At 40.7% G+C, this 144,179-nt stretch overlaps 2 protein-coding genes across 2 annotated transcripts; both read right to left on the minus strand.

The window, feature by feature from the left end:
• Positions 1-22,684: 22,684 nt before the first annotated feature.
• Positions 22,685-39,633, minus strand: Hus1-like (Hus1-like checkpoint clamp component). The gene is made up of 6 exons (XM_067155165.2): positions 39,471-39,633; positions 36,410-36,616; positions 25,619-25,728; positions 25,435-25,539; positions 23,354-23,531; positions 22,685-23,156 (listed from the first exon to the last, which is right to left on the minus strand). Exons 1-6 carry the CDS (start codon positions 39,520-39,522, stop codon positions 22,954-22,956), a joined length of 855 nt encoding a protein of 284 aa, XP_067011266.2. The 5' UTR covers positions 39,523-39,633; the 3' UTR covers positions 22,685-22,953.
• Positions 39,634-51,788: 12,155 nt separating this feature from the next.
• On the minus strand, positions 51,789-78,214 carry Thor (eukaryotic translation initiation factor 4E binding protein thor). The gene is made up of 3 exons (XM_067138581.2): positions 77,938-78,214; positions 58,363-58,515; positions 51,789-52,385 (listed from the first exon to the last, which is right to left on the minus strand). Exons 1-3 carry the CDS (start codon positions 78,077-78,079, stop codon positions 52,333-52,335), a joined length of 348 nt encoding a protein of 115 aa, XP_066994682.1. The 5' UTR covers positions 78,080-78,214; the 3' UTR covers positions 51,789-52,332.
• Between the last annotated feature and the right edge of the window lie 65,965 nt (positions 78,215-144,179).

The raw sequence follows: 144,179 nt of genomic DNA on the forward strand, positions 1-144,179 counted from the left end.
TGTAAATGGATTTTAAGATAGGATTTTATTTGTGTGTCCATTACACGAGTCAGTTAAGGAAGAGAGTGTGTCTTTGAACATAATTTCTTCTTATGCACCACATGTTGATCGATAATTTGAGATAATAAAGAGATTAAAAATAACGTAGTCGTGACTCATAGACCGTATGCGCGAATGTTTATTTATCTGTGACTGTAGGCAGTTCTATGGAATTTTTAGTGATGATTTCTACTGTAAAATTATCCTGGAACATCGTTGTGGAATCTATTTCATTGGAAAAGTGATAATCCTGTCACAATCACACGTCAGACGATCGTAATGGTAGCCCTTGTCTGATATTGTCATCGGGAGAAACTCTCATATTTCGAATAAAATTTTAAATTAAAAATCAAGAGATAGGGTTCGATAAATCTATTTGATAATATTACCGTGGACCAAAGCTTGAATGTGAGATGGATGAATGACTGATTTTGTTTGTAATTGTGATTTTCATGGTTATATTTCGTCATGATATGTGTACGCTGAGCACGTAAAGTTTCGATTTTTTTTGTTGTTGTTTTGTGGCGAGCATATTTGGCTCAATTATGAATCTTTAAGTAATTTTATGACGGAATAAGATAGATTAGGATCTTTGCTTCGAGGGAAAATACTTAAGCAAGGATCGCGTCAATGAACTAAGCTCACAAAATGTAAAATGTTTAACTCTACAATGCGAGAATTTTAAGTCTTTATTGTGAGTCGTGCACAACACTAGGTCAATTGACATAAAAATAAGAATCTAATGAGTTGGATATTGGATTTCAAAATAATTTTATTATATAATTTGAAGCTTAAATAATTAATTAGAATAATATTTAATTAATAGAAATGATTTATTTGATTTTTCGTGTGAGGTAAAAATTTGACTCACGGTAAAATGAATCGCAGAGTATTGTTAATTTAAATAATAATTTAAAAAGAAAATAATTCAGATTTTTGAGATAGGATTATCTCAAATAATAATTTATTTAATTTCCTAATACGATTTATTAAGACTTAGTTTCGTATCTTTGCAGAATGCAATTTAATGAAGAACAGTGGGTGAATTCCAGCAGGGAAGAGCTAAATATTTTTATTTCAAGATTTTGAAAATATTTATAGAATCTGGAAAGTGCTGATATTTTATTTAATAAATGTTAAAACCCATTTCTTTTTAGTGTTTTCATTTGTCGTCAGTCCTTAGATTGTCCCTGTCCCCTATAATTTAGCGTTGCCTGTAAGCGAACGTTCCGCCTCTGGGACTTTTGCTTACCGGCTGAGCTGCCCGGCAAAACGGGGGCAATACATACATACAGACAGACAGACAGACGGAAATTACGGAAAAGTAAAAAGTGTATTTCCTGGTTACTGTGGACATGACCGATGCAGAAATAGCATTATTTTCAAATTCTGAGCAATGTACAGACAAAACTCTTATTTTATATATATATAGATGACATTGCATGTATGTCGGTATGTATTACGTCTCCTACTAAACCACTGCAGCAATTTCAACCAAACTTGGTACACTTACGACTTAGTGTCAGGAGACAAACCGCATGAGGGTAAGACACCCCAAGTACCCTTAGGGGCGGGGGGAGGCGAGGGGGGATTGATACATAAAAATAATCAAAAATAGTGGCGAATCCATACTTTTCGGGGTTGCTGAGAAGAATAGTGTCACTCTGGACATTTTTAAAGTACAAGTTCGGCCCCCTTTGGGGTGGGGGAGCGTACAAATTTTACCTACTATCTGGAAAAAATACTATGCGGGCAAGACAACCCTAGAACCCCTCGCGAAGGGGTGAAATAGAATCTATATTAATAAATGGAATTCGGTTTGGAACGATCTATATATACTGTACTGTATATATAAATTAAGGTATAAAAATGAAAATAGGCGTGAATTAATGTGGCACTTCCAGACATCTTAGAAACTTAAAACTTGGTACCAGAGAAGCCGATGAATTCAGGATCCCTACAAAAATAGAAAATTCTGAAAGTACCCTGAGGGGGCCATGCTGGGAGTCTCAAATTTGGGGCTCAGCATAAGAACGCAGCCGGATATATTTATCCAAAACGATATCCTATAGGTTTCATGGGCTTGAAAGTTTCCCGAAAGTCCTAATTATTAACCCCTCCCCAAATCAAGATGGTGGCTTAATCTGCCAGACTAGCTATAAAATTGAAATTTGGCAAAATTATAGCTTTTAGCCTGAAACCGACGGAAAAATTACGCGATGTTTTAATTTTTCATTTTCACTCCTGAAAAATACCGAAATATGGAGGCAGTTTTAATTACAGTTCAGACCTTTCTTTTGAGGTATTTGATGGCTAAACGGTAAGTCGTATCACAAAACGGATGGCACAATCTCGGTTCAAATTGGAGTGATCTACAAATTTGATCCTATGACATTGTGTCGTATCTCTATCTCTTATGCCTTAAATTTGGCTCTATTTCTCGATTGTGCGTAAATTTTGCATACTTTACTCGTATATTGGATGATCTGAATCGCTTATAGGAAAAATAGGATCATCAAATTCTGCACGAACACTGGCCCGTCCAATAGCTTTATGTGAGCGAAATTCTATGTTTGTAACTGTCACATAAGTATCCGAAAAGTAATGCACTGTGAAAAATCCTTACCCATATTTCACCCTATTCAACGTTTCTAACTCAATATTACCCATAAATAGATAAGATACGAGAAAATATCATAGAACCAGCCATTTAGACCGCTCAATGTGGCATCTTATCCTACAATCCTATTGTCAACATGATGTACCGTTTACAAGCAGTTAAATTTTAAATGGAGTTAAACTTTCTTATGTCTATCTATATTTATTCATTGAAGTATATTTGTAGCGATCTACAAAGGGTGTGTGTGCCATTGTAATTAATCCCTTACAAATTGTTAATGACTGTTAGCAGGATCGCCTCTGCTATTGTAATCAGTACTCCCCACATCGACTTTGACTGGCAGTAGGAATGGGGTCCTTCTCCAACTCCTGTGTACCAATGTAATGAATTATTTCCTTCTCGATTTGACTGGCAAGGTTAGGAAACATGGATTTTTTCAAAACTCCTTTAACTGATTGTGTTTGGCAGTAGGCAAGGGTGCCTGCCATTATAAACAAATTTACCCATCTAAAATGTGACTGACGTTAGGCATAGTGGCCTGCTATTATAACGGAAACTCACCAACTTCCAACTTAGTGTGACTTGCAGTAAGCTGACTGGCATTAGGAAAAGGAGCCTGTGATTATAATGATAACAGTACAACTCAATTTTGACTGACAGTAGAAGGTGCCTCCCATTATAATAAAAATTTCTCAACTAATATCTGTCTGGAAGTAGGAAATGGGAAATTGATTGTAAGTTATTTCAAGAGAAGCCGTATTCTTACTGAAAAGCTACTTTCAGCTTTAAGTTATTAAGAAAGATACAAGATTGTAAAAATCAAGATTTGGTAGTTCAAACAAATTATTTTCAGAAATAAAAATTTTTAACTTGCATATTCTGGCAACAGCAAACATGCTCAGTGGTCAAAGCGGATCTGAATAGCATGTTGCATGAAGGTTTCGTACCTTGCAGGTCCTTGCATTTTTTATAATATTATGATGTTTAACTGAAAAATAGACCTCATAAAAAACTTTCTGACTTCTACCTTTTTACCTTTTGTAATTAGAAATAACTTTATGTAACAAGATTGAAACATATTAATACAGTATCTTGCAGCAAACCAGTGAATCAGCAGTTCCAGTTGGATTTTTTTTTATTTATTTTAATTTTCAACATGTCTGGAACTGAGATGCATGCATCTTTTGGTTATCACAGACCCTACTTTTGAAAGCAGCCTTTTACAAGGCACGGAGGTTGCTGTGTCACATGGCTAACTTGGCAAGATTTGGACAGACAGGCCACAACAGCGAGGAGACATCCTTGTACCTCCATTATAGCAGCAGATGCTGGTGTACTTGTGAAACGATTTATGGCAGTTAAATAGATTTTGTTTGTAAATGAACAAGCTTACCTTGTGGTTTAACTGTCCGAACTAGATTGTCAAACTCCCCCCGCAAACCGAAAATTCACTGCTGCCTTCTTCTGTGGAGTTTCTTTCTTCCAGCTTTTCGTGGCTTTTGTTTTCATTCATCTTTCTTGTTAAACTCCCCATCAGCAATGTTTTTGCATTTTCAGCAGCACTTTCATCACTGAAGGCCAGATTTTTGAACCCTGGGTCCAGGAAAGTGTTGTTCTGCTGTGCTCAATGTTTTCAAACCTGGTATTAAGACCAGTCTTCATTTCCTTCAGTCTGCACTAACACTCTACAAAAGTTTCCCTCTCAAGCTTGTTGCACCTCTAGCTGGCTGTGGTATACTTTATCCCCACTTAATTTTGTTCTTACCTCTTCAAAAGCTCTAAGAAGTTAGCACATCTTCCATTCGTCTTCACTTAGAATTGGAACATCCTTGTTGATTCCCAGTAGAGTAGTCTTCACTGCAGGCACTAACTCTATCAATCGTTGCAGCATGTGGAATGTAGAACTTCTTGTTTCAGTTTCTTTGGTGTGAATGAGCCACAGTTTGTTTGATATGAGAGAAGCTTTTCAGCAGCAATATTGCTTCTCTCGAAATAGCTTCACTTTTTCTTGCAGGACTTCACATGTTGCACGGCCTTTTGGACAATTCAGTTAAGTGTTTCTGCAAAGCATTTCCACCCCAACTCACTGGAGCCTTATCAGAAACAACAATAAGAACTTCATTAGTTACGTTGAACATATCCTTTACTGTGGCAGCCATATTGTCACTACTGTGTGACCCATGAAAGCAACAACATTTTAACAATATAGAGTTCATTTCACAATGCTCTGAGATGAAATGTGTTGTAACAGCCAGGTAGCTTTCTGTATTTCTTGATGACCAACGGTCAGTTGTCAAACAAACACCAGTAACAGAACATAATTTTTCAAGCACACTGTTACAGCAAGTCTCATATGCAGCTGGTAACAACTTTTGGACAATTGTTTTCCTACTCGGTAAATTGTAACATGAATTCAAGCCTGCCACAAATTCAACAAATCCCTTTTCCTCAACCATTGAAAAAGGTTGCAGATCTTCAACAAATAAATTTAATAACAGACCATCAAGTTTCTTTTTCTGACTTTCTCTCAATTTTCAGGGCAGATATTCCGTTACCTTAACTTGTTTCTGAGACTGATTTCGTGGTGTTTGTGGTGGACTGGTTTGGACAGAAGAAGTGCTAGCAGCAGCTACTGCTTCAGAAACTGATGTAGAAGGAAGTGGTATACCGGTACTGAAACAAAATCATTACTTATCGGAACATCAGTATCCTCCTGACTCGATTCCTCAATTCTTAAATTCACGGTGCAATGCTTACGTTCAATGTGTCTCTTCAAATTTGTGATTGAAGATCAGTAACACAATTTATGACTACATACGTCACACTTAGGTAACTTATTAATTAAGTTGACTACTGAAAAATGGGTCCACAGTGGGCTTGTCCGACTTCTTGAAGGTCATGTTAAAATAACAACAATAAATGCAATAATAAATAATCATGTGGCCATTTCACGAAAATCTCAAAATGAAATACAAAATGTGAAAGTACTAAGAAGCACCAATCTGGACTCAGATCACTCCCTCTCAAAGGTCAAAATGAGACTCCAGCCTAGAAACACTAGATTACACTGGACCTCCAAGATGGTAAGATTTGATGTAGAGCAACATAAGAACAGTCAAGAAGTAAGTCAGAGACTGAACAATACAGACCTCAACAACTGAGATCAACTGAAGGACACACTTGTCAAGGCAGCCAATGAACTTGCCCCCCTCACTAGAAGAAGGAAGCATCTGTGGTGGACTGAAGATTGTGACAATGCAATAGCCCAAAGACAGTCAGCCTGGGTGAAGTGGAATTCTAAAAGAACCAACTAACCCAAATCGAATTACTGCGTTGATGGGGTGAAAGTTCCCTTTGGGGATCATTGTAAATACCTAGGTATAAATATAAGGAAAGATCTTCATTGGGGTAATCACATAAATATGATTGTAAATAAAGGGTACAGATCTCTGCACATGGTTATGAGAGTATTTAGGGGTTGTAGTAAGGATGTAAAGGAGAGAGCATATTTGTCTCTGGTGAGACCTCAACTTGAGTATGGTTCCAGTGTATGGGACCCTTACCAGGATTACTTGATTCAGGAACTGGAAAAAATCCAAAGAATAGCAGCTCAATTTGTTCTGGGCGATTTCTGACAGAACAGTAGCATTACAAAAATGTTGCAAAGTTTGGGCTGGGAAGACTTGGGAGAAAGGAGACGAGCTGCTCGACTAAGTGGTATGTAATACCAATATAATGGTCCATTATTGGACATTATAAATTTTCCAGCAAACTCATTCTTGGTTGCCTGCATTGGTATTATAAATTTATAAATTGGTATTATAAATTTACTCATTCAGGACAAATATTTCATGTTCCCTATGGGAATCAACATCTATATCCTAAGTGGTATGTTCCGAGCTGTCAGAGGAGAGATGGCGTGGGAGGACATCAGTAGATGAATAAGTTTGGATGGGGTCTTTAAAAGTAGGAAAAAATGAAGATAAAGTTGGAATTCAAGAGGTCAAATTGGGGTAAATATTTGTTTATAGGAAGGGGAGTTAGGGATTGGAATAACTTACCAAGGGAGATGTTCAATAAATTTCCAATTTCTTTGCAATCATTTAGGAAAAGGCTAGGAAAGCAACAGATAGGGAATCTGCCACCTGGGCGACTGCCCTAAATGCAGATCAGTAGTGATTGAATTTGAATTGAAGCTTTGCTAAGAATAACTCCACAGATTTCTACAGAACCTTCAAGCAGACACTCAGAAAATACACTCCGCCAAGCCTCCACTTCAGAGACTCACAAGGCAAACAGGCTTTTAACAAGGACAACTGCCACCTGTTAGCTCAGTACTTTAAAAACCTACTCAACTGTGATTCACCCAGTGAAGACTTCGACTACAAACAATCCAGACCAAACCCCGATTCGCTGCCTCTTTCATTGGCAGAAGTTGGTCAAATCATTCAACTTCGTAAGAATAATAAGGCAGCTGGAAAGGACTCTATCATTTCTGAACTGTAGAAATGTGCTGGAAGCAATGCCGCGCGCAAGCTCACCGAGAACATCCAGGACATTTGGGAAACAGAGAAATTACCAGCTGAATGGAAATCGGTTCTGATCTATCCGCTTCACAAAAAGGGAGATTTTACTGATCTAAACAACTTCCGTGGAATTTCCCTTGCCCCGGTAAGATATAAGATTCTCTCCAGGGCATTACTAACAAGCGCATAAAATCAGCTGGGTAGGCAACTGGGAGAATATCAAGGAGGCTTCAGGAAAACCCGATCCTGTGCTGAACAGATCCTCAACCTTAAAACTGTACTTTCATACTCCAAGATAAGAAACCATAAGGTGGTCGTCACCTTTGTTGATTTTAGGAAGGCCTGCAATTCTGTTGATAGAGAAACGCTTAACCAAGTACTCCAGGAACTAGGGCTAGATACCAAACCTGCAGACTCATCCTAAAAACCTTGACCAACACCCACTCCAAGGTTAAATTTAGAGGCGACATCTTGGAAAGCTTTGAGATAAAAACTGGAGTGAGACAAGGGGATGGACTTTCCCCACTTCTTTCCAACTGTGTCCTTGAAAAGGTTGTAAGAGAATAGCGCAAGGAACTGATCAACTTGGGTGTTCAGAGTGGTGTCTACTTGGGCTGTAAGAACGATGGACTGGGTGTAGATTGCCTGGCCTTTGGAGATGACATGGCTTTGATTGCTGATCCTTTTGAAACGGCAACAATGCAGGTAAATTGCCTCAGTAAACAGGCTGCCAAAATGGGCCTTCAAGTGTCGGTGGAGGAAACAGAATTCTGTACTACCATCAAAGAAGCTAACAGAGAGATGTTACTAGAGCAGGGAAACATCAAGAGGACTGAGAAATTTAAATATCTTGACGAATGGATTGAACCTAACTTATCAGAAAGAGCATAATTATACATGAGAGTCAAGTTGGAACTAGCCTAAGAACACCTACAACAGGAAATGCCTGTCACGCAACCTGAAACTTAAACACTACACATCTGTATATATAAAATAAGAGTTTTGTCTGTACATTGCCCAGAATTTAAAAAGGATAGTATTTTTGTATCGGTCATGTCCACAGTAACAAGGAAATGCACTTTTTTCTTTTCCGTAATTTCTGTCCGTCTGTCTGTATGTACACGCATCACTAGAAAACAGCTAAAGAGAATTTAATGAAAATCAGTAAGCAAATTCTGGGAATAAGTCGCTACAATCTAGGCCATAAATAATTTTATTCACGCTGATAGAAATGGTAGCTTAGGGGAAAGCCTAAAATTTAATTTTCAAATATTTATGTTATTAGTGGCCCTAACTTAATGAAAATTGGTATGCAAAGTCGGGGAATAAGTCGCTATAATCTAGGCCATAAATAATTTTATTCACGCTGAGTGAAATGGCAGTTTAGGGGAAGGCCTAAAATTTAATTCCCAAATATTTATGTTATTAGTGGTCCTATCTTAGTCAAAATTGGTATGCAAAATCGGAGAATGGGCCACTAAAATCTAGGCTGTAAATAATTTTATTCACGCTGAGTGAAATGGTAGTTCAGGTAAAGGCCTAAAATTTTATTCTTACATATTTATGTTATTAGCCGTCCTGTCGATAAATACTACAGAACTAAACTTATATAGTAATGGATTTCCGATCATTTATGTCTTATACATTTTTACCTTACCGGCTATGATAACAGAGATATTCATGAATTTGGATTTTTGTAGCTTAAGTCCATATCAGCACCGAGTCACGAGAAAATGGTTGAACAGAATTGAATGAAAATCGGTATGTAAAGTTGGGGAATAAGGATGATGATGATGATGATGATGATGATGATTATTATTATTGTTTAAAGGGGCCTAACATCGAGGTCATCAGCCACTAATGGTACGAAATGAGACGAAATGGAATGACAAATTAAAAGTCTAAAATTCTCCACTGACCAGAATTCAAAGCGTGAGAACGAACAATGAATGGATGGACATGAATTTAAAACAATCAGTGGATGTGACCTGCAATGCTTTACATTCACACAAACTGATGTAAAGGAATAGGATTACTGACCAAGGGACTGCTGCTATAGCATAACACTGAATCGATGATGCTTGCAGTCTAAAGGGGATCCAAAATCCAAGTTATCGGCCCCTCATAATGGTACTTATCGCTAGGAAAGTAGAACCATGGTATTTGTCATGTTGCGGTACTAATCAAAAGTAGCAGAGACTCGCGGTATTCCACACATTATGGTACAACTCACAAGTTATGAAATTCGACATTAATACAGACCTATGTTTTTCTTACTTTGCGGCACCATTTACAGGCAACGCAAACCTATGGTGTTCATCACATAAGAGTACTAACCACAGGGACCTTCCCCTATCCCGTGGTGTTCCTCATATAGTGGGCACTAATCACAGCCAAGGCAGAACCATGGTAGCTAACATCCCATGGTCCTGCTCATATGGTGGTACTAATCAAAGGTACTGCAAAAGCCAACCGCACAGTGCTCCTGTGTGCTACTAATCACAAAACTACTTGGTACCTAATATAGTGGTACTACGCGCAAGTAAAAGTGACCTATGATGCTCTCCGCGTGGTGGTACAAATCACAAGTAGTTTCATGGTTCCAAGACAATCATCCCTTGGTCACCCCTTTTAGTCGCCTCTTACGACAGGCAGGGGTACCGTGGGTGTATTCTTCGTCTGCGTCCCCCCACCCACAGGGGGTAGTGTGTTTGGTCCGTGAGAGGTATTTTGTTTCCCTCATGTCCGCCGGCAAGCCAGTTAGGACTCCCTATCCGCCACCTGGAACGCGCCACGTGGGAGTATCACCTCTCCCCCGGCTACGCCAGCGTAGTAGGTTCGTGGGGGGAATAAGGAACTACAGTCAAAAGAAAACTAAATGTGAAGGCCTACAATATAGAAACCTCATAAAATTGATCAACAATAACGTGACATTGACCATTGTTTGTGTATTCTGTTGCCACGCATTTCCGATAGATGGGATTACTGTTGCGTACAGTTTTTTTTAAATTTGCTTGACGTCGCACCGACACAGATAGGTCTTATGGTGACGATGGGTTAGGAATGGGCTGGGAGTGCGAAGGAAGCGGCTGTGGCCTTGATTAAGGTTTAGCCCCTGCATTTGCCTGGTGTGAAAATGGGAAACTACAGAAACCCATCTTCAGGACTGTCAACAGTGGGGTTCACATCCACTACTTCCCGGATGCAAGCTCACAGCTGCGCGTCCCTAACCGCACGGTCTACTCGCCTGGTCGTACCGAGTATAACAGCCTGCTTGAATATTGGCGGGAAGTAGCTGGGGAGTTAGAGAACTTTCTTCTTTAGCATGCCATTCGTCTGGTTCATACACTTTCTTATACTGCTGGTACATAACACACCGGTTCATCATAGCATTCGAGCTATTCAATCCCTACTCTGTGGCACTGATTGGAATGAGCAGTATGCTCACTTACATAAACAATAGCAGAGGAGTGTTCACGGCCATCTGTGGACTGGTCATTCCAGCATTGGGAATTTGGAATGTTGTATCGGCACCGTAGTAATGATCGTTAAAGATGAGAAAGTGCGGTTTTTCATCTGATCGAGTATTTTATATGATAACATTGCTTTTAATCGCTACATTCCTACTGAAGTTTATTGTAATGACCTATGTTGACTTCAGTTAGAAAACCACAAAGACAGTCTTCCTGAGAATCCCGTTGCGAAGCACGGGTACATCAGCTAGTCAGTCATACGACCAGAAGCCCTGTATGCCAATGAGTGTCTTTCCTTGAACTGAAGAGGTCTGGTAGAGAAACTGGAAGTCATAGAGGAGAATCCTCAGGAAGATCCTAGGCCCGGTAAAGGAAGATTGGGAATTCCGAAGGAAACATAACTCCGAGCTCTACGAAGATACTGAGAGGCTCTCTGACTGTGCAAGGAAAAAAAGGGTAGCTTTCTATGGCCATGTTGCAAGATTGCCTCCAAACCGACTGACCAACCGTCTGTTCAGCTTCTGCCAAAACAAGAAGGTTCATACCACTTGGTTGACAGAAACCGAGAAGGATATTAACGACCTGGGAAAAACAGATCTCCAAAAACAGACAGTCTGTGAGACACACCCTGAAGGAAGTCCATGGATTTCAGGAAAAACCCCAAAGGAAGGTACCCCTTGGACAGAAGAGAGAAAGGAGTTACACAGGCAGAAAATGCGACAATAGTGGGCAAGGACAAGCGTGGTCCAAAGTAGGCCCATTTGAAAGGAGAAGACGTGATACTTTAAACACTACCGTATATTAAAACTAACTATATTTAAAATAAATACTAGGATATATTTCTAACACTCCTAATGAACAAATTGCACAAAACACAAACACCCGTAAATTGTGCGTGGTTTAGCGCAGCGAGAATTCATGCGAACAATAAAAATTAGTCAGTGTCATGCACACTTACCGCGGATTCACTGTCTGTTAAAATGCTGACTAAGATGCGCGCCTCCTACAATTTTATATTTCGTGGGTTCCCTTCCCCTACCCTTGATGTTCTTCTGCTGTGTATTGCAGCCAATGACTAGTTTGAAGAGAGTGTAGAGAAATAGCACTCACATTCGACCGAACTCAGAACAATCAGCCTACTGAACAGTATTGTGCAACACATTGTAATATCCAGAATAACACTAGGTAAGACGAGAACTATGTAGAATCTTCCTTCCAATTGTAACTATGTATTAAGCACTCTAGAATTCACTAGAAGATATGTTGTGACATATCCTTGGCCAGGCGACATACATGAGGAAGCGGTCTTGATGGTGGAGTAGAGGTATTGTTTAGACTTGTTTTCGTGAGCACGTGTTGTGTTTAGGCCGACGTGCTAATAGCAGTCAGCAATCAACTGTTCAAGATGGCAGTCTAAGTCTCCATGTGCTTAGTGATAGGCAGTTGTTGAGAAGGGTATAACAAATGTTCAACAATTTGTGAATAAAATGAAGTGTACGCAATTTGACAGCATTTTGTGAGGGTCTTTGTGAATATAACATCGCGCCGAGTGCAGGCGATACAAAACACTGTTCTTTCGGAACAAGGTGTTGCTGGACCAATCCCACCGAGTGCAGGCGATACGGAACACTGTTCTCTTGAAACAAGGTGTTGCTCGACCAATCCCTCCGAGTGCAGGCGATACGGAACACTGTTCTTTCGGAACAAGGTGTTGCTGGACCAATCCCACCGAGTGCAGGCGATACGGAACACTGTTCTCTTGGAACAAGGTGTTGCTCGACCAATCCCTCCGAGTGCAGGCGATACGGAACACTGTTCTTTCGGAACAAGGTGTTGCTGGACCAATCCCACCGAGTGCAGGCGATACGGAACACTGTTCTCTTGGAACAGGATGTTGTGGCGTACTGTTTATTTGATTATCAGATCCGAAATAACTCTTGTGTTATTTTTTGCCAAACTCTACAGAGGTTCACCTTGTTTTCTTGACATGCCATATCATGTCTGCAAGTACGGGCTATGAAAGCATCAATGTTTTTTTTTGCTAGTTGCTTTACGTTGCACCGAAACAGATAGGTCTTATGGCGACGATGGGACAGGAAAGGCCTAGGAGTGGGAAGGAAGCGGCCGTGGCCTTAATTAAGGTACAGCCCCAGCATTTGCCTGGTTTTAAAATGGGAAACCATGGAAAACCATTTTTAGGGCTGCCGACAGTGGGGTTCGAACCTGCTATCTCCCGAATACTGGATACTGGCCGCACTTAAGCGACTACAGCTATCGAGCTCGGTAGCATCAATGTTAACAGTTCAGTCGTGATGAGAATAACACACAACTGTTAATCTATACATTGTATATTATAACTGCAATTCAGCAAAATGTTTTACTGATTAGTGTTAGGTATATAGGAAAATTTTTCCTCCAAGCCAGAGGAGAACCCCCCTCTTCACTGATAATTTGGAAAAAAATGAATCATCTACTACTACTACTACTACTACTACTACTACTACTACTACTACTACTACTACATCAGCCTCTGTCTTAAGTATGCACACTGCTCATTCAAAACAGCGCGTCAGAATAGGAATCTAATAACTGGAATACTATGAAGAACCAGTGTGTTACGTACCAGCTGTATCAGAAAATGTATGAACCAGAGGAATGGCATGCTAAAGAAGAAAGTTTTCTAACTTCCCGGCTGTTTCCCGCCAATATTCAGTCAGGCTATTGTAGTCGGTACGCAGCAGTAGTCCCATCTATCGGAGTTGAGAGGCAGTATAAGAGACAAATGACATCACAACAAACAATGGTCAACGTAATGTTATTGTTGACCAATGTTAAGCGCTTTCGATATTGTAGGCCTTCACACTTAGTTTTCTTCCAACTCTGAAATACTACTCTTATCACAGTCGGTACGGTAAAACTGAATAAAAGATTCCCCGACTCTATATACTGATTTTCATTAAATTCTTAACCCATTTTCTCGTGGCTCTGCGTCGATATGGACTTAGCAACAAAAATACAAATTCATGAATATCTGTGTTATCATAGCCGTTATGGTAAAAATTTAAGACATAAATGGTGGGAAATTTAATTCTATATAACTTTGGTTATGTAGTATTTATCAATACGACCACTAATAATATAAATATTTGAGAATTAAATTTTAGGCCTTCCCCTAAACTACCATTTCTGTCAGCATGAGTAAAATTATTTATGGCTCAGATTGTAGTGACTTATTTCCAGACTTTGCATACCAGTTTTTGATAAAATTCTCTTTGGCCGTTTTCTAGTGATGCGTGAACATACATACAGACAGAAATTACGGAAAAGTAAAAAAAGCGCATTTCCTTGTTACTGTAGACATCACCGATACAAAAATACCATTCTTCTCAAATCCCAAACAATGTCCAGACAAAACTCTTATTTTATATATATAGATTTACATTATAAATTTACTCATTTGGGACAAATATTTCAGGTTCCCTATGGGAATCAACATCTGTGTCATCAGTTGTGAACACAGGCTGTTGAATCCAACAGAAAGTTTAAAACATTTGTAAATCTCAAAACAAAAAGGCAGAGAAACAATTTTGGGCAATGGAACTCCGGTAGACAGGATTATTTCATTAAAGAAACAGATGATGGAGATGTTTGTAGGAAAGAGTGGGAGAGGGACAAGGAGAATTGATTCAATAAAGAGGACAGCAAGAAGAAGAAACCTCGACTGGGACAAAGTGGTGGAGAACTGCCATAAAGCTGGATAAGGCAAGAGGAGGATTGATTTCATTTCAGAATTTGTGGGTTAGTAACCACTGCTCCCATGTGTCTCATAAAGCACGTCATACAGTAGAAATCTACTATAGCAAGTTCAGTATATAAGGAGAACCCCATTATAACGTCAGCTTTTGTCCAACACTTCAAAATTCCTATATTAAACTGTGTATTACCCTTTGTTTACAGCGACAGCCCAATCACTGACGCATCCGTTATTACAAGCGATTAAGTGTGCGCGATTCTTTCCATTACCAACATTTATGCACCCAGCCAATATATTACACACGATCAATCTTCGCTATCGTTTCCTCGCGACCTCTCTCATCGACATTCAAAAGCGATGTCAGAGTCGATCAGTAATATCCATCAACTGCTGTTCCGTAAAGAAAATTAGAAATGAAAGAGAACATGTTGTCGTAACAAATAAATAAATAACATGGTAGATAGCAGTTGTTCATTCATTAAAAATAAAGGCCAAGTAAACGATTGCTTAATTTCAATACTCTACATTGAAATTAAGTGAGAATGCGATACACCTCAAGATATGGCACAGTACATCACTGATTTCTGAGGATAGTTTATATTTTCTCGCATCTAGTTAAATTTTGGAAAGGCTATTCCCATGTAAATCTGTAGCGAGGAGGTTATCATTTCTCTACGTGCACTTGAAATAATTTTTCATGATACATATACAGTTAGCTTACAGGACACTAACTGAAGAAGAAAACTGAAACGTTTGCCTCAGGAGCCACTGGAGTGTTACCATAATTTTTTCAGATTGAAATTAAACATACACTTGCAGTACAGGATTTCGAAAAATAACTAACGAGTACGCCATAGTGTGGATATTATCCGCAAAAACACAAGTTTTGAACAAACTGATTGCTGTTTATTACCGATTTTAATGTGTATGGGGTTTTCCCCTATTTTTACGAAAAGTAGGATATAACAACAATCCGCTATAGCGAGTAAATTTTTCGCCATTATGAATTCTTCCTATTACTGATTTCTAATATCATAATTATTAAATTAATGTCATAATGGTCCACCTTTTTCAATACTATAATATGCAATATTATTGAATTACATTACTAAAGTAGGGACTAGTTTCGGCCTTGGCTGGCCATCTTCAGCCTTAATGTAATACATCTAATAAATAAACAAATGTACAAATACACAATTAACATTAACATCTGGGTTGAACTATGTGTAAAATCTGAAAACTAAATTAGGCTCTAAATTCTTAGCATCTGGAGTATGTTCATTATCCAGACTCTTTCTTGTATTGACATTCATAGAATTGTTAGTTCCATCACTGCTAATCATTACAATTTCAACTGCAAAACGGGAACTGGTAAATGTCGATTCTGTACTCAGATCATCGATCACCATGCTTTGCTACGGAATTGGTTATATGAGACTTACCTCTCATTGTGGCATCTGGTACGTGGCGTATTTTTGTGTGCCTCATACTAACGGTTGTGAGATTCAAAGGAACAGGAAGGGGCGGGGCAAGGAGAGAGAGAGGCGGGAAAAGGGGTGAGAGGGTAGGGCAAGGGGAAGGGGGGACTTAAGGCGGGGCCAAAGGATGTGGGAAAACAGATGGCTGCTGAGGAAAGGTGCTGTGAATATTATGAAAAACTGAATTATGACTTGTTGGTTTGACGTTTCTAAAAATGGGAATTAAAAGGTGAAATAGGATTGGCTTCAGTGATGTTAAGGAGGGGTCCTTTGTTGAGGATCTTGTTTTATGTCTGTGAATTTGTGATTATTGTCCTACAGGTGAAAATTTATTGTACTTCAGGGCACTGACTTGTTCCGAGTACCTTATATTAAAATTCCTCCTCGTCTGTCCGACATAAGAACTGTTGCAAATAATCCTGTATACTCCTGATTTTGAAAAACTATTTAACTTGTTTATGAATGTGGCATTGTGTAAGACTTGTGCACTCCTATTTTTGGTTTTGAAAACTACTTTTACATCGTGCTTTTTAAAGATGTTGGTGACTTTGTAAATTTGCTCGTCGTTTTGTTTATCTTTTTTTTCCAAAAAAGGTAGCGGGGCAATATTTATATTTATTGATAATATTTTTTCAATAAAGAAACTGTTGTGTCCATTAGATTTAGCTATATTACGAATGGAGTTCAAGTCATTTTTGAGGTCTCTTTTAGACATTGGAAGGCTCAATACACCATGCTGTTGTACACTGCTCGTTTGTGAATATGTAGGTGTGAAGTATCTTGACGGATTGTAAGAAACGTTTGAGTGGGTTTTCCGAAAATCTTATATTTAAGTAGCTTAGTGCCTGATAATACTTAAGTCTAAAAAAATTAATTTTCTGTTCAATTTTGGATTCAAGTGTGAATTTTATATGCGGGTCAATGTTAGTAAGATTAATGAGGGTGGTAGCTGCGTCTGTGATGCTCTCATCCATAATTACTATGGTGTCATCTACATATCTTGCCCAGAAAAGGATGTCAAAGTCATTATCATTTTTGGTGCGTTCCAAAAAATCCAAGTAAATCTCGGCTAAGATACCCGAGGCCGGCGATCTCATAGCCAATCCTTCTTGTTGATAAATAACATTATCGAAAGTGAAATAATTGTTCCTTGTAACTAATTTAAGCATAGACACGAAATCCTGTATTTCTAATATACTTAGGTCGCTCTATTTGCTTACATTATTTTGAATGATGGGGTATACAAAATGCCACGCACCACATGCCGCAACAACAGGTAAGTCTCATATAACCTATGCCATCTGACTAACGTGCGCGCGCGCGCGCGCTCTCTCTCTCCCCCCCTGCCTTCTATTCATTAATTTTATCTAATTTTATCTATCCTTTATTCAGGTTAACTTCATGGACACTGCAATGAATTGCGAATTTATACCAGCCACAAATTAAGAATGTGTCAGTTTTAACCACATGCCTGCCAACTTTAAAAAAACAAAAATCAGGAAATTTTGATATGAAAATCAGGAAAAATCAGGAGAAATCAGCAGATTCAATTGGTCAAAACAGCTTATTCTACATGTCTTGCACAATACAGTGCTATGATATATGTATATAACACATTGTATCAAATCCCGACTCTTGCTATACGAGGCTACAACGCTAAAAATTACACATCTCTATTGCCTGTCAGGAAGTATCCGAGTGAGATGATCGGTCTCTGATAAGCCTTCCGAAAATAGCATAAAATGCATCAAGCGCCCGTATGATTATGAAAAGCGCAATGCTATTTGTATCAAATAACTAGCTGTTTTACCCGTGCTTTGCTACGGAATTCTCAGGAAGACTGTTCTTATAGTTTTCCAACTGAAGTCCACATAGATCATTACAACGGCGTCAGTACGAATGTCACGATTAAAAGTAATGCTGTCATATGAAATAATCGATAGAATGAAAAACAGCACATATCCTCACTGCGGTGTCGATCTTACAGTTCAAAGTTCCCAGCTAGAATGATCAGGCCGCAGACAGCCGTGAACACGCCTGTGTCCTTATTCCATTTAAGATGATGCTTGTTGTTTAAAGGTGCCTAACATCTAGGTCATTGACCCCTAATGGTACAAAATCAGAGGAAATGTAATGACAAATGACAATTTAAAAGTCCAAAATTATCCACTGACCAGAATTCAAAACATGATGAAGAAGATATGAATTTAAAACAATCAATGGATCCAACCTGCAATGCCCCACGTTCCCACAAACTAGCATCAAACAATAGTATTACTGACCAAGGGACTGCTTCCAGAGCACAATCCTGAATCGATGATGGTTGTACTCTACAGGGGTCCAAACTTCATGCCACCAGCCCCTCATAATGGTACTTATTGCTAGCAAAGTGGAACCATGGTATTTGTCATGTTGTGGTACTAATCAAAAGTAGTGTAGACTCGTGGTATTCCACAGATTATGGTACTGCTCACAGGTAATGTAATGCGCACACGTAACACAGACCTATCGTGTTTCTCACATTGCGGCACCATTTACAGGCAACGCAAACCTATGCTGTTCCTCACATCGTGTGTACTAATCATAGGCAAGCCAGACCCATGATGTCGCTCGCACAGTGGTAGTAATCACAGGTACTGTAAAACTCACCCTGATTCACACATTGTCGCTACTAATCGCAAACCTATTGTGTACCTAACATAGTGGTACTATGCGCAAGTAAAAGTGAACCCATGGTGTTCCCCGCGTATGGTACAAATTAGAAGTAATCTCATGGATATAATTCGATCATCCCTTAGTCACCTCTTACAACAGGCAGGGGATACCATGGGTGTATTCTTCACCTGCGTCCCCTACCCACAGTGGGATGTGTGTTTGGTCCGCGAGAGCTATTTTATTTCGCTCAAGTCCGCCGGCAAACCGGTTAGGACCCGCATATCCGCTACGTGGGAGTATCACCTCTCCCCCTGCTACGTCAGCATAGTAGGTTCATGGTTATTTCATTTAAGTGTGCGTACTGCTCATTCCAATCACTGCCTCAGAGTAGGGATCAAATACGGTAGCTGGAATACTATGATGATCCATTGTGTTACGTACTGGTAGTATCAGAAAATTTATGAATTAGAGGAGCGGCATGCTAAAGAAGAGAGAGATCTAACTCCCCAGCTACTTCCCCCCAATATTCAGGCAGGCTGTTACACTCGATACACAGCACACACAAAGCACATCACAACAAACAATGGTCAATGCAATGTTATTGTTGATCATGAGCTTTCTGTATTGCAGAAATTGTATTGTATTCACATTTAGTTTTCTTCCAATTTGGTGATATTAGAGCATCTAATGTAAAGCGAGTCATCCTTTCCTTCATGACTCCCTCTTGGTGTTATTATTCAAGCTATTGTTCCTTCATGGCTTTTTTCTCATTTTTACAATTATCTTCACAATTTAATCACCATCACCACCGATATTATTATACTCAGTGTGGTAAAACTGAATAAGACATAAATAATCAGAAATTGTACACTCTATAACTTTTGTTACGTAGTACTTTTCGATATGACCAATAAGATAGGTATCGCTAATTAAAAATTAAATTTTTGGCACCTTCCCCGAAACTACCATTCCGAACAGGGTGAATAAAATTATTTATAGCGTAGACGGTAGTTCTTTATTCTCCGACTGTACATACCGCTTTTCATTCAATTCTGTTCACCCATTTTCTCGTAGCTCGGCGCTGATATGGACTTAGCAACAAAAATCCGAATTCATGAATATCTCTGTTATAATAGCCAGTATGGTAAAAATGTATAAGACATAAATGATAGGAAATTTAATAATATATAACTTTAATTATGTAGTATTTATTGATAGTGCCAATAACAACAAATATTTGAGAATTAAATTTTAGACCTTCCCCTTCTCAGTTTTAATTACTGCATTGATGGGGTGAAAGTTCCTTTTGGGGATCATTGTAAGTATGTAGGTGTTAATATAAGGAAAGATCTTCATTGGAGTAAGCACATAAATATGATTGTAAATAAAGGGTACAGATCTCTGCACATGGTTATGAGGGTGTTTAGGGATTGTAGTAAGGATGTAAAGGAGAGGGCATATAAGTCTCTGGTAAGACCCCAACTAGAGTATGGTTCCAGTGTATGGGACCCTCACCAGGATTACCTGATTCAAGAACTGGAAAAAATCCAAAGAAAAGCAGCTCGATTTGTTCTGGGTGATTTCCGACAAAAGAGTAGCGTTACAAAAATGTTGCAATGTTTGGGTTGGGAAAAACTGAGAGAAAGAAGAAGAGCTGCTCGACTAAGTTGTATGTTCCGAGTTGTCAGCGGAGAGATGGCATGGAATGACATTAGTAGACGAATATGTTTGAATGGTGTTTATAAAAGTAGGAAAGATCACAATATGAAGATAAAGTTGGAATTCAAGAGGACAACATGGGGCAAATATTCATTTATAGGAAGGGGAGTTAGGGATTGGAATAACTTACCAAGGGAGACGTTCAATAAATTTCCAATTTCTTTGAAATCATTTAGGAAAAGGCTAAGAAAGCAACAGATAGGATATCTGCCACATGGGCGACTGCCCTAAATGCAGATCAGTATTCATTGATTGATTGATTGATAAACTACCATTTCATTCAGCATGAATACAATTATTTATGGTCTAGATTGTAGCGACTTATTCCCCAACCTAATATACCGATTTTCATTAAATTCTCTTCAACCGTTTTGTCGTGATGCGTGTACATACATACATACATACATACATACATACATACATACATACATACATACATACATACATACATACATACATACATTACAGAAAATTAAAACGCCCAATTCTTTTTACTGTGGTCAAGACCGATACAGAAATATCATTCTTTTTAAACTCCGAGCAATGTACAGACACCCTATTAGACTGTGTGTGAACAAGGACGAACTAGCACGCAAGAACGAGAGAATGAGAATCACTGTACGCATCGTGATGTACAGGTTTCAATAAACATTGCACATTTGCACATATTTCTCGCATTAATAAACGCCGATATTTCCTTTGAAAGTGGCCAATGAGCGAAAGCCTTCTAGACACTGCCGTAAAAAAGCTGAAAAGGCAGGATTTGAAAATAAATATTTGAAGTTCACCAAAAAATTAGGTAAAACGGGAGAAATAATAGAGTAATTGGGAGGCGGGAAAAACTGTCGAAAATCGGGAGTCTCCCGCCTAAATCAGGAAAGTTGGCAGGTATGTACCCATATCTTCATGTGCCGTCCTGACAATGTCCAACAGCATTTCAGCACGATTTTAACAAGCACTACGAGAGCATTTCATGTTATTTACATTGGTCAATGTGGAAAAACCATCTATCAGTTCTGCGTTAGCTGGTGGTTATTTACAGTGGCGTCCAGTGGGTTGTGTACTGCTAACACCACTCAAGTAAATTTGGTGATTGATGATCTAACTACAGAATCGACATTTACCAGTTCCCATTTTGCAGTTGAAATTGTAATGATTAGCAGTGCTGAAACTAACAATTCTATGAATGTTAATACAAGAAAGAGTCTGGATGATGAGCATACTCCAGATGCTAAGAATTTAGAGCCTAATTTATTTTCAGATTTTACACACAGTTCATCCCAGATTTTAATGTTAGTTGTGTATTTGTACATTCATTTTTATGTCAACTGTGTTTTTGTACATTTGTTTATTTATTAGATGTATTACATTAAGGCTGAAGATGGCCAACCAAGGCCGAAATTAGTCCCTAGTTTAATAAAGTAATTCAATATTATTATAGTATTGAAAAAGGTGGACCATTATGGCATTAATTTAATAATTATTATTGTGATCACAATTCATTACGGATCAAAGTTTATATCCTATGATAAGGATTTCTACTATATTCCAAGTTATGTTAGATTAATAATTATTCTATAACAGTCCTTTTTCTCCTTCACTGCTATTTCTTTCGTGCCAGGGATAAAGAATATAAGTAAAAAGTAGATGCATTTCAGGACATAAGTCTGAAGTTTTTCAAACTATTTCAGAACATTGTATTTACATTTTTTAATAACTGTTTACTTCTGCTAATTATATTCTTAGTCCCTGACATGGAAGAGTTTATTTCATTTTATTTCAGTACCTTCCTGCAGCATTTACAGGATGACAAATACAAGAAATCCTTCTCTTGGAGAGAAAGAAATGTTAACACAGTTATCCAGCCTCACGACCAATGTTTAGCAATAGCATCTTCTGGACTTAGCTGAACTTCGGTCACTAATATCACAGTCACACAGTTCAAAACAGATTCACTGATCACCAACTACAGCGAGTTTCTCTCATCGCTTGGCCGGCAGGCGCACCCAGCTTATCTGCTTCCCGTTGACTCATCACTGCCCGCTCCACAGGAAAGCAGCACTCCGCTCACTTTATCCGTGCATTACGAGGTAACAATTAAAATGATGAAAATAAGAAAATTGGCGTGTATCCTATGACAGGAGATGATGGAAATGTTCTCCTGCATCCACACATTTCTGGCATTGTCTTAGCAAACTTTAACATTTTCGTGGCCGCTCTTTGAAACCCCAGCTTCTTGCCCAAGTCGTCTTCGGAATTTTGTAGGCGTGCGTTCCAATCTTTCTGCAATTACATTTACTTTTTTATCATTGGGAAGTAAACGTTTTTTAACACTTTGCTTCTTATCAAGTAAAGAACCAGTTCCTGTCAATTTGTTTCCGCACAGTCTCTCTACGTGAAGGGTGTACACCTGGAAATTGGGATACGACTTCCCTGCAAGAATCTATCTTCACTTAATTATTGTACATAAACACCCTTTCCTCCACCGTGTACACATGGAGGCATTATGAGAATTATACCCCGAAGTAACACTTGACAACTCAAGAAGAGTTAGAGCGTGCTGTGTAACAGGAAAGGATGAGTGAACGGGAGGTAGAGAAGCTGGGTGCGCCTCCTGGCCAACCGATGAGAGAAACGCACTGTAGAACATTTGTACAAAATTTACGTGCACCAATAAGTGCAAAGTGAATCACGTACTAATGGAAGGGGCGAAATAGTGTAACGTAACGTCCTCGTGCATTAACACTAAATGTAATAAACGTTCCTGCTTGATGTCGCACATAACTTGAGTAGGATTCACCTGTTCGCTAGCAAGAAACAGAGACAATTTCTTGATGTCGACACGAGCTGAAATCAACATGCTGGGGTCCAATGGTTCTCTCTGGTCACCGCCTAAAACAGACACCATGTATTGTGTTCCTCAATTCACATTATATGCTGAGGTTGGAAAATAGCCCTGGAACTGACACTGCCTCAAATAACAAAAATTTTGGATTACACAGAAATAAGAATAAATCAAAGTTGAGGTTTTGAAATCTGCAGGCTGGGCCTCAAACCTTGTTAAATGTATTGGAAAAGCAGAACTATACCTTGTGCTGTTTCCACAGCTAAGTTCTTGAAATGTGTTGTCACAGTGGTCACATCAGTCTCTATCCTTAGGAGAAAAACTCCCTCATTACTGGCCGATACAATGAGATGGGGGCTCATTGTCCTCATTCGTTCAACTACATTGCGAACAAGCTTCAAGTTAGGCATCTCAATTCTCACCTAGATAAGAAGGGGAAGAAAAAGAAGTTCACGCAACTCATAATTCACTGCTCCGCTGTAAAGAATTTACTGCAGTATAAGCAATAGTTTTAAATGAGAAGGAGAAAGCAGTTAATACAAAAATAACAAGATTATTACACATGAAGAGTGCCAACACAGATATGTCTTATGGCGATGATGGGATAGGAAAGGCCTAGGACTTGGAGGGAAGCGGCCGTGGCCTTAATGAAGGTACAGCCCCGGCATTGAAGAGTATTTTAAAGTAAGAATCTTTTGCAATAAAATGTTAACTACAGTTGAACCTCGATATCTCAAATCACCACGGGAGCTGAATTTTATTCCCAATTATCAAAATTTCGGGATATAGAGAATTTTTGCCTTTGAGGATTGCACGTAATCCAATCACGGGTTGATACTGTCATAAGTGTTATTTGACCACATAAAGACAAACTCTAAGTGTTCTGTCATTTTCATTTCAACACTTATTATAGCAAACTGTTAAATACAGACGAATATTTCTGTCAACAACTTTAGAAAAATCCATTGGTTTCTTCTGTTTTTCCCATCAAGCTTCTTTTCTTGCAAATAGGTTTCAACTACAGTTCTTGCTGTAAAAACATTTCCATTTGACTAACTCTGTATTGTATGTACGCCCAGTCTAGGAGAGCGTTCAGACAGCTCCAACTGCACCACAGGTGGAACGTGAAGGAACTTTAAAAGTTGTATTGCACAGTTAATGTTGTACAAACTTTGAGTTACAGAATATTTTTAGCTCCGATGGAGGAAATGTTTGCTTCGTGAAATTCGTGCAATCAAATTTTGAGTAATAGAGAAAAAAAATACCTGTGAAGAATAGAACAGAGGTACTGAAAATTTTAGTAATGGAGGTTCGAGATATGAAGGTTCAACTGTAGTAAAAATGTGAGCATAATTTTTTTTTAACAGTTTCTAAATATATTAAGCTACTTTTCCACATAGTTAGTGCTGTTATTAAAACATTTATCATAGTGTGTGATAAGCATAGCAATCTGGTACAAGCTAGTGCTGAACTTTGTTGCCAATATGGAACCTCTTCAGATGTAAGACGACATGGTAGTCCCCTGGCACAAAATCAGGGCTGTAGGAATGTGATCCAACTGCTAATAGCCGACGAGAGCTAGTGTTTGATCAGTGGTGCGGTATTATCAGGATCACTATCAACAAGGATGGGAAGGTCCACATCTCTGATAGCATTATTTTTCTTACAAGGACAAGTGACCCCAATAAAATTTTAGATGCACGTGCAAGCAACATCAATTTGATTAGACTCATAAAAGTAATAAAGTAAATTTAAATCTTATAGCAGTTGTATAGTCATTATTTTAAGTGATTCTAGTTGGGCGTCAGAGTACATTAAAAAAAATAATAATAATAATAATAATAATAATAATAATAATAATAATAATAATAATAATAATAATAATAATAATAATAATAATAATAATGTGATGCCTAGGCCATCTATGACAGCTGATGGCGGAGCTGTTGAGGATCCAACCAGCCTTCGGGCTGAGGACTAAACATACACATACAATAATAATAATAATAATAATAATAATAATAATAATAATAATAATAATAATAATAATAATAATAATAATAATAATCGAGGTTAACCCATGGGTTATACAATTGCATCAACATCATCTTCCTTTTCTACTGAGACTAACAAGTCATTTCCAAACATCATCACTTTCACTTTTCCTTCCCAAATTAACCTTGCCACTTTTGTCATTAGTTTGTCCATTACTACAATGAATGAATGATTGTTCCTCTCTTATATATAACTTCTATTGATTATTTCTTCCTTTCCATTACATTTTTCAGATCACAGTTCAACAAATATGAAACGGTAGGGACTTACATCAAAGTTGGGAAGCTGAGGCTCCTTGATGGTTGACCACTGCCTCCTTCCAATGACAATAACAGGTATATCATGCACACACAGTCGTGAATGGACCAGGGACATCTACAACAGAGGATAATGAATTAATGATTTACAAAAGCATCAATTAACTGCTATATACAGATGAAACTACTTTACTAACCAGTTCGAGTTCAAAAGTTAAACATGGAGACTTCTTATTTGTGAGCTTGATTTTCACTGATCTAACACCTTGTGAAACTTTTAAAAAATTTAATGACTTGGCCAGCGAGTCTGAAAACAGAAAAAAGAAAATTAATACAAAGCACAACAATGAGAATTTTATCCTTATCTACCTAAGTGATGTGTTAAAGGTAGGAGTTGAAAAAAAGAACTACCAGAACTACAGCAATGGTACAAATACTATTATTCGCCTGTAATGGGTGCTTGACTTATGCGGTGATATGAATAAACCGGAGACGTATCTCTTGCCTCATAAATATTAAGACATGTCTCAAATGTATATGAATAAAAAAGCGATGTCTCAGCAGTGACCTTTGCTCCTTGAGACACAGCTCGTTAGCGGATTCTCTCGGAGACACATCTCCAAGTGTATATGAATAAACTGGAGTTAGTCTCTCTGAATGGAGACTGGTCTCAGAATTTCTTGAGACTGCCCAGAAAGTGCCTCAAGGCGATAGAATCGTGATGGCGGAGTTTATGATGGTTTTATTACAACGGAGAAGGAAAATTTAGAAAACATGAAGAAATTCTCTCGAACATGATTATAAAGATCTCTACCGTTACCGGAAAGAAAATGTGGAATGGTTAGCACATTTTCTGGAGCCAATACACGAGATATTCATATAACAATAATGATAAAGATGATGACGATGATAGCCATTTGCGATAAGATTTACATGCATCATAAAGTCTAAGATGTTCAAAATCAAACCAGAAATATGCAAAACCGTGCAACATACAATTCTGATCATTTTCTTAGTATTTTTTCTTAATCTATTCTACATTTGTGATTTTTTCTGTACGTTAACATTTTTTCTATTCACAAAATACGACTAACATTTTATAAATGAAATTAATTCACAATCACGGAAAAGGCCGAAACAAAACATAGCTATGTTTAAGATATGACCGACAATTATTCAAGGATTTCATTATTCACTTTGTCCTGCTCCTTAGCTGAATGGTCAGCGTGGTACTTTTCGGTTCAGGGGGCCCTCGGGTTCAATTCGCTGTCTGGTCAGAGATTTTAACCTTAAATCCTCAACATTCCTGCAACTCACACACAACACTATCCTCCACTACAATAACACGGCAGATGACACCCATCCTCGTCGGAGGGTCTGCCTTACAAGGGCTGTACCAGGCTAGAAATAGCCACACGAAATTATTATTATTATTATTATTATTATTATTATTATTATTATTATTATTATTATCCACATTTTGATATCTAGAAGGATATTTTTTCAAGTCTGAAAATTATCGCTCTCTATCACATGTTGGCCAAATGGTATTGAACGAATGTGTGAGTATTTTTGGTCCTAGTGTAAGCTATTCCATTTATGTTAGAGTGCCGTAAAATTCCCTGCCCATGCCTTTTTCGATTGCACTGTTCCTAAGTTTATTTAAAAGTTTCAACCGGTGGCTCGTGCCCATGAAAAAAATATGCTGTAACTGGTTTCACCACATTTAACAGATTCGCATAATGACGTTATTCGGCCAATGATTTGCTACCTCTATGAGTGCTGCTCTTTCTCAACCATCGCACCAAAATCTCACTTGCACCGAATACTACGAGGGAAGCATTTGGTTTGGATCAGACAGATTTCGATGAAACTTCCATGAATTGTCAATCTACTCATCTTAAATTTATTGCTGATATTCACTTTGTCATAAAATCAACGACATTGTTATAATTAATTGCTAAAGAACAGCTGGGTGGTTTGCAGCTGTATTGACCTCGCGTATGCACTGTAGAAATGCACTGATAGTTCTATTTTAAAGTTACATTAAACAGTGCGCTATAGAGTGAAAATCAGATTTTGACAACATGAACAGAATGTCTTGCTCGTCAAACCCATTTTACTAACATGCACAAGATATGAATATTTTAATACTTCTTTGTCGTTTACAATTGAAGCTAAAATATGTAATATGAAATCCTCGTCATTTGTATATAAACTTGCATGCTATAAATAGCCTTAAACTTTCGGATTCTTGTTGAGAGTGATTCATTTTGTCACACTGCGGGTAACCTATATAACAACGTCAATCATGCAGCGATGTTCTGATGTTTTAATTGATCACCCTACTGTGTTTCATTGAAATCGCTGCCATCTACACACCACGTTCCATGTACAACTGGAGCAAAAATTTACTGTCAATAAATACTGGTACAAAAATGTTATTTCACGGCAGAACAGTTATCACCACTGAGTTCCGGATGTCTTAGCTAATCATGTTACTAAGTTTCACTGCAATCTGTCCGGTCCAAATCAAACAACTCCCTTGTTAGTTATATTCGTTAATGAATATGGATAGCATTTTGTATTATTTCTATGTTTTGAAAGTTTGAAATTTAGACAGTTTATGCAACAGTATATTGGTATTGGTTGTATATTATATACCGGGTGAGTTGGCCGCGTGATTAGGGGCGCGCGGCTGTGAGCTTACATCTGGGAGGTAGTGGGTTCAAGCCCCACTGTCGGGAACCCTGAATATCGTTTTCCGTGGTTTCCCATTTTCACACCAGGCAAATGCTGGGACTGTACCTTAAGGCCACAGTCACTTCCATCCCACTCCTAAACCTATCCCATCGTCGCCATAAGACCTATCTATGTCGGTGCGACGTAAAACAACATCATTTTTAACTTGTTCTTCATCCACTCATACATTCCTTTTTTCTCATTACAGATGTTACACGTTTTATTCGTAGTATTGACGGTCTCACTACACTCCTCAGCATAGTGTTTTATTTAACAGTCAGCAAGATCTATTAGACGAGAGGACTTTGCACCTCAATGTGTTTTTAACTCACTTATCATGATCACTGTCACTTCACATCATTACGTTTTTTAATTTGTTTGTATATTATGTAACAATCGTTTTACTACTGAAGATGGCCTTGAGATTAGGCTGAAACATGTATAGACTTTGTTTCATCTAACAGATGACTTGAATTGTATTGATAGGAGGATTTTATAAATATTTTCTTTTGTAAAGTGATAACCGTCAATACGGAATGAGATTCATAACTTGCAAACAAATTGTAGAAAAAGTACATTATATGCAGAAACACCCCTAGCTATGCACAGGTATGATCAATAAACTCCTCATATTCGTGAAGAATGAAGTACGAAGCGTGTTTAAAAAGTGTTTGAATGACTTTCAATGACCGCAGAAAATTATGCATTTGTATGTGGATCCTAAATGTGGTGATAAATACAATGTAACTTCTTACACAATATCTTGAAGGAAACTTACAAGAAAAGAAACCTTAAATCAGTCGTTCCCAAGCTGGGGTTCAAGTATACTAAGTGTACGAGCCACTACATTTATGTAAGCCTAGAAAGAATTGAAATAAGAACTAGTGATTACTGAATATTGATAGGTAGAACAGGCTCCCAAGTGAAACATAACTGAAGAAAAGTCTGTCAAGAACTATTCTAAATGAAAAAAAAATATCGGTGGGTGTTCCATTTCGGTTGTACTTGTTTGTTCTGCTCTTTTCTCCCTTTCATGTAAAATATTTTCCATTTGCAGTTGCAAAATCTGTTTTTGCACTGAAATGAGTTCTGTTTTTTCGAGAACACACTGTCGCTTTTCAATCTTTTTCGCTTTTAAATCTAACACTTTCATCTGTTCCATCAAAACCACTTTTTGTTGTAATTCACTCGTCAGCTGACAGATACCAGAGCCGGTGTGCGAGACTCATCTCAAGTGGAAGGAGACAAGTCTCGTTAGCGAGAAACAAACTTTATTCATATACATGACGAGTTCTGTCTCGCAAGTGACTTCCGTCTCAATCCTCCTTCGAGACTTGTCTCCGAGTTACATCTCATTTTTATTCATATCACCCATGGTCTGTCCACAAAAATCAGACCATTACGGACAACACCATCTGATCTTAAAACAATGTGTGACAGAGAAATTTATATCACTCGGAACCATATTACAAATTCAAGCACTGCATGAATAGTTTTCCCATGCTTACAAAACATACTTTCATATCATCTGCAGCTGTACAATGAAAGACAGCCAGTTTCATGAGGAGCTGCACGATAAGTTGGTGGACATCATCATGTGCGAGTTCTCATCACCACAACATCAATCATTAAATCAATCAATCAATTGATCAATCAATCAATCAATCAATCAATCAATCAATCAATCAATCAATCAATCAATCAATCAATCAATCAATCAATCAATCACTACCGATCTGTATTTAGGATAGTCACCCAGGTGACAGATTCCCTATCTGTTATTTTCCTAGCCTTTTCTTAAACAATTGCAAAGAAATTAGAAATTTATAGAACACCTCTCTTGGTAAATTATTCCTATCCGTAACTCCTCGTCCTATGAACGAATATTTGCCCAAATTTGTTGCCTTGAATTCCAACTTTATCTTCATATTGTGATCTATTTTATTTAAAGTGTCCACCTAATCAATACACATCACTTCACAAGTGAAAACACATGCAATTTGAATGTCCAAGCATAATATGGTACATGTTTTGTCTTATTGGAAAACTTCTTCTTAAAAATAATAATTAAAAGTAAAATCACTCTTGAACACATTGAATACTATTGAGTACATCAACTTGTCCTCTGAGGAATCTTTAGAAAATGTCTGTGTGACAATTTGTTTTGGTTACATTCTACAAAATTGCTTAAAAATATTTTAAAATACACACTTAAAAAGAACAACTAGAGTACAATCATTCTCTGTAAAAAGTTTGTTAACAATAGTTAACAGTTGATTAGCTCAGGAGGTGGAAGAGGAAAGGGGCCTCGCTGAGAGCTGGTTTTGTAAAACTGTCTCAGCACTGGAAGCTTTCGAACAGAAATCTGGTCAATAACAAAGTCTGGAAAGAGAACGATCTAATATGATTCTGTATCCGTTGTTCAAGAGTCGTTACACATCTGTTTGTCCTGAATGGTTTACCTTGCACAATTTGCTCCTCATCACACCGACACAAATCGGTCTTATGGCTACAATGGGACAGCAAAGGGCTAGGAGTGCGACCGTGGCCTTAATTAAGGTACAGCCGCTTTTTTATTGTTTTTGTAAGGAAGTCTTCATTTGCAGCTCATCGTGTAACATGAAAGAGTACTATGATCATTCTTTAAACTGTGACGATTACCATTTTGCATAATGCAGCTCATATCACTCATAGAATGTCTTTCTACATGGAAATATTGTAGTTTGCTTACCACACTACCTGTGTACCACCTTCCTATCGTTCTCCTGTGGGCAAGGTAATGCACTTATGTTTTGATGAATACAATCTTATTAATAATGCTTGCGGATGGTACTCAGCATAAACTGCTTCTTGCAAACACAAGTCAGATAGGTTCCTTGTCAGGTGAGGGACCCATGGTTACCAGCAGAGCCTGCCAAGTTAAAAATCCCTAGCGGTTACCGCTTCAAGTTCCCTCTTACCGTAGAGCAGAGGATACAGTGGATGTATCATACCGTCCTGAGCCACAGGGCAGTATCTTATAAAGTTACAAATATTTCATAGTCAATGGGAATGAATATCTTGAAATATTCATCAATCATCAATGATCTGCATTTAGGACTGTCGCCCAGGCAGCAGATTCCCTATGAATTTTTATCTCATATTTACATTTATTTATAATTGTTTACCTCGCTTTTTCTTAAATATTTTCAGCGAACTTGGAAATGTATCGAACATTTCCCTTGATAATTTACTCCAATCCCTATCTCCTCTTCCTATAAATGAATATTTGTCCCAATCTGTTTTCTTGAATTAAATATTATCTTCATATTATGATCTTTCCTGCTTTTAAAGACACCACTCAAACTTATTCTTCTACGTATGTCATTCCACTCTAACTCACCACTGAGCTCAGAATATACCACTTAGTCAAGCAGCTCGTCTCCTTACTCCCAAGTCTTCCCAGCCCAAACTTTGCAAGGTTTAGTAACACTACTCCCTTGTCGGAAATCACCCAGAAGAAATTGAGCTGCTTTTCTTTGAATTTTTTCCAGTTCTCGTATCAAGTGTCCTGCTGAGGGTTCCATACACTGGAGCCATACTCTAACTGCAGTCTTACCAGAGACTTATACGCCCTCTACTTTACTTCCTTACTGAAAACCTCTAAATACCCTCGTAACTATGTGGAAGCCTTATCCCAGATTCCAGATCTTTACTTATATCATTTATATATACAGTATAAGAAAATAGAAAGGTCTAATAATACTGCCTTGTGGGATGCCCTCTTAATCATTACAAGATCAGATAAAGCTTTGCCTACTCTAATTCTCTGAATTCTATTTTCTAGAAATATAGCCACCCATTCAACCATTCTTTTGTCTAGTCCAATTGCACTCATTTTTCCCAGTAGTCTCCCATGACCTACCCTATCAAATGCCTTAGACAGGTCAATTGCGATACAGTCTAACTGATCTCCTAAATCCAGGATATCTGCTATATCTTGCTGGAATCCTACAAACTGAGGTTCACTGGAATAACCTTTCGTAAACTCAAACCATGACGAATATAAGAACCAAGTGTGATGACTCATCGAGTTCAGGCGCGCCCCACCAGGCAGCGCTAGAGTTTGGTAGCTCCACAATACCTATCAGCTGGTCTTAGGAATGGTGACACAGGAAACGTATTACTCCGTAACTGATAAGTATATACACTGTCTTTTATTAAAAAAATGAGAGATTACAATTAAAATACCACGGCAGAGAACAATGGAAAAATATCATACACGGAAATAAGAGCTACGACTTTCATCACATGTTGCGAAAAGCACAGGTTACTCGAGTGCACACATATACATAAATAACACAACTCCCAGCATATTAAAAAAAAAACACCCGTGAACTATTTAAAGGTAATACTCTACTTACCATCTCAGTTTGTCGGTTACTGGACTTTCGAAAGTTTGCGTGAAGATTTGGCGGATGTTCGAGATTGTAAATCTCGCTGGATTTCTTTCACTCTGAAGAAAAATCGGCACTTCAGATAATGATAAACAAGGGTGGGGATTATATCCATAACATGTTGAAGACAACAGCCAGCACCTGAAGGATCAACTGAAATTTTGTCTATAGAATTGATACAATCAAACAATATTTCGCTCCACATCGATTTTGAGTTCAGTTTTTCACTAAATACTTTCTCGGCCTGGAAAAGAATGTCACGTATACTTTTCGAAGGGCGTGTTAAAAACACTTCATTATTGCTTGAACCGTAGTCTTTTATTTCGGAGAGAACTGAAAATGTACTATGATTATTATCACATAGAGAATGGGCACAGGGCGAACTTTTAATAAATTTAGAAGAGTGCTTAACAACGTACCCAGCCAAATGGGTCACTAAACACTTCTCAATCGAAGAGTTTCGAACTGTGTATTTCTAACCTGCTTCTCCAATAAATTAATTCTCGATTTTGCTGAGTTTAGACTGGATGTAGCTCGATTTAAATTTCGATTCGCGTTTTTTTAGGCGCCTTTTGAGCGATAATATTTTCTTTTCGGCATCAGAAAGCACACTAGAATAACCCAAATTTTGATCAACATTACACTGACCTTTTAATTCTCCACTTGCTGCTACACTCCCGTCTTCAATCTTCTTTCTTCTTCTCCTAGTGGTGTCTAGATTCTTTTTTCCTGTTGGGAGTTTCACAGGACTTAATCTCACTTGAAAGGTATTTCGGCAAATTAGGGGAAATGTGAGGCACTGCTCCTGGACATAATTTCCATCTCTCACAAGGCATAACCACTTTTTCACCATTCACTATAAAGTTATCTGATTTTACTATCACATCATCAGAGAAATGAACTTGACAGATTCTACGATTCCTTTCGTGGAATAGCTCTGGCCCATTTTTCAAATTTATTTCTATCCTTCGGTGGTGAAAATAATTTTATAGCATTAACTACTCTACCATAGCCTGACTTACAGCCAGGCACAAAACAGTACGGCATGTTGAACTATTAATTTAATCAGGCCACATAACACATGTGCTTTAAGTGCTCAACACACAATGAACTGAGTTTAGGAACTGAAAGAAAAGGAAATTCAACTTGTTGACTTGAAATATCTCGCACAACAACATCTCCCGCCCTTTCCAACACATGGTTTGCCGGTCTATTGAAGCACGTGTTGGACACCGACATTTACAGTGCTCCCAGTGACGGGTCCACAAACTACCACGCTATAACAGTTGAGTCATCACACTTGGTTCTTATATTCGTCATGCTCAAACTGCCTTCTATCAAACCAGTTAGTAATTTTGCAAACCTGTCTAATATAATTTGAAATAATGCTTTCCCAGATCTTACAAACTACACATGTCATGCTCATTGGCCTGTAATTTTCCGCTTCATGTTTGTCACCCTTTACCTTGTACACTGGGGCTACTATTGCAACTTTCCATTCGTTTGATATGCCATCCATTCATCACTTATGCTATTGGCCTCTAGTGCTGCTACAAATCAAATCTTGATGTTATTTTTCAAATACAGAAACGAGCTATCAGAATTATATCGAGACATAACAGTTATTTAATTTAATTTGTGGGTTGAACCGTGTTGTACTTGTCTGCACATCACGTACAGTTTGCCGACGTTTCGAATACAGGTAGGATAATTGTTTCCATATCTTGACATCGTGTTTTTAGGGCATGAATTTCTTCTTTAGTCAAATTGGATGGTGACGGCTTTGCGGTTCTCAGTAGACATGATATATCCTGTCTGATCTCCTCTGCAGATTCCACCGGTATACTATCCTCAGTGGAAGAAATAATTAGCAAAGTAGAAATTGCAATCCGACACCTTCCTACTGAATCTGCAACAAACTCCACGGGCCACAACCCCATTACATAACAGCGCGGGCAAGCCCCCACTACCTGGCTGTGACACATACTTTCCAGAATACTCACGAGACAGCCAGGGCTTACGTCAGCCAGAAAGGCTAGGATATAAAAGGCCAAGATCAGGGCCACTCTAGTAGTGTAATTTCTGCCTGGGAGACTGATTACCTCGGATCGAGTAGGGGTATTTCAGTCGCCTTGACAAAGAATACTGCAATGTATTCGAAACGTCAGCAAACTGTACGTGACGTGCAGACAAGTACAACACGGTTCAACCTGCAAATTAAATTAAATAATTCTTCACACCGTGGAAGATTTCCTTCTAAGAGACGTAACAGGTTAGATCATTGCAGACCATTATTTATGAGACTAAGGATACTCCCAGTACCAAGCATATACATCATGCAATGCATTCTACACATGAAAAAAAAACCTGATCGCTTCAGAAAGAATTTTGACAATCACAATTACCAGCCGCGAACAAAAAATAATATTTTTATTGAGCACAAGAGTAAAGCCATTGCCTTGAGACATGTAGACTCTGTTGGAATCAGATTGTATAATAAGCTTCCAAATAAGATTAAAGATATTAGTCCCATCAGTTCATTTACCACAGCTTTAAATTATCTCCTGCTGAGTAGCTGCTTCTATAGTACAGAAGAATACATGATGAAGTGCTGGTAATGATGCTACTACTTATTAACTTGTAAACGTTCTTAATATCTAGTATACAAAACCAAACCCCATGGCACTACAGCCCTTGAAGGGCCTTTGCCTTCCAAGCGACCGCTGCTCAGCCCGAAGTCCTGCAGATTACGAGGTGTCATGTGGTTAGCACGACGAATCTTCTCGGCCGTTATTCTTGGCTTTCTAGATCGGGGCCGCTATCTCATCGTCAGATAGCTCCTCAATTCTAATCACGTAGGCTGAGTGGACCTCGAACCAGCCCTCAGGTCTAGGTAAAAATCCCTGACCTGGCCAGGAATCGAACCCAGGGCCTCCGGGTAAGAGGCAGGCACGCTACCCCTACACCACAGTGCCGGCACAACATCTAGTATATAGCCTTAAAAATATGTTAATATCACATTGCTTATGTATGTATTATTAACACCATACTCATAGATTTTTATTTTGTCTTGAAAATATTGTATAAGTAATAATAATAATAACGTAAATGTTTCCACCTTTTCAATACAATATATTCACAAAATTACAAAATTATACGGTACTAGTTTCGACCCATCTAGGGGTCATCATCAGCCGTATTGGAGCAAAGATCATTTGTGGCGAAATCCTAAGACAATATTATTTTAAAGAATAACAAGTGAAATGAGATGTTATGGTAATAGTTAATAATACAAGGAATATACATACTAAGAGGTTTTTAACAAAGAATAAAGTATAAATGGGGTATAAATTTTGTAATTTTGTGAATATATTGTATTGAAAAGGTGGAAACATTTACGTTATTATTATTATTACTTATATATTATTCTCAGTTCAATACGGACCAAAAACATGAAATTCATAACCATCATTGAAAATATTGGTTATGAATATTATTTATTATTTAAAAAAATTAAGATGTGCTGTCCTAACATTCAGGTATTTAGTGTTTCTGTTTTTTTTCTTCATTTTCAAAATGTTAATTATTGTGCATATATTATTGTTAGTATTAAGAAATCACTCGCCAACTCCTATAGTGTGGTAATTGTACAGTCTACGGAAGCTAAATAAATGAATGAAATAATGAATGAATGAATGAATGAGTATGGCTCCTTCATGCATGCATACATAATATATCTAGCAGAATTTCCTCAGTAACATTCAAGATTCAATTTGACAATGAGAAAAACCACTTGGAAGGAAACTTTACCTGATGGAAACTCCAGGTATATTTCATTGTGTGTGTCAGAAAAACCACCCATTGTGTATTCATTAAAAAAATGAGCTTGCTCTAGTTCACACCATACCATAGGCTTTCCACCAATACCGCCTTCTTCCGATATAATGAAAAAGATCTTCTGAGGACATATTCGAAGTATACATGTTTTGGATAATTTTGCAAGCATTGCTACAATATCTGAAACAGAGAAGGCTGTTATTAATTTCAGACAAAGTGGTACAAAGGATAATCCTACCCTAAATACGGGATGTTTCAAGAAGAAGGCTATTCTGATGTGTCCAATCTGCAATGTGTGTAGGATTATAGCTGTTCATATGGTGCATATAAGGTTGTTCTTATGTGAACAATACAAAGAGCTGTAATTCCACACACACACACACACACACGCACGCATGCACGCACACACACACGTACGTACGTTTATATATGGCCTCCTTATCACTTTAAATAGTCCATACTACTGCCTCCCAACATATTTACTATTCATCTTTAAACAACCTGTATGAGCATAGATATTTATATCATACAATCAGGCATAGTCTAGGTGAAATATTTATATCTACAACATAAATCACATAAAGAAATGATTATTAGCAACATCAATCAATCAATCAATCAATCAATCAATCAATCAATCAATCAATCAATCAATCAATCAATCAATCAATCACTACTGATCTGCATTTAGGGCAGTCCCCCAGGTGGCAGATTCCCTATCTATTATTTTCCTAGCTTTTTCTTAAATGATTACAAGGAAATTGGAAATTTCTTGAACATCTCCCTTGGTAAGTTATTCCAATCCCTTCCTATAAACGAATATTTGTCCCAGTTTGTCCTCTTGAATTCCAGCTTTATCTTCATATTGGGATTTTTCCTACTTTTAAAAACAGCACTCAAACTTATTCATCTACTAATGTCATTCCACGCCATCTCTCCACTGATAGCTCGGAACATACCACTTATAATACCAATATAAACGGTCTATTATTGGACATTATAAATTTTCTAGCTAACTCATTGCAGGTTGCCAGCGTTTCGCCCCCATGTGCTAGGTTGGGCTCATCAGTTGGTAAATAGCACACCCACCAAGACGTATGGCTAGTGCATACCCAGGGAGGCCACTGTGTAGGCTACTTGGAGCCACTGGCAGTGCCAATGCACTGTGAGAGACTTGGTCTCATTACCAAAAATTGATGCCTCCCTGGCCATCAGATGATAGCCTATGCAGTGGCCTCCACGGTATGCACTAGCCATGCGTCTTGGTTGGTGTGCTATTTACCAACTGATGAGCCCAACTTAGCACACTGGGGCGAAACGCTGGCAACCAGGAATGAGTTAGCTGGAAAATTTATAATGTCCAATAACGGACCATTTATATTGGTATCATAAATTTACTCATTCGGGACAAACATTTCAGGTTCCCTATGGGAATCACATCTAGATCTGGATCTGGAAACACTACTAATATATACAGCATACAATCTATATAAAAACAACTTAGCAATTATTATGAACTTGAGTTAGCAGTCCACAGTGGGCTGAACTGGAGTTGGACAGTACTTTTTCGTCTGTTATACAGATGATTTTATGCAAATAAGGAATAGTATTATAAAATCAATAAATATTTTTAGTTAAACCCTTTACCACAACAATCATCATCATCATCATCATCATCATTATATAATCCTGCAATGCGCATTCAATGGTATGTCCTATCACATCTCCATAAATCTTGTATAGTACCGTATTACCAGTAGTAAAGATAAATGTTCAGAATGCGCAAATGTTGGACCTCCCCCAAGATACACTGCTACGTAAGTGTCTCGCTGAGATGGTGGTTTATTTCAATCGCCCTCAGGAAACGCATACACATACAGTACACACTTCATCCCACACAAGAACAGATACACTTAGGACTGGCATGAAAATACCATTTCCAATTACTAACTAATTTAAGGTATCTCTTCAAAGCAGGTAAGATTTTCACCATGAGAAAAATCTATTTTCCTCTCTGTTAAACGCTACTACAAATCCATGACCTTTAAAATGACTATTGCAAATCAATATTGGACAAATCTGGGAGTTCTGAAATAACGACTTTCACTGCAATTACTTCTCGACTGCCAACCTACTTCATGGACAGCTAGGATACCATCTTCAACTCACAGTTTCAAATTCTTGGGTGTGAATAAAGACGCCAATTGTAGCCAATTTAATTACCTATAGGCACTCTTAAATGATATTAGGTATATTTTTAAGGTACGAGGAAAGGTTATAAGGTATGAAAATATAGCATATCCATTCATTTTGGCCTAATTTTCCATACATAATTTACGAAGGCATCTTATTACAGAGCATGCATAGAAGAATCTTGATACATATATGGGGCACCAAAAAGCAAGGTGAAATCTGGGTACACAGATCAAGGCAGGAACTATACGAGAGTATAGAACCAATCTCGAGTGAGATAAGAAAGAGAAGGTTAGGATTTGTTGGACATCTCATGAGGATGGATGACAGTAGGCTGACGAAGAAGATATGGAATGCAATCTGCTTAACTAGAAATAAGTGGATGAAGGAAGTCAGAGAACATTGAGAGACTGTTGGTATAAAGGAAAAATATCCACCGATGACAGTACAGGATAGGTCCAAATACAGAAAGCTTGTGGAAGGTCACAGATGGACGGACACCAGGATCCAGATTCAGATCATGGAAGCAGAGAGAAAGAGGAGTGAGAGAATGAAGAGGTATTGGGAAGAAAGAAGACGTCCCGAACAAGTCACTCGTGATCCTCAGGGGTCGTAACGAACCGAATATCTAGGAAAAGTGAGGGGAAAATTTTTAGGCAAAAGCAACTTGGAAAATATGCATTCGTACATACATGATGCATTTTTGGAATACATAAACAAACATTATAATCACTTGCTACAAGATTTAGATACAAGAGAAAATAAAGAAAGAACAGCTGATCACTCAGGCACTCATTCAAAAAGTTTGCCTTTGAACATTACTGTTAACGGGAATACTTACTATAAAACTGTTTCATACAACCTAGTTCTGTCATTTTCGCGCGAAACTTCATCTTGATAGTTATCGTTACACCTTATTAACAGTCAAAATTAATAAACATCCCCTGTAATGTACCCACGTTCAGCTAATCATATCATCAAAATATTTACAAAACATATCGAAAGGCGTGCGAGCCCAAGTCGAAAGACTCTCGATTGCCAAACAAGCTCACCAATATTTGATAAGGAACATCAGCAGTTCCGCAGCAGACAACTCATGGCATGAAGGATTAAAATAAGCATTATAAATGTTACCGTCAGAAGCCCTACGTGAACAAGCCATAACTCAAAGTCAAATTTCCAAAATGTGTAGAGAAACCACTTTAAAATATGATAACGAGTGTATTACGTTGGATATTCTGATTCCAGCACGACCGATTACAAGCTTCTAGTTATGGCGGTGGAATTTAAATATTTGGCTCGTGAGAACGGTGTCGAGATGTGGAGGTTTACGTTTCACTGTAATGATTGCCCGTTTCTGTTACATTCATTCCCTCAGTGGGCCAAAAACAAACACCTTCATTGAAATAAGAGAGAAATTGTCTGCTTATGAAAGTATTTTTTAATGCTCTAATTGAGCGTATCAAAGCGACTATCAAACAGCTTCAGTGGCACACGAGATTTTAAGGAGAAACACTCAGTTAACACCTTGATAAGATCATAAGATGCTTTCATTTTAATACGCTACCCCCAATTACCTGCACGACGATGCTCTCTGCCACAATGACTGCTCCTGTCAGGGAATTGGGATCGTTTTGAGCCTGTTTTCTTTCCCTCTCAACGGGCGAGTTGGCCGTGCGGTTAGGGTCGCGCAGCTGTTAGCTTGCATTCGGGAGATAGTGGGTTCGAACCCCACTGTCAGCAGCCCTGAAGATGGTTTTCCGTGGTTTCCCATTCTCACACCAGGCTGTGCCTTAATTAAGGCTACGGCTGCTTCCTTCCCATTCCTAGGCCTTTCATATCTCATTGTCGCCATAAGACCTCTCTGTGTCGGTGCGACGTAGAGCAAATAGCTTTCCCTCTCGACCTTGGAATCCTTCCATTTTTAACTCTTTCTAAAAATCTCTCTCTCTCTCTCTCTCTCTCTCTGTTGCTGCTTCTTATCTTGCATTGTGTCTTTCCAAATATTTCTTGACTTCATGAACCCAGGTTGTTGTTGACTTCTTGTTCCAAAGATATTTGAAGATCTGTTCGGTTACCTGTTGTCATCCATTCTGTATAAATGTCCAAAAAATATCAGTCGCCTCTCCCGCATTGTATCTGTTATGTTCCAGAGTTCTCTAGTTCTCAGCGGACCGAGTATTTTCCGTATAATTTTTCTTTCCAGTACTTGTAATTCAGTATTCACTCGCGTATAGGCATTTCGGTTTGACTACAGTGTTGTAGTGTTGTTTTTTGAGGTTTGCAAATAAACTTTTGTCGTTGTAGATATTCCTAGTTATACCGTATGCTCTTTCCATCTTGTGTATCCTTTCTTCTACAGGCGACTTCCCCAAACCATGTTTTTGAATTGTCTCTCCCAAATATCTGAATACTTATTTTCTCTATTCGACCAATTTGTGTTATTAGAAATTCTGGAGCATTTTTTTATGTTTGTCATATTTTTTTTTTCCTACAGAAATGCTGTTGGCTATTTCTTCCAAGAGATTGACATGTATTGCTGCATTTTTCAGGATTTCAGAAAGTATGGCAAAATCATCTGCAAATGCTACAGAAATAGACAGTTTATTTCAACGCCTCTGTTCTTTGTCCCCACTGTTATTAATGATGGCTTGTGTTCTTTCAGTTTCTCATTCCAAATTATTATTATTATTATTATTTGCTTTACGTCACACCGACATAGATAGGTCTTATGGCGACGATGGGATAGGAAAGGCCTAGGAATGGGATGGAAGCGGCCGTGGCCTTAATTAAGGTACAGCCCCGGCATTAGCGACTGCAGCTATCGAGCTCAGTAGATTTATTATTATTAGAGAATATGACATCCAAGAGAAATTTGGTAGCAATTAATATACAAGGAAAAATTTGTATTTGTAAAGGTATCGTTGTGACAACCCGTGTTATATATCGCACGTTCGAATTTCGATACGTATGTCTTGTCACTTCTTTATCAACCACTTGAGTGGGGAGTCCTTCATGCTCACGCCATTCGTGACCGTTGTCTTTCTTTGGCCGATACTTTCATTTTTCGAAGTGTTGGACTCCTTCCATGTTTTCCCTCTGATTAGTACTAATAGAGAATGGTTGCCAAGTTGTACTTCCTCTTAAAACAATAATCTCCACCACCACCACCAACCACCATCACTCTTATTATTACGGGCGAGTTGGCCGTGCGGTTTGGGGCGCGCAGCTGTAAGCTTGCATCCAGAAGATAGTGGGTTCGAACCCCATTTTCGGCAGCCCTGAAGATGGTTTTCCGTGGTTTCCCATTTTACACCAGGCAAATGCTGGGCTATACCTTATATAAGGCCACAGCCGCTTCCTTCCCACTCCTAGTCCTTTCCTGTCCCTTCGTCGCCATAATACCTATCTGTGTCGGCGCGATGTAAAATAAATTGTAAAAAACTCTTATATTTCCTATTCGACCTCCCTTGGTCAACTCTTGTTCTCTTCCGACCCCGAAGATATTGCGGTCTAGTCATTTAAAAGCAGGGATGAGTGGCTCAGGCGGTTGAGGCACTGGCTTTCTCACCCCAACTTGGCAGGTTCAATATTGGCTCAGTCCGGTGGTATTTGAAGGTGCTCAAATACGTCAGCCTCATGTCGGTAGATTTATTGGCACGTAAAATAACTCCTGAGGGACTAAATTCCGGTACCTCGGCGTCTCCGAAAATCGTAAAAGTAGTTAGCGGGACGTAAAGCCAATAGCATTAAAAATTTGTTTATTTAACCTTGCTGGATCCGCATTGTTGTTTCCAGGTCTTCTGTTCTTTTGTATATCTCATTATTTGATCGTAATCTGTAGATTCTCTCTACCACCCTTGGGCCGTAAATCCTCCTTAATATTCTTTCAATCTTTAGTAATTTTTCCAGGTTCGTTAGTGTTACTGTTTCCACCCCATACAGAATCACTGGTTTTACCACAGCGTCATAATGTCTTAGTTTGGCATTAATGGAAAGATTCTTTTTGTTGTACATCGCTTTGGTGGCCTTTCCAACTTAAGTCTCCTATTTTCCATGGCCTCTTTATCCGTCCCGTTGCTGCTGATAATCTCTCCCAGGTATTTAAACTGCTTTGTGACCTTAACTTCGCCATATTTTGTCTTCATTGTTGTCTTCACATAACTCCTGTCCATGCTCATCATCTCTGTTTTTGTGAAGGAGAATTTTAAACCTGTTTTCTCGGCTATCTCCTGTTGTTCATTTATGTGTGTTATTGCCTCCTGTTCTGTCTCAGCGAAGAGTGCCAAAACTATGGATATTAGCAAGTGGAGGTCAAGGAAAGTTCTAGACCACTGACCGCCTTCATGACACGAAGAGGATTGTACCAGTTTGCAGTAATGCCTTTTGCATTGAAGAATTCTCCTGCCACCTTTATGCAACTGATGGATGAGGTATTATTGGGATATATTGGAGATTTTGCCAAGTGTATCTCGACGACATTTTAACTCACAGCAAGAATTTTCAAGAACACCTCGTACATCTGAGGAAAGTGCTGGAACGACTGAAGATTCATGGACTGACTTGTCAACTGGAGATGTACCACTTCGCCCAGTCCCGCGTAGAATATCTTGGCCATGTCCTAACATCTGCAGGCTTAGAAAGGCAACCGGAGAAGAATCGAGCTATCGGAGAAGCTGAAAGCCTGCCGACCAAGCGACATTACGTCAGTTCCTTGGTTTGTGTGGATGGTGTAGCAGCTTAGTGCCACACTTTGAAGAGAAGGCGATGGACCAGCAAGGAAGAGGCCGCATTCCAAGGCATTAAGGCTGCGATATGCAACGCTCCCGGTCTAACCCACTCCGACCCTCAACAGAAGATGTACCTGCAGATGGACGCCAGCGACTCCGGCTTAGGAGCAGTTATTCCAGGAGAGGAGTGACGACGGAACATCATCTAGTATGCCAGCAGGAAGCGATCTCCCATCAAACAAAAGGTACTGCAGTGCGGAGAAGGAAGCCTTAGCCGTGGTGTGGGCCATCGGCAAATTCAGGGGCTACTCGGAGGGAAGGAAGTTCCAGCTCTAAACCGATAACACCACTCTCAAATGGTTAAACTCAGTCTCCAGCTCAAAATCTAAATCGATGCAACGGGCTCTGTTTATCGGTGGAATTTGATTTCGATGTGTATCACGTCCCAGGACCGACGAACATAGGAGTAGACCGTTTATCTATGCACCTGGCAATGGAACCTGAAACTAGGAGCACCATTGTCGAGAGGGAGTTCCCAAGAAAACACCAGTGAGCCCAAGGAACCTGTCCTTATGACCATCAAGAAAGAACTTGCTCTGAGAGTGATCAAACAGTGGCAGGAACAAGAAAAGCCCCACACGACCATGACGCAGTGGATTAGGAGACGGAACACCGATAGTCGACTCGTCCCGAGGGAATTCAAGATGTGCTACAAGAACTTCTGGGTTGACGGAGGACTCTTGATGTACAGGTCGCACCTCTCCGACATGCCTGCAGTAGTGGTGATCCCCGAGAAGTTCCATGACAGCACTGAAGCCGGACATCCAGGAGGCAAAGATACCTATCAGTCCATCCGACAAAGATTCTTCTGGGTCAACATGCGGAAAGACATCCTGGACTACGTGAAGGGGTGCTACATCTGTGCCTACACCAAGACGAGCAAAGGGAAGGCAGATTCCAGCCAACGAGGAAGACGGCCACAGCACCCATGGGAGGTCATAGCCCTGGACTTGATGGGTTCTTACCCTACAACACCACGGGGTAAAACAGGACTTCTACTAATCACCGACCTCTTCACAAGATGGACTGAGGCCTATCCGATACCTGAAGCCACGACGGGACGCATCACCAGCCTGCTATAAGGCGAGGTATTCAGCCGCTACGGTTATCCACAGTGCATTCTGTCAGACAACGGGAGTCAGTTCACATCGAGGAAGCAGCAAATGATGAGAATGGAGCACCGGACCACCCCTAAGGGACAATCCAATGGAACCAAGAGCTGAACAGGATGCTAAGAGACAAAAAACATTGACAGTGTGACTGTCAGATACTGCAGTCACTGTTTGCCCTGCGACGACGCATGAACCGTGTCACCAGCTATTCCTCAGCGGATCTGTTCCTTGGTCGACAGCTATACGGCACCGGGGATTGGGAGATTCGTGCACCACCCACTTCTGGTCAAGATGACGCAGCTGGCAGATTGGCAGCATAAGCAGCAGCAGAACATCCAGGATAAGCACGCTTTGACCGAGAAAGGATCCCTTACCCAGGCCAAGGCCCAAGATGTCGAAGAGACCCAGATCTTCCTACCAGGCCAATTACTGTGACGTAACCACCCAGTCAGTAATAAGATTGGAGGGTTTCACGCAGGTCTCGCGCCTAAATGGGTTGGTCCCATTGAGGTGGATAAACAGCGGGGCCATGGGGTCTACTTATTAAAGACCAACCCTCCTCTCAAGGTCCCCGCATTGGAGTTGCGGCGAGTCACCCAACCGCTGCGCATACAGAGCAAGCCTGGAGGAGAGGCTACTAATGACACAGCACAGCCTGGTCATGAGGAGAGTGCATCGAATATTATTGAGGAAGAGGCTGGTGGCGAGGCAACGCCGATCCCTGACACGGCACAAGCTGGCCAAGAGGAGGAGAGCACATCCAGCGACATTGAGGAAGAAAGACAATACAATCTACGTCCAAGACAAAGTCGGTAAGTGTGATAGACTGTTGAAACTGTTTCAAGTTATAGGGGGGATATTGATGCAAGTGTGATAAACTGATATAACTTGAAAACAATATTCACTCACCCATGGGTAAATAAATGCTGGTATCGAGCTAGAATTATTATTATTATACCTTTTCAGGTACATCCACTTATTAGTATCATTAGACTATTAGTTCACGATTGCATTATTTGTGAGGTTATATAATGAAACATTTGTTGTATGGTATATAGATACTTATATGAGTTTAGTTAATGTAAGAAGCAAAGTCATCTCTATAATTTATTATTACCTGCATTAATGATTTGAAATCCACTACAGAATTGTGAAACACACTGCAACATCCAGAATGGTACTGGGTAGACCCAAACTCAGTAGAATATTCTATACATTATATCTGGGCCTTAAAACACTCTAGAATTTAGGAGAAAATATATCCTTCTAGAAGTCTGGCCAGGCACATGTAGTATTTTAACAATGATGGCTCAATTTTGTCTTTATTAACTTACATTCAATCTATGAGGAGAAATCTGGTTTATATGAAAGATCTTAGAAATTTAGTGTGCAAATAAGGATTTAAGGAAAGGGAAGTTTTCAAAAGCAGACCAGACAGCAATTATTATATAGTGACTAACTTAATTGGTTTTATTCATTTTGTGATTTGAAAATTACTTTTTAAAGTTTTTACTAAATGATGTAGTAAGGATAAGAGAACATTTTAGACACAAAAGGGATGTTTTAACGATTTCAAGATTTTATGTATAATTTGTTTATTTGTGATTTTATTGTACAAATGGGTAAAGTCCAAGGATTTTTATTTGATGTTTTGCACCGCTAGGTTTTATACTCGTCCTATTACAAAGCTATACTGACTTATTCTTCAGCAGCCTGGACGTTGACTAAGCGGAACCAAAGATACAAGCAGCTGAAATGAGGTTCTTGAGGAGCATACAAGCTAAAACAAGATGAGATAAAGTACGAAATGAGGAAATAAGGAGAAGTGTGGGAGTGTGTAAACTTCAAGAAGGGATTGATATAGCAAAGCTAAAATGGTTTGGACACATGATGAGAATGCCAGGAGAGAGAATACCACAGAGAACATTCATGGATACAGAGACTGCAAAGAGGCCTAGAATGAGATGGAGCACTTCTGTCGTGGACTGTATTGCAAATAGAGGAGTCGATAGTAATAAAGTACTAGAAGAGGAATGATGGAGACCTTTGGTACAATACCCTACCCAGAGAGAATCTGGAAAAGGTAAGACGAAGAAGAAGTTTTACACCGCTGAGGAAGGAAGTAGTTAATTTTTCCAAACATGTACAGGAGGTTCATAGATTGTAGTAGTACTAATCGCAAGTGAAGCTGACCCATGGTGTTCATCATGTAATGGTACCGTAACTTCGGCCACACTTTTGTATATTTTAAAAATTTAAGTGTGAAATATTCCCTCTAATTTTCTGAAAAATATAATATATGTTCTACCATGTTTGTTCTTCATTTTTAAATATGAACATAATTCAAATTGTTATTCAGTAAGGGGCCTAGATGTTAAGCCTCTTTAAACAACAAGCATCATCAGCATCAATTATTCGGTAAAGAATTAGGATTATTGAAAGAGTTTATAAATAACTCAAGAAACAAAGTTTTCTTTGACTTAGTGTTTCTTCGGCCACAGTGAAAATTTTTTTTAAACCTACAGAAGAACCGAGTATCAACTATCATCACAAACAAATTAAAACGATTTGTGATGAAACAGATGTATAGTGACCAAATTTACAGGATATTTCCAAACAATTCACATTTTCCCAAAGGAAGAAACTATTTTATTTAGCCCAAGCATTGTATGATATTACAAAATGCATTGCATAAATATTTGAAATGGCACAAATGATAATAAATAAAAGGTACGAAAATCATCATAAAATCCAGTTGTATGGAGCGAAAACAAGGTCGAAAAAGAAGCAATCATGAAGACCGTCCCCTAAATTAGAAAACATCTGGGCCGTCAATCAAGTTCTTAAATGTGTATCGTCCATGTCACCTGATATCCGTCTAAGCAGCAACATGTCTGTCTACAGGCACATTTATCATTGAAAATGGGAACCGTCTTTCCCCACTCTGTCTAGATAAACTTCCCTTACTTCTCAGAGGCTTGCCGAACCATTATTGTGCCTTTATTAATCTCTTCTAAAGCGTTCTTCAGGTAAAAAGTATTGTAATTACAATAGCCGCAGTTGCGCAATGTTTTCCGGTATGTTCTTGGCATAGCCAGTTACCCCAGAAGAGGACATTTATCACAAAACTATTCCCTGAAAAACCTACTTGAATAAAATGCATCAAATTGTGTTGATCAGTTACGAGACGCACTTGCATTTTGAACCCATAAGCCACTGGAATGGAGAATCGAATGCTGGTGCTAGGGAACAGTTTGTTTTCTGCTGTTACCAGACAATAGTCAGAGCTGCAAAAAAATTGATTGCTTCAACAATTAGCCCACCAATGTCCTTTGGACTACCGTGTTAATGGAGCATTCTACTATGTATGCATTTTAGTTGTTGCGAGTGGTTCATCTTTTTCAGTATAGGAGGCAGGAGAAAATCAGTGTTGCTATTCGTCAGTGGCCAAAGTTACCCCATTTTACGGTACTAATCACAGATTGTCCCATGGCTCCAAAAGTTTCATCCTTTATTCGCCTCTTAAGACAGTCAGAGGATTCTGTGGGTGTATTCTTCATCAGCACCGCACAGCCACAGCTTGCACGTGAATGGGAAACTACAGAAAACATTCTCAGGACAGCCGACAGTGCGGTTTGAAGATACTCGTCTTCTGAACGCAGAGCCTGGCTCCACAGGAGTAGTGCATTAACACGCATGGACACTCTGCTTGGTATATCCCTGGCACGTACGTGTACGACCTTACTGTCTCTCCCCTGTTAACACTGAATGTAGTGATTTATAGTTATTTTCTAACTGTTGGGATTGAGTCAGCGTCGCTAACCATACAGTTTAGGGACCCGACTGGTCGATACGACGTCTTACAGTCACTGTTCATCTGGTGCATTGGCACTGTACAGTCATGGTTAATTTTGCGATTTGTGAGAATTACATATTGCCACTTCTGTATTCATACCTGCCAACTTTTGAAAACAAAAATAGGAACATTTTTTAACTCTTGGATTTCATCGCGGATATTGCACCATGGTCTCGATGAAATAAAGGACAACATAAAAGGCATCCATATCTACAGTTACACGGCAAATTGGGCTTTAAAAATCTTATACTAAGAAAAAATATGGTTACAAGAAAATGTAACAAACTGCATCATACTGTAGTTTCCTCTATTTGTAAGATGAAAATTCAATATTCAATTTTATAGGAATCTCTGAACACATGAAGATAACATGTGTTAAGTTTTGTGGCCATGATGTAAAGAGAAAATACCACAAACTGTCACCGACACAACTCTCTGAAATACATTCAACTCATTAAAATTATGAACTAAGAATGAAAACAAATGCACTGAAATACGCAAAACAACACACAGAAACGATGTTAACAGCGCGCGAACTACACAATAAAAAAACTCAATCTTTCCTCCCGATTAACGGAGTCGCTAGCACGCGCTAGCCTCTCTCGCTTGTAGGACGATTGTCGCACCGAATTCCCAACGGTAAAACACACGATGCTGTAGGGAGTGGGAAATACGATACACGAAGGTGACGGACGGTACATTCGCCAAATAAATCATCGAATAAGTACACTTGAAAATGAGGTTGCGTAAATTACACAAGCACACAATAATTTATCATAGGGGAACAAATATTGACCATACTGGAGATTATATTGCTCAAAAATACGAAGAAGTGAAAATAAAGCAGAAAATCGTAAGACGAGTTAAAAAACTGAAACTTTCCGGGTAAATCGGAAGGGTTGACAGGTATGCGTATGGTTAAAATCACTAGTGTTACATTTGCGGGTATAAGTGAAGCATATATATTTTTTCTGTGGAATTGTAAATCTGTTTTGGTAATGACAGGTAAGCAGAATTGTGGCATGTTTGAATAATACATTTAATAACGTAACTGGTGTGAAATGACACACGCAGCATTTTATCAATTACGGCCTTATTTTGTCCAATACTTACGGATAGAATTCGATTAGAATGTCTAAGAAGCAAGAAAAATCTGCAAGAACTCCTCCGAAAAGCAAAGCAACATTACGTCCTCTAGAAAGATCAGTTCACTTCAAATGGAAGGAAATATTATCAACCTCGGCTCGTCACGACTTTGGTACGGTTTGCAGACAGCCTTTGAGTATTCTTATTGACTTACGGCATGTTGCTTGTGTGTATTATTACAGCGTGGTTTCTCTTCAGTCCGACCAGTAATAACAAATTTCAATAAGGGAGCTGAATTATTTACAACACACAAACACTGAAGAATACGGTTATAGTAACGCGTATATCAGAATAAAGGCAGAAATATATAACATTAAACTGAGCGAGGATGAGAGAGAGTGTGCATTTCCTTGATTGTCATTAAGTTCGAAAACCGACTTAGTTATGAACATCTTGGTTGATCATTTTCTTGGGTAAGGGAACCTCCATTATTGATACTTACATTGAGGTTAGTTTTTGATGGCTATGTTTATTTATTTAATAGTGTCAGAAACATACATTATATCAGGACAATAACAAATCTGGTGCTATAATCATTAATTATTTCTGACGATGGCAGGTAACGATGTGATTAAGCTCTACATAAATACAAATTGAATTAAATGTGGTGTGACCAATATGCGGCTAATTCACGTGCTTCCTTGGTAGCAAGTGTGAAGAATGAGATTTCCACCTAATCAATACTTTACTACAAAGTGTTTAAAGTTATCTACATTAAAACAGTACCGGTTTCGACCTGTAAAAAGGTCATCATCAGCTGTTGGTGAACCTGCTTAATAGTGATTGTACATTAAACATTACTAAAAACTAATTTAACAAGAATGCCTTATTCTAATATAATATTACTATTAAGATATATACATATGATACAATATGGGGCTTGGACTCGTTGGAGTTCCATTCAAAAATCTGTACTGTTGCCAACATTACGTCAAACAACGTCAAACCTACTTTCTTTAATTTCAAAATTTCATCCATAGCATGACATGCCTCAACAAAGAACCTGGAAGCTAGTATTTATCAGCAACATCATACACTAAGAATGAACAAGCTACAGAACCTCAGTCCATTACGCTCCCCGCAAAACTGCGGCCCAACAAAGCACCTTGATTGTGTATTCACAACGGTTGGTCTCAGTGCCAACATGCTGCAAAGACGTTTCAACTCAACACCGAAACCTCAGTGATCCTCTATTCTATAGGAACTGTGTTTTCAACCTCTGTTATACAATTTTTGGAGTGTGTGGCATTCAAGGAACTCCAGTAAGCCAAAGCCCTTTATTGCACCACATGTATATATCTTAATAGTAATATTATATTAGAATAAGGCATTCTTGTTAAATTAGTTTTTAGTAATGCTTTATGTACAATCGCTATTAAGCAGGTTCACCAACAGCTGATGATGACCTTTTTACAGGTCGAAACCGGTAGTTTTAATGTAGATAACTTTAAACATTTTGTAATAAAGTATTGATTAGGTGGAAATCTCATTCTTCATACTTGCATTCTTAATTCATCAATACGGACAATGAAGCTGATAGATTATAGTAGTTCCTTGGTAGTGTTGATCACATTCTGGAAAGAGCAAGTAGTTGGACACAAGTTCAAACAAGAAGATGGCTCATTGTCTGTTCTTCACCACATTCACATAGAGTGGAGTCACAGACAAAACCCCACTTTCTCATGTTCGTCTTTGTTCTTCCAACTCCTGAACGTAACCTGTTGAGCGTCTTCCAGCTCTGCTCGTGGCCTGAAGGAAGTCTTTCGGAAGGCGTCATCCATGAATTCACTCTGAAGTTCAATGGTGTTTCAGTGAGGCTTTCAGTTGTATGAAGAAAGCTTTTCCTAGACTTGAGCCGTTGGGTTGCTGGTTGGTAACCATATAGAGTATGTGTGGTCACTCACGGCAAATATCTGGAGGTGGGATATCTGCTAGACTATAAACTTTATCAAGTGGTGTACATCTCAAACATCCTGTAATGAGTCTGCAGGTCTCATTTAAGGCAACATCCACTCGATTAGCATGGCTAGATACGGCAGGCGTATTCTGCTGCTGAATAACAGAGACCTATTGCTCAAGTTCTTAAAAGGAGAGGATGCGCCCCCAGGTTGAACCCGATAATTTCCAGATAATATTGTCCTAGTCAAGTTGCCAGCAGTGATAAACTATTTAAAAAAAAGAGAACAGGGCAGCGACATATCTTTGAGTGTAGCCTTATGTGACAAGAAGTGATAGAATTAAAATAAAACACAGGATTAAATAGATTTAAACTATATTTAATTGTACAAAGTCATATATTAAAAATGAACATGCTTAATACATCCTATAGGATTCATCTCACATACGAAAGACACATTAAGCAGAGGTAAATATTCTTTTGTACTTATTAACAATAATAATACACTCTCACACTGGTGTCAAAGTTGAGATAAACAATACAAGTAAAACTGTACTGCAGCATTGAAACATGAGCTAAAACTTACACGATGAAATGTGAACGGTAGTCTCTTCACAGCTTCAAAAAATGCATTCACAGAAAAATTACATTAGTTGGAAAAATGGCACAAAATCTTACACAAACCATACCAGTTTGAGATTTCAGTAACAAACTGTCTTGCTCTAGCTGCTTACATGACCTTGTAGCCAAAGGAAAACTTGGCATTAAAGTTAAAAATATGACAGTCCCCTAAGTTGTTGCATGTCACATGTATATTACTGGGATGAAGAGAGTAGTTCTGCATGACAGCAGAAGCAGACTTCCAAAATCAGTCATAAAACAAACTTCTTGGCTCATGCCTCTTAGATCTCCAACTGGAACTGGTCCAAACCTTCGTCACTGCCATCGTCCAGCACTGAAACAATAAAGAATAAACTCAGACATGATTCTTATGACCACCTAACTGTAAAATTACAAAAAAGACTTCATGATAAATTTTCCCCCACAGTTCAGTTTTCAGAGCATAGTAATTATCAGAAAATGGCTGAGCATAATTTCTTAAGTTTTGACCACTGCAGAAATTCAAACGTTCCTAATTTAGTCATCCTACCCAGGGATTCCTTCCAGCGAACTGGATGGGATGTTTTTGAACGATGTGCCTCCATTTATTACAGTCCTGGTATGCTTCTTTTCTCTCTAGGACATCCCATGTTTCTCCTCTCTTCTCTCGGTCTTCTCGTATCTGGTCTAACCACCTTTTTCTAGGGCATCCAATAGCTCTTCGTCACATAACGATCTTCTCAAAATACTTCCTGGTGTTCCAGTCTCCTGCATCTGCTTAACGTGTCCTAGCCACTTGGACCTTACAACAATCAGCCTTTCTTCCATGGTCAGGTTGACCTGCAGGTCTCTTCGTATCTGATCGTTCCTGATTCTGTCCTTCCTAAGGATGTAAAGGAGAGTGCATGTAAGTCTCTGGTAAGACCCCAACTAGAGTATGGTTCCAGTGTATGGGACCCTCACCAGGATTACCTGATTCAAGAACTGGAAAAAATCCAAAGAAAAGCAGCTCGATTTGTTCTGGGTGATTTCCGACAAAAATGTTGCAATGTTTGGGTTGGGAAGAATTGAGAGAAAGAAGAAGAGCTGCTCGACTAAGTGGTATGTTCCGAGCTGTCAGCGGAGAGATGGCGTGGAATGACATTAGTAGATGAATAGGTTTGAATGGCGTTTATAAAAGTAGGAAAGATCACGATATGAAGATAAAGTTGGAATTCAAGAGGACAAACTGGGGCAAATATTCATTTATAGGAAGGGGAGTTAGGGATTGGAATAACTTACCAAGGGAGATGTTCAATAAATTTCCAATTTCTTTGAAATCATTTCGGAAAAGGCTAGGAAAGCAACAGATAGGGAATCTGCCACCTGGGCGACTGCCCTAAATGCAGATCAGTATTGATTGATTGATAGAATACAGTCCTTGTTTTCTAGTACAGCTGATCTAAGGAACATTTCAACAGCTTGCAGTTGACTTGCTTCTCTTCTCCAGACTATACGTCACGATGGGCAGGAGATAAGTGTTAAACACAGTCTGTGTACCCCTCTGACGAACACCCTTGCACCATACTATGTTCCGTACTTGATGGAAGAAGTTGGATCCTTTTCTCACCCTGCTCAACGCTTCGTTCTTGGCACTTCCATCATTTGATATTGTACTCCCCAGATATTTAAGGATATTCACACATTCAATCTTCTCTCCTGCGAGGGTGAGATTTCAAGGTGTATTTGCCCTGCTAGTTTTCATTACCACAGTTTTTTTCTTGCTCACAGTCTCTTTAAACTTGGTGTTCCAAAGATCCAGTCTCCTCTGAACATCTCTCTGTGTGGAAGTAGCATGCCTGGCTCTTACCCGGAGGCCCTGTGTTCAATTTCCGATCTGAGGGCTGGTTTGAGGTCCACTCAGCCTACGTGATTACAACTGAAGAGCTATCTGACGGTGAGATGGCAGCCCCGGTCTAGAAAGCCAGGAAGAGCGGCCGAGAGGATTCGTCGCACTGATCAGGTGTCAACTCGTTGAGCAGCAGTTGCTGATAGGCCAAAGCCCATAAGGGCTGTAACGCCATGGGTTTAATTATTTTTTATTTTGTCCCAGTTCTGACATATGGAACAGAAACATGGACTACAACATGTAATGTGCATAGTATGTACTTTGAAAGTCTGAGAGTTGAGAATATTTCACGAGAGGTACTGTATTTCATCACAAAAATCACACCGTTATTTCTAGATGACCTGACAAGGAATTTAAATAATATCAGTGTTTCCTGGGCTTATAGGCCATGGTCCCAATGTTTCACCAAAGACTGCATTCGTCACTGTCAAAGGTTTTGATCGACTTCGATAGTGACAAAGCTCTCAGTGGAATGAAGTGGTGTTGTAATTCCACCTCATTATATAGTGCAGGCTACGGTACACTACTCGCCTATTGGTCCGCCATGCTGGGGGGGGGGGGGGAAGGGGGTCGCTGATTGACTGTTCTTCGGCCAGTGGTTGAAGCATTAAGGAGCCCGATGTACATCAACCTGCCTTGGTGGAGACAGGCAACTGATCACCTGTCGCCTTTTCTGTTCTGCCTCGGTCATCGTGTTCTTCAGGATTCAGGGCTTTCATGACTGGAAACCAGGCTTTGTTTATCTGTTCAGATTCCTCCTTAAGGTTGAAGATGATGGTACGCTTCAGAATTTCAATCGCTTCCCTCTGTAGCTGCGCGTGATAAGACACAGTAGTTGACAGTACTGTATGTCATGGTCTGCTAGCAGAGAGTGTTCAGCGACTGATGATCTATCTGCTTGCCCAGCCGGCTATGTCTGTTATGCTCCTTCAATCGTGTTGCGATGCTGCGTTTTGCAGTGCCCATGTACACTTGGCCGCAGCTGCACAGGATCTTGTAGACACCTGCTGTAGAGAGGGGATGGCAGACCTCAGTAGTTCCTGGATTTTCTTTGTTGGCCTATATATGGTTTTTACCCCCATGGAATTCCAGTAGCCTCCCTATTCTCTCGGTCGTTTCCCCAACATACGGCAGAAAGGCTTTAGCTGCCAGCCACTCTTCTTATTTCTCCCTGACTGCTGGACGTCTGGGATGGAGTGCTCGCTGGATTTCTTTATGGCTGTACCCGTTAGCGAGTAGGGCCACATTGAGCTGGCTGAGCTCCTTGTTTAAGTGCTGAGGTTGACAAATTCTCCTAGCACGGTCTGTTAGCATCTTAATCACTCTGTATGTTTGTCGTGGGTGGTAGTTGAATGTCTTCTGAAGTTAGTGGTCTGTGTGGGTCGACTTGCGGTACTGTGTCCCAAGTTTGAATCAGCAGTCTTCATTACCAGACCATCGATGGACCACGACCTAGAAGCCTGGAAAAGACTGATATGATTTGTAGCGATGGCCATGAAAGCCTGAATTGCTAAAGGAGTATAAAATTTCCCCACAATTGTTGCATGGACATTTCTGTTTGTAATGATTAAGAATTATTTAAAAATCTGAGGTAGATCAATATATTTCTAGATTTGTCTATAATACCTGCAGGCAACCAAGGACCTAAAACTTTCCTCATCTCGTCCATTGTCATTGCATCAAACCCCCTCACATTTTCATCTGAAACGAGATCTGTTACTATTTTGTCCAAAGCATTATTAAGCATTTTATGCTGCCAATGGTATGCAGAGGAAGCAATGTTCATGCTTTCATAGCTTGCAAACAGATCTACAAGTTTGATTTTAGGATATATTTTAAATTGTTGAAACTAAGCAGAGAAATCCATCAATCAAAGCTTCATTGACCAATATTATAAGTGTGCCTGTATCTGGATGTCCTCAATGGGAACATGTATAACTATTGGAACGAATATTGTCTATAGATGTGCTTGGCGGTTGCCTGCACACTCAAAGGTGACATGACCAAGCATCTAACAATCAAAAAAATATTTTATCCACCTAATCGATAATTTATTATTCTTTGGGAATTTTATGAAATCATTAACAGTACATGTTTCGACAGCTTTGCAGTCATCATCAGCTGTATTTAAAAAAATCTTCCGAACAGAAGCTATAAAAGACATTTAGAGACGTTTTTATCTTATTGGAAGAAGAAAATTTAACAATATTTTAGTTAAAGAAAAGTTATTAATCACATTTTAAGCATTCTTCCCCATCCCTCCACCACCACAATCCAGCCCCAACAGAAAAAAAAAAAAAAAAAAAAACTATTTCCCATGTAAATATTTTTTTTTGCTAGGGGCTTTACGTCACACCGACACAGATAGGTCTTATGGTGACGATGTAAATTATTAAAACTAATACGAGAACATACAATGTGCTTACTTTTATCTTATATAAACCTAAGTGCAGTAAGTGTGTGTTTCGAAGCTATATAAAGCCTCTTCCTGCCATCTGTTGGCAGTCTATTTAAGTATGTGCAGTCTACCTTTCATTCGTTTTGGCACAACAACATATGAGTGCGCCACGAGTGCTTTGCAGGGCGACACGGATCGTTTATGTAAGTGTACAGTGCTGTGAGTTAGTCTGTTCATGAGTAAATCGAGTAGTAAAAGACTTGGTGCAGATAGTCTGGACGATTTATTGAACAAGTCGGACAAAAACGATGTACACGAAAAATAGAGTTAGTGATTTTGAACCCAGCACAGAGCAAATAGCGATCCCACACGTCTATCCACAGTGACGAATTACAATCTTACTTCCCGATAGTACTCCGGGTTTCTAAGCCACCTGTTGCAACAATTTCAACCGTCTTCGGCACTCAATGACTGTTTTCCATGTTGCACAGTCATGCCTGATAGGCCATGCGTACAGAATCTTACCCACATTAAAAATTATACAAACATAATGATGACTGATTCATCATCGCCGAGCCAAATCTACTGGACATAACAAAATTAAATTTTGAGGATAAATATATATTACAATGTAGGTGCTCGCTAAGGGACTATTTTTGGATATTCTGTCACTAAGGGAGTGAAAAGGGGGGTGAATTTAAAAATGAGTGTATCTATATCTCAAAATTTTAAAAGTTTACAGATGTAAAAATTGGTAGGCTATTTTGAATCTCCTTTAAAAATAAAGCAACACGTATTTTTTTTGTTTTTCAAAAATCCCACTAGGAGGGGTGGAAAAGGGGTTGAATTCCTTTAATGAGGATACTTATATCTCAGAAACTGAAGATATTACAGACCTGAAAATTGATATTTGGAATCTCTTTTAAAAATAAAGAACTATGTATTTTTTTGTTTTCAGAAATCCACTTAAAGGGAGGGTGGGGGTAGAACTGAAAAAATTATTTGAATTATTTGTATGAAGATACTATTATCTCAAAAACGAAAGATGTTGCAGGCGTGAAAATTGGTATTTGGAATCTGCTTTAAAAGTAAAGAAACATGTATTCCTTTGATTTTGGGAAATCCAATGAAGGAGGGGGGAGGATGAAGGATTTGAAAAATTAATTTAACTAATTTAAGGATACTTACATCTAATAAAAACTAAAGTTGTTACAGACGTGAAAATTGATATTTGGGCGTGCCGCCATGGCACCCAAGACGCCATGCCGGATCTCCTCAAGGATCTGTTCATATTAAAAATGCTTATAGGAAAAGACGGCAAAGATTTAGGGACGCAACTGACCAGGCGGAATATCTGGAGCTAGCCCGGGAAGTACGAAATCTATTGCTGGAAAGAAAGACTGAATAATGGGAGGAACTTTGCCGTCAGATTGCGAATTTCGGCGGATTATATATAAAATGTTAAACATTCAATTATAAATTTCAGTATAATGCCGTTGCGAAGCACGGGTATCTTGCTAGTATTCAATGTTTCCTAACTATAAATTCTTCTTATAATATTATGCTTTTACGTCTTAATTCACCAAATTCACATGATTTTCACTACTTTATATAACAAAATTGTGTACGAAAATTTCCTAACGGAAAATCGGGAGATCGTTTCAGGTTTAAAAACATTTCCTAACATGAAATTGGGGATCGTACTTTTGTACGGAGTATGAACAAGCTAACTGTCCCCGAAAAAGGAAAGGTAAGTATGACCGAGCATCAGCACATTAACTCTGTATATGTGCAACCCCATATGGGATCGTAACATTTGACCCAATATGCAAAACAAGTTGACTTAATACATCATAATTATATCCTTATTTTACCGATCATCTGCTTGGGTAAGCTGGTGAACATCTTAGCATGTTATTAGCTCATGGCAGTAGATGGCAATCGCATGAATTTCAGTCTGGCACTCAACATGTTATTTTCTTCTTCACAAAATGGTTGCCAAAAAAAAAAAAAAAGTGATGAAATATGGTAAACTGAAATACGTACCTTTCTTTGTGGGAGGAATGATGTCAACTCCATTTTCACTGGGTATGTCAACGCCCTTGATTAAAATACTAGGGATATTCTTCGGAGGTGTCCTTGCAATAGGTGAATTCCGAAGCTGCATCAGGAACGCCCTTTCATATACAATGCGGGTACCTGTAAGAGACAAAAAGTTCATGTTAATAGGGCAAACAAACATTTAAGAGAAGTGTTTATCAGATCTAATGAGTCATAAAATTTGAATCAATAATAGGACACATGTGAAATTTTGAGAGATGATAATACACAATTGAGAGATTTCATAAATAAATAAATACATACATACATAAGATAAAGTCTGGTTATCTGGGAGCGACAAATTATTTATTGATTACTTGGTTACCAAAGAAACTGGTTACAAGTTGCATGGAAATATTAAGACATAGGACACGTTGTTGCATCTTGTTGGAAATAACCTTCTGTCAGTTCGACATCATGCAGCTGTACTGAAGATGTCCATATAAACTGCAGTGCCTGCATATGGGGTGAACAATCCTGCGCGCATCACTCTCCAATCTTTTCATCATGCAGTGATGTTTCATGGGGGTTTATAGAAGCCCAATATCTGCTGTTTTGTGTATTGATATAACCTGACAGATGCAGAGGTGCCAACTTTTGAAGTGGCTTATCAGTAATCACTCTCCGACCCCCCGACCCCACAAACATTTCCCAGTCAAGTCCAAAACATACCCCTCCCTTCTCGACAATGACACCCTTTTTTTTCCCCTCTTGTTTCGCACCCAGCATCTGCTTTTCAGTGTACGTTTTCTTGAAGCATCCTTCCCACTGGGATGACATTTTCGTATTCTGAACCATAACAGACTTCAGTATAGATGAGTATAGATGAGCTTAATGCAGGCCTCAATTCTGTCTCATTCTATCATCACGATGATTTTCACAATGCTTATGGGTAGCAAAAGGAAGTGACAATCGTATAATTATCATTACCAACTCAAAAACAATGAAATGAGGAGGGTTTAGCATAAATGCTAGAAATGATTGAACATTTTTCCTTCTTTTCATTTTCTCTATAGAAAATGTTTTCCTTCATAATGTCAGCTTTTCCGTAATAATTTCCCCTTTGACCGTAATGCCGTAATCATGAGGTAAAATCCGTAATAATTACGGACAATTCGTAGTTGTTGGTACCTCTGCAGATGAAACCATGCTTCATCTGGAAAAAAATCGACACGATGATTTCTTGGGAGAGTTCTTGAAGAGTCTTCGAACATTATCAATAGTGTTTGTGCTCAATGTTTAGCACTGTCGCTGTTCAGTGCTCCAGTTGTCTCCAGCTTCCTTACAATCAATAAAATTGTTGCCTTTGATGGAACATCGCGCACACTGAATTCTCTTTGGAACGCCCGTTGTGTTGTAACCAATGATTCTGTTTCCCAGTATGTTTTCACAATAAAAACACGCTCTCAAAGTGTGCACTGCACGTTTCCGTTACGACTACCAGCTAAAGACTGCGAACGAATTGTTAATTTGCCAACAGTGCTCGTTATTGACAAAACAATCAACAAAATTTTCAGCAATGGGTAGTAGTACCGATTCTCCCAGAGCCACTGAGATCATTAAAATAAATTTCCTGTTTCTACGGGCTTTTAGAGGGAAATTATGGTCTATTATAGCTCAATCCACGTTAAGAAGACAGTACTGCTCCTATCGCCCTACAAGGAGTGAACACAGCCCCTCTTAGACATGATTAAGGAATATTATAATGTACTTTATGAAAGAATAAAATGTATTAGGCAAGTTTTGGGCTTTGAGTTATTAAAATAATTACTTAATATTCTCTATTTAATAAACAGATTTGCAGGGAGGAAGCACGATGGTGGGAACAGCCATCGCATTGTTGCCTTCCTCCATTTCCCTTCTGAGCTGCTATGGTACATGTAATGCGTAATCCGTTACGCTGTAAATCGCCGGCAGCTTATCACTGTTCAAGAGAAGTCATCCGTGTGTGTTCTAATATTCTCGTACTGTACAGCAGTTGTTACTGAAGATTTTGATCCTGTGGTGTGCAGCAATACATCACGGCATGAATTGTACCGGTACATAAATTCCCCATGTTTTTTATCTGTGCTTGGTTTTGTTATTTAGATTTTGTTTTTTAAGCACGTTCTATTATCGCCACATTTTTACCACTTTTTCATAAGCACATGTAATTGTTACCGTTCTTTTCGTGGGGCGATATGACAGCACATTTGTACCTGGCAATGCCTGGGCAAATTTATTAAATGCAATTAACTGCTTCCCTCAGCCTGAGCCTATAAAAATTATTTGTTGTCTATTTTCTCGCAGTCTGCCTTGAACTTCAATACTGAGGTTTTGTATGTGGGGTAGTTTACCCATGGTGCCGTAAAATCCTAAATAAGCCATCTCCCTGCTCTACAACCCATGTACCCTAGATTTCAAAAAAATAATTTGTAGCTTACTGTCTTCCTTCTTGTATGTTGAACTTGAGCACTGAGTTTCACCACGATGCTGTTGAGCAGAACCGTTCGATATGGAAACCTTGTTGTCATAAGAGCAATACTGTTTTCTTAACATGCAATGAGCTATAAAGTAATTCAGGTTTATAAGGATTGCTCTGGATAACATTTGAAAACTTAAAGGAGGTTGTTGGCTGGAATATTTGTAGTCACCTGCTACAAGAATTTAAGTAGCAAGCCGGGGACAAGAATAGGAGCAGAAGAAGAAGAAAATGACAGGACAGTGTGGTAAAAGCACACATCATAAAGAAGAGACAAGGACAAACATGAAAACACAAAGGGCAAGAACAATCTCCTCATCTTCCATTCTCTCTCTGTTTTGTGTTTGCCCTTTCTGTTGCTATCTTCCCACCTTGACCTGTCATTGTGTTTAACTTATTACTTGTTCTTTTTCATATTCGTGTCTTCCAATATACGAGGGCTGTAAATAAAGTAGTCCAGACACTCGCAGGAGATCGGGCAGGTGTCGATGTGCAGTGTGCATCTGACAGGCATCCAGTTGGAAGTGGTGTAGCTGTGTGGCGTTGAAGTGAAGAGTGTCAATGAAACCAGTCTAAAACAAGTTTTCAAAAGGCGATCAGCGAGGTTGATTACATAAAGCCTGTGGCGAGAATGCATTACTGTACAAGACGGTTGCACGACGAGTCAAGGTGTTTCCTGCAGTTCGCAATGAGACAGCAGATTTTGCACCGCACAGGTCGGCCGCCCATTCCTCAAGATCAGATTGACATCGTGAGTGGTCTCATTTCCGTAGACCATCGATGGACTGTCCACGAATTATCCGTAGAGGTTGGTCTCAGTCAAAAATGGCTTGGCACATACTGACAAAATGTCTGAATATGAGGAAAATTGTATCCCGTTGGGTTCCACATAAACTCATTGGCACGCTCCTGGACAGATACCACAGCGAAGAATGACCACCACCATCCCATCCTTCTAGATCCTCTCTCATTTCTCCACATTATTTTATCACTGTCTTTTACTGTTGTAATTTGGCTAGGCTGATGATGGTCCACAGTGGACCGAAACTAGTACCTATTAATATCATTGTAATGTTTTTTTAAAACATCAAATGACTTTTAGTGTTGAGAAGGTGGAATATTAAAATTCTGTATTTACTTTAAGCATAGTCTTAACTCAATACGGAACCTAAAAATGAAGTTTATTACTTTGAGTGAGGTAGCAGCCCGTAAGGATAAGACCACATCATTAAAATCCCATGCTCATCCACTGTTTGGGCGCCAACCAGCACCACCACGATTAAGATCACGCAAAAGTTTCTTGAAGACCACACTCGAAGGAAGACAACAGCATGCAAGACTCACTTTGTGGCGAAGTAGGGTTGAGCATCTTCGAGAATGGAAAACACCTCGCAAAGAATTACCAGCTGGACAATTTGGAGATCTCTAAATAGGCTGCTCTCGGGTATTACTACGTGCAAGACCAACCTGTACAAGTGGAGATATTCTGTGGATTCTGTCACTCATCTGTTATTCAGGATCATATCACGCACTTGTTCAATATTGGCATCAGTTAGGGCTGTAGATGGACGCCCAGATTATTCCTCATCTTTCACGCTCGTGGCCCCTTTTGATCTGTTCAGTCCACTGGTAAACACTTCGCTATGGCCAAACATTGTCCCCGTATTGTGCTGAAAGTCTTCTATGAATTTCTGCTCCTGGTACACCCTGGATTACAGAACGCTGTTCTTCCTACAGAGACTGGCGCAGCCATCTTTATGTCGCAATGGCGCAAGCGGTACTGATATGATAATGCTGAAACCTACCGCAGACAACGGTGCCATCTAGCGACTGGTGAACACATAACGTCATAGAACCAACCTAAAGACAATTAGAGCAAAATTGTAGATACTTAATGACTTGCCTATGTAAAACTACATAATACAGCAATGAAAATGCTCAATTCATCAGCACCCACAGCTGATGACTTTAGGAAGTAACAACCCTAGTGCATATCTATAGTACTTTCTTCATTGTTATTCCATTTAAAGAGAATTAACATTCAGATCATTAACAACAGGCTTGAAAAAAAAAAAAAAAAAAAAATATATATATATATATATATGACTCTCCTCTTGAACTCAACAATTCTGCTGTGGCAGGAAAACAATAATTACCAAAGTAGGCTAGATACAAAAGAGAGAAGTGGAGACAATGACTGACTCAGAATGATTCCATACGCTTACATCCTACAAACTGTAACACCAAAGGGTATTCTTGATTTATTTTCTAAGTAACTTTGAAGTAAACTATCCTGTCTAACCATCTAGGCCAGCCATTCCCAAACTGTGGTCCGCAGACCCCTGGGGGGGGGGGGGGGTGTGTGGCGCTACGATAATCCAAAGAAATACTGCGTTTAATGACTTTCATAACAACATAGCTGTGTGAGTGTACCTTTTGTGCTCTCACACAAATGAAGATGAAGTACAGAAATGGCACTAATGTTGAGGCTGATCTTCGGTTCGAGTGAAACAGCACCATCCGTCCCATTCATCCAACAACCGCAACAAGCGAATTTCTTTTTCAAGTAAGTTTCAGATCCAGACTGTTGTAATCATTAGCCAAGTATCACACTGTTTAGTCATTTTTGTGCATTTATAAGTTATATGCAAATGAAGTTAATTTAACTTCAAAGAAGGTAAATATTAGTCCTAAATTACATGAATAAAATCAAACATGGTATCATTACAAATTTCTGTTTTTTGTTTACTGAACGCTACCGCATGCATGTGATCATACATGTGAAACCGTACTCGAGGCTACTGACATTCGTAATGTGTGTTTTCCATAGAATAACCCTGATAATAATAGAGCCATCATCCTATGTAGCTGGCCCCCTCTGTGAGTTGGTGTTTAAGTGTCAGCCAAGATCGCTGAGGTAGTTTGGTTTTGAAGGGCTAAGCATGTAAAAAGACCTCGACTGCCACATTTAATGTTACCAAGCAAAGTTAATTAACACTCTGCAATAGGTCCTGTGACACAGTTCAGTTTTTCTTCCAGCTGGGGAGTAAAATGGAACGTTGTAAATGACAAGTGTAACTGGCCTAAACCAAAATGCTTGCACACAGCAGCTGACAGCAATCCGGTTGTCAAAGCTAAATATCATCATCATCAAATAAGCCGACTAGGATTATGCAAAGTACCTTTGAAAATGTGGGAGGAGCAGGGGAGGGGGGGATTTCTCTCTTGTTCACAGGTCGTGTTACAAACCAGCTAACCATTCAACGCACAAACATGTATTGCACAAACTTATGAATCTTGGAGTAACAAGACAAAACTATGAATTTCCAGTTCAAACACAGTTCACATTTCTACGTTCCATGTTATGGGAACACAAAAAAACAAAGACATTTTTAGTCATCAATTATAACATGTTTTTAGAAATGTTTATTAGCTATAAGTTTTAACCAAAATAGACCTAACTAAGTTTATAACCTCCTCTCCCCTCCCCCATTTTAAAAGGTTTAACGTAAAAAAAAATATTAATATGTTAGAGACCGTTTCAAGATTCACGTGGCATTTCTACCTAAACCAAAAACTGTAGCTGATGATGTTCGGTCAATCTAAACAAAACACGTACTATTTGTAAATCAAATTTGCCAAAGCAAAATAAAAAGTTTCGATTAGCTGGAACAATTTCTTTGCTTGATTTATTGATTAATTTATTGATACTAGGCGAGATGGCCCTACAGTTAGGGGCACGCAGCTGTGAGCTTGCATCCGGAAGATAGTGGGTTCGAATCCCACTGCCGGCAGGCCTGAAGATGGTTTTCTGTAGTTTCCCATTTTCACACCAGGCAAATGCTGAGGCTGTACACTAATTAAGGCTATGGCCGCTTCCTTCCAACTGCTAGCCCTTTCCTATCCCATCATCACCATAAGACCTATCTGTGTCAGTGCGACGTAAAAACACTAGCAATAAAAAATAACGAATACAGAGCATGAAGTGGATGGTTTGCCGAAGTTCAGTACATTCCTTAATGTGGATGACTATATCCCAATAAGAACACTCCAATTGTTGCAAAATACTTGGATTAACAATTTAATTCCGTTTGTTACTTGTAGAGTCTCTGGCCTGTCAGCTTTACCCAGAAGAGACTTTAGGAAATGTTAATGCTAACAGTTAAACTGCTGAACTGGAAGCAGCCATGTTGCACCTACCAGCTGTGATCTGATTTTAATATAAACTCACTGACATTGTGCACTCTAAAATGATGTTAACAGCAAAAGTGGGTAAATAGCCATCCACATCCAGGGTGCGAATGGATTTTTTAAACAACCTGAAATGTCCTTTCTTTTTAATGAATCTGCTTATTTTGGAGTAATCACAGCAGCGGCGATTGGAAATTAGACCTGGGGGGAGGGGGAGGGGGAGGATATATGTAGACAACAAAATGTACCTGGGTTTGTGGGATACAGCGCGGGGAGGGAGGGAGGGTATATAGGCCTACTGTACATCAAGAAGAAAAAAGAGCTACAAAATGGCAAGTTTTTATGCTCTTTGAGCAAATTTTGACGGAAAGGTACAGGTTGACAGTTTACCAACTTAAGTGTGGTAATAATAGCATTTGAGATTTTGATTCAATACAAAACTTTCACTAGAGGAACAATATTACACATGTAGTGCACTTAAATATAAATTGTACACCGTGATAATACAATTAAAAATAATTTTGTAGCTCTTTTTTCTTCTTGATGTACAGTAGGCCTATATACCCTCCCTCCCTGCGCTGTATCCCACAAACCCAGGTACATTTTGTTGTCTACATATATCCTCCCCCTCCCCCTCCCCCCAGGTCTAATGTCCACTACTTGCTGTGGCACTATACAAATCCGTTAGCCGTGACAAACAACATTTTGTGAGTATTTCTGCTAATAGTTTTGTTGATAATTAAAGAAAATAAGGAAAGAATTAGCTGATAAGACAATAGGGCTTGTACAAATGGCTTTTAATAATTCCTAAATTCCTAGTTTCAACTGGCTAAAATAGAATAAAAATGTAACTGTATCTCTACAAAGTGCTCTTTGAGCAAATTTTGACGGAAAGGTACAGGTTGACAGTTTACCAACTTAAGTGTGGTAATAATAGCATTTGAGATTTTGATTCAATACAAAACTTTCACTAGAGGAACAATATTACAGTGTATCTTCTTCTTTTCTTCATGGGCACCTCTAAATATTAGTTTCTAATTAGCGTCGAACTCTAAAATCTTTTGCTGCCATGTTTTGCCTTCATTCCCACCTAGATATACCTGCTCCCTTCACAAAGCTGCAGGTTTAGTATAAGTATACTTCCGCTAGATAGTACAACTGCCCTGTCTCGCCCCCACCCCTCTCAATTGCCGCTACTGGGTAATCTGTTTTACTACGTCATTTCTACAAGCATTCTTCATTACTTAACGCCTTCATCGATATCGTATTGATATACAGAAATGTGATTATGGATATACAATGCATGTGATTATTCTATGCTTGTCTTGTGTTGTGATAATAGACGCTATTTACCACTCCGTATACTGCATGCTTCTCTCTCAGCAATACCATATCAGACCACTGTTATATCAATGTGTGACCGCTAACAACGTGACAAGCGGCAGGAGATAACCAGGATTTGAAGGAAGTCTGTTTTAAATGGATGGTGCTGAAAGTAACATTGCTTATTGTGATGTTGAAAAATATATTCTCTATTTGGTTTTCAAATTGATCATGTGAAATATTCTGATCAGTTCTGCAATTTCAAACAATTCCTGAATGAGAGTCGTAATGACCCTGCATTTAACAACTTGCCCTGTAGTCAGAAATGGGGAAAGTTGATTGTAGTTCAGAGTTATTAAAACATGCAGAATTCTTTTTTCTCTACCAGGCCACAATGCAAATGTAGAAAGAGTACTTTCATTGATTTCAGCACAATGGACTGATAATAGGAACTGTTTCAAAGTAGAATCTGTGTAAATCCTTGAAATGATTTAATAAAATAATATGAACGAATTTACATGTGAATCTTTTTATATAAGTACTAGCAGAAGTACCCGTTCTTCATACGGGTTGTCAGAAACTAGCTTTAGTTACTCATACTATCGGTGTGACTGACTTCATTAGATATTTATATCACTGGTGTATTTACTTAAGTACGTAGAAATCATTTGTCATGTTTGGAATTATAGTGTATCTTCTTCTTTTCTTCATGGGCACCTCTAAATATTAGTTTCTAATTAGCGTCGAACTCTAAAATCTTTTGCTGCCATGTTTTGCCTTCATTCCCACCTAGATATACCTGCTCCCTTCACAAAGCTGCAGGTTTAGTATAAGTATACTTCCGCTAGATAGTACCACAAATATAAATATTATTGAATGTATTTGTTTGATCCACCATTTCGCAACAATTAAAAATGATCAAGGAAATACGCGATGCATAAAAGAAACTACTAAAATTATTGATGAGAATTATAATTCCCAGGGCTTGCCACTCATGTCGTACATCATGCGAGGGTCTGAGTATAAAAGTTGAGAAATATTTTCAAGTCATGAGCGCACCATCTTGACAATTGTGTACAGTATATAGGTTGTTTTCATGGTTACAATGATCGTAATAGTGGACCAAAATATCGGCACTAATAACGTCAGTGATCCTACTACTCCATGCTTTTATAGAAAATAGTTTAAACTATAGGTAACAGACTCCGCAAAATGCTGAAGCTTAAGCCAGTACGTAAAAACGGAGGCCCGTCCGCAACCGCTGGTCGCTGTACCACGGAGATCTCCGGGGCTATTATTTTTATAATTCATGCCCTTTCCATCCCCGCCCAGAGGAGTGCTATGAGCGTCTTACACAACAGTTTATTTTTTCCACACAGTAAGTCATATGTGTACCAATTTTGGTTGGCAGCTATGCCCAAACGTTCATGCATAATCTAGCTCCTGTAGAATCCTGGAGCTGAAGTTGCCATGGTTACGGCTGTTCGTTTCTTTATCCGATTCCTACAGCAGGGGTAGTGAGGTTCCAATATCTCCATAACGGTTGGTTTTAGGGCCTTAAAACATGGTTTTCGGGCCCGAAGGGTTTACTGAGTTTGTTCTTTGCGTCAAGGGGCTTAAAATGAGCTTTGTCTCGTCCATGTATGACAAATTCGATTTCGCCTATATTAGATTCACAATTAAGTATTTATTTATTTTCCACCTAGTCGATACAGTGATTGCTTAAGGCAATTTTAAAGGTCAAAAGTGGTACATGTTTCGTATATTATCAACATCTTCAGCCACATAACACTGTTTAGATGAAAAATATATAAAATTGACAAAGTAATGCTTTAGAGGAAGTGTCCTTAAAATTAACATAAGATTGACAAGATTAAAACAAACAAATAACTCAAGAGAAAATATATAAATTATTTCTACAATAGAAAGCAGTCGTCAAGGAAACACTTGTACAATATTCCATAGAGAAATTGTCCTAATAAATATTCTTTTCTTAATAATTCATGAAAAAAGATCAATTTATAAATTAAAAATTATACAATTTATAAGTAATTATCGAAATGAAGAAATCCTGATATCACAGTGCGGCTCTTATTATTAATGTAGATGAAAATATAACTAATTCCTAGTTGTCAAATCTTAATAAGCCTGCTTTCCTTTGGAACAGTAACTCCTGTCATTCTTTCACAGTTTTGCGCCGGGTGTAATACTGATGATGCGTTCTTCCTTGCTCTTGCACCTGAGGAGGTGGAGGAGCGGGGGATATAGGTGTGTCAAGAACTTCCTTGCTGTCACCTATAGCTTCAACTGAGGAGGAATAAGTTGTAGGGCTATCTGTAGGTGGAGAAATTCCAATTCTTTTTTCTTGATCCTTCTCAAGCATTTTCAAATATACTAGAATTTGATAATATAATGGATTCTTATATTCTACAGCCTCATTAAGGTTATCATTTTTCTTTACAAGTTGGTCTAGATGAATGTACAGGTCTTCATATGTGTTCATTAAGCTGCCCTTTTTTAACTTTTTTATGATGGTCAGGTCTTGTTCTATGTTGGTAAATTTATGACCTGTGGCAGTCATGTGTGATCCCATTGCTGAGAATCTTCTATGTTTTTCAGCATTCACATGTTCCAAATATCTAACTTTGAAATTGCGGCCAGATTGTCCTGACCATCATAAAAAAGTTAAAAAAGGGCAGCTTAATGAACACATATGAAGACCAGTACATTCATCTAGACCAACTTGTAAAGAAAAATGATAACCTTAATGAGGCTGTAGAATATAAGAATCCATTATATTATCAAATTCTAGTATATTTGAAAATGCTTGAGAAGGATCAAGAAAAAAGAATTGGAATTTCTCCACCTACAGATAGCCCTACAACTTATTCCTCCTCAGTTGAAGCTATAGGTGACAGCAAGGAAGTTCTTGACACACCTATATCCCCCGCTCCTCCACCTCCTCAGGTGCAAGAGCAAGGAAGAACGCATCATCAGTATTACACCCGGCGCAAAACTGTGAAAGAATGACAGAAGTTACTGTTCCAAAGGAAAGCAGGCTTATTAAGATTTGACAACTAGGAATTAGTTATATTTTCATCTACATTAATAATAAGAGCCGCACTGTGATATCAGGATTTCTTCATTTCGATAATTACTTATAAATTGTATAATTTTTAATTTATAAATTGATCTTTTTTCATGAATTATTAAGAAAAGAATATTTATTAGGACAATTTCTCTATGGAATATTGTACAAGTGTTTCCTTGACGACTGCTTTCTATTGTAGAAATAATTTATATATTTTCTCTTGAGTTATTTGTTTGTTTTAATCTTGTCAATCTTATGTTAATTTTAAGGACACTTCCTCTAAAGCATTACTTTGTCAATTTTATATATTTTTCATCTAAACAGTGTTATGTGGCTGAAGATGTTGATAATATACGAAACATGTACCACTTTTGACCTTTAAAATTGCCTTAAGCAATCACTGTATCGACTAGGTGGAAAATAAATAAATACTTAATTGTGAATCTATTGAAGTGCGATACGGACCATGAAACTGATTTTATGTAATTCGCCTATATTAGCCTATTATTTTTATATCTCCCCCCCCCCTCCGTGCCCCCCACTTTGAATTGTTTTGAAAATAAAATACAGCCCATGTTACTCACTCACAATGTAGCTTTCTATAGGTGAAGAAATTTTTAAAATCGGTTCAGTAGCTTTTGAATCTATTCGTTACAAACAAACAAATTTTCCCTCTTTATAATATTATTCTCCGGACCACCTTTTGAGCAGACTAAAGCGGAAGTGAGTGTATGGACCAGGGGATGGAGCGGGTGACAGGGGCAGCGCCTACGGTGTTGTCAGACGGCAGGTGAGGGGGCAAGCGGGGTGCGCCACTCAGAGCGAGTTTTGGCAATGGTGCAGTCATTGCGGAGCTGCCATACTTACTCACTCAATGGATGTCCTGAACACGTGAGTGCAGTTCCAATCATAGTCTGTTTAAAACAGCAGTGAGAGAATTTTATCAGTGTGCTTCGCTTTTACAAAAACAGTGTATGTGCGTATTGTGTGCTAATTCATAATATTCTTGTAGTCTCTTGTACGTTTGTGGGTTACTTCTTACTCGTTACTGGATATTATTGTGCAATGGATCCGAACAAAAATTCACCAGACTGTTATCAGTTGAAGAAGAAACGCAAGATTTTTACTTCCGGCGAGAGAAATATGATTCTGTCTGTTAATAAGCATTTCCGAGCGAATAGTATTGACGGCGGGATTAGTTTACCTCGTGTGCTGACCCCGGCTCTGATTCCGACTTGGGTGTGCAGCCACTCGATAGTGACACAGATTAATTACTGCGGCACAAGGTAAGTTGACGTTGAAACCTCCTGAATAATAATAATAATAATAATAATAATAATAATAATAATATGTAATAATATTTTTTATAAAAATATATTTGTAATAATTAATTTATTGAAATTGTTCGTTCGTAATCTGTTTACCCTCCAGGGTCGGTTTTTCCCTCGGACTCAGCGAGGGATCCCACCTCTACCGCCTCAAGGGCAGTATCCAGGAGATCCGACTTTTGGTTCGGGGTTACAACTGGGGAGAATGACCAGTACCTCGCCCAGGCGGCCTCTTTGCTATGCTGAACAGGGGCCTTGTCGAGGGATGGGAAGATTGGATGGGACAGGCAAGGAAGAGGGAAAGAAGCGGCCATGGCCTTGAGTTAGGTACCTTCCCGGCATTTTGCCTGGAGGAGAAGTGGGAAACCACGGAAAACCACTTCCAGGATGGCTGAGGTAGGAATCGAACCCACCTCTACTCAGTTGACCTCCCGAGGCTGAGTGGACCCCGTTTCAGCCCTCGTACCACTTTTCCCATTTCGTGGCAGAGCCGGGAATCGAACCCGGACCTCCGGGGTTGGCAGCTAATCACGCTAACCACTACACCACAGAGGCGGACTGTTGAAATTGTACTGGACAAAGCGGAGGTGGGACAGGTTTTCGCCTGGATCCCCAACTTGTTAATTCCAGTACGAGTAGGCCCCTACATAATCCTCACTTCTCTCGCTTTTTCATAAATCGCCCGTGAGTAGCAGCTCATTTCAATCAGGAATCAGGCCATATATTTAGATAATAATAGTGAATAATAAATAATAAAATATTATATATACTATATATTGATACTGATAATAATAATAATAATAATAATAATAATAATAATAATTTAATGAATGTAATGCTTACTGTTTATGTCAAAAGAATTTGTTCGCAATGCTTTAAGCGTGAAATTGTAGTCAATACATTAAAATTGTGAAAGCCTCCGTGGCTCAGGAGGCAGCGCGCCGGCCTCTCAACGCTGGGTCCCGTGGTTCAAATCCCGGTCCCTCCAAGTGAGATTTTTGCTGGACAAAACGGAGGCGGGACAGGTTTTTCTCCGGGTACTCCGGTTTTCCCTGTCATCTTTCATTCCAGCATCATTTTAATTTCATCTGTCAGTCATTAATCATTGCCCCAGAGGAGTGAAACAGGCTTCGGCAGCCGGCTCAATTCCTGTCCTCGCCGCAAGATGGGGCTTCATTTATTCTATTCCTGACCCGATCATTGACTGGAAAACAGATTGTAGGTTTTTACATTTAAAATGTAATTCAGTAAATTAATTGTTTAAAGATGTAAGCCGTTAAAAAACTGTATGGGATTCAAACACGCATACGTGAATGTATTAATTATTTTAAATCCATTCGAGGTTCAATCCGTGAGCTGTGCAGTATTATAGTGGTGGAGTACAACTTTGAATAGCGCGCCGGCTCATTTGGCAACCACGGCGAGTGTGACGAGACAATGACGTCACTTCCGCTTTAGTCTGCTCAAAAGGTGGTCCGGAGAATAGTATAGATATGTTAGACATGCCAAAACTCCTAAAGGGAACTGAATCCTCAGAGAATTACCAGCAAGGCAGGTAAATTAGTTTCATTGTTTAAATTATGTGAGAATTTACAGTATAATATGCAAATGGATACATATTAGTTATTATATGATAGTAGTTATATGATGTTAGTGTATGCAAGTCTAAATTCAGACTCTGAATTTAGAATCTTTGCGTCTTTTTCTTGGCATTGCCCTCGCTTTGAAATAGTTTTGTCGTCTGAATGCCAGGAGTTAGTTTCTAACAATATAACACCTGTCTGCTTACAGAGGAGTGTGTTCATGTCAAGTTTCAACAATCCCTCTGTCTCAGCCTCTGGATCTGTAGATTGTGGACTCAAATCCTGCTGAGGTAGTTGGATTTTTCAAGGCAGAAGAAAGTCCATTTGGTGCTCCATGTTGTAGAATGTCAAAGCGTAAAAGATCTCTCGTGACACATTCGGTGTTTACTCAGGGAAGAAAAAATTTAAAAAACCACCTCAAAACAGCCTAGCAAAGAGAGTTCTGGAACCATATCCCCAACTCTCCTTTTCCCACCCCAGCAGGCAATAAACAGACAGCCCTCTAAGAACTGTCAGAATGCATATTTCAATATTATAACCTTAGCTGTTTACGTGATTGCCTCCAGTGTCCAAAGTCTGTTGATTTTCAAGAGTGACACACGACACAAGGTCCCACTATAATACATGAACTAGCACATTTCAGAACTTAACAATATCGCTTATGGATCTTTATTCTGACTGCAAATGAATGACAGACTACCTAACATACAGGCCACAGCCACTCGCCCCGGTCACACAGGCTACGAGATAAACTTTCACATATACAAGGCTGTTGAATCTGCCAATATGATTTATTTGTGCAAGGCTCCCAGTTCCTATCCGACCTCCTCGGACAAGTCTTTGTTCTCCCTCGACTTCATTCTCTTTGTGGCCCTTCTCTTTCTTTTGTCGAAACTTTCATTCTTCCATGGGCCACGGATTCCATTTCTTTCACACAAGAAATTCCAACTTGCATGTTTGAGAAGTTCCATCTTTCCACCACTTACAATTTTTCTTAGATTAAAATAACATTAATGTATTTTAAAATTAGCCAGTGCATGTTTTGTTTATCATAGAAAACATCTTCAGCCGTGATCTTGATTTACAGTTAAAATATGCACAAAAATACAGGTTACATAAGTAAAACACAATTAACCACTCGTATTAAAAACAACTTGTTCTTGACAAGATAAAAGATCTAAACATCTGAAGTCTTTGGTTTTTCTTCATTGTCACTATTTGACATCTCTTTATGTGATAGATGTGTTATTCATAAAATAGCACGGCCACAATGTTACCTTTCAATTCCTAGCCCTTTTCCATCCTTTCGTCGTCAAACACCTTTGATGTGTTAGTGCGACGTCAAGTTCTGGACGAGGGGATTCTGTGTTTGATTCTCGTCCGGGTCAGAGATTTTAGCTGCATCTTGTCAATTTTTCTGACTCGTGGATCCGGTTTTAATATTCATTTTAAAGGTAGGCTACACATTCATTAATCATGTCAAAGAAAAATTCATTTAAAAATAAGTTACATATCGTAGTAAATACGACGAATCATTATCATGTGTCAAAATAGACACTGAGGCTGGATGTATGGTTGTAAAAGACCGAAATTAGAAATAAAACCTCTTCCTTCATGATTTGAGCGAGTAGTAGCCGCAGTAAGTACAGAGCCGACCATTACAATACCAATTCACCTTCTTCTACATTCGAGCGTTGGGCCCATCACCTCAGAGTTAGGCACCTTAAAACAACACAGTCTATATTCTAAATCCAATTTAGAGATCTGAAAATACAAAAACTTGAATTAATTTCACGCACGATACAAAAGGTTAAGGTCTCATTAATAACACAACCCAGTGGTGGATAATACCTAACAAATTTGTGTACAAAGAGCTAGAACCCATTACAGATACTATGAGTAATAGGGGAATGGGATTCGTTGGACATATCATGATGATCCAGGATTCGAGTCTTCTGAAACAACTAGTACAACACAATCTCCTCCCAAAAAATACCACAACAGGATGTGAATGGATCAGGGAAGTAAGAGAGGATCTGAAGACTCCAGACAACAGAAGACACCACAAATAAGATAAAATTGAATACCAGACTCAAGAATACAAACCTCCGCTTTACCCTTACACGAAACAAACCAACACTACCCATATTTTCAACCGAGGAAAGGCCACGAAGATCGGAGCGTCTGAAGAAGTACTGGGAGGACAGCAAAGCCCGAACAATCCCTTCAAAGAGACCTGAACGATGGACTGACTAAAGTCATGCGGTCATTAAAGAAGAAGAAGCCAGCAGCATGATTTTTACGGCAAACCATCTGATAAGTGATTACAACAAAATAAGATCTCCTGATACCAGAAATATAATTGCTCCTTTTGTAACACTTCCAGTTTTCATGTTAATTGCCACTTATTGTCTGTGACGCCGAGGCTTTAGGATAAGAGCGAACCGCCTGTTGTTAGTGTGGCAGCGGTTTACTTTGTTATTGTTGCATATGTGTTTGTCAATCCAAACATCCTTCACCGACTTTGTCCCCTCCATTGAATTTGTCTGATAATAGAATATATTTTTAGCTCATGGTAACAGCAATCTGGTGAAGTCCTGTGACAATTAGTTGCGTCGTGAGTGTGGCACAAGTCTGACCTTTTTACATTGTGTTGTGAACATGGCAAGTGTGTTAGGAATTACAAGATGTGTGAATAAGCCAGACTCATTCTGTTGTGTGTGTGGGTGTTATGCTATGAAGGGACAGAGTAGGCCAATAACTGCATTGGTGAAACATTTGTATTGTGCACATTTTTAGGTAAAATTAGAAGACTTGGACAAGTCGAGGGCTCCCCATGTAATTTGTAAAAATGTGCCTTATAAACCTATGACAGTAGAGCATTGGGAAATGTACGGCCTTATAATTTGGGATAAGGATCGTTTGGCGTGAGCTGCAGGAACATAGCAGTGACTGTTACTTTTGCCTGTGTAAAGTAGTGCAGGAATCAATACGAGAAACAAGGGTGGTATTGTCAACCAGAATTTAAAGTCGGCAATGAGAATTGTTTCTCATGGACTGGAAATTCCAATAGCTTCACCTCCTACCAGTTTATCTCACTCAGAGGGTTCCTCAAATTCCGATGATGAGCAAGTCAATATGGACTTTACACCAGCTGCAGATGCAGTAAGTCCACAATTGTTTAAACAGTCTGAGTTGAGTGATCTGATATGAGACCTTGGTCTCACAAAGGGAAAAAGTGAACTGCTAGAGTCGTGACTGAACAAACTACTTTTTCTTGGTATCTACACAGAGATAAGGAGTTTAGGAAGTATTTGAAGAAGGAAGATGATGCGACCTACTGCTGTGACATTCCAGGATTGATAGAATAGCTAGGGAGGGATTAAAACCCGGAAGAATGGAGACTGTTTGTGGATTCCTCTAAGGAACTTAAAAGCTGTACTACTTCATAATGGAAACATTCTAGCTTCGATTACTGTGGTACATTCTGTTTCACTAAACGAAAATTATATCAGAACGCAAACTGTTTTAGACAAAATCATATACAGGTGACGTATGTAGTGACTTGAAGGTGTGTGGTATTCTATCAGTACAACAAGCAGGCTTCACTACATTCCCTTGTTATTCATGCGAATGGGACAAACACTGGTCTACACATTCCTGGCCCAAGAGACAAGTTTTGACACCTGGTGTGAAAAATGCTACGAATGCTGTCCTAATTTACTCACAAAAAGTTATTCTGTCACCACTATCCATCAAACTGGGAATCGTGAAGAGGTTTGTTAAGGCTTGGACTAATGCAGCCCCTGCTTCAAGTACATTGCAAGCAATTCTCCACATTTATCAGATGCAAAGGTTAAGGAAGGCTTTTTTTTTTTTTTAATGGACCACAAATTAGAAAGCTTCTGAAAGACGGACACTTTGAACAGAAAACGAAAGCCGTGGAACTTGCTGCACGGACTTTAATGAGGGATGCCATGACGAAGTTTACAGGAAATGTAAACGATGAACAGTACGAAACAATACTGAAAAATGTTGGAGCACATGAAAGAGTTGGGGTGAGAATGAGTCTGAAACTGCACTTTCTTCATTTTCATCTCAATAACTTTGCAGAAAATCCTGGGGCTGTTAGTGAGGAGATAGGAGAGAGGTTCTACCAGGACATCAAGATACCAGGGGAGGTGGGATGTACCATTGGCGGCCGGCTACTGTTAGTATTTGAAAAAAAGACCAGGCGAGTTGGCCGTGCGGTTAGAGGCACGCGGCTGTGAGCTTGCATCCGGGAGATAGTGGGTTCGAATCCCACTGTCGGTAGCCCTGAAAATGGTTTTCCGTGGTTTCCCATTTTCACACCAGGCAAATGCTGGGGCTGTACCTTAATTAAGGCCACGGCCGCTTCCTTCCAACTCCTAGACCTTTCCTACCCCATCGTCACCATAACACCTATCTGTGTCGGTGCGACGTAAAGCCACTATAAAAAATAAAAAAAAAAAGTGTATTTGAAAAGAAAAGACAAACATGATACAGTCAGATTCTGGGCAGCCAAGCATTCATTCCAAGGGGACATCTAGGAATTATTATATATATATATATATATATATATATTTTTTTTTGCTCACATTTATAAATTCATAGATACGGAATAAAAAGTTATATTTTTCATTGTAAATCACACTGAACTGACAAAATAAATTTCTGTAGTGTCATTGCCTGGGAGTTGTTAATGTGTTTTTGTGAAAATTAAAGGCTAAATATTTCATTGTAATTTTATACTGAATAATTATTCATTGTATATAATAATTCAAGGCAATAATCAACTATTTAAAAATGTAAATAATATAAAAAATATTTCCGAAATAGTCAACTTTTGTCAGCAATTTTACTTCTTATACGCAAAATTCAGGTCTAGCTCTTATTTTGATATACCTAGTATGAGAAAACATAACGTGATACGTAGGAACGGACAACGGATTCGTGTTCAGCGACCCAAAATTAGTTAAGATGACCTATCGCACCTCTGGCCGCAAGGAAAAAAAATAAAATGCTGAGTTGTGTAACTGATTACAACATTGTCTTATTTAAATATCCCGCAGTTCAGTCAACCGTGCCCCCACAGTTTGAGAAAGCATATACAACATTCTGAACAGTCTACAGGCATGAAAGCAATATTATGTCACAGGAAGATGCTAAGCGGCCGCGCTCCACACCCTGGGAAATACATCCCGAAGAAAAAAGATGGAAAACTGGAGCGAAGATTTGGAAGCTTGGACATCGCAAAGCATTAAAAAAAAAAAAAGATAGTTTATGGTCCATTGGCAACTTTCCGATAAATTTCCTGTCATGCCATTCCACAGGTAATATTAATGTGACGTCACCACGCAGCCATCCCACGCCTATCAGTAATTTTAGCTGATCAGCTGATTTCCTGATGCCCAATACAAAGTAATTTTAAACTTAAGCGAGACTTTAAAATTTGACAAACTTCATTAGTAATCACAAAAATGCGTATTATTAATCACAACAATAACCACCTACATCACCCACCTCCGGGAGTTGTAGAATATAGGGTTCCGCCGGGCGTGGAAGAATAGTCTATTGGAAGCTGAGAAGGGTCGTTGATCATCACTCTCCTCGATGGAATAGTTTGGCATTGTGTAGCCTGACGAGCAACTGGTGACGCTGACATCGTTAATTGTAACAATAATAGGAACTTGAAGTGAAATATTCGGCCTTCCTCGAACCTGCTGCGACTTGCACCTCACTCTACCTGCACACATGTACGTCCGTCCAGAGCAACACACGAATACAAAGCAGCTCCCGAAATAAACAAGCACTTTTCACAGGTGTTACTACGTAGTCAAATCATAAGTTAAAGAATCATAAACAATATGAAATAAAATTCTCTGCTTCTCAAAGTTACAAGATAAATTAAAAGTATTATTTTTAATTTATTTATCTTTGCTCAACTTTCCTAACGGTGGCTAATAATCAGCAAAAGAGTTGAATATTCCGTTTTGTATTGATCGCGCAGTCTCTCGATCAACCATGTGGGAACAGACCACGACAGAAACTACGCAGTACATTTGTGGTGAGCTCGCTATTGGCGTATCGGTATTCAGCCAAGGCTGAGCAGGCCGTTATTCAACGTCTATGCGATTGCGTGTTTGTTTGTTTGTTTGTTGTATTCTTTGCCACGTTCACAGGGAAGGAGAACATGTTCTTGTCTACCTTCATTTGAATTGAAAGGGAATTTTGCTGATACATTGTCATGTCGACAATTTATTTTGCACTGAGGATGTTTATATAATGAGGCGCGGCGTGCATGATCGGATAGAAACAGACGTGCTGTTTGGGCAGCAGTTTTTCGAAATAGGTTTACTTGGCATCGAAAAATGAATTCGTAACTGAACTGATTCCTTGCGTGTCGTCAGAGACCGAGCTATTTCGCTGTGAGCTCGTATTCGGGAGATGTTAGTTTCGAAACCCACCGTCGGCAGCCCTGTAGGTGGTTTTCCCCATTTTTACACAAGGCAAATGCTGGGGTTATACCTTACCCAGGCCTTTGCTATCCCATCCTTGCCAAAAAAAAGTAACCTAAGTGAGTCTTTGCGACGTTAAAACACGACCGTGTTGTTAGAGATAGCGATATCACTTCCCAGAAAGGTATCCCCCATTAGGGTGGCGGCGGTATCCCCTGCCTATCGTAAAGGAGGAGTAAAAGGGGGTCTAAACTTGGGAGCGTGGGTTGACAACCATGGAGCCCTTAGCTGAGTCCTGGCATTGCTTTGTCTTACTTGTGCCAGACTCCTCACTTTCATCTGTCCTATTCGACTTTTCTTGGTCAACTCTTGTTCTTTTCCGACGGTATTAGGTATCAAGGCCTAGGGAGTCTCATGCTCACGCCATTCGTGGCCCTTGTCTTTCTTTGGCCGATACCTTTAGTTTTTCTCTCTGATTAGAGTTATAAAGAGGATGTTGCCTAGTTGTACTTTCTCTTAAAACAATAATCACCACCACTCCCAGCTGACCCTGGCGGTTCCCGGAGGTCTGGGTTCGATTCCCGGCACTCCATTCCAGTCAAACGGCTGCACTGCCACGAGGACACGAGTCTAAATTCGGTGGCAGCGCATCAAAAGGAAAGGATTACCAAAGTAGTTTTACTTGCAGAAAAATCAATACCACCTTGGTGCACACTTGATTTATCCGGGCGAAGAAAATTGCATTATATTGTGAGCGGTACGAAAAGATACAGGGCTTATTTTCTCTTATAAATAACCTTCAGCTTTAGGCCGATAACAAGACGTTGTCCTTTTGTAACAATATTTGACAATTTATGTTGCATTTCGCGAAAAACAGTGTGGTTTAACTACACCTCCTTTAAGAATATTCACACGCTTCTATTCGAAGTAGTACACGGAGCAAGTGGCCACCCGGGAGATAGTGTGTTCGAAGCCCACTGTCGGCAGCCCTGAAGATGGTTTTCAGCAGTTTCCCATTTTCACATCGGGTAAATGCTGGGGCTGTACCTTAATTAAGGCCACGGCCGCTTCCTTCCCACTTTCAGCCCTTTCCTGTCTGTGCGACGTAAAGCAAATTACAAACAAACTCTATAATACACACACTGAAGTCTTACGGGGCTTCGAGAATAAACTAAACAAACTTGCAATCTTATACTCCTAGACTTGAGAGGGGGGGGGGCGCCACTCATTCCCAGCTAGTATTAGAGCCTGTTCTCTCAATGCAGAATCTAAGCATCCCCTAGAATCGTCTATGGTCGCAGTCCGGTTCCGTGGCTAAATGGTTAGCGTGCTGGCCTTTGGTCACAGCGGTCCCGGGTTCGATTCCCGGCACGGTTCAGAAAGTTAACAATTATGGGTTAATTCCGATAGCACGGTGGCTGGGTGTATGTGTCGTCTCCATCATCTGGTTGCCTACTGGCATCAAGTCAAAAGACCTACACCGGCGAGCCGAACTTGTCCTCCGACACTTCCGGCGCTAAAAGCCATACGCCATATCATATTATCTGTGGTCGAAACTGTTGCCCTGTTCCATAACCTACCTTTAATCGAGTCTGTATGTGACACAAATTAATCGAAGGGTGTTTACTGTTAGCCTCATACCTGTATTCCAATTCTCTCCTGCCATTGTTAACACAGTGGCTTAGCTGTTAACTTCCCACTCGAATTTCGGTCGATACCACTCACATGGCGTCATTCTGGCGGCTCCAGCTACATCAGAAATAGTTGCTATAAGCTAAACAAAGTTTACACACTTTGCCAACAAACTTGTGCAGATGTTAAGTCCCCTTAGAACGTGGAGTATGGTGGAGGCTGCTGGAGTACTTGGTAGATGTTTTCATACCAAGAAATGAGTTTAGAAAGCGGGCATTCCTTTCGAGATCTGCATTTCCCAATGGTGAGTGTCAAGGCGGTGCACGTGGTGATAGAGCTTTTTGCATTTCGTATCATGAAATTCATAATATACAGTAATAGGACATTTATTAAGAAAATGCATTTATGAACCAGGTTCTAATTTTTAAAATTGTGATTATTTTTCATAGCTTCCTACACAAAACATTCCTTTAAAATATTTACGAATCAAGTTGTATGTTTCTCTTTACTTGTGAATATTATTGAAAACTCCGTACATAAGACTCGTTCAAGAATATAATTGAGAAACCAGCACTATATTTGTTATTATACAGGAATGTTTGCTGTTCCTCATTTGACAAGCCTGTGTTCATACGCCCAATAAGTCGGCGCGCCTCAGTGATTTGTAGTAGTAGTAGTAATGTCTTCGTTTCAACGCCCCACTTTTACGGTGTTCGCCGAGGAAGTCCGGCGGAAGTTCTTTTAGGTACCAGCAAATTAATCGATACGTATTTGAGCACTTCCAAACTAAGCCGGCATCGATCGCGCCAACTTGGACTGAGAAGTCCAGCGCTGAAAGCTACTCAACCTGGCTTTAAACTCGTTCTAAAAGCTCGCCGCGTGGTTCGGGTCGGAGCCTGAGCCTCGCGGAGCGGTGGGTGTGAGCTTGCATTTGTTTGTGGTATTCCACACCACTGTATAAGTTTGCAGTGGTTAAGAGATTTACAGAGGTCGTTCTTTTTACGATTTGCTTTACGTCGCACCGACACAGATACTGTAGTTCTTATGGCGACGATGGGATAGGAAAGGCTTAGAAATGGGAAGGAAGCGGCTGTGGCCTTCACTAAGATACAGTCCCAGCATTTTCCTTATGTGAAAATGGGAAACCACGGCAAACCATCTTGAGGGCTACCGACAGTGGGGCTCGAACCCAACCGCACGGCCAACTCGCCCAGTGAGAAGTCGTTCAATTCATTACTCACTTTCATTGTGAAATTCCCTCCGAGGCTCACAACTTCAGGGACTTCGACTACGAGGTGCGAACTGCGCATGGCGTTGCGTCCATTTACCTGTGCTAGACTTTCCTCTTTCTTATCCGACCTCCCTTGCTCTCGTTTGCGAGGACTAGGCTGTTTTCATTTGTTGCCCGACATTTACGGTCACTTGTGTCCATGCACAGAAATTTTCCAGCATTCAGTGCAGCAGCAGGTAGGCCTCATTCGATTAAACCTGCCTGGGCTCCTGCTCGCTTATTCTAGATGAACTTTTTGGATAAAGTGTGATGGGAATCAACATTTTATTTTTATTATTATTATTATTATTATTATTATTATTATTATTATTATTATTATTATTATTATTATTATTATCATTAATGAATACATTGCAATTGGGAAATATCCCGGTGGCAATGGTCACTTACAGTAGTGTGATCAGGAGTACAACAAGAAATTCCATGGAAAGAAAATGTTACAAGAACTACTACTAGTTTAACATTCTAAATCCAGCATCATCAAATACAAGTTCACACGAACCTTAATGTTACACTATGACTTACAATAACACCAACAAGAGTACAACAAGCAATTATAATTTACTGTCGGCCAAATTATTATATGTACTCGAGTTTGGAGGTTGTTCATTAAATAACCAATAGGCCTACAGAAAATTCAGCGACTTCATCATCGCTTCATTTCAAGTTTCATTTTACGTTAGGTTTTTAATTTGTAATTATAGTAACACTTTTTGTTCCGGGAAACGCAGAGGTGAAAGAAGGTGCTGGGTAAAGGGGTATAACTACAATATCAAAAATTAATTTAAAACTTGAAATAAAAGTTATATTTATTTTCAAAAAAGAAACTTAACAACTTTTCACTTAGTGAAATAACAATGACAAATTTGGGGATTAAAATAGAGAACCCCAGAATAGGGAATTTAACCATTTTGGGCTTCAAGCCCCAGATTTACAAGTTTACAATTTCAAAGGTGGTGATAGAAATCTCCCAAATTCAAGAGCACTTGCTCCAAAAGCTACAATCTCTAGTCTCCCAGACGCACCACTCAATATTACAGTAGAATTTAGAAATCACAGAAAAGAGCTTACATGCTCTCCCACTTTAATAACCAGTTTCTTACAGCCTATTCAAGGCAACATTACATCAAAAATGTTATAAATTTCTGGCCTCTCTTGGCCTAACTTATACTTTGCAATTTAGTACACAGGGGTAACTAGTACCCACACTACTGGCCCGCACACAAAATGAATGGAGCCATACACTTGCACTCCTGTCTGTTACTTCTAACTTATGAATAACTATCCTGAGTCCACCCAGCTTTCGCTCCCGTAAAGCAAAGTTGGTCTGAAAACAGACCGATGTAAAGATAGTTTCGTCTGGGAGCTGACTTCCTTCTTACAGAATACTGCTGATCGCAACTGCGAGCTCACTGCATTAGCTTTACTACACCTTGATTCATTCTCACTATATTACCATCCTGGGAGAACACACAACCCAAATACTTGAAATTATCGACCTGTTCTAGCTTTGTATCACCAATCTGACATTCAATTCTGTTGAATTTCTTACCTACTGACATCACTTTAGTCTTCGAGAGGCTAATTTTCATACCATACTCATTGCACCTATTTCAAGTTCCAAGATATTAGACTGCAGGCTTTCGGCACAGTCTGCCATTAAGACCAAGTCGTCAGCATAGGCCAAACTGCTTACTACATTTCCACCTAACTGAATCGCTCCCTGCCATTTTATACCTTTCAGCAGATGATCCATGTAAACTACGAACAGCAAAGGTGAAAGATTACAGCCTTGTCTAACTCCTGTAAGTACCCTGAACCAAGAACTCATTCTACCATCAATTCTCACTGAAGCCCAATTGTCAACATAAATGCCTTTGATTCATTTTGATAATTTACCTCTAATTCCATAGTCCCCCAGTATAGCGAACATATTTTCCCTCGGTACCCTGTCATATGCTTTCTCTAGACCTACGAAACATAAACACAACTGCCTAATACTCTCGTAGCATTTTTCAATTATCTGGCGCATACTGAAAATCTGATCCTGACAGCCTCTCTGTGGTCTGAAACCACACTGGTTTTCATCCAACTTCCTCTCAACGACTGATGCACCCTCCCTTCCAAGATGCCAGTGAATACTTTGCCTGGTATAGTAATCAATGAGATACCTCGATAGTTGTTGCAATCCTTCCTGTTCCCTTGCTTATAGATAGGTGTAATTACTGCTTTTGTCCAATCTGAAGGTACCTCACCAACACTCCATGCTAATCTTACTACTCTATGAAGCCATTTCATCCCTGCCTTCCCACTATACTTCGCCATTTCCGGTCTAATTTCATCTATTCCTTCTGCTTTATGACAATGGAGTTTATTTACCATCCTTTCCACTTCCTCAATCGTAATTTCACCAACATCATTTTCCTCCTCCCCATAAGCTTGGCTGTTCATAACACCACCAGGATGATTTCCTTTTACATTGAGAAGATGTTCAAAATATTCCCTCCACCTCTCCAGTGATTCCTTGGGATCTGTTTTGAGTTCACCTGAATTACTCAAAACACTGTTCATTTCCTTTCTCTCTCCCTTCCTAAGATTCTTTATTAATGTCCAGAAAGGTTTCCCTGCAGCTTGACCTAGCCTTTCCACTTTATTACCAAAATCTTCCGACGACTTCTTTTTGGATTCAACAACTATTTGTTTCGCTCTGTTTCTTTCATCTACGTACAAATCCCTGTCTGCCTCGGCCCTTGTTTGGAGCCATTTCTGATAAGCCTTCTTTTTACGTTTACAACCCGCTCTCACTTCATCATTCCACCAAGATGTTCGCCTTTTCCCATCTTTACACACAGTTGTTCTTAAGCATTCCCTTGCTGTTTCTACGACAGCATCCCTGTATGCCACCCATTCACTTTCTATATCCTGAACCTGCTTACTGTCTACTGTTCGAAATTTCTCACTAATCATATCCATGTACTTCTGTCTAATTTCCTCGTCCCGGAGATTTTCTACTCTTATTCGTTTGGAGACAGATTTCACTTTCTCTACCCTAGGCCTAGAGATACTTAGTTCACTACAGATCAGATAGTGGCCTGTATCATCGAAAAATCCCCGGAAAACTCGCACATTCCTAACAGATTTCCTGAATTCGAAGTCTGTTAAGATATAGTCTATTATGGATCTGGTACCCCTAGCCTCCCATGTGTAGCGGTGAATAGCCTTATGCTTGAAGAATGTATTCGTAACTGCTAAACCCATACTAGCACAGTCCAGCAAACGCTTCCCATTTCCATTAGCTTGCATATCCTCCCCACATTTACCAATCACCCTTTCGTATCCTTCATTTCTATTCCCAACTCTCGCACTGAAATCGCCCATTAGCACTATTCTATCCTTGCTGTTGACCCTGACCACGATGTCACTCAATGCTTCATAAAACTTGTCAACTTCATCCTCATCTGCACCCTCACATGGTGAATACGCGGAGACAATTCTAGTCCTAATTCCTCCAAGTGACAAATCTACCAAATCATTCGCTCTTTTACGTGCCTAACAGAAACTATGTTGCGTGCAATGGTATTCCTGATAAAGAGCCCTACCTCAGACTCTGCCCTTCCCTTTCTAACACCCGTCAAGTACACTTTATAATCTCCTATCTCTTCCTCGTTATCTCCCCTTACCCGAATATCACTTACTCCTAGCACATCCAGATGCATCCTCTTTGCTGACTCATTCAGTTCTACTTTCTTTCTTCCATAAGCCCCATTAATATTGATAGCTCCCCATCGAATTCCATTTCGTTCGCCAAGTTGTTTCCACGGAGTCCCTCGCCTGGAAATGGGAGTGAGACTCCGTTACTCCCATAGGTCCGAGGCTTGCTTAAAATGTTCTGAGCTCGGTAAATTCATGAAGCAGGATGCTACTCTACTTGCACATAGTCCAAGTGAGGATCTCTCCTCTAACGGGTTATGGACCACCGGTGAATTGTATAGTCCTAGCCGCCTGAGCACAAGGAGGGCCACGACTCAGAATATGTCCGAGATGCCCACTCCCATTCCATAGCAACTGGTATCCCGACTCTCAGGACCACTTACTAGTCCACTCAGCCGTTGCCCATGGTTCACGAACTAGGACGTGACTACAGTAACCCACACCATGAACCAACACAGCAAAACAAAACCAAATAAATCCAATCAGTTTAGGAAACTTAGAAATGACAAACTTCTCAATTATTCAGTAGTGACATATTCTGATTAATGTCCCAACTTCATGCAGTAGCAGTTTCACGTTTTGTTGGCTAGATAGAGTTCATTAAGGCGGATCTTTTGAATGGGCGGAGTTGAGGCGTACCTCCCGGTACACTTTTTATTGCAGATGTGACGCAAAACGTACCCGTTTTTAAGTGTGTTTCAAGCATGTATCAATTTTAAGACATTGTTATTAAAAAACCGGTCATCTGATCTAATCCAACTTTCAACACAATATACATTGGGATGTTTTATACTTTATTTATACACCAGTATGTAAGCCTGTCTTCGACACTAAAAATTAATATGTAAAATGTCATTGGAAATTTGAAATGACTACAGGAACAAAAGTACATGTCAATTGTACAGAATCGTAACAGGAATTGTGAACTTTCCTCATGAAGCGTATTGAGTGTAGGCCTAGTTGTAGGTGGGAGTTGGACTTTGACGTTGCACTTTTGAGTTACTCGATAGGCCTATAGAGATCCGCGGGTAAACATTGGACTGTAGAGATCCATCCCAAATCCCCTGTGCGTTGTTGCCAGTGTCAGAGAAGGCTAAATTTAGAGGGAAATTGCCTCCGCTTAAGAATCAATGGTATGTCAACATTTCGAAATCTATTCTTGACATAAACACGATGTTTCTGAAGCTGAGCCCATCAGAATTTCTGCATGAACAATATTTTTGTCTAGCTTTACCACAGACAAACTCGTCCCACCAGTTTTTATGTAGATTTCTGATTTCTTCCCTAAATCCGTACCTTCATTTTTGTTGTAAGTCCTCCCAACATTTCAATAAACCCAAATAAGAATGAAGTTGTTAACGCCACATCCTGTCCACATTGTGGTAAACTCTGTGAGGGGAAGCTAGGAGGTAGCATCCACAAGAACATAGCTAAGCAGCGAGGAGTGGTCGTACATCCCATTGAAATGTTTTCAATAAAGGTTCTCCCGTATCGCCGGCGCTTTACGACATTGCTACTGATCACATTTTAGAAGAATTTTCATCAACAGCGTTCAATAAGGACATGGAAATTGTTTAATGCCGGGCCTTTCTAACGGCTTTGTTGCTGATACGTTGATTGTAGCAAAAAACGAGACTTCAGCTAGAAAGATAACTGAAATTGTCATCTAGAGATTCGAAGAAATTGGCGTAACAATCAACGTCAACAAGTCCATTTCCATAGTAAAACGAAGTCCTACATACAAATCTCTAACCATTAGACGGTTACAATGAAATTGCATCCATAACTTCTGCAGAGACAATCCGCTACCTCGGAGTAAACTATCACAATGCTACTGTATTTGATGCTAAATTAACGATGGAAAAACTTAAGAGTAAACTAGGCCCATCAACATTTACTCCACTACTGCAACCACACCAAAAAGGTAATGTGCTATATCAACCTACATTTGCCCATTTTTGATCTTCAAATTCCACACTATATTGAATACTTGTGAGTTTATAAATGCATGCCAAGTTCTCCGTCCATCCAACAATATACAGATCACCATACCAGAGACCTCCATACAGAATCACAGAAGTGCTTCAAAAAACTTGGCCTACTGCTGAATACTGAATACGAATCAGTCAAGGTTTCATCCTACGACGACAACTCCGTGTGAATGAATTCGATGCCTGGTGTGCCTTACCACAAAAGAGTAAGGGTGTTATACTGTATAAGGAGTACACACCAGCCAATCAGTGGGTAAGAAAACCCGAAGGTTTAACCAGCAGCGACTGGAGAAATGCCATAGACCTGACAGCAAATGTAGCTCCAGTTCGTGCATTACCTGATAGGTCCCACTTTGGGCGTTGTCACAGTGAGACTGAAACACTTGGCCACGTCTTGGGTTCCTGTCCATTTAATGACACCCTACGGAATTCACATCATCGTACAAGATCTATGATTGCTGAAGCTCTAAGAGCAAAGCATTATACAGTCTACGAGGAGGCACAGACAGGTCTAGCCGGCGGATTGACATGATAGCTATACCACCGGGTTCCATAATAGACCCGACAATTAGAACCGAGGCATCATCTGCTCAACCACATGATGTACACAAGGAGAAATGTGATACTATGCCGAGACATCTCAACTGGACTCCATAGATGTTTTAGGATTGATAATAGGAGCACGAGGCACCATTACTCACATATTTCACAACTTTTTAAGAAGTTTAATTTGGATAACTAATTTCTTAAAGACATTGGGTTAGCAGCACTGAAAGGATCGTTAACAATAGTAAAAACATCATTTATACTCTTAGCTATATCTTTGTTCTACAAGGAATTCCTCATGGATTTGAAAATTATTGACTGATACGATTTTTATTTAATAAGTAGCCTTTAATATGGTATAGTAATCATTTATAGGCTTATTTTATACGGCCCCTGTAGTATTAATCAACTTTTCATGCGAGCTATATCTCTTTGGCCGCTTCCAAATGGGGTAAGCATTTCTCTCTCTCAGCCTGCCACAGACGATACTGCTAATGCGGCGACGGGCACAAATCTTGGCCTCAACGAGCGAACGCATTGCGGTGTGTGTTATTCAGAGCTCGTTGGCAGTTATCCGCAGTGAAGTTTGCGACTAGTACGGCATTCCTGGTTGTGAGAGTTTTGTTGTAACGGGGAGGCAGAACATATAATATCTGGTGCAGGCGAAACAGTCTTGTTATTTAATAATCGCTGTGGACGGAACATGACTTCTTCTTCTCCTTCAGACACACCCAGGTGACTCTCCCCATACGTTCTGTACATATAAGCACTGTAATGTGCACAATGATGGCTGAAGGTATTAGTCTGTAAAAAGTGCGCGCGAGAGAAAAATGTTGTTTTCGAAGCGAGGGAGCAGGAGCCCAGGCAGGTTAGCGGGGATACCCCAAGATGAAGCTAATGAGACCCCACCCCCAGCTCCTGACCGAATATGTCCGGACACCGTTTTTATTTATTTTCACATTCCGGGCCGGCTGAATTAACTTCTTACACAAATCCGCTTTCGATATTGGCGTTTCATGGTCTCTTAAACACGGATTCACTAGAGGAGTCCTGCTACTCCGCAGTATTCGCTAACAATATCTCAGATCGCTTGTCTTGTTCCATGCGCTGCCTGGGTACTATTTCGAACATTTACTGTTAGGATTTGCATTACTTGTTAATTATGTGTGAAGTGTTCTTTATAGATTTCTTTATTCTGACGTTCATTATTTTACGATTGTTTTTACAATTTGTTTTACGTCTCATCGACACAGATAGTGACGATGAGACAAGAAACGGCTAGGAGTGGGAAGGAAGCGACCGAGGCCTTAATTAAGGCACAGCCTCAGCATCTGCCTGGTGATGATGATGATGATGGTGTTTGTTGCTTAAAGGGCCCTAACATCTAGGTCATCGGCCTCTAATGGTACGAAATGTGTAATGACAATTTAAAAGTACAAAATCATACACTGATGAGAATTTTAAAAATGCGATGATGAATGAATGGAAGACAATCACTGGAACTATAGTGCAAGGGACTGCTTCTAAAGCACAATGCTTGTTGTCTAAAGGGGTCCAAAGTCCGGGTCAACGGTCCCTCATAACGGTACTTACGGCTAATGAAGTAGAGCCATGATATTTGTCATGTTGCGGTACTAATCAAAAGTACAGTAGAATAGACTCACGGTGTTCCACACATTATTGTATTACTCATAAGTATTTTGCGTCGCACAGGCAACGCAGACCCCCGGTGTCGCTCACATAGTGCGTACTAATCACAAGCAACGCAGATCCACGGTGTGGCTCACATAGTGGGTACTAATCACAAGCAACGCAGACCCACGGTGTCGCTCATAAAGTGGGTACTGATCACAGGCAACGCAGACCCACGGTGTCGCTCATATAGTGGTACTAATCACAGGTGACGCAGACCCACGGTGTCGCTCATATAGTGGTACTAATCACAGGCGACGCAGACCCACGGTGTCGCTCATATAGTGGTACTAATCAGAGGTAACGCAGACCCACGGTGTCGCTCATATAGTGGGTACTAATCAGAGGTAACGCAGATCCACGGTGTCGCTCATATAGTGGGTACTAATCAGAGGTAACGCAGACCCACGGTGTCGCTCATATAGTGGGTACTAATCAGAGGTAACGCAGACCCACGGTGTCGCTCATATAGTGGGTACTAATCAGAGGTAACGCAGATCCACGGTGTCGCTCATATAGTGGGTACTAATCAGAGGTAACGCAGACCCACGGTGTCGCTCATATAGTGGGTACTAATCAGAGGTAACGCAGATCCACGGTGTCGCTCATATAGTGGTACTAATCAGAGGTAACGCAGACCCACGGTGTCGCTCATATAGTGGGTACTAATCACAGGTGACGCAGACCCACGGTGTCGCTCATATAGTGGTACTAATCACAGGCAACGCAGACCCCCGGTGTCGCTCACATAGTGGGTACTAATCACAAGCAACGCAGATCCACGGTGTCGCTCATATAGTGGTACTAATCACAGGCAACGCAGACCCCCGGTGTCGCTCACATAGTGGGTACTAATCACAAGCAACGCAGATCCACGGTGTCGCTCATATAGTGGTACTAATCACAGGCAACGCAGACCCACGGTGTCGCTCATATAGTGGGTACTAATCACAAGCAACGCAGACCCACGGTGTCGCTCATATAGTGGTACTAATCACAGGCAACGCAGACCCACGGTGTCGCTCATACAGTGCGTACTAATCAGAGGTAACGCAGACCCACGGTGTCGCGCATATAGTGGTACTAATCAGAGGTAACGCAGACCCACGGTGTCGCTCATATAGTGGTACTAATCAGAGGCACCGCAGACCCACGGTGTCGCTCATATAGTGGGTACTAATCACAGGCAACGCAGACCCACGGTGTCGCTCATATAGTGGTACTAATCAGAGGTAACGCAGACCCACGGTGTCGCTCATATAGTGGTACTAATCAGAGGTAACGCAGACCCACCGTGTCGCTCATATAGTGGTACTAATCACAGGTGACGCAGACCCACGGTGTCGCTCATATAGTGGTACTAATCACAGGTGACGCAGACCCACGGTGTCGCTCATATAGTGGTACTAATCACAGGTGACGCAGACCCACGGTGTCGCTCATATAGTGGTACTAATCACAGGCAACGCAGACCCACGGTGTCGCTCACATAGTGGGTACTAATCACAAGCAACGCAGATCCACGGTGTCGCTCATATAGTGGGTACTAATCAGAGGTAACGCAGACCCACGGTGTCGCTCATATAGTGGTACTAATCAGAGGCACCGCAGACCCACGGTGTCGCTCATATAGTGGGTACTAATCACAGGTGACGCAGACCCACGGTGTCGCTCATATAGTGGGTACTAATCACAGGCAACGCAGACCCCCGGTGTCGCTCATATAGTGGTACTAATCACAGGCAACGCAGACCCACGGTGTCGCTCACATAGTGGGTACTAATCACAAGCAACGCAGATCCAAGGTGTCGCTCATATAGTGGGTACTAATCAGAGGTAACGCAGACCCACGGTGTCGCTCATATAGTGGGTACTAATCAGAGGTAACGCAGACCCACGGTGTCGCTCATATAGTGGGTACTAATCAGAGGTAACGCAGATCCACGGTGTCGCTCATATAGTGGGTACTAATCAGAGGTAACGCAGACCCACGGTGTCGCTCATATAGTGGGTACTAATCAGAGGTAACGCAGATCCACGGTGTCGCTCATATAGTGGTACTAATCAGAGGTAACGCAGACCCACGGTGTCGCTCATATAGTGGGTACTAATCACAGGTGACGCAGACCCACGGAGTCGCTCATATAGTGGTACTAATCACAGGCAACGCAGACCCCCGGTGTCGCTCACATAGTGGGTACTAATCACAAGCAACGCAGATCCACGGTGTCGCTCATATAGTGGTACTAATCACAGGCAACGCAAACCCACGGTGTCGCTCATATAGTGGGTACTAATCACAAGCAACGCAGACCCACGGTGTCGCTCATATAGTGGTACTAATCACAGGCAACGCAGACCCACGGTGTCGCTCATACAGTGCGTACTAATCAGAGGTAACGCAGACCCACGGTGTCGCGCATATAGTGGTACTAATCAGAGGTAACGCAGACCCACGGTGTCGCTCATATAGTGGTACTAATCAGAGGCACCGCAGACCCACGGTGTCGCTCATATAGTGGGTACTAATCACAGGCAACGCAGACCCACGGTGTCGCTCATATAGTGGTACTAATCAGAGGTAACGCAGACCCACGGTGTCGCTCATATAGTGGTACTAATCAGAGGTAACGCAGACCCACCGTGTCGCTCATATAGTGGTACTAATCACAGGTGACGCAGACCCACGGTGTCGCTCATATAGTGGTACTAATCACAGGTGACGCAGACCCACGGTGTCGCTCATATAGTGGTACTAATCACAGGTGACGCAGACCCACGGTGTCGCTCATATAGTGGTACTAATCACAGGCAACGCAGACCCACGGTGTCGCTCACATAGTGGGTACTAATCACAGGTGACGCAGACCCACGGTGTCGCTCATATAGTGGTACTAACCACAGGCAATGCAGACCCACGGTGTCGCTCATATAGTGGTACTAATCAGAGGCACCGCAGACCCACGGTGTCGCTCATATAGTGGGTACTAATCACAGGTGACGCAGACCCACGGTGTCGCTCATATAGTGGGTACTAATCACAGGCAACGCAGACCCCCGGTGTCGCACATATAGTGGGTACTAATCACAGGTGACGCAGACCCATGGTGTCGCTCATATAGTGGTACTAATCAGAGGCAACGCAGACCCAAGGTGTCGCTCATATAGTGGTACTAATCACAAGCAACGCAGACCCATGGTGTCGCTCATATAGTGGTACTAATCACAGGCAAAGCAGACCCCCGGTGTCGCTCATATAGTGGTACTAATCACAAGCAACGCAGACCCATGGTGTCGCTCATATAGTGGTACTAATCACAGGCAACGCAGACCCACCGTGTCGCTCATATAGTGGTACTAATCACAAGCAACGCAGACCCATGGTGTCGCTCATATAGTGGTACTAATCAGAGGCAACGCAGACCCACGGTGTCGCTCATATAGTGGTACTAACCACAGGTGACGCAGACCCACGGTGTCGCTCATATAGTGGGTACTAATCGCAGGCAACGCAGACCCCCGGTGTCGCTGATATAGTGGGTACTAATCACAGGTGACGCAGACCCATGGTGTCGCTCATATAGTGGTACTAATCAGAGGCAACGCAGACCCACGGTGTCGCTCATATAGTGGTACTAATCACAAGCAATGCAGACCCATGGTGTCGCTCATATAGTGGTACTAATCACAGGCAACGCAGACCCCCGGTGTCGCTCATATAGTGGGTACTAATCACAGGCAACGCAGACCCACGGTGTCGCTCATATAGTGGTACTAATCACAAGCAACGCAGACCCACGGTGTCGCTCATATAGTGGTACTAATCACAGGCAACGCAGACCCACGGTGTCGCTCATATAGTGGTACTAAACAGAGGTAACGCAGACCCACGGTGTCGCTCATATAGTGGTACTAATCAGAGGTAACGCAGACCCACGGTGTCGCTCATATCGTGGTACTAATCAGAGGTAACGCAGACCCACGGTGTCGCTCATATAGTGGTACTGATCACAGGCAACGAAGACCCACGGTGTCGCTCATATAGTGGTACTAATCACAGGCAACGCAGACCCACGGTGTCGCTCATATAGTGGTACTAATCAGAGGTAACGCAGACCCACGGTGTCGCTCATATAGTGGTACTAATCAGAGGTAACGCAGACCCACGGTGTCGCTCATATAGTGGTACTAATCACAGGTGACGCAGACCCACGGTGTCGCTCATATAGTGCGTACTAATCACAGGTGACGCAGACCCACGGTGTCGCTCATATAGTGCGTACTAATCACAGGTGACGCAGACCCACGGTGTCGCTCATATAGTGCGTACTAATCACAGGTGACGCAGACCCACGGTGTCGCTCATATAGTGGTACTAATCACAGGTGACGCAGACCCACGGTGTCGCTCATATAGTGGTACTAATCACAGGTGACGCAGACCCACGGTGTCGCTCATATAGTGGTACTAACCACAGGTGACGCAGACCCACGGTGTCGCTCATATAGTGGTACTAACCACAGGCAATGCAGACCCACGGTGTCGCTCATATAGTGGTACTACTCACAGGCAATGCAGACCCACGGTGTCGCTCATATAGTGGTACTAACCACAGGTGACGCAGACCCACGGTGTCGCTCATATAGTGCGTACTAATCACAGGTGACGCAGACCCACGGTGTCGCTCATATAGTGGGTACTAATCACAGGTGACGCAGACCCACGGTGTCGCTCATATAGTGGTACTATTCACAGGCAACGCAGACCCACGGTGTCGCTCATATAGTGGTACTAATCAGAGGCAACGCAGACCCACGGTGTCGCTCATATAGTTGTGCTAATCAGAGGTAACGCAGACCCACGGTGTCGCTCATATAGTGGTACTAATCACAGGTGACGCAGACCCACGGTGTCGCTCATATAGTGGTGCTAATCAGAGGTAACGCAGACCCACGGTGTCGCTCATATAGTGGTACTAATCAGAGGCAACGCAGACCCACGGTGTCGCTCATATAGTGGTGCTAATCACAGGTGACGCAGACCCACGGTGTCGCTCATATAGTGGTGCTAATCAGAGGTAACGCAGACCCACGGTGTCGCTCATATAGTGGTACTAATCAGAGGCAACGCAGACCCACGGTGTCGCTCATATATTGGTGCAAATCACAGGTGACGCAGACCCACGGTGTCGCTCATATAGTGGTACTAATCAGGGGCAAAGCAGACCCACGGTGTCGCTCATATAGTGGTGCTAATCACAGGCAACGCAGACCCACGGTGTCGCTCATATAGTGGGTACTAATCACAGGCAACGCAGACCCACGGTGTCGCTCATATAGTGGTACTAATCAGAGGCAACGCAGACCCACGGTGTCGCTCACATAGTGGGTACTAATCACAGGTGACGCAGACCCACGGTGTCGCTCATATAGTGGTACTAACCACAGGCAAAGCAGACCCACGGTGTCGCTCATATAGTGGTACTAATCAGAGGCAACGCAGACCCACGGTGTCGCTCAGATAGTGGGTACTAATCACAGGTGACGCAGACCCACGGTGTCGCTCATAAAGTGGGTACTAATCACAGGCAACGCAGACCCCCAATGTCGCTCATATAGTGGTACTAACCACAGGCAACGCAGACCCATGGTGTCGCTCATATAGTGGTACTAATCACAGGCAACGCAGACCCCCGGTGTCGCTCATATAGTGGTACTAATCACAGGCAAAGCAGACCCACGGTGTCGCTCATATAGTGGTACTAATCACAAGCAACGCAGACCCATGGTGTCGCTCATATAGTGGTACAAATCAGAGGCAACGCAGACCTACGGTGTCGCTCATATAGTGGTACTAATCACAGGTGACGCAGACCCACGGTGTCGCTCATATAGTGGGTACTAATCACAGGCAACGCAGACCCCCGGTGTCGCTCATATAGTGGGTACTAATCACAGGTGACGCAGACCCATGGTGTCGCTCATATAGTGGTACTAATCAGAGGCAACGCAGACCCACGGTGTCGCTCATATAGTGGTACTAATCACAAGCAACGCAGACCCATGGTGTCGCTCATATAGTGGTACTAATCACAGGCAACGCAGACCCCCGGTGTCGCTCATATAGTGGGTACTAATCACAGGCAACGCAGACCCACGGTGTCGCTCATATAGTGGTACTAATCACAAGCAACGCAGACCCACGGTGTCGCTCATATAGTGGTGCTAATCACAGGCAACGCAGACCCACGGTGTCGCTCATATAGTGGTACTAATCAGAGGTAACGCAGACCCACGGTGTCGCTCATATAGTGGTACTAATCACAGGTGACGCAGACCCACGGTGTCGCTCATATAGTTGTTCTAATCAGAGGTAACGCAGACCCACGGTGTCGCTCATATAGTGGTACTAATCAGAGGTAACGCAGACCCACGGTGTCGCTCATATAGTGGTACTAATCACAGGCAACGCAGACCCACGGTGTCGCTCATATAGTGGTACTAATCACAGGCAACGCAGACCCACGGTGTCGCTCATATAGTGGTACTAATCAGAGGTAACGCAGACCCACGGTGTCGCTCATATAGTGGTACTAATCAGAGGTAACGCAGACCCACGGTGTCGCTCATATAGTGGTACTAATCACAGGTGACGCAGATCCACGGTGTCGCTCATATAGTGGTACTAATCACAGGTGACGCAGACACGCGGTGTCGCTCATATAGTGGTACTAATCACAGGCAACGCAGACCCACGGTGTCGCTCATATAGTACGCACTAATCACAGGTGACGCAGACCCACGGTGTCGCTCATATAGTGGCACTAATCAGAGGTAACGCAGACCCACGGGGTCGCTCATATAGTGGTACTAATCACAGGTGACGCATACCCACGGTGTCGCTCATATAGTGGTACTAATGAGAGGTAACGCAGACCCACGGTGTCGCTCATATAGTGGTACTAATCACAGGTGACGCAGACCCACGGTGTCGCTCACATAGTGCGTACTAATCACAGGCAACGCAGACTCACGGTGTCGCTCATATAGTGGTACTAAAAACAGGTGACGCAGTCCCACGGTGTCGCTCATATAGTGCGTACTAATCACAGGTGACGCAGACCCACGGTGTCGCTCATATAGTGCGTACTAATCACAGGTGACGCAGACCCACGGTGTCGCTCATATAGTGCGTACTAATCACAGGTGACGCAGACCCACGGTGTCGCTCATATAGTGCGTACTAATCACAGGTGACGCAGACCCACGGTGTCGCTCATATAGTGGTACTAATCACAGGTGACGCAGACCCACGGTGTCGCTCATATAGTGGTACTAATCACAGGTGACGCAGACCCACGGTGTCGCTCATATAGTGCTACTAACCACAGGTGACGCAGACCCACGGTGTCGCTCATATAGTGGTACTAACCACAGGCAATGCAGACCCACGGTGTCGCTCATATAGTGGTACTACTCACAGGCAATGCAGACCCACGGTGTCGCTCATATAGTGGTACTAACCACAGGTGACGCAGACCCACGGTGTCGCTCATATAGTGCGTACTAATCACAGGTGACGCAGACCCACGGTGTCGCTCATATAGTGGGTACTAATCACAGGTGACGCAGACCCAAGGTGTCGCTCATATAGTGGTACTAATCACAGGCAACGCAGACTCACGGTGTCGCTCATATAGTGGTACTAATCACTGGTGACGCAGACCCACGGTGTCGCTCATATAGTGGTACTACTCACAGGCAATGCAGACCCACGGTGTCGCTCATATAGTGGTACTAACCACAGGCAGTGCAGACCCACGGTGTCGCTCATGTAGTGGTACTAATCACAGGTGACGCAGACCCACGGTGTCGCTCATATAGTGGTACTAATCACAGGTGACGCAGACCCTCAGTGTCGCTCATATAGTGGTGCTAATCACAGGTGACGCAGACAAACGGTGTCGCTCATATAGTGGTACTAACCACAGGCAGTGCTGACCCACGGTGTCGCTCATATAGTGGTGCTAATCAGAGGTAACGCAGACCCACGGTGTCGCTCATATAGTGGTACTAATCACAGGTGACGCAGACCCACGCTGTCGCTCATATAGTGGTGCTAATCAGAGGTAACGCAGACCCACGGTGTCGCTCATATGGTGGTACTAATCACAGGTGACGCAGACCCACGGTGTCGCTCATATAGTGGTACTAATCACAGGCAGTGCAGACCCACGGTGTCGCTCATATAGTGTTGCTAATCAGAGGTGACGCAGACCCACGGTGTCGCTCATATAGTGGTACTAATCACAGGCAACGCAGACCCACGGTGTCGCTCATATAGTGGGTACTAATCAGAGGTAACGCAGACCCACGGTGTCGCTCATATAGTGGTACTAATCACAGGTGACGCAGACCCACGGTGTCGCTCATATAGTGGGTACTAATCACAGGTGACGCAGACCGACGGTGTCGCTCATATAGTGGTACTAATCACAGGCAACGCAGACCCACGGTGTCGCTCATATAGTACGCACTAATCACAGGTGACGCAGACCCACGGTGTCGCTCATATAGTGGTACTAATCAGAGGCAACGCAGACCCACGGTGTCGCTCATATAGTGGTGCTAATCAGAGGTAACGCAGTCCCACGGTGTCGCTCATATAGTGGTACTAATGACAGGTGACGCAGACCCACGGTGTCGCTCATATAGTGGTACTAACCAGAGGTAACGCAGACCCACGGTGTCGCTCATATAGTGGTACTAATCAGAGGTAACGCAGACCCACGGTGTCGCTCATATAGTGGTACTAATCAGAGGTAACGCAGACCCACGGTGTCGCTCATATAGTGGTGCTAATCAGAGGTAACGCAGACCCACGGTGTCGCTCATATAGTGGTGCTAATCACAGGTGACGCAGACCCACGGTGTCGCCCATATAGTGGTACTAATCACAGGTGACGCAGACCCACGGTGTCGCTCATATAGTGGTACTAATCACAGGTGACGCAGACCCACGGTGTCGCTCATATAGTGGGTACTAATCACAGGTGACGCAACCCACGGGGTCGCTCATATAGTGGTACTAATCACAGGTGACGCAGACCCACGGTGTCGCTCATATATTGGTACTAATCACAGGTGACGCAGACCCACGGTGTCGCTCATATAGTGGTACTAATCACAGGCAGTGCAGACCCACGGTGTCGCTCATATAGTGGTACTAATCACAGGTGACGCAGACCCACCGTGTCGCTCATATAGTGGTGCTAATCAGAGGTGACGCAGACCCACGGTGTCGCTCATATAGTGGTACTAATCAGAGGCAACGCAGACCCACGGTGTCGCTCATATAGTGGTGCTAATCAGAGGTGACGCAGACCCACGGTGTCGCTCATATAGTGGTACGAATCACAGGCAACGCAGACTCACGGTGTCGCTCATATATTGGTACTAACCACAGGTGGCGCAGACCCACGGTGTCGCTCATATAGTGGTGCTAATCAGAGGTAACGCAGACCCACGGTGTCGCTCATATAGTGGTACTAATCACAGGTGACGCAGACGCACGGTGTCGCTCATATAGTGGTACTAATCACAGGTGACGCAGACCCACGGTGTCGCTCATATAGTGGTACTAATCACAGGTGACGCAGACCCACGGTGTCGCTCATATAGTGGTACTAATCACAGGTGACGCAGACCCACGGTGTCGCTCATATAGTGGTACTAATCACAGGTGACGCAGACCCACGGTGTCGCTCATATAGTGGTACTAATCACAGGTGACGCAGACCCACGGTGTCGCTCATATAGTGGGTACTAATCACAAGCAACGCAGATCCACGGTGTCGCTCATATAGTGGTACTAATCACAGGTGACGCAGACCCACGGTGTCGCTCATATAGTGGTACTAATCACAGGCAACGCAGACTCACGGTGTCGCTCATATAGTGGTACTAACCACAGGTGACGCAGACCCACGGTTTCGCTCACATAGTGCGTACTAATCACAGGCAACGCAGACCCACGGTGTCGCTCATATAGTGGTACTAATCACAGGTGACGCAGACCCACGGTGTCGCTCATATAGTGCGTACTAATCACAGGTGACGCAGACCCACGGTGTCGCTCATATAGTGGTACTAATCACAGGTGACGCAGACCCACGGTGTCGCTCATATAGTGGTACTAATCACAGGTGACGCAGACCCACGGTGTCGCTCATATAGTGGTACTACTCACAGGCAATGCAGACCCACGGTGTCGCTCATATAGTGGTGCTAATCACAGGCAACGCAGACTCACGGTGTCGCTCATATAGTGGTACTAATCACAGGTGACGCAGACCCACGGTGTCGCTCATATAGTGCGTACTAATCACAGGTGACGCAGACCCACGGTGTCGCTCATATAGTGCGTACTAATCACAGGTGACGCAGACCCACGGTGTCGCTCATATAGTGGTACTAACCACAGGTGACGCAGACCCGCGGTGTCGCTCATATAGTGCGTACTAATCACAGGTGACGCAGACCCACGGTGTCGCTCATATAGTGGTACTAATCACAGGTGACGCAGACCCACGGTGTCGCTCATATAGTGCGTACTAATCACAGGTGACGCAGACCCACGGTGTCGCTCATATAGTGGTACTACTCACATTCAATGCAGACCCACGGTGTCGCTCATATAGTCGTACTAACCACAGGCAGTGCAGACCCACGGTGTCGCTCATATAGTGGTACTAATCACAGGTGACGCAGACCCACGGTGTCGCTCATATAGTGCGTACTAATCACAGGTGACGCAGACCCACGGTGTCGCTCATATAGTGCGTACTAATCACAGGTGACGCAGACCCACGGTGTCGCTCATATAGTGGTACTAATCACAGGTGACGCAGACCCACGGTGTCGCTCATATAGTGGTACTAATCACAAGCAACGCAGACTCACGGTGTCGCTCATATAGTGGTGCTAATCAGAGGTAACGCAGACCCACGGTGTCGCTCATATAGTGGTGCTAATCAGAGGTAACGCAGACCCACGGTGTCGCTCATATAGTGGTACTAACCACAGGCAGTGCAGACCCACCGTGTCGCTCATATAGTGCGTACTAATCACAGGTGACGCAGACCCACGGTGTCGCTCATATAGTGGTACTAATCACAGGTGACGCAGACCCACGGTGTCGCTCATATAGTGCGTACTAATCACAGGTGACGCAGACCCACGGTGTCGCTCATATAGTGGTACTAATCACAGGTGACGCAGACCCACGGTGTCGCTCATATAGTGCGTACTAATCACAGGTGACGCAGACCCACGGTGTCGCTCATATAGTGGGTACTAATCACAGGTGACGCAGACCCACGGTGTCGCTCATATAGTGGTACTAACCACAGGTGACGCAGACCCACGGTGTCGCTCATATAGTGCGTACTAATCACAGGTGACGCAGACCCACGGTGTCGCTCATATAGTGGTACTAATCACAGGTGACGCAGACCCACGGTGTCGCTCATATAGTGCGTACTAATCACAGGTGACGCAGACCCACGGTGTCGCTCATATAGTGGTACTAACCACAGGCAGTGCAGACCCACGGTGTCGCTCATATAGTGGTACTAACCACAGGTGACGCAGACCCACGGTGTCGCTCATATAGTGGTACTACTCACAGGCAATGCAGACCCACGGTGTCGCTCATATAGTGGTACTAACCACAGGCAGTGCAGACCCACGGTGTCGCTCATATAGTGGTACTAATCACAGGTGACGCAGACCCACGGTGTCGCTCATATAGTGGTACTAATCAGAGGCAACGCAGACCCACGGTGTCGCTCATATAGTGGTACTAACCACAGGCAGTGCAGACCCACGGTGTCGCTCATATAGTGGTACTAACCACAGGCAACGCAGACCCACGGTGTCGCTCATATAGTGGTACTAACCACAGGCAGTGCAGACCCACGGTGTCGCTCATATAGTGGTACTAATCACAGGTGACGCAGACCCACGGTGTCGCTCATATAGTGGTACTAATCACAGGTGACGCAGACCCACGGTGTCGCTCATATAGTGCGTACTAATCAGAGGCAACGCAGACCCACGGTGTCGCTCATATAGTGGTACTAATCAGAGGCAACGCAGACCCACGGTGTCGCTCATATAGTGGTACTAATCACAGACAACGCAGACCCACGGTGTCGCTCATATAGTGGTACTAATCAGAGGCAACGCAGACCCACGGTGTCGCGCATATAGTGGTACTAATCAGAGGCAACGCAGACCCACGGTGTCGCTCATATAGTGGTACTAATCAGAGGCAACGCAGACCCACGGTGTCGCTCATATAGTGGTACTAATCAGAGGCAACGCAGACCCACGGTGTCGCTCATATAGTGGTACTAATCAGAGGCAACGCAGACCCACGGTGTCGCTCATATAGTGGTACTAATCACAGACAACGCAGACCCACGGTGTCGCTCATATAGTGGTACTAATCAGAGGCAACGCAGACCCACGGTGTCGCTCATATAGTGGTACTAATCACAGGTGACGCAGACCCACGGTGTCACTCATATAGTGGTGCTAATCAGAGGTAACGCAGACCCACGGTGTCGCTCATATAGTGGTACTAATCACAGGTGACGCAGACCCACGGTGTCGCTCATATAGTGCGTACTAATCACAGGTGATGCAGACCCACGGTGTCGCTCATATAATGGTGCTAATCAGAGGTAACGCAGACCCACGGTGTCGCTCATATAGTGGTACTAATCACAGGCAACGCAGACCCACCGTGTCGCTCATATAGTGGTTCTAATCACAGGTGACGCAGACCCACGGTGTCGCTCATATAGTGGTGCTAATCAGAGGTAACGCAGACCCACGGTGTCGCTCATATAGTGGTACTAATCACATGTAGTTTCATGGTTCTGTCTAACGCAATCATCCATTGGTTGCCCCGTTTAGTCACCTCTTACGACAGGCATGGAATACCGTGGGTATAATCTTCGTCTGCGTATCCCACCCACAGGGGGTCATCTGCCTCGTGTGAAAACAGGAAACCATACAAAACCATCTTCAGAGCTGCCGACAGTGGTGTTCGAACCCACTATCTCCCGAATGCAAGCTCACAGGACAGCTACGTGATCCAAACAGCGCAGGCAGCCGCTCGGGTTTTACGAAATATTTTGTAGTTTTAGAGTTGTTTTGTTTCGCGTGGAACTCTGTCGTTGTGGCAACTCGGAAGTAGCTGATCCAGATAATCTCGCTCATTTTGGATATTTTCTTTTCCAGCCCTTCTTACCTCATAATCCTCTCGGGGTGCGGGCGGTTGAATAACACCTACGGTATCCCCTGCCAGTCGTAGGACGCGACTAAAAGGATCCCAGGGCTCTTAACTTTGGAGCGTGGGATGACGACGCTGGGGCCCTTAGCTCAGTCCTGGCATTACTTGTATCAGGCTCCCCACTTTTATCTATCCTATCCGACCATACTTGGTCCACTCTTGTCTTCTTCTTCTTTTCTTTGCCTAATAACTTCATTTTCCGAAGCGTCGGATCTCTTCAATTTTCCCTCTGCTAGTTAATAGAGGATGGTTGCCTCACCACTATCAGCATCTCTCACCCCCATGCCGACATCTGGAGTGCACTTATTCATCTCAGAGGCCCCGAAAATATTCGTCATTTTGTATTGTATTTCACCTCCTCTCCTCTAGGGGTGCTATTTTGATTTAAACGGCATAGTTCCCCTCAGTGACGCCGACGCTAATATCTGTCATTTTCGATTACTTTTACATTTCCCCCCTCCCCAAGCGGCGGTACGAGTGTCTTGGCCCCGCACTATTTATTCCAAGTAACAAGTCATATTTGTATCAACTTTGGTTCATAAAACATGGCGGTGTCTTCCCGTCCTCCTGTACGCAGGGCTATAACGAAACAGAGTAAGTTGCTTCCGCCTAGCGACAACCTCTCCATCAACTTCGATCCATTCTTGGTGCGGCTTTGGAATTAAATTAATTACATAAGTTAGACAAGGTTGTCCCCTGTCATCGTATTTATTTAATACTAGTTGATGTACCCGTGCTTCGCTATGGAATTCTACATTGCATACAGAATTCTAGGTTAGGTAGTGTACACGTTGTGAGCGAGATTGTATGAAATTGCATAGCTCTTAACGTTACCCTAGAAACGCGATGGGGAATTCACCAAACGTCTTTCCTCATATTATAAAGGTCGGTCCGCTTGTCTACCATCAGTCACAATCAGATTGGGGAGTTTTCATTATACCGAGCTCGACAGCTGCAGTCGCTTAACTGCGGCCAATATTCGGGAGATAATGGGTTCGAACCCCATTGTCGGCAGACCTGAAGATGGTTTTCCGTGGTTTCCCATTTTCACACCACGCAAATGCTGGGACTGTACCCTAATTAAGGCCACGGCAGCTTCCTTCCCGGTCCTAGCCCTTTCCTGTCACATCGTCGCCATAAGACCTATCTGTGTCGGTGCGACGTAAAGCAGCAAATTCCAAAAAAAAGTTTTCATTATAATGTCAGACACTCATACTCCACCTGCCTTTTACATCCTCAGAAAGACTGTCTTAGTGGTTTTCCCAACTGAAATGAACATACATCATTACAATGATGTCAGTAGGAATGGCGCAATTAAAATAATGCTTTCATATGAAATAGTGGATCAAATGAAAAACCACACACATTTTCTCTTTTTAACCTACGCTGCCGATCTGACAGTCCAAAGTTCCAGAGCTGGAATGACCAAGCCGCAGACAGCCGTGATCCGTGAACACTCTTCGTCTTTTTTCAGCGGGGGGAGTCGATAGTGGAGAGTATCAGGGCAAAAACTATGTCTTTTTACTAATCTGTTTCCTAGGAGTACCCGATGAGTCGGAAAATCTCAATTCAATACACTCGCGGCGGAAAAATCTGACTTGGAGGCAAATTTTTCCTCCAAGCCAGAGCAGAAACCCCCTCTTCACTGTTAATTTGGAATAAAATGAATGTAGAATTTAATAAAAGTGAAGAGGAAGACGCTTTTCTTAAGAAACGGTTCTTTTCAGTGTTGAATTTTGAGTTACTTAGTGAATTATGGTGCTATAATTTGGAATAGACCAAATTGTAATTCTAAACCGGGCCATACTACTAGGCTACTACTAAGTGATCCTCTGCCTTAAGAGTGCACGCTTCTCATTCAAAACAGCGCGTCAGAGTAGAGATCGAATAGTTGGAATACTATGATGTACCAGTGTGTTACGTACCAGCAGAATCACAAAATGTATGAAGCAGATGAATGGCGTGCTAAAGAAGAAAGTTATCTAACTCCCCAGCTCTTTCCCGCCAATATTCAGTCAGGCTGTTATACTTGGTACAAAGCAGTAGTCCCATCTATCGGAGTTGAGTGGAAGTATAAGAGACAAAGAATATCAAAACAAACAATGGTCAATGTAATGTTACTATCGCTCAATGTTATGCGCTTTTGATATTGTAGGCCTGCATATTTAGTTTTCTTCGGACTCTGAAATACCACTCATCATAGTCGGTACGGTAAAAGTGAATAAAGTACAAATGATCGGAAATTGTATTCTCTATAACTTTTGTTATATTGTAATTTGGATAGGACCAATAATATAGGTACTTAAAAATTAAATTTTAGGCGTCTTCACCTGAACTACAATTTCATTCAGGGTGAATAAAATTGTTTATAGCCTAAACTGTAGTTTCTTATTTCCCGACTCTGTAGGCCTATACCGATTTTCACTAAATCCTGTTAACCCATTTTTCTCGTGGCTCGGCGTTGATATGGACTTAGCAACAAAATTACAAATTCATGGATATCTGTGTTATCATAGCCGGTACGGTAAAAATGTATAAGATATAAATTATAGGAAATTGAACTCTATATAACTTTAGTTATGCATTATTTATCGATAGGACCACTAGTAATATAAATATTTGAGAATTAAATTTTAGGCCTTCCCCTAAACTACCATTTCACTCAGGGTTAATAAAATAATTTATAGCCTAGGTTATAGCGGTTCATACTCCGTCTTTACATACCGATTTTCATGAAATTCTCTTCAGCCGTTTTCTCCTGATGCGTGTACAGACAGACAGACAGACAGACAGACAGACAGACAGACAGACAGACAGACAGACAGACAGACAGACAGACAGACAGACAGACAGACAGACAGACAGACAGACAGACAGACAGACAGACAGACAGACAGACAGACAGACAGACAGACATTACGGAAAAGTAAAAAGTGCATTTCCTTGTTACTATGGACATGACCGATACAGAAATACCATTTTTTTCAAATTCTGAACAATATACAGACAAAACTCTTATTTTATATACTGTATATAGATGTTCACTGAGGAAGCTATTCAGATCATGAAGGAGAAGACAAAGCGAATATAAGTCAATGGTGAAAGAATACATTGTATCAGATTTGCAGATGACATCGTATTAATTGCAGACTCTGAAAAAGAAATGAATAGAATGATGCATGTCCTGTCAGAAACTCATTAACTATGGAAATTAAAAGTAAACAAACGGAAAACGAAAGTAATGGTAGTACGGAAAAATATGGAAGAAATTAAAACCAATATAAAAACTGATTACGTCAGAATTGATCAGGTGAATTGATCTTGGTAGTATGAAAACAGAGGATAATAGATACCTCCTGGAAGTAAAGAGAAGAATAGCATTGGCAAAACAGGCATTTGTGACTAAGAAAAACATTTTAACGAGCACACACATGAATATAGATGTCAGAAAATCCTGTGCAAAATCATACGTATGGAGTACACTTCAGTATGGAAGTGAGAGTTGGACTCTCGGCAAATTGGGAAGAAATCGACTTGAAGCTGTTGAAATGTGGATATGGCGGAAAATGACCAGAACGAACTTGACGGAAAAAAACAACAACCTGGAAGTGTTAAGGGAAGTTAAACAAGAGAGAAGGTTATTAAAGGAAATGGAAAACAGTAAATTAAAATTTAATGAACATGTCATCAGACACAAGACTCTTGAAGGGAAAGAGAGGAAGATTTAGGATGGAGTATTTGTACGACATGAACAAGAGTAACATTTACTGACACGAACAGCCAATGAGTGTCAAGGCATTAGCCTTTAGAATATTGATTGATTGACATAAATCACTCATCATAATAAGACTACCTCTCCGATTTCGTTCAAACTACTTCGTAAACACTCTCAGAAGTAATAATACAAATTGAGAAATTTTCAGCGAAATCGGTCCCGTAGTTTTTGAGTCTATTAATCTCAAATATACCAACATCCACTTTTATATACCGTATAGAGCTGCCCTAATATCACAGAGTCGGAAGAACCTAGTTGTGAATGCGTACAACATGGAATTCTCATAATACAGATCGACAATAACATTACATTGACTATTGTTGTGATGTGATTTGTCTCTTTTACTGCCACACATCTCCGATAGATGGGATTACTGCTGCGTCCCTGCCTGAATATTGGCGCGAAGTAGCACTTTGCACTTGTCCCGTACTGCAGCTAGTGGATTATAATGTTATTGTTTCTACGTCCCACTATTACCTGACCAAGGTTAGTGAATGTGCTGTGACGTTGGCGCAGCGCAAGGAAACACCGTATAGTCAGGTTCAACGAGATAGAACAGCAGAGAGAAGCAGAAGCGCTGTCTGACTGAAGCTAATTGAACGAACTTCCCCCATGATCTGCGACTGGCTTTACGTCGCACCCACACAGAGAGGTCTTATGGTGATGATGGGATTATAAAGACCTACGCGTGGGAAGGAAGCGGCCGTGGCCGTAATTAAGGTACACTCCAGCACTTGCCTGGTGTGAAAATGGGAAACCACGGAAAACCATCTTTAGGGCGGCCGACAGCGGGATTCGAACCCACTATCTCCCGGATACAAGCGTGGCTAAATGTTGGAAATACGCACTGGTACAAAGTGAAACACCATTAGCTCAACACTTACACTGTCGTGCTGTGTTTGTTCGGAGAATTTAAGAAATTCGAGACTAAACCAAAACAAACCCCATGGCACAACAGTCCTGAAGGGGCTTGGCCTACCAAGCGACCGCTGTTCACCGCGAAGGCCTGCAGATTACGAGGGGTCGTGTGGTCAGCACGACGAATCCTCTCGGCCGTTATTCTTGGCTTCCCCAAGACCGGGGCCGCCTTCTCACCATTAGATAACTACTCAGTTGTAATCACGTTGGCTGAGTGAACCTCGAACCAGCCCTCCGATCCCTGTCCTGGCCGGGATCGAACCCGGGGCCTCCGGGTAAGAGGCAGGCACGCTACCCCTACACCGCAAGGCCGCCAAATATGAGACTGATTTACCTAAACCCCTGTCTCTCTGTTCAATTGAAATAGCAAACATATATATCTAGTGTAGCAAGAAGAAGAAGAAGATGTGTTTCTGTCCTCACGGTCCGGTTAGTGACGGAGCGAAGAACAGACTCGGCGTGTTATTTACACTGTCGTTAAGTTTAGAGAACAAGGAAGGTATGAAAATACTTACTGAACGTGCTATTGCCTCCACCGGCAGCAGTAAGAAAACAATATGTAACATACGAAAAGAGGGAAAGTGGAACGAGCAAAATTAGTTCATCTCGTGCAAACCGCCTGATGCTGGACGATATGGATAAGTGTATTATTTGCAGGACATTTCAGGAATATTTTGAGATTAGAAAAGAAGTTCCAACTTTACGGAAACTACTAAGCATAAAATAATTTCACAGAATGTAAAGAAACGCTTAGAAATATTGGATTTAGGTTTGAAAAGTGTAAGATTAAAAGACATTTATTATGTGAACGCGCTGATATAGTGGCTCAAATGGTATTTTTCTCAGAACAGTAAAAAAAGAAAAAGGAGAAAGTGAAACGGTTATATGCATGGATGAAACGTCGATTCATGCGCAAGCATCAGGTGACAATTTAAGATATTTCGTAGATATGTGAATTTATTCAATATTCTCAACGGGAAAAATATATCTCTGGGTAATTAACTTAAGAGTCAAATGTTTGATGCACACGACAGTTTCATTATCCACAGTGAAATTCTTGCGATGAATGCACCAAATCTATCAATCAATCAATGCTGATCTGCATTTAGGGCAGTCGCCCAGGTGGCAGATTCCCTATCTGTTGCTTTCCTAGCCTTTTCCGAAATGATTTCAAAGAAATTGGAAATTTATTGAACATCTCCCTTGGTAAGTTATTCCAATCCCTAACTCCCCTTCCTATAAATGAATATTTGCCCCAGTTTGTCCTCTTTAATTCCAACTTTATCTTCACATTGTGATCTTTCCTACTTTTATAGACGCCATTCAAACCTATTCGTCTACTAATGTCATTCCACGCCATCTCTCCGCTGACAGCCCGAAACATACCACTTAGTCGAGCAGCTCTTCTTCTTTCTCTCAATTCTTCCCAACCCAAACATTGCAACATTTTTGTAACGCTACTCTTTTGTCGGAAATCACCCAGAACAAATCGAGCTGCTTTTCTTTGGATTTTTTCCAGTTCTTGAATCAGGTAATCCTGGTGAGGGTCCCATACACTGGAACCATACTCTAGTTGGGGTCTTACCAGAGACGTATATGCACTCTCCTTTACATCCTTACTACAACCCCTAAACACCCTCATAACCATGTGCAGAGATCGGTACCCTTTATTTACAATCCCATTTATGTGATTACCCCAGTGAAGATCTTTCCTTATATTAACACCTAGATACTTACAATGATCCCCAAAAGGAACTTTCACCCCATCAACGCAGTAATTAAAACTGAGAGGACTTTTCCTATTTGTGAAACTCACAACCTGGCTTTTAGCCCCGTTTATCAACATACCATTTCCTGCTGTCCATCTCACAATATTTTCGAGGTCACGTTGCAGTTGCTCACAATCTTGTAACTTATTTATCACTCTATAGAGAATAACATCATCCGCAAAAAGCCTTACCTCCGATTCCACTCCTTTACTCATATCATTTATATATATAAGAAAACATAAAGGTCCGATAACACTGCCCTGAGGAACTCCCCTCTCAACTATTACAGGGTCAGACAAAGCTTCACCTACTCTAAAGCTCTCTGAGATCTATTTTCTAGAAATATAGCAACCCATTCAGTCACTCTTTTGTCTAGTCCAATTGCACTCATTTTTGCCAGTAGTCTCCCATGATCCACCCTATCAAATGCTTTAGACATGTCAATCGCGATACAGTCCATTTGACTTCCAGAATCCAAGATATCTGCTATATCTTGCTGGAATCCTACAAGTTGAGCTTCAGTGGAATAACCTAAAACCGAATTGCCTTCTATCGAACCAGTTATCGAACCAGCTATTTCTCTCGAAAACCTTATCCTTCCATTTGGGCAGAAATACCCAAAGAATTGCCCATTTTCGACTTACAGAGAGATACACAACGCGATCGATCTATACTAACTACTTTCTGTAACTTCTTCTTCTTCTCTTCATGTGCTGTGTCCTTGCAGAACGTTGGCGATCAGTAGCATGATCTGTTGTTTGTTCATAGCTGTTCTGAACAGAGTAAGCTTTGTCACCCCAAACCACTGGCTCAAGTTGCCGAGCCATGATGTCCTACTTCTCCCCGGACCACGTTTTCCATTAATTTTCCCTTGGAGTATTACTTGCAGAAGGTGGTACTTAGAGTTCCGCATCATATAACCAAAGTATTCTAGTTTCCTTCTCTTGATGGTAGTGAGAATTTCTGGTTCTTTGTTCATACGTACATTAGCCTACTCCCCCAGATACGGATTACCGCCGGCTATGGGTACGCCCCTGCCTCTCTCAGTGCCTGAGTAATTGTGCATATAGGTTTAACCACTTACCACTACAGTCACCCTCCTTCCTTACGTTACTATAATTTCTCCTTGCCTGTAACTTTCCTATACACATATTTCTAACTACAGGTAAGTACTTGCTTACATTACTGGGGTTATTCCATTCATTCTTCATCCATTTTATACTTTTATGATCGTTTCCTTTTTTACTTAATACAAAGGGCACTAGGAAAGTTTTGCAATACGCAAAAACGGTTAGCTGGACACCACTGTTATGGTGAGGGATGGAAAGAGGAGTGAAAACTAGTCTAGAAGACAGCAAGGCGCGACCTTCACACCAGTTGTTACCAAGCAGTGGGATTGAAAGCAAGTGAATATCGCGCAATTATCCGCTACAATTTTGCTCGTGGATTAACTGTTGACCAGTGCCTGGAGGAAATAACTCCTGTGCTGGGGAAGGACTGTCCACATCGGACAACAATTTTCCGCTGGTACAAAGAGTTCCAGAAGGGAAATTTTGGGGTTGAAGACGATCCTCGTTCTGGGCGACTCTCTGAATCAGTGACTGAGGAAATGTTGCAGCAAGAGAGGCGGTTGACATATCGGCAAGTAGAAGAGACCCTCCACACCCCCGCACCAGCTATTCATTCAATTCTATACGACCATCTCCAGGTTAGAAAGCTTTGTTCCCTTTGGGTGCACCATTCACTTTCAGAGGAACAAAGGGCACATCGAGTGAAATGGTGCCGAAAAATGCTAAAACAGTTTGAAAATGGGACTTCGCGTAACGTCAATAGCATCGTTACAGGTGACGAAACTTGGATTTATTATTACGATGTCCCAACAAAATCTCAGAACAAGGTGTGGCTGTTTGAAGATGAGGGTACTCCTGTGACTGTGCGAAAGTCAAGGTCAGTGAAGAAAAGGATGATTGCAGTATTCTTCACTAAACGAGGCATCCTGACTCGGTTTGTTCTAGAAACACAAAGGACAGTTACTGCGAAGCTGTCAGGAAAGATAGGACTGACCAGGAGTGGAGAGGATCAAATGAGCTGGGTTGGGATGAGGCTCTGGTTATGGGGGATTCCATCGTTAGACATGTCGGGAAAGTGTGTGGAGGAAAGGATACCAGGGTAGAGTGTTATCCAGGAATTAGGTTGAGGCAGATGTTGAGGAAAGTAGACGAGAAGGAGGAGAGAAAGGAGAAGGTGGTAGTGTTTCACATTGGTACTAACAACGTAAGACTAACAGGTATAAGTACCAACATAGTTGGGGATGTGTGGGACCTGGTAAATGCAGCACGGGTGAAGTTTAAGGAAGCCGAGGTTATTATCAGTGGAATACTGTGTAGGAGGGATACTTACTTGAAGGTGATTTTGGATTTAAATTAGACTATGGAGTGGGTATGTGGGAAACTGGGAGTGAGATTTCTAGATCCTAGTGTGTGGGTAGGAGATAGGGATCTGCGCTCAGATGACCTCCACTTAAACCGAAGTGGTACGTATAAGTTAGGATATTTGTTTAGAAGGGTTGTAGGGAGATACATTCAGGGAAACAGGGTGGCCCAGGGAGCGGTGTTAAGGGAACAGGGAACTGGAAATCAAGTAGGGATGACGTAAAAATGTTAGTGCTCAACTGTAGAAGTATTGTAAAGAAAGGAATAGAATTAAGATATTTAATAGATATATACTTACCAGATACTGTGGTAGGAGTTGAATCATGGCTTAGAAATGATATAATGGATGCAGAAATTTTCTCACGGAACTGCAGGGTGTATCGTAGAGATAGAATAGGAATGGTAGTAGGGGGACATTATTTCTGGTGAAAGAATAATTTGTAAGCTACAACAAAGTTAAAGATAACAAACACGAAATTCTAAGTGTAAGGCTCATCTCTAAGCATAATAGGCAACTTGATGTATTTGGAGTGAACAGACCAGGAAAGGCTAGCGGAGATGCTGATCAGAATTATTTAACAAGATAATCAGCTATGTGGGAAACAATAAGGAAAGGAACGTGATTGTAGCGGGTGATCTCAATTTACCAAATATCAATTGGGAAGGTAATGCGAACGACAGGAATCATGACAAACAAATAGCAAATAAGTTAATATGAGGACGCCTGATTCAGAAAGTGATGGAACCAACTAAAGGGAAGAATATTCTGGATGTGGTGCTGGAAAAACCAGATTAGCTCTATAGAGAAACCGAAGTAATAGATGGTATTAGTGATCACGAAGCTGTTCTTATGGTAATTAAAAATAAATGTGAAAGAAAGGATATTAAAATTAGGACTGTTAGGCAGTACCATATGGTTGCCAAAACAGGCATGAGGCAGTTTTTAAAAAGTAACTATGATCGGTGGAAAACGGTAAATAAAAATGTAAACAGACTCTGGGATGTGTTTAAAGCAATTGTTGTGCAATTTGAAAATAGGTTTGTACCTTTAAAAGTGGTAAGGAGTGGCAAAGATCCACTATATTATAACAGGGAAGTAAAGAGACTAAGAAGGAGGTGCAGACTGGAAAGAAATAGAGTTAGAAATGGCTGTGGAAGTAAGGAGAAATAGAAGGATCTTACTAGGAAATTGAATCTAGCAAAGAAGGCAGCTAAGGATAACATGATGGCAAGCATAATTGGCGGCCATACACATTTTAGTGAAAAATGGAAGAGTATGTATAGGTACTTTAAGGCAGAAACAGATTCCCCGTAGGTCATTCCAGGAATCATTAATGAACAAGGGAAGTGTGTATGCGAGGATCTTCAAAAGGCAGAAGTATTCAGTGAGCAGTATGTAAAGGTTGATGGTTAGAGGGATAATGTCCAGATAGAGGAGGTGACTAATACTAAAGAAGTATTAAAATTTATCTATGACAGCAATGACATTTACAGTAAGATATAAAATGTAAAACTAGAAAAGCAGCTGGAATTGATAAGGTTTCGGGGGATATGCAAAAGACAATGGGTTGGGATATAGTACCATATCTGAAGTACTTGTTTGATTATTGTTTGCATGAAGGAATTTTACCGAATGAATGGAGAGTTGCTATAGTAGCCCCGGTATATAAAGGAAAGGGTGATAAACACAAAGCTGAAAATTACAGGGCAGTCAGTTTGACATGTATTGCATGTAAGTTTTGGGAAAGCATTCTTTCCGATTATATAAGGCATGTTTGCGAAATTAATAACTGGTTTGATAGAAGGCAGTTTGGGTTTAGGAAAGGTTATTCCACTGAAGCCCAACTTGTAGGATTCCAGCAAGATATAGCAGATATCTTGGATTCAGGAGGTCAAATGGCCTGTATCGCGATTGACCTGTCCAAGGCATTTTATAGGGTGGATCATGGGAGACTACTGGCAAAAAGGAGTGCGATTGGACTTGACAAAGGAGTGACTGAATGGGTGGCTCTGTTTCTAGAAAATAGAAGTCAGAGAATTAGAGTAGTCGAAGCTTTATCTGTCCGTGTAATAATTAAGAGGGGAATTCCTCAAGGCAGTATTATTCGACCTTTATGTTTTCTTATATATATCAATGATATGTGTAAAGGAGTGGAATCGGAGATAAGGGTTTTTGCAGATGATGTTATTCTGTACAGAGTAATAAATAAGTTACAAGATTGTAAGCACTTGCAAAATGACCTCGATAATGTTGCGAGATGGACGGTAGGCAATGGTATGATGATAAACGGGGATAAAAGTCGGGTTGTGAGTTTCACAAATAGGAAAAGTCCTCTCAGTTTTAATTACTGCGTTGATGGGGTGAAAGTTCCTTTTGGGGATCAATGTAAGTATCTATGTGTTAATATAAGGAAAGACCTTCATTGGGGTAATCACATAAATGGGATTGTAAATAAAGGGTACAGATCTCTGCACATGGTTATGAGGGTATTTAGGGGGTGGAGTAAGGATGTAAAGGAGTGGGCATGTAAGATGCTGGTAAGACCCCAACTAGAGTATGGTTCCAGTGTATGGGACCCTCACCAGGATTACCTTATTCAAGAATTGGAAAAAATCCAAAAAAAAAAAAAAAAAAGCAGCTCAATTTGTTCTGGGCGATTTCCGACAAAAGAGTAGCGTTACAAAAATGTTGGAAAGTTTGGGCTGGGAAGACTTCGGAGAAAGGAGAGGAGCTGCTCGACTAAGTGGTATGTTCCGAGCTGTCAGCGGAGAGAAGGCGTGGAATGACATTACTAAAATATTAAGTTTGAGTGCCGTCTTTAAAGGTAGGAAAGATCACAATATGAAGATAAATTTGGAATTCAAGAGGACAAATTGGGGCAAATGTTCGTTTATAGGAAGGGGTGTGGAATAACTTACCAAGGGAGATGTTCCGTAACTTTCCAATTTCTTTGCAATCATTTAAGAAAAGGCTAGGAATACAACGGATAGGGAATCTGCCACCTGGGCGACTGCCCTAAATGCAGATCAGGATTGATTGATTGATTGATTGATTGATTGGAGTGGTACAGTGAGACATGTCTGCCTCAGGTCATCTAGGCTCTCAAGCAGCTCCGTCCAATGTCACGGCTCAGCACTTGGCTCTTGCATCAGGACAATGGTCCAGCACATCGTACTAATGTAACAATGGGTTTTCTTGCCAGATCAGGGTTGACTGTGCTTGATCACCCTCCATACGGTCCTGATCTTGCCCCATGTGACTTCGCACTCTTCCCAGAAGTGAAGATGAAGCTGAAAGGGCGGCGTTTTGCATCCGACGAGGAGCTTCTGGCAGCATGACATCAAGAGTGTGAAAATGTAACCGAAGAAAAGTGGCAGAGTTGGTTCAGTGACTGGTTTCGACGTATGGAGAAGTGTATTGAGTGTGGTGAATATACATACATACATACATACATACATACATACATACATACATACATACATACATACATACATACATACATACATACATACATACATACATACATACATACATACATACATACATACATACATACATTATCATTATAGACTGTTGTGCCATTCAGCGTTCAATCTGCAAGCCTCTGTGAATTTACTAAACGTCGCCACAATCCTCGATTTGCAACTAGTGTTGTGGCCTCATTTAGTTCTATACCTCTTTACGTATAACCGCGGCGGCTGGCACGACTTTAGCCGGCTACATATTATATTACTAATTCCAAGTCACCTTGATAAATAATATTAAATACTGCAAATATATCTTACTATTTAAGCTCATAAATCTATAATCACAAAAATTCACATGTAAAAAAACCGAGTGTAACCATCGTCGTCTTGGTCTACCTCTACTTCTCTTACCTTCCATAGCAGAGTCCATTATTCTCCTAGGTAACCTATCCTCCTCCATTCGCCTCACATGACCCCACCACCGAAGCCGGATTTTGCGTACAGCTTCATCCATCGAGTTCATTCCTAAATTAGCCTTTATCTCCTCATTCCGAGTACCATCCTGCCATTGTTCCCACCTGTTGGTTCCAGCAATCATTCTTGCTACTTTCATGTCTGTTACTTCTAACTTATGAATAAGATATCCTGAGTCCACCCAGCTTTCGCTCCCGTAAAGCAAAGTTGGTCTGAAAACAGACCGATGTAAAGATAGTTTCGTCTGGGAGCGGACTTCCTTCTTACAGAATACTGTTGATCGCAATTGCGAGCTCACTGCATTAGCTTTACCACACCTTGATTCAATCTCACTTACTATATTACCATCCTGGGGGAACACACAACCTAAATACTTGAAATTATCGACCTGTTCTAGCTTTGTATCACCAATCTGACATTGAATTCTGTTGAATTTCTTACCTATTGTCCTCAATTTAGTCTTCGAGTGGCTAATTTTCATACCATACTCATTGCACCTATTTTCAAGTTCCAAGATATTGGACTGGAGGCTTTCGGCACAATCTGCCATCTGGTGAATATTATTTTGAAAAAGTCTAAAGCATTCACTCACATTGCAAAACTTTCCTCGTGCCCTTTAATAGTTCACTATTACGCAACATTCTTCTAATCACTATACTTTCTTTACATACCTTTATTAGATGAAATTGTTCTCTCATTTCCCCACAAAACACACATCTTGCGTTGTCCTTTTCCCTTGTCCATTCCTTGTTTTTGTAAATTCCTATCATCTGCCATTTCATCCCCCTTCTTTCTCGTCTGTTTACGTTACGCATTCTTACATTCGTTTCCTTGTTTATCATATTAAATACCGAGAGGGTCGCCTGGTTCCTGCACTCAGACTCCAACAACTCTCATTGAATATCCTTGAGCCTTCTCCCCGTACCATGTCTATCTCCCAATAATTACCAAATTTCAATCTCTCTAATATACTTTTATTCTTACCTAACCAATAATCTCCGGACATATTGTCCCTCTGGTGTTCAGTCCATTCTACTGCATCAGACCGGTTAATTTCAAAAAATCTTCTCATTTACTTTTCATTCAGTCTAAAATGTTACAAAAATATTTTAAAGAGACACTTTCACCACAGTATACACTTTATATTGTACCCGCAGGATCAAGTGGACGCGTTCGCGGAAACTCGAAGCGTGTAACGCGAGGCTAGGGAGTATTTCCCCCAAGCAGAACTAGGGAACCCCTAGATGGAAAGAAGGAGAAGTTATCCCAGCCACTCGCACGTCGTTGGCGAGCGGGAGACGTAAACATTTTAGCATCATAATCTCGCAAGCATCATTAAAGCAGCGTGGCCAACTTCGTTTTCTATATCAAAGGAATTGACTATTTTAATAATAGTGCACTGTACAAGGACTCAGAAGAACGGTTCGTCATCTGTGAATTTATTTAGTGTCTGTGACGTCTTTATGGTGATAATCTCCTGTTAAAAGAAGGAATATATGATTATATAACAGTGGAAAGTTACAGGGTCCATGTGTTAAATGTCTTGACTGGGGCAGTCCCTTGAGTGACTGAGGAGTGAGAACAGTTCTGTGGATTCTGCGATCATATTACGTCCGGGCGGGTGATCACTGGTCACCTGATCATCGCACTATAGCACCTCTAATACACCGAGAATAGGGGGAAGCTCCTCAGCTGATACAAGGTGCAGTCTGCGTTTCACGTGTGTGACTGTCTCCAGCGACACTTCCCTTTGTAGTTTATTTCAAAGAATAGCGGTAATGTTTTAAACAATTGAGAGTGCGCGTTCGGGTTATTTGACAGTAATTTAGAGCACGAACTTGAACTGATATTATTATTACTGTAACCGAGAACACCAAGAAGGGACTATGGGCACTAATACGTCACTACTGAACTAAATATGAGCGTATAATTAATAACCCTGTATTAGTATTTCTGATCCCGGGACCTTGCATCAAAACTCGGGCCGTAAAGTGCGCGTTTGAAGCAGACGTGTGTTGTGTGCGGTAGTTACTAAGGAGATTCCAGTGCCAAGAAGTTTCGAGTTTCATGCTAGGAGTTCCACTTCGGACTTGGTCATCGTAGCAGTTTACATGGAAGCTATGGAGGAATAAATCAACCAATGAACGTCCCGAAATCAGAGCATTTCGTGTCGAAATATCCTGTGCGTTTACTAGGTGTTGTTTTAAATGGGTTTATTATTATTATTGTTCTTTCAGGTTACATTTAGGTTAGGATTCACTCAGGCTTGTGTGCAAGTGTTAATGGGGACAGGTTGAGTGATTCTTCTTCTTATTTATCTGTTTACGCTCCAGGGTTGGTTTTTCCCTCAGACATAGCGAGGGATCCCACCTCTACCTCCTCAAGGGCCGTGTTCTGGAGCTTCGCATTTTGTGTCGGGAGATACAACTGGGGAGTATGACCAGTACCTCGCCCAGGCGGCCTCACCTGCTATCCTGAACAGGGGGCTTGCGGGGGATGGAAATATTGGAAGGGATAGACAAGGAAGATGGAAGGCAGCCGCCGTAGCCGTTAGGTACCATCCCGGCATTTGCATGGAGGGGAAGTGCGAAACCACGGAAAACCACTTCCAGGATGGCTGAGGTGGGAATCGAACCCCCCTCTACTCAGTTGACCTCCCGAGGCTGAGTGTACCCCGTTCCAGTTCTCGTACCACTTTTCAAATTTCGTGGCAGAACCGAAAATCGAACCCGGACCTCCGGGGTTGGCAGCAAATCACACTAACCACTACACCACAGAGGCCGACTTGAGTGATACTATTTGTTTAATATTCCTTATATACGAGATCACGATAAAAATATTACATCACGGTTGTACTTAGCCTCGTCCTCAATCTAAATTAAAAATCTTCAACGTGTTAACTCCGAAATTTGTAATTATTCGTGTATATTCAATATGGCAGCTCCCACAAACATCAGGAGTATAATAATATTGTCATTCGTTTATAGTTTTACGACACCCTTTATGCCCACTCGAGTTTATAACCCAGTTAACCCAATGGATGCAGTATGTATGTATGTATGTACAACTGATATAAAGTTAGGGCAGTCGCCCAGGTGGTAGATCTGTTGTTTACCTAGGCTGTTCTTAAATAATTTCAAAAAAGTTTGTAAACCATTCCAACCCCTAATTTCTCTTCACATTTAGTTCTTTTTAATTACAACTTTATCTTTATATGTGTTACTGTATGATCTTTCATCTTTCTTCTCCTTCTTAATCCGTTTACCTTCCAGGGTTTGATTTTTCCCTCGGAATCACCGAGGGATCCCACCTCTACCGTGTCAAGGGCAGTGTCCTCGAGCGTCAGATATCGGATGGGGGATACAACTGGGAAGAGCACCAGTACCTCCCGCAGGCGCCCTCACCTGCTTTGCTGAACAGGACCTTGTGGGGGGGAAGGGAATATTGGAAGGGATAGACAAGCAAGAGGGAAGGAAGCGGCCTTGGTCTTAAGTTAGGTACCATCCCGGCATTTGCCTGGTGAAAAGTAGGAAACCATGGGTGAGGTGGGAATCGAATCCACCTCTACCCAGTTGACCCTTCGAGACTGAGTAGACCCCATTCCACCCTCGTATCACTTTTCAAATTTCGAGGCAGAGCCGAGAATCGAACCCAGGCCTTCGGGGGTGGCAGCTAATCACGCTAACCACTACACCATAGAGGAGGACATGATCTTTCTTACTTTTAAAAATTCTACTCAAGGTTATCCGTCAATCCGCCTCTTCACTGACAGCCAAGCATCCATACTCACAAATCTTCCCAGCGTAAAGATTGTAACACTATTCGTTTGTCTGAAATCGCCCAGAAGGATCTTCTCGAGTTCTCCAATCAATCTGGTGAGGGTCCCCTACACTGGAACCATACTCTAATTGAAGTATTGCTAGTGACACACTCCCTCGCCTTCACATCCTTACAGTAACCCCTAAATACCCTCATAAACAGGCTTTGAATAATTACGCATATTGCGTACGCAGGTACATATTGAACCCTTTGGTCCATATTGAGAGATACCTACCTTCCTTACCTATCAGCAAAGTTCATGAGATCTGTCTCTTGGGTCGTATCGGGTTCTTCGTCACTTGCTGAGGTAAAGGTAGGGTTCAGTAATTCTAATCTATCTACTGGAATGAAAGGTCTATTTAAAAGATTCCTATTTATTCAGGAAAATTCTGAAACATTCTATGTCAACGGTATCATAGAAGTCAATTGTGTCCACTGGACACCACAATCATTTTTACATAAACGTCAGAACACTGGTGTGAGACTTTAACGTAACTGCCTGACGGGCATTCTTACTAGAAACCATTGTCTCAATTATTAATCATTTAAGAAAGGAAAGTCTGGAAATCCTTAAATTCGGCTTCCATGTGAGACCACATGTACCATCATAGTGATTCGTTATGGTCCAGCCCTCGTAACACGAACTCTGGACTCTGGGTATAATTAAGGCCGTCCAATCGGTGTGTGCCACACAGTGGTTCTACGGCATGGACCCTTAATTGAATCGATGTGACCTGCGTCTATGTCATGGACCGACATCTAATCTTCTAAGTTACTTTAAAGTCATTGTGGATGATGACCGCAAGGAAATGATGCTACAATGGCATATGGCCCTAATCTAAGTCACTGAGGTTGATGACCCCTGACCATCCAAGTTTCTAGGCTGAAGGCTAAACACAATTAAGTTACATCGGTTGATGACCAAAGTTTCCACTTTACTATCCCCAGCACATTCACTGCTCAATCAATCAAAGTTCAATAATTACAACAATAGCAATGCTCACAAACTTTGTGGCAGTAAAATCCATTTCCTTCGGATATGTCCCTTTAATCGTTACTTTATTTTTAATATTCCCCAGAAAACAAACTAAAATTTTAAGAATGCATCTCCAAGTTATTCGCTTGATTAAAGTTATTTCAAAATGCGGTTTCACTGAATTTAATAATTAAATAAATTTAAATGATTTTAACGAAATGTTAAAGATCAGTGAATTTTATCTCCGCGGACTCTGGTTTCTTCACAAATTCCTACGCAGCTGTGATGTAAATTCAATATTGCGATGTTTATCTGGCTGGAAAAGAATTGTTACATAATTCATGTCCAGTTATATATCTTGTCTCCTGATTTCACACTTTAAAATCTAATCTAGTCCTAACCGTTATTAACACTTGGATATCCTAATAATCTACGTACAAACCAAACAACTCGCCATATAATTACGATGTCATATCTCGTCATTACCATTATGAATTTTGCACACCCCTCACAGACAAACCGATCATCACGACCATCGCTCTATATTTTGGACAACCCTGAATTTGGTTACTCTGTTCCTTATACTCAAAGTTCGTGATTTCAAATGTTCATTACGTCCCCAATTACAGTATTTCACAATACTCAGATCATTACCGGCTATGAATTTCAACTAAATCCAGCATTTTAACGTTTTCCCTGGCCGAGAATTACAGTACCATCTCAATTCCACGCCTGTCCCGTTATATCACAGTTGAGGCCTCTCACCCTACAAGTTCGCTTGGCAGTTACATGAAACACCCGGTTCGTTCTACCTGACTGAATTCTCAAAATGCTCCCTTTAAACTCTGCCGACATAATTAAACAAATACGATATTCTAACCAACAAAACGCACAGATTATGCTTCAAGATGCCCACACTAATTATACGCGTCGCCTATTAATACCGCTATGGATTTCTATGAATTTCTTTCCATTCTCAACATTATAAAATATTCCTCGGGCTATCATGTCCCGGCTTCAATGACAGGACTCTAACCTGATTCGCACATCTCATCTCAACTCATATAAAACATTCCTCGGGCTTGCGTGTCCCGGCTTCAATGACAGGTCCAACCTGATTCACAAATCTCATATCAACAAACTAACCTCTGTTTCCCAGCTCCACAATTATCATCGACAAAGAACTGGAATAAAATCCTCAATAGAAATCTCGACGTCTAATATCGCACAATGCATTAATCATGAATAACTTCGCATAAATGATATCGTATTTAATAACTTGATTTTTACGAGAAATGACTGAAACATTCTACAGCGGTGTGCAAATTATTATGGTAAAACACTTTGGTCTACTGTTTCTTCTCACTAGTAACTCTTAAGCACAATTTCTTGGTTGACACATTAGTCATGACACATAATATGTATGCAGGGATACTATGCAGCAAATATACTACTTTTTATAACAATATTGGGTGCAAATGGTGGCAACACTGACTTGAACTGGAATTATTGACCTTCATCTGTTGAGCTTCCATGTTACAGTGTGTTGCTTACATAAAGTTTGTTAAGGTATCTGATCCTTTATTGTTGAGTTTGAGTTGTGGTATGCATAATATGATGTTATTTGGTTATGGTAGACTGTTTTGTTTTAGTTTATGGTATTTCTTTTGCAGCAATTTTATTTTGAACTTGGATTCATTGAAGTGTACTAAAAATTAGGTTATGGGGCGTAAGAAGGACCTCTCACCAAGAAAAATAGGTATTGCAAGGTCCTTACTGCAAGAGGGGTGTTATACACAGCAGCAGATAGCTGAAAGACTCTGTATTTCTCAACAGGCCGTGAGTAATATCAAGAAAAGTGATGACGGTGGTTGTGTATACCAGCAAAGTCGTGTTGGGAAATGTGGCAGAAAGCCAAAACTAACACCAAGATTCAAAAGGAAACTCAAGAATCTTGCAATATCTGACCAGAAAGCAACTACCAGGGATCTGTCTGTGAAGATGGAAGAGTGTGGGGTACAGATATCTCCTTCAACAGTCAGAAGACAACTTTGCCTTTCAGGTTTAAAGGCAAGGAGACCAAGAAGAAAAACCAAGATCACCCCAACAATAGCAGCTAAGAGACTTCAGTGGGCAAATTCCTTAAAAGATTGGAGTGTTGAAGACAGGAAAAAGGCAGGAATATTATTTTATACAATTCTTGAGCAATTTCTGTAATTGTAGGGTTTTCAAACATTGCAGTGCGGTAGTGTCACTTTTTTTACAATGAAGTGGAAAAAGCTATCCAGATTAACAGTTCCTACACACAATTTATTACCACATAGTCATGTGTAAATGTATGGCCTAAATACTTCATTTCTGCTTCAGTGATGAATCGATCTTCTGTGTCGCTGAAGAATCCGCCCAGTATGTCCGCAGGAGGAAAAACAAAGAATTCCACCAGGAGTGTGTCCAGCAAATGGTGAAACACCCAACATCCGTAATGGTCTGCAGTGTATGTTCTTGGCATGGAACTGGAAGGTTGTACATTGTGGAGGGCACAATGAGGCATGAACAGTATCTAAAAGTGTTGGATCAAAGACTACTACCTCAAATGAAGGCCTGGTATGGCTCAAATGAGTGCATTTTCATGCAAGACGGTGCGTCATGCCATAAGGCAAAGAAAGTGATACCCTTTATACAAGAAAATGGTGTTAAAATGCTTGACTGGCCTGCCAACAGTCCTGACATGAACCCATTGGAAAATCTGTGGGCTATAGTAAAAAAGAAAATTAAACGGGAAACCATTACCATTAAAGCACATTTGGTCGAAACACTCACAAAAATATGGCATCAAGATGAAACTATCAAAGAACAGTGCAAGACATTGATAGAAAGCATGCCAGATAGAGTGAAAACACTCATAAAGGTCAAAGGCATGCATACCAAGTATTGAAGTGAAATTGTGATTCACTTTGTAACTTTTATGTCACTTAAAAACTGAAATAAAATATTTTTTTGTCTTTACCATAATAATTTGCACACCTCTGTACTAGATCTTTTTATTGTCAGTCAGACACAGTTTAAAATGGGCATAGGAAAAACGTTTCTCTCAGTGACCAAATTCATCACCCTAGGTTCTCACCCGACAGCGCGCTTCCACTCGATTGAAAATGAGTGACCATGGATTATTATTATTATTAACGTCAAATTGCAGACAGAAAAATTTTACGTCGAATGAACATCTTAATTTGACATCACAAAATATAGGCAGTACCCTCACACGGATGACGATCTACATTGGACGTGATATCACTTCGGAACCCTATTCAATAAGTTTTTACAACATTATACGGCACTCGCAAGACTTCGAAATTTTATCCAAGTGGAAAATAAAACAAATGACTCTCTTAGTCGTACTCTCACATTTACAAAACTTAGTAGGGGTGACCACTGCGTCGTATATCCCCATTCAAATACACTTTTAGAGATCACGAGACAAGATATAAGAGGTAGTAAGATGGAAAGTCACCTACCTCATGTCGTCACGCCAGTGTTCGTCATAGGGCTCACCTGCGACCCTGGCATTTTATTTAGCCATTTTTACATTCATGGCTTCACAGTTCATTGTTAATTTTCTTCAGGTTTCCTGGAATAAAGCATAAAAAAAGAAAATACCCTTCACTTGTTTGTTGAGCGCACACGATGGACTATAATTATTTCCGCAAACGAATTACTTAATCACATTATAATTTATTCAGTACTTTGACCGTCCTATCTGGTACAATTATTTCACTCAAGAAAACTATCTCCTCATGGAGTCAAGACTTAGCCGCAATGGCTAAAATCTGCAGTTGAACTCAGTCTACTTTCGTTGGTTTGATTTCGCAGAGCAGCTCAACAATTTTTCGTCCGCTTTGTATCACAAATGCCGGAGAAGGAGACTTCGTCATGGCGTCCCTTCATATTTATAGCAGTTACCCCCTCTCTTCGGATATCTCCCTTTGCCGCCAAGAAAATTTCTATAAATTTTCTGACTTACCTAAACTGTAATTTGAAGAGTTTCGAAAGTGACTACATGCTTGCTACATTTCTGGCGGTAGTGTTCATGGACATTTAAAACTTTTATGGGTTCGATTTGTGAGATGATTGACCCCCTTTGATACGCACTATATTTTTTTGACTTGGCTTGGGTCGCCATGTACACGCGCTTTGAAATAGTTCATAAAAGTGACTTGAGAATCTTCCGCCGTTGACACGTGTGGCTGACATCACGTACCCCAGAGCGTGGGACCGAAGGTAATCACCCCCTCGTCACGTGTCAAATCCATGCTATCAAGAATCCAACTTTTAAATGATTGTCGATTTATGCATAATGTTCTTAGGGCACAAAGGTCATGGGTTCATATTTCCCCCAAGACACGAATTCCTTTCGCGCAGTGACAAGGAATTTCCTTTAAAATACTCCAGATGGTGAAATTTCTAATTTCGACGTGTGATGAAACATGACCTTTGAACATAAATTCCTTTCTTCTCTCTAATGCAGTTGTTCGTCTCCTGGTGTACGGATGTTGGTTGATGCCTTCAGCTTCCTGGTAGTTCTTGGTTGCTTGGAGAGTTCGGGGTTGCGGGGTAGATCTCCAGTGAATTGTAGTTGACTTATTGGAAGTTAGGTGGTTTGTCCTTCCAAATTCTCGACGAACTTGCATTCACCTCGAAATGCGAAGTTTCTGGATTCAAATCCCTGTCCTCATTACTGTCGTTGTCACTGACTTTCTTCATTTTTGCTGGTGGTTTACCGTTCTTCTTCTTCATCATTCTCCTCATCTTCTTCATTTTAGCAGCTGGCTGACCCTTCTTCTTCATCATCATCCTCATCTTCATTTTAGCAGCTGACTTACTCTTCTTCTTCATCATCCTTCCTATCTTCTTCATTTTTGCCGCTGGCTTACACTTCTTCGCATTTGCTTGAGCCTTTCTTGACGGACTATAATCGTCATCGCTGGCATCCTCGTCTGAACGTTCATCCCTCTCATCACTGCTGCTTTTCTTAGGCCTCTTCTTATTGGCACTAAATCGTTTAGGTTTTGCTTTTTCCTCTTCAGACCCATGCCACAGATCAGAATGTCTGGATTTGTAATTATTTCACCTTCTATCGGCTTCATTTCCACAACGGCGTCTGCGTCTTTGGTAAGAATTTTCCCGACATCGACCCTGGTTCCTCCTGCATGTATCACGGCGTCTATTCCACTTTCCGTACAGGTAGCTAGGTTGTTCCACGTTCTTACTATCCTGGTTTGGTATGGTTTCAAACTGTTGCTCATTATTCTCTTGTATGACTGCCTGCGAAACATCCCTATCCGGTCTACTCTCTTGGATATGATTTACAACATTCACTTGGTTTTCCACATGCTTAGTTACTTGTGGCGCTGATTTAGGAGACTTCATGTTAATTAGATATTCAAGTAGACGGGCCAGTATAACCTCCACTGTTTCTAACTTCTTGTTCGAGTCTTTCGCATCCGCCTTTATATTTTCACTTGGTTCCTTCAAGTCTGCCTGTACCTCCTCAGTACTCCTAGCCGTTTCTTCCTGAGTCGTACCTTATTTTCTTATATCCTCTTTATTCGTCTGGATTAATTTCAAGTCAGTGGCCTCAATACGCTGGTCTACAGTTGCCTTGACGTCTTCGGCTACCTGGTCTACTTTGGCATTTACGACGGCTATCTCTTTACACAACATTTCCTTATGTTCATTCATTGCTGTGAAGACCTTTGACTTATCGTCTTCACGCATGATGTTGAACTTCTCTACCTCTGTCTTCAGATCGGCCTTAAGCTCAGCTTGATCTGACATCAACTGCTGATGTAGTTCCCTACTTTCGTTGACGTGCCTATCGAGGTCTCCTCTAATTATGTCCTGATTTTCACTGAGAACACGATGTAGCTCGCGAGTTTCTATGAACTGCTGATTTATTTCATGTTTAAAGTCAACCTGTGCTTTAGTGTTCTGCTCCACCTTCACATTTAAGTCACCAATGTCCTTCCTAATATCAACGCTAGCTTCCTTACAACTATCCTGAGTGTCCTGCACTTTAATGTCAACATTTTGAACAACTTCCTTCATACCTTTTAATTCTGCATCCGCACTATCTAATTTATTGTCCATGGTTCCTACGACTTCCTTCATACCTTTTAATTCTACATCTGCACTATCTTTCACTGATAGATTTCGTACTCTCACTTAAGTGCTTCCTATCGGCTTCCCTGCACTCTCTCTGTTCCTTCTTATCGTTTTCTACCCTCTCCATTAAGTCCTTGAACATTTGGACCACCTGCCCTTGGGCCAATTCTCCCTCCTGCATAAACATACTGTATTTAACAGAAAACGATAGGTCATCGGTGAGCCCGAGACTTCAACGGCGTATAATAGGACTACAACGATAAACATCACAACATCCTCCTATCTAACACATCACACTGTTAATGCAACATTATCTGAAATTTTTATTTAATAAAACGTGAAATGCAATGTTCACTCGATCAAAGTGATCAGCCAAAACACTCAAACCAGTATTCAAAAATTTGGGAAATTACTCTAACACACTTAAATTATACCTTTCATTCAGTAGATAAATTATTCTCATAGTGGTATCTCCTAGCCTTACTCATCGGGCGTTTATCTATTTCTTCGAGTTCACTATCAACTCTGGCGCACGATTTTATCATCCATAATGTGGCATAGCCTCAACATTATTTCTCATTTCCTCTAGTACACGATTTTTCCAAAATATCCTTATCGTTATCGTGACTTAGGTTCCCTCATCGTTATCGTGACTTATGCCCCATCGTTGGTGCGACATTTTACTGTTCGACTAACGTATAACAATCCTACAATTGGTTATCGTTTCACTGATGTCAACCAACCTAACTTGTAGTTCTTCTCTCAATGTACTTAGGCCCTCTCTTAAGTGACTGAAGCCACCACGTTGGGCAACATTTTACTGTCGTCACTTGCTGCGGTACAAGGCAGGGTTCAGTAGTTCTAATCTATCTACTGGAATGAAAGGTCTATTTAAAAGATTCCTATTTATTCAGGAAAATTCTGAAGCCATCTTTTATGTCAATGGTAACATAGAAGTCAATTGTGTCCACTGGACACCACAATCATTTTTACATAAACGTCAGAACACTGGTGTGAGACTTTAACGTAACTGCCTGACGGGCATTCTTACTAGAAACCATTGTCTCAATTATTAATCATTTAAGAAAGGAAAGTCTGGAAATCCTTAAATTCGGCTTCCATGTGAGACCACATGTACCATCATAGTGATTCGTTATGGTCCAGCCCTCGTAACACGAACTCTGGACTCTGGGTATAATTAAGGCCGTCCAATCGGCGTGTGCCACACAGTGGTTCTACGGCATGGACCCTTAATTGAATCGATGTGACCTGCGTCTATGTCATGGACCGACATCTAATCTTCTAAGTTACTTTAAAGTCATTGTGGATGATGACCGCAAGGAAATGATGCTACAATGGCATATGGCCCTAATCTAAGTCACTGAGGTTGATGACCCCTGACCATCCAAGTTTCTAGGCTGAAGGCTAAACACAATTAAGTTACATCGGTTGATGACCAAAGTTTCCACTTTACTATCCCCAGCACATTCACTGCTCAATCAATCAAAGTTCAATAATTACAACAATAGCAATGCTCACAAACTTTGTGGCAGTAAAATCCATTTCCTTCGGATATGTCCCTTTAATCGTTACTTTATTTTTAATATTCCCCAGAAAACAAACTAAAATTTCCAGAATGCATCTCCAAGTTATTCGCTTGATTAAAGTTATTTCAAAATGCGGTTTCACTGAATTTAATAATTAAATAAATTTAAAATTTTAACGAAATGTTAAAGATCAGTGAATTTTATCTCCGCGGACTCTGGTTTCTTCACAAATTCCTACGCAGCTGTGATGTAAATTCAATATTGCGATGTTTATCTGGCTGGAAAAGAATTGTTACATAATTCATGTCCAGTTATATAACTTGTCTCCTGATTTCACACTTTAAAATCTAATCTAGTCCTAACCGTTATTAACACTTGGATATCCTAATAATCTACGTACAAACCAAACAACTCGCCATATAATTACGATGTCATATCTCGTCATTACCATTATGAATTTTGCACACCCCTCACAGACAAACCGATCATCACGACCATCGCTCTATATTTTGGACAACCCTGAATTTGGTTACTCTGTTCCTTATACTCAAAGTTCGTGATTTCAAATGTTCATTACGTCCCCAATTACAGTATTTCACAATACTCAGATCATTACCGGCTATGAATTTCAACTAAATCCAGCATTTTAACGTTTTCCCTGGCCGAGAATTACAGTACCATCTCAATTCCACGCCTGTCCCGTTATATCACAGTTGAGGCCTCTCACCCTCCAAGTTCGCTTGGCTGTTACATGAAACATCCGGTTCGTTCTACCTGACTGAATTCTCAAAATGCTCCCTTTAAACTCTGCCGACATAATTAAACAAATACGATATTCTAACCAACAAAACGCACAGATTATGCTTCAAGATGCCCACACTAATTATATGCGTCGCCTATTAATACCGCTATGGATTTCTATGAATTTCTTTCCATTCTCAACATTATAAAATATTCCTCGGGCTATCATGTCCCGGCTTCAATGACAGGACTCTAACCTGATTCGCACATCTCATCTCAACTCATATAAAACATTCCTCGGGCTTGCGTGTCCCGGCTTCAATGACAGGTCCAACCTGATTCACAAATCTCATATCAACAAACTAACCTCTGTTTCCCAGCTCCACAATTATCATCGACAAAGAACTGGAATAAAATCCTCAATAGAAATCTCGACGTCTAATATCGCACAATGCATTAATCATGAATAACTTCGCATAAATGATATCGTATTTAATAACTTGATTTTTACGAGAAATGACTGAAACATTCTACTAGATCTTTTTATTGTCAGTCAGAAACAGTTTAAAATGGGCATAGGAAAAACGTTTCTCTCAGTGACCAAATTCATCACCCTAGGTTCTCACCCGACAGCGCGCTTCCACTCGATTGAAAATGAGTGACCATGGATTATTATTATTAACGTCAAATTGCAGACAGAAAAATTTTACGTCGAATGAACATCTTAATTTGACATCACAAAATATAGGCAGTACCCTCACACGGATGACGATCTACATTGGACGTGATATCACTTCGGAACCCTATTCAATAAGTTTTTACAACATTATACGGCACTCGCAAGACTTCGAAATTTTATCCAAGTGGAAAATAAAACAAATGACTCTCTTAGTCGTACTCTCACATTTACAAAACTTAGTAGGGGTGACCACTGCGTCGTATATCCCCATTCAAATACACTTTTAGAGATCACGAGACAAGATATAAGAGGTAGTAAGATGGAAAGTCACCTACCTCATGTCGTCACGCCAGTGTTCGTCATAGGGCTCACCTGCGACCCTGGCATTTTATTTAGCCATTTTTACATTCATGGCTTCACAATTCATTGTTAATTTTCTTCAGGTTTCCTGGAATAAAGCATAAAAAAAGAAAATACCCTTCACTTGTTTGTTGAGCGCACACGATGGACTATAATTATTTCCGCAAACGAATTACTTAATCACATTATAATTTATTCAGTACTTTGACCGTCCTATCTGGTACAATTATTTCACTCAAGAAAACTATCTCCTCATGGAGTCAAGACTTAGCCGCAATGGCTAAAATCTGCAGTTGAACTCAGTCTACTTTCGTTGGTTTGATTTCGCAGAGCAGCTCAACAATTTTTCGTCCGCTTTGTATCACAAATGCCGGAGAAGGAGACTTCGTCATGGCGTCCCTTCATATTTATAGCAGTTACCCCCTCTCTTCGGATATCTCCCTTTGCCGCCAAGAAAATTTCTATAAATTTTCTGACTTACCTAAACTGTAATTTGAAGAGTTTCGAAAGTGACTACATGCTTGCTACATTTCTGGCGGTAGTGTTCATGGACATTTAAAACTTTTATGGGTTCGATTTGTGAGATGATTGACCCCCTTCGATAGGCACTATATTTTTTTGACTTGGCTTGGGTCGCCATGTACACGCGCTTTGAAATAGTTCATAAAAGTGACTTGAGAATCTTCCGCCGTTGACACGTGTGGCTGACATCACGTACCCCAGAGCGTGGGACCGAAGGTAATCACCCCCTCGTCACGTGTCAAATCCATGCTATCAAGAATCCAATTTTTAAATGATTGTCGATTTATGCATAATGTTCTTAGGGCACAAAGGTCATGGGTTCATATTTCCCCCAAGACACGAATTCCTTTCGCGCAGTGACAAGGAATTTCCTTTAAAATACTCCAGATGGTGAAATTTCTAATTTCGACGTGTGATGAAACATGACCTTTGAACATAAATTCCTTTCTTCTCTCTAATGCAGTTGTTCGTCTCCTGGTGTACGGATGTTGGTTGATGCCTTCAGCTTCCTGGTAGTTCTTGGTTGCTTGGAGAGTTCGGGGTTGCGGGGTAGATCTCCAGTGAATTGTAGTTGACTTATTGGAAGTTAGGTGGTTTGTCCTTCCAAATTCTCGACGAACTTGCATTCACCTCGAAATGCGAAGTTTCTGGATTCAAATCCCTGTCCTCATTACTGTCGTTGTCACTGACTTTCTTCATTTTTGCTGGTGGTTTACCGTTCTTCTTCTTCATCATTCTCCTCATCTTCTTCATTTTAGCAGCTGGCTGACCCTTCTTCTTCATCATCATCCTCATCTTCATTTTAGCAGCTGACTTACTCTTCTTCTTCATCATCCTTCCCATCTTCTTCATTTTTGCCGCTGGCTTACACTTCTTCGCATTTGCTTGAGCCTTTCTTGACGGACTATAATCGTCATCGCTGGCATCCTCGTCTGAACGTTCATCCCTCTCATCACTGCTGCTTTTCTTAGGCCTCTTCTTATTGGCACTAAATCGTTTAGGTTTTGCTTTTTCCTCTTCAGACCCATGCCACAGATCAGAATGTCTGGATTTGTAATTATTTCACCTTCTATCGGCTTCATTTCCACAACGGCGTCTGCGTCTTTGGTAAGAATTTTCCCGACATCGACCCTGGTTCCTCCTGCATGTATCACGGCGTCTATTCCACTTTCCGTACAGGTAGCTAGGTTGTTCCACGTTCTTACTATCCTGGTTTGGTATGGTTTCAAACTGTTGCTCATTATTCTCTTGTATGACTGCCTGCGAAACATCCCTATCCGGTCTACTCTCTTGGATATGATTTACAACATTCACTTGGTTTTCCACATGCTTAGTTACTTGTGGCGCTGATTTAGGAGACTTCATGTTAATTAGATATTCAAGTAGACGGGCCAGTATAACCTCCACTGTTTCTAACTTCTTGTTCGAGTCTTTCGCATCCGCCTTTATATTTTCACTTGGTTCCTTCAAGTCTGCCTGTACCTCCTCAGTACTCCTAGCCGTTTCTTCCTGAGTCGTACCTTATTTTCTTATATCCTCTTTATTCGTCTGGATTAATTTCAAGTCAGTGGCCTCAATACGCTGGTCTACAGTTGCCTTGACGTCTTCGGCTACCTGGTCTACTTTGGCATTTACGACGGCTATCTCTTTACACAACATTTCCTTATGTTCATTCATTGCTGTGAAGACCTTTGACTTATCGTCTTCACGCATGATGTTGAACTTCTCTACCTCTGTCTTCAGATCGGCCTTAAGCTCAGCTTGATCTGACATCAACTGCTGATGTAGTTCCCTACTTTCGTTGACGTGCCTATCGAGGTCTCCTCTAATTATGTCCTGATTTTCACTGAGAACACGATGTAGCTCGCGAGTTTCTATGAACTGCTGATTTATTTCATGTTTAAAGTCAACCTGTGCTTTAGTGTTCTGCTCCACCTTCACATTTAAGTCACCAATGTCCTTCCTAATATCAACGCTAGCTTCCTTACAACTATCCTGAGTGTCCTGCACTTTAATGTCAACATTTTGAACAACTTCCTTCATACCTTTTAATTCTGCATCCGCACTATCTAATTTATTGTCCATGGTTCCTACGACTTCCTTCATACCTTTTAATTCTACATCTGCACTATCTTTCACTGATAGATTTCGTACTCTCACTTAAGTGCTTCCTATCGGCTTCCCTGCACTCTCTCTGTTCCTTCTTATCGTTTTCTACCCTCTCCATTAAGTCCTTGAACATTTGGACCACCTGCCCTTGGGCCAATTCTCCCTCCTGCATAAACATACTGTATTTAACAGAAAACGATAGGTCATCGGTGAGCCCGAGACTTCAACGGCGTATAATAGGACTACAACGATAAACATCACAACATCCTCCTATCTAACACATCACACTGTTAATGCAACATTATCTGAAATTTTTATTTAATAAAACGTGAAATGCAATGTTCACTCGATCAAAGTGATCAGCCAAAACACTCAAACCAGTATTCAAAAATTTGGGAAATTACTCTAACACACTTAAATTATACCTTTCATTCAGTAGATAAATTATTCTCATAGTGGTATCTCCTAGCCTTACTCATCGGGCGTTTATCTATTTCTTCGAGTTCACTATCAACTCTGGCGCACGATTTTATCATCCATAATGTGGCATAGCCTCAACATTATTTCTCATTTCCTCTAGTACACGATTTTTCCAAAATATCCTTATCGTTATCGTGACTTAGGTTCCCTCATCGTTATCGTGACTTATGCCCCATCGTTGGTGCGACATTTTACTGTTCGACTAACGTATAACAATCCTACAATTGGTTATCGTTTCACTGATGTCAACCAACCTAACTTGTAGTTCTTCTCTCAATGTACTTAGGCCCTCTCTTAAGTGACTGAAGCCACCACGTTGGGCAACATTTTACTGTCGTCACTTGCTGCGGTACAAGGCAGGGTTCAGTAGTTCTAATCTATCTACTGGAATGAAAGGTCTATTTAAAAGATTCCTATTTATTCAGGAAAATTCTGAAGCCATCTTTTATGTCAATGGTAACATAGAAGTCAATTGTGTCCACTGGACACCACAATCATTTTTACATAAACGTCAGAACACTGGTGTGAGACTTTAACGTAACTGCCTGACGGGCATTCTTACTAGAAACCATTGTCTCAATTATTAATCATTTAAGAAAGGAAAGTCTGGAAATCCTTAAATTCGGCTTCCATGTGAGACCACATGTACCATCATAGTGATTCGTTATGGTCCAGCCCTCGTAACACGAACTCTGGACTCTGGGTATAATTAAGGCCGTCCAATCGGCGTGTGCCACACAGTGGTTCTACGGCATGGACCCTTAATTGAATCGATGTGACCTGCGTCTATGTCATGGACCGACATCTAATCTTCTAAGTTACTTTAAAGTCATTGTGGATGATGACCGCAAGGAAATGATGCTACAATGGCATATGGCCCTAATCTAAGTCACTGAGGTTGATGACCCCTGACCATCCAAGTTTCTAGGCTGAAGGCTAAACACAATTAAGTTACATCGGTTGATGACCAAAGTTTCCACTTTACTATCCCCAGCACATTCACTGCTCAATCAATCAAAGTTCAATAATTACAACAATAGCAATGCTCACAAACTTTGTGGCAGTAAAATCCATTTCCTTCGGATATGTCCCTTTAATCGTTACTTTATTTTTAATATTCCCCAGAAAACAAACTAAAATTTCCAGAATGCATCTCCAAGTTATTCGCTAGATTAAAGTTATTTCAAAATGCGGTTTCACTGAATTTAATAATTAAATAAATTTAAAATTTTAACGAAATGTTAAAGATCAGTGAATTTTATCTCCGCGGACTCTGGTTTCTTCACAAATTCCTACGCAGCTGTGATGTAAATTCAATATTGCGATGTTTATCTGGCTGGAAAAGAATTGTTACATAATTCATGTCCAGTTATATAACTTGTCTCCTGATTTCACACTTTAAAATCTAATCTAGTCCTAACCGTTATTAACACTTGGATATCCTAATAATCTACGTACAAACCAAACAACTCGCCATATAATTACGATGTCATATCTCGTCATTACCATTATGAATTTTGCACACCCCTCACAGACAAACCGATCATCACGACCATCGCTCTATATTTTGGACAACCCTGAATTTGGTTACTCTGTTCCTTATACTCAAAGTTCGTGATTTCAAATGTTCATTACGTCCCCAATTACAGTATTTCACAATACTCAGATCATTACCGGCTATGAATTTCAACTAAATCCAGCATTTTAACGTTTTCCCTGGCCGAGAATTACAGTACCATCTCAATTCCACGCCTGTCCCGTTATATCACAGTTGAGGCCTCTCACCCTCCAAGTTCGCTTGGCTGTTACATGAAACATCCGGTTCGTTCTACCTGACTGAATTCTCAAAATGCTCCCTTTAAACTCTGCCGACATAATTAAACAAATACGATATTCTAACCAACAAAACGCACAGATTATGCTTCAAGATGCCCACACTAATTATATGCGTCGCCTATTAATACCGCTATGGATTTCTATGAATTTCTTTCCATTCTCAACATTATAAAATATTCCTCGGGCTATCATGTCCCGGCTTCAATGACAGGACTCTAACCTGATTCGCACATCTCATCTCAACTCATATAAAACATTCCTCGGGCTTGCGTGTCCCGGCTTCAATGACAGGTCCAACCTGATTCACAAATCTCATATCAACAAACTAACCTCTGTTTCCCAGCTCCACAATTATCATCGACAAAGAACTGGAATAAAATCCTCAATAGAAATCTCGACGTCTAATATCGCACAATGCATTAATCATGAATAACTTCGCATAAATGATATCATATTTAATAACTTGATTTTTACGAGAAATGACTGAAACATTCTACTAGATCTTTTTATTGTCAGTCAGAAACAGTTTAAAATGGGCATAGGAAAAACGTTTCTCTCAGTGACCAAATTCATCACCCTAGGTTCTCACCCGACAGCGCGCTTCCACTCGATTGAAAATGAGTGACCATGGATTATTATTATTAACGTCAAATTGCAGACAGAAAAATTTTACGTCGAATGAACATCTTAATTTGACATCACAAAATATAGGCAGTACCCTCACACGGATGACGATCTACATTGGACGTGATATCACTTCGGAACCCTATTCAATAAGTTTTTACAACATTATACGGCACTCGCAAGACTTCGAAATTTTATCCAAGTGGAAAATAAAACAAATGACTCTCTTAGTCGTACTCTCACATTTACAAAACTTAGTAGGGGTGACCACTGCGTCGTATATCCCCATTCAAATACACTTTTAGAGATCACGAGACAAGATATAAGAGGTAGTAAGATGGAAAGTCACCTACCTCATGTCGTCACGCCAGTGTTCGTCATAGGGCTCACCTGCGACCCTGGCATTTTATTTAGCCATTTTTACATTCATGGCTTCACAATTCATTGTTAATTTTCTTCAGGTTTCCTGGAATAAAGCATAAAAAAAGAAAATACCCTTCACTTGTTTGTTGAGCGCACACGATGGACTATAATTATTTCCGCAAACGAATTACTTAATCACATTATAATTTATTCAGTACTTTGACCGTCCTATCTGGTACAATTATTTCACTCAAGAAAACTATCTCCTCATGGAGTCAAGACTTAGCCGCAATGGCTAAAATCTGCAGTTGAACTCAGTCTACTTTCGTTGGTTTGATTTCGCAGAGCAGCTCAACAATTTTTCGTCCGCTTTGTATCACAAATGCCGGAGAAGGAGACTTCGTCATGGCGTCCCTTCATATTTATAGCAGTTACCCCCTCTCTTCGGATATCTCCCTTTGCCGCCAAGAAAATTTCTATAAATTTTCTGACTTACCTAAACTGTAATTTGAAGAGTTTCGAAAGTGACTACATGCTTGCTACATTTCTGGCGGTAGTGTTCATGGACATTTAAAACTTTTATGGGTTCGATTTGTGAGATGATTGACCCCCATATGACAACTCGCCATATAATTACGATGTCATATCTCGTCATTACCATTATGAATTTTGCACACCCCTCACAGACAAACCGATCATCACGACCATCGCTCTATATTTTGGACAACCCTGAATTTGGTTACTCTGTTCCTTATACTCAAAGTTCGTGATTTCAAATGTTCATTACGTCCCCAATTACAGTATTTCACAATACTCAGATCATTACCGGCTATGAATTTCAACTAAATCCAGCATTTTAACGTTTTCCCTGGCCGAGAATTACAGTACCATCTCAATTCCACGCCTGTCCCGTTATATCACAGTTGAGGCCTCTCACCCTCCAAGTTCGCTTGGCTGTTACATGAAACATCCGGTTCGTTCTACCTGACTGAATTCTCAAAATGCTCCCTTTAAACTCTGCCGACATAATTAAACAAATACGATATTCTAACCAACAAAACGCACAGATTATGCTTCAAGATGCCCACACTAATTATATGCGTCGCCTATTAATACCGCTATGGATTTCTATGAATTTCTTTCCATTCTCAACATTATAAAATATTCCTCGGGCTATCATGTCCCGGCTTCAATGACAGGACTCTAACCTGATTCGCACATCTCATCTCAACTCATATAAAACATTCCTCGGGCTTGCGTGTCCCGGCTTCAATGACAGGTCCAACCTGATTCACAAATCTCATATCAACAAACTAACCTCTGTTTCCCAGCTCCACAATTATCATCGACAAAGAACTGGAATAAAATCCTCAATAGAAATCTCGACGTCTAATATCGCACAATGCATTAATCATGAATAACTTCGCATAAATGATATCGTATTTAATAACTTGATTTTTACGAGAAATGACTGAAACATTCTACTAGATCTTTTTATTGTCAGTCAGAAACAGTTTAAAATGGGCATAGGAAAAACGTTTCTCTCAGTGACCAAATTCATCACCCTAGGTTCTCACCCGACAGCGCGCTTCCACTCGATTGAAAATGAGTGACCATGGATTATTATTATTAACGTCAAATTGCAGACAGAAAAATTTTACGTCGAATGAACATCTTAATTTGACATCACAAAATATAGGCAGTACCCTCACACGGATGACGATCTACATTGGACGTGATATCACTTCGGAACCCTATTCAATAAGTTTTTACAACATTATACGGCACTCGCAAGACTTCGAAATTTTATCCAAGTGGAAAATAAAACAAATGACTCTCTTAGTCGTACTCTCACATTTACAAAACTTAGTAGGGGTGACCACTGCGTCGTATATCCCCATTCAAATACACTTTTAGAGATCACGAGACAAGATATAAGAGGTAGTAAGATGGAAAGTCACCTACCTCATGTCGTCACGCCAGTGTTCGTCATAGGGCTCACCTGCGACCCTGGCATTTTATTTAGCCATTTTTACATTCATGGCTTCACAGTTCATTGTTAATTTTCTTCAGGTTTCCTGGAATAAAGCATAAAAAAAGAAAATACCCTTCACTTGTTTGTTGAGCGCACACGATGGACTATAATTATTTCCGCAAACGAATTACTTAATCACATTATAATTTATTCAGTACTTTGACCGTCCTATCTGGTACAATTATTTCACTCAAGAAAACTATCTCCTCATGGAGTCAAGACTTAGCCGCAATGGCTAAAATCTGCAGTTGAACTCAGTCTACTTTCGTTGGTTTGATTTCGCAGAGCAGCTCAACAATTTTTCGTCCGCTTTGTATCACAAATGCCGGAGAAGGAGACTTCGTCATGGCGTCCCTTCATATTTATAGCAGTTACCCCCTCTCTTCGGATATCTCCCTTTGCCGCCAAGAAAATTTCTATAAATTTTCTGACTTACCTAAACTGTAATTTGAAGAGTTTCGAAAGTGACTACATGCTTGCTACATTTCTGGCGGTAGTGTTCATGGATATTTAAAACTTTTATGGGTTCGATTTGTGAGATGATTGACCCCCATATGACAACTCGCCATATAATTACGATGTCATATCTCGTCATTACCATTATGAATTTTGCACACCCCTCACAGACAAACCGATCATCACGACCATCGCTCTATATTTTGGACAACCCTGAATTTGGTTACTCTGTTCCTTATACTCAAAGTTCGTGATTTCAAATGTTCATTACGTCCCCAATTACAGTATTTCACAATACTCAGATCATTACCGGCTATGAATTTCAACTAAATCCAGCATTTTAACGTTTTCCCTGGCCGAGAATTACAGTACCATCTCAATTCCACGCCTGTCCCGTTATATCACAGTTGAGGCCTCTCACCCTCCAAGTTCGCTTGGCTGTTACATGAAACATCCGGTTCGTTCTACCTGACTGAATTCTCAAAATGCTCCCTTTAAACTCTGCCGACATAATTAAACAAATACGATATTCTAACCAACAAAACGCACAGATTATGCTTCAAGATGCCCACACTAATTATATGCGTCGCCTATTAATACCGCTATGGATTTCTATGAATTTCTTTCCATTCTCAACATTATAAAATATTCCTCGGGCTATCATGTCCCGGCTTCAATGACAGGACTCTAACCTGATTCGCACATCTCATCTCAACTCATATAAAACATTCCTCGGGCTTGCGTGTCCCGGCTTCAATGACAGGTCCAACCTGATTCACAAATCTCATATCAACAAACTAACCTCTGTTTCCCAGCTCCACAATTATCATCGACAAAGAACTGGAATAAAATCCTCAATAGAAATCTCGACGTCTAATATCGCACAATGCATTAATCATGAATAACTTCGCATAAATGATATCGTATTTAATAACTTGATTTTTACGAGAAATGACTGAAACATTCTACTAGATCTTTTTATTGTCAGTCAGAAACAGTTTAAAATGGGCATAGGAAAAACGTTTCTCTCAGTGACCAAATTCATCACCCTAGGTTCTCACCCGACAGCGCGCTTCCACTCGATTGAAAATGAGTGACCATGGATTATTATTATTAACGTCAAATTGCAGACAGAAAAATTTTACGTCGAATGAACATCTTAATTTGACATCACAAAATATAGGCAGTACCCTCACACGGATGACGATCTACATTGGACGTGATATCACTTCGGAACCCTATTCAATAAGTTTTTACAACATTATACGGCACTCGCAAGACTTCGAAATTTTATCCAAGTGGAAAATAAAACAAATGACTCTCTTAGTCGTACTCTCACATTTACAAAACTTAGTAGGGGTGACCACTGCGTCGTATATCCCCATTCAAATACACTTTTAGAGATCACGAGACAAGATATAAGAGGTAGTAAGATGGAAAGTCACCTACCTCATGTCGTCACGCCAGTGTTCGTCATAGGGCTCACCTGCGACCCTGGCATTTTATTTAGCCATTTTTACATTCATGGCTTCACAATTCATTGTTAATTTTCTTCAGGTTTCCTGGAATAAAGCATAAAAAAAGAAAATACCCTTCACTTGTTTGTTGAGCGCACACGATGGACTATAATTATTTCCGCAAACGAATTACTTAATCACATTATAATTTATTCAGTACTTTGACCGTCCTATCTGGTACAATTATTTCACTCAAGAAAACTATCTCCTCATGGAGTCAAGACTTAGCCGCAATGGCTAAAATCTGCAGTTGAACTCAGTCTACTTTCGTTGGTTTGATTTCGCAGAGCAGCTCAACAATTTTTCGTCCGCTTTGTATCACAAATGCCGGAGAAGGAGACTTCGTCATGGCGTCCCTTCATATTTATAGCAGTTACCCCCTCTCTTCGGATATCTCCCTTTGCCGCCAAGAAAATTTCTATAAATTTTCTGACTTACCTAAACTGTAATTTGAAGAGTTTCGAAAGTGACTACATGCTTGCTACATTTCTGGCGGTAGTGTTCATGGACATTTAAAACTTTTATGGGTTCGATTTGTGAGATGATTGACCCCCATATGACAACTCGCCATATAATTACGATGTCATATCTCGTCATTACCATTATGAATTTTGCACACCCCTCACAGACAAACCGATCATCACGACCATCGCTCTATATTTTGGACAACCCTGAATTTGGTTACTCTGTTCCTTATACTCAAAGTTCGTGATTTCAAATGTTCATTACGTCCCCAATTACAGTATTTCACAATACTCAGATCATTACCGGCTATGAATTTCAACTAAATCCAGCATTTTAACGTTTTCCCTGGCCGAGAATTACAGTACCATCTCAATTCCACGCCTGTCCCGTTATATCACAGTTGAGGCCTCTCACCCTCCAAGTTCGCTTGGCTGTTACATGAAACATCCGGTTCGTTCTACCTGACTGAATTCTCAAAATGCTCCCTTTAAACTCTGCCGACATAATTAAACAAATACGATATTCTAACCAACAAAACGCACAGATTATGCTTCAAGATGCCCACACTAATTATATGCGTCGCCTATTAATACCGCTATGGATTTCTATGAATTTCTTTCCATTCTCAACATTATAAAATATTCCTCGGGCTATCATGTCCCGGCTTCAATGACAGGACTCTAACCTGATTCGCACATCTCATCTCAACTCATATAAAACATTCCTCGGGCTTGCGTGTCCCGGCTTCAATGACAGGTCCAACCTGATTCACAAATCTCATATCAACAAACTAACCTCTGTTTCCCAGCTCCACAATTATCATCGACAAAGAACTGGAATAAAATCCTCAATAGAAATCTCGACGTCTAATATCGCACAATGCATTAATCATGAATAACTTCGCATAAATGATATCGTATTTAATAACTTGATTTTTACGAGAAATGACTGAAACATTCTACTAGATCTTTTTATTGTCAGTCAGAAACAGTTTAAAATGGGCATAGGAAAAACGTTTCTCTCAGTGACCAAATTCATCACCCTAGGTTCTCACCCGACAGCGCGCTTCCACTCGATTGAAAATGAGTGACCATGGATTATTATTATTAACGTCAAATTGCAGACAGAAAAATTTTACGTCGAATGAACATCTTAATTTGACATCACAAAATATAGGCAGTACCCTCACACGGATGACGATCTACATTGGACGTGATATCACTTCGGAACCCTATTCAATAAGTTTTTACAACATTATACGGCACTCGCAAGACTTCGAAATTTTATCCAAGTGGAAAATAAAACAAATGACTCTCTTAGTCGTACTCTCACATTTACAAAACTTAGTAGGGGTGACCACTGCGTCGTATATCCCCATTCAAATACACTTTTAGAGATCACGAGACAAGATATAAGAGGTAGTAAGATGGAAAGTCACCTACCTCATGTCGTCACGCCAGTGTTCGTCATAGGGCTCACCTGCGACCCTGGCATTTTATTTAGCCATTTTTACATTCATGGCTTCACAGTTCATTGTTAATTTTCTTCAGGTTTCCTGGAATAAAGCATAAAAAAAGAAAATACCCTTCACTTGTTTGTTGAGCGCACACGATGGACTATAATTATTTCCGCAAACGAATTACTTAATCACATTATAATTTATTCAGTACTTTGACCGTCCTATCTGGTACAATTATTTCACTCAAGAAAACTATCTCCTCATGGAGTCAAGACTTAGCCGCAATGGCTAAAATCTGCAGTTGAACTCAGTCTACTTTCGTTGGTTTGATTTCGCAGAGCAGCTCAACAATTTTTCGTCCGCTTTGTATCACAAATGCCGGAGAAGGAGACTTCGTCATGGCGTCCCTTCATATTTATAGCAGTTACCCCCTCTCTTCGGATATCTCCCTTTGCCGCCAAGAAAATTTCTATAAATTTTCTGACTTACCTAAACTGTAATTTGAAGAGTTTCGAAAGTGACTACATGCTTGCTACATTTCTGGCGGTAGTGTTCATGGACATTTAAAACTTTTATGGGTTCGATTTGTGAGATGATTGACCCCCATATGACAACTCGCCATATAATTACGATGTCATATCTCGTCATTACCATTATGAATTTTGCACACCCCTCACAGACAAACCGATCATCACGACCATCGCTCTATATTTTGGACAACCCTGAATTTGGTTACTCTGTTCCTTATACTCAAAGTTCGTGATTTCAAATGTTCATTACGTCCCCAATTACAGTATTTCACAATACTCAGATCATTACCGGCTATGAATTTCAACTAAATCCAGCATTTTAACGTTTTCCCTGGCCGAGAATTACAGTACCATCTCAATTCCACGCCTGTCCCGTTATATCACAGTTGAGGCCTCTCACCCTCCAAGTTCGCTTGGCTGTTACATGAAACATCCGGTTCGTTCTACCTGACTGAATTCTCAAAATGCTCCCTTTAAACTCTGCCGACATAATTAAACAAATACGATATTCTAACCAACAAAACGCACAGATTATGCTTCAAGATGCCCACACTAATTATATGCGTCGCCTATTAATACCGCTATGGATTTCTATGAATTTCTTTCCATTCTCAACATTATAAAATATTCCTCGGGCTATCATGTCCCGGCTTCAATGACAGGACTCTAACCTGATTCGCACATCTCATCTCAACTCATATAAAACATTCCTCGGGCTTGCGTGTCCCGGCTTCAATGACAGGTCCAACCTGATTCACAAATCTCATATCAACAAACTAACCTCTGTTTCCCAGCTCCACAATTATCATCGACAAAGAACTGGAATAAAATCCTCAATAGAAATCTCGACGTCTAATATCGCACAATGCATTAATCATGAATAACTTCGCATAAATGATATCGTATTTAATAACTTGATTTTTACGAGAAATGACTGAAACATTCTACTAGATCTTTTTATTGTCAGTCAGAAACAGTTTAAAATGGGCATAGGAAAAACGTTTCTCTCAGTGACCAAATTCATCACCCTAGGTTCTCACCCGACAGCGCGCTTCCACTCGATTGAAAATGAGTGACCATGGATTATTATTATTAACGTCAAATTGCAGACAGAAAAATTTTACGTCGAATGAACATCTTAATTTGACATCACAAAATATAGGCAGTACCCTCACACGGATGACGATCTACATTGGACGTGATATCACTTCGGAACCCTATTCAATAAGTTTTTACAACATTATACGGCACTCGCAAGACTTCGAAATTTTATCCAAGTGGAAAATAAAACAAATGACTCTCTTAGTCGTACTCTCACGTTTACAAAACTTAGTAGGGGTGACCACTGCGTCGTATATCCCCATTCAAATACACTTTTAGAGATCACGAGACAAGATATAAGAGGTAGTAAGATGGAAAGTCACCTACCTCATGTCGTCACGCCAGTGTTCGTCATAGGGCTCACCTGCGACCCTGGCATTTTATTTAGCCATTTTTACATTCATGGCTTCACAGTTCATTGTTAATTTTCTTCAGGTTTCCTGGAATAAAGCATAAAAAAAGAAA

This window comes from Anabrus simplex, chromosome 1, assembly GCF_040414725.1.
Source record: "Anabrus simplex isolate iqAnaSimp1 chromosome 1, ASM4041472v1, whole genome shotgun sequence".
Taxonomy (NCBI): Eukaryota; Metazoa; Arthropoda; class Insecta; order Orthoptera; family Tettigoniidae; genus Anabrus; species Anabrus simplex.

Coding starts and splice junctions, on each gene's coding strand:
- Hus1-like (XM_067155165.2), bottom strand. CDS start 39,522: ATGAAGTTTCGCGCGAAAATGACAGAACTAGGTTGTATGAAACAGTTT. Junction 25,729..36,409: donor ATACCTGGAGTTTCCATCAG/GTAAAGTTTCCT, acceptor TTCTGTTTTCAG/ACTCGCTGGCCAAGTCATTA. Junction 25,540..25,618: donor TAACTTTTGAACTCGAACTG/GTTAGTAAAGTA, acceptor CCTCTGTTGTAG/ATGTCCCTGGTCCATTCACG.
- Thor (XM_067138581.2), bottom strand. CDS start 78,079: ATGTCAGCGTCACCAGTTGCTCGTCAGGCTACACAATGCCAAACTATT. Junction 58,516..77,937: donor ATATTCTACAACTCCCGGAG/GTGGGTGATGTA, acceptor TGTCTCTTACAG/GTACCCGCATTGTATATGAA. Junction 52,386..58,362: donor CATTCCTCCCACAAAGAAAG/GTACGTATTTCA, acceptor TTATTGTTTCAG/TGCTGGACGATGGCAGTGAC.